We start from the raw sequence: 144179 nt of genomic DNA on the forward strand, positions 1-144179 counted from the left end.
AAGTGCTAATGACTCCATTCCTTTTTGGGGTAATGGGGGCTGTTAATTGGAGTACTCTAAAACAAACCTGACCTCTGTAGGATATTCAGAAGCCAAGTTATAAGCCCACAAAGGTGTAACTGGACTACTTCTTTAAAGTGACACCAGGCCCGGTGACCTTTGGGACATGGTTTGACCCCCTATAGGAATGTGCGATCATCATGAAACTTTCAGATCACTTACAACTCAACAGATTCTACCTTCTTGTAACGTTTCAGCCTGACTGGACCTTGTTTTCACACAAATGGACCCAGAATGATGTGAAATTGTGCTTCGTGCAACATAATTCTGGGTGCCATTTAAAAGCCATAAGTGCTAATGACTCCATTCCTTTTTGTGGTTGTAGGGGCTGTTGATTGGAGTACACTAAAACAAACCTGATCTCTCTAGGACATTCAGAAGCCAAGTTATAAGCCCACAAATGTGTAACTGGACTACTTCTTTAAATTGACACCAGATCCGGTGACCTCTGGGACATGGTTTGACCCCCTTAGGAAAGTGCTATCATCATGAAACGTTCAGATCACTTACAACTCAATAGATTCTACCTTCCTGTAACGTTTCAGCCTGATTGGACCTTGTTTTCACACAAATGAACCCAGAATGATGTGAAATTGTGCTTTGTGCAACATAATTCTGGGTGCCATTTAAAAACCATAAGTGCTAATGACTCCATTCCTTTTTGTGGTTGTAGGGGCTGTTTATTGAAGTACACTAAAACAAGCCTGACCTCTCTAGGACATTCAGAAGCCAAGTTATAAGCCCACAAAGGTGTAACTGGACTACTTCTTTAAAGTGGCACCAGGCCCGGTGACCTTTGGGACATGGTTTGACCCCCTTAGGAATGTCCTATCATCATGAAACATTCAGATCACTTACAACTCAATAGATTCTACCGTCCTGTAACGTTTCAGCCTGACTGGACCTTGTTTTCACACAAATGGACCCAGAATGATGTGAAATTGTGCTTTGTGCAACATAATTCTGGGTGCCATTTAAAAACCATAAGTGCTAATGACTCCATTCCTTTTTGGGGTAATGGGGGCTGTTAATTGGAGTACTCTAAAACAAACCTGACCTCTTTAGGATATTCAGAAGCCAGGTTATAAGCCCACAAATGTGTAACTGGACTACTTCTTTAAATTGACAACAGATCCGGTGACCTCTGGGACATGGTTTGACCCCCTTAGGAAAGTGCTATCATCATGAAACGTTCAGATCACTTACAACTCAATAGATTCTACCGTCCTGTAACGTTTCAGCCTGACTGGACCTTGTTTTCACACAAATGGACCCAGAATGATGTGAAATTGTGCTTCGTGCAACATAATTCTGGGTGCCATTTAAAAACCATAAGTGCTAATGACTCCATTCCTTTTTGTGGTTGTAGGGGCTGTTGATTGGAGTACACTAAAACAAACCTGATCTCTCTAGGACATTCAGAAGCCAAGTTATAAGCCCACAAATGTGTAACTGGACTACTTCTTTAAATTGACAACAGATCCGGTGACCTCTGGGACATGGTTTGACCCCCTTAGGAAAGTGCTATCATCATGAAACATTCAGATCACTTACAACTCAAAGATTCTACCTTCATGTAACGTTTCAGCCTGATTGGACCTTGTTTTCACACAAATGGACCCAGAATGATGTGAAATTGTGCTTCGTGCAACATAAATCTGGGTGCCATTTAAAAACCATAAGTGCTAATGACTCCATTCCTTTTTGTGGCTGTAGGGGCTGTTGATTGGAGTACACTAAAACAAGCCTGACCTCTCTAGGACATTCAGAAGCCAAGTTATAAGCCCACAAATGTGTAACTGGACTACTTCTTTAAAGTGACACCAGGCCCGGTGACCTTTGGGACATGGTTTGACCCCCTATAGGAATGTGCGATCATCATGAAACGTTCAGATCACTTACAACTGAATAGATTCTACTTTCTTGTAACGTTTCAGCCTGAATGGACCTTGTTTTCACACAAATGGACCCAGAATGATGTGAAATTGTGCTTCGTGCAACATAATTCTGGGTGCCATTTACAAACCATAAGTGCTAATGACTCCATTCCTTTTTGTGGTTGTAGGGGCTGTTGATTGGAGTACTCTGAAACAAACCTGATCACTCTAGGACATTCAGATGCCAAGTTATAAGCCCACAAATGTGTAACTGGACTACTTCTTTAAATTGACACCGATCCGGTGACCTAAGGGACATGGTTTGACAACCCTTAGGAAAGTGCTATCATCATGAAAAGTTCAGATCACTTACAACTCAATAGATTCTACCTTCCTGTAACGTTTCAGCCTGATTGGACCTTGTTTTCACACAAATGAACCCAGAATGATGTGAAATTGTGCTTCGTGCAACATAATTCTGGGTGCCATTTACAAACCATAAGTGCTAATGACTCCATTCCTTTTTGTGGTTGTAGGGGCTGTTGATTGGAGTACACTAAAACAAACCTGATCTCTCTAGGACATTCAGAAGCCAAGTTATAAGCCCACAAAGGTGTAACTGGACTACTTCTTTAAAGTGACACCAGGCCCGGTGACCTTTGGGACATGGTTTGACCCCCTATAGGAATGTGCGATCATCATGAAATGTTCAGATCACTTACAACTCAATAGATTCTACCTTCTTGTAACGTTTCAGCCTGATTGGACCTTGTTTTCACACAAATGGACCCAGAATGATGTGAAATTGTGCTTCGTGCAACATAATTCTGGGTGCCATTTACAAACCATAAGTGCTGACTCCATTCCTTTTTGTGGTTGTAGGGGCTCTTGATTGGAGTACACTAAAACAAACCTGATCTCTCTAGGACATTCAGAAGCCAAGTTATAAGCCCACAAATGTGTAACTGGACTACTTCTTTAAAGTGACACCAGATCTGGTGACCTTTGGGACATGGTTTGACCCCCTTATGAATGTGCGATCATCATGAAACGTTCAGATCACTTACAACTCAATAGATTCTACCTTCTTGTAACGTTTCAGCCTGATTGGACCTTGTTTTCACACAAATGGACCCAGAATGATGTGAAATTGTGCTTCGTGCAACATAATTCTTGGTGCCATTTACAAACCATAAGTGCTAATGACTCCATTCCTTTTTGTGGTTGTAGGGGCTGTTGATTGGAATACACTAAAACAAACCTGATCTCTCTAGGACATTCAGAAGCCAAGTTATAAGCCCACAAAGGTGTAACTGGACTACTTCTTTAAAGTGACACCAGGCCCGGTGACCTTTGGGACATGGTTTGACCGCCTATAGGAATGTGCGATCATCATGAAATGTTCAGATCACTTACAACTCAATAGATTCTACCTTCTTGTAACGTTTCAGCCTGAATGGACCTTGTTTTCAAACAAATGGACCCAGAATGATGTGAAATTGTGCTTCGTGCAACATAATTCTGGGTGCCATTTACAAACCATAAGTGCTAATGACTCCATTCCTTTTTGTGGTTGTATGGGCTGTTGATTGGAGTACACTAAAACAAACCTGATCTCTCTAGAACATTCAGAAGCCAAGTTATAAGCCCACAAATGTGTAACTGGACTACTTCTTTAAAGTGACACCAGATCCGGTGACCTTTGGGACATGGTTTGACCCACTTAGGAATGTGCGATCATCATGAAACTTTCAGATCACTTACAACTCAATAGATTCTACCTTCTTGTAACGTTTCAGCCTGATTGGACCTTGTTTTCACACAAATGGACCCAGAATGATGTGAAATTGTGCTTCGTTTAACATAATTCTGGGTGCCATTTACAAACCATAAGTGCTAATGACTCCATTCCTTTTTGTAATTGTAGGGGCTGTTGATTGGAGTACACTAAAACAAACCTGATCTCTCTAGGACATTCAGAAGCCAGGTTATAAAGCCACAAATGTGTAACTGGACTACTTCTTTAAAGTGACACCAGGCCCGGTGACCTTTGGGACATGGTTTGACCCCCTATAGGAATGTGCGATCATCATGAAACGTTCATATACCTTACAACTCAATTGATTCTACCTTCTTGTAATGTTTCAGCCTGATTGGACCTTGTTTTCACACAAATGGACCCAGAATGATGTGAAATTGTGCTTCGTGCAACATAATTCTGGGTGCCATTTACAAACCATAAGTGCTAATGACTGAATTATTTTTTGTGGTTGTAGGGGCTGTTGATTGGAGTGCACTAAAACAAACCTGATCTCTCTAGGACATTCAGAAGCCAAGTTATAAGCCCACAAAGGTGTAACTGGACTACTTCTTTAAAGTGACACCAGATCCGGTGACTTTTGGGACATGGTTTGACCCACTTAGGAATGTGCGATCATCATGAAACGTTCAGATCACTTACAACTCAATAGATTCTACCTTCTTGTAACGTTTCAGCCTGATTGGACATTGTTTTCACACAAATGGACCCAGAATGATGTGAAATTGTGCTTCGTGCAACATAATTCTGGGTGCCATTTAAAAACCATAAGTGCTAATGACTCCATTCCTTTTTGAGGTAATAGGGGCTGTTAATTGGAGTACTCTAAAACAAACCTGACCTCTTTAGGATATTCAGAAGCCAAGTTATAAGCCCACAAATGTGTAACTGGACTACTTCTTTAAAGTGACACCAGGGCCGGTGACCTTTGGGACATGGTTTGACCCCCTATAGGAATGTGCGATCATCATGAAACTTTCAGATCACTTACAACTCAACAGATTCTACCTTCCTGTAACGTTTCAGCCTGATTGGACCTTGTTTTCACACAAATGGACCCAGAATGATGTGAAATTGTGCTTCGTTTAACATTATTCTTGGTGCCATTTACAAACCATAAGTGCTAATGACTCCATTCCTTTTTGTGGTTGTAGGGGCTGTTGATTGGAATACACTAAAACAAACCTGATCTCTCTAGGACATTCAGAAGCCAAGTTATAAGCCCACAAAGGTGTAACTGGACTACTTCTTTAAAGTGACACCAGGCCCGGTGACCTTTGGGACATGGTTTGACCGCCTATAGGAATGTGCGATCATCATGAAATGTTCAGATCACTTACAACTCAATAGATTCTACCTTCTTGTAACGTTTCAGCCTGAATGGACCTTGTTTTCAAACAAATGGACCCAGAATGATGTGAAATTGTGCTTCGTGCAACATAATTCTGGGTGCCATTTACAAACCATAAGTGCTAATGACTCCATTCCTTTTTGTGGTTGTATGGGCTGTTGATTGGAGTACACTAAAACAAACCTGATCTCTCTCGGACATTCAGAAGCCAAGTTATAAGCCCACAAATGTGTAACTGGACTACTTCTTTAAAGTGACACCAGATCCGGTGACCTTTGGGACATGGTTTGACCCACTTAGGAATGTGCGATCATCATGAAACTTTCAGATCACTTACAACTCAATAGATTCTACCTTCCTGTAACGTTTCAGCCTGATTGGACCTTGTTTTCACACAAATGAACCCAGAATGATTTGAAATTGTGCTTTGTGCAACATAATTCTGGGTGCCATTTAAAAACATAAGTGCTAATGACTGAATTATTTTTTGTGGTTGTAGGGGCTGTTGATTGGAGTGCACTAAAACAAACCTGATCTCTCTAGGACATTCAGAAGCCAAGTTATAAGCCCACAAATGTGTAACTGGACTACTTCTTTAAAGTGACACCAGATCCGGTGACTTTTGGGACATGGTTTGACCCACTTAGGAATGTGCGATCATCATGAAACGTTCAGATCACTTACAACTCAATAGATTCTACCTTCTTGTAACGTTTCAGCCTGATTGGACATTGTTTTCACACAAATGGACCCAGAATGATGTGAAATTGTGCTTCGTGCAACATAATTCTGGGTGCCACTTAAAAACCATAAGTGCTAATGACTCCATTCCTTTTTGAGGTAATAGGGGCTGTTAATTGGAGTACTCTAAAACAAACCTGACCTCTTTAGGATATTCAGAAGCCAAGTTATAAGCCCACAAAGGTGTAACTGGACTACTTCTTTAAAGTGACACCAGGGCCGGTGACCTTTGGGACATGGTTTGACCCCCTATAGGAATGTGCGATCATCATGAAACTTTCAGATCACTTACAACTCAACAGATTCTACCTTCTTGTAACGTTTCAGCCTGACTGGACCTTGTTTTCACACAAATGGACCCAGAATGATGTGAAATTGTGCTTCGTGCAACATAATTCTGGGTGCCATTTAAAAACCATAAGTGCTAATGACTCCATTCCTTTTTGAGGTAATAGGGGCTGTTAATTGGAGTACTCTAAAACAAACCTGACCTCTTTAGGATATTCAGAAGCCAAGTTATAAGCCCACACAGGTGTAACTGGACTACTTCTTTAAAGTGACACCAGGGCCGGTGACCTTTGGGAAATGGTTTGACCCCCTATAGGAATGTGCGATCATCATGAAACTTTCAGATCACTTACAACTCAACAGATTCTACCTTCTTGTAACGTTTCAGCCTGACTGGACCTTGTTTTCACACAAATGGACCCAGAATGATGTGAAATTGTGCTTCGTGCAACATAATTCTGGGTGCCATTTAAAAACCATAAGTGCTAATGACTCCATTCCTTTTTGTGGTTGTAGGGGCTGTTGATTGGAGTACACTAAAACAAACCTGATCTCTCTAGGAAATTCAGAAGCCAAGTTATAAGCCCACAAATGTGTAACTGGACTACTTTTTTAAATTGACACCGATCCGGTGACCTTTGGGACATGGTTTTACCTCCTTAGGAAAGTGCTATCATCATGAAACGTTCAGATCACTTACAACTCAATAGATTCTACCTTCCTGTAACGTTTCAGCCTGATTGGACCTTGTTTTCACACAAATGAACCCAGAATGATGTGAAATTTTGCTTCGTGCCACATAATTCTGGGTGCCATTTACAACCCATAAGTGCTAATGACTCCATTCCTTTTTGTGGCTGTAGGGGCTGTTTATTGGAGTACACTAATACAAGCCTGACCTCTCAAGGACATTCAGAAGCCAAGTTATAAGCCCACAAAGGTGTAACTGGACTACTTCTTTAAAGTGACACCAGGCCCGGTGACCTTTGGGACATGGTTTGACCCCCTATAGGAATGTGCGATCATCATGAAACGTTCAGATCACTTACAACTCAATAGATTCTACCTTCTTGTAACGTTTCAGCCTGAATGGACCTTGTTTTCACACAAATGGACCCAGAATGATGTGAAATTGTGCTTCGTGCATCATAATTCTGGGTGCCATTTACAAACCATAAGTCCTAATGACTCCATTCCTCTTTGTGGTTGTAGGGGCTGTTGATTGTAGTACTCTGAAACAAACCTGATCACTCTAGGACATTCAGAAGCCAAGTTATAAGCCCACAAATGTGTAACTGGACTACTTCTTTACATTGACACCAGGCCCGGTGACCTTTGGGACATGGTTTGACCCCCTTAGGAATGTGCGATCATCATGAAACGTTCAGATCACTTACAACTCAATAGATTCTACCTTCTTGTAACGTTTCAGCCTGATTGGACCTTGTTTTCACACAAATGAACCCAGAATGATGTGAAATTGTGCTTTGTGCAACATAATTCTGGGTGCCATTTAAAAACCATAAGTGCTAATGACTCCATTCCTTTTTGGGGTAATGGGGGCTGTTAATTGGAGTACTCTAAAACAAACCTGACCTCTGTAGGATATTCAGAAGCCAAGTTATAAGCCCACAAATGTGTTACTGGACTACTTCTTTAAAGTGGCACCAGGCCCGGTGACCTTTGGGACATGGTTTGACCCCCTTAGGAATGTCCTATCATCATGAAACGTTCAGATCACTTACAACTCAATAGATTCTACCGTCCTGTAACATTTCAGCCTGACTGGACGTTGTTTTCACACAAATGGACCCAGAATGATGTGAAATTGTGCTTTGTGCAACATAATTCTGGGTGCCATTTAAAAACCATAAGTGCTAATGACTCCATTCCTTTTTGGGGTAATGGGGGCTGTTAATTGGAGTACTCTAAAACAAACCTGACCTCTTTAGGATATTCAGAAGCCAGGTTATAAGCCCACAAATGTGTAACTGGACTACTTCTTTAAATTGACAACAGATCCGGTGACCTCTGGGACATGGTTTGACCCCCTTAGGAAAGTGCTATCATCATGAAACGTTCAGATCACTTACAACTCAATAGATTCTACCGTCCTGTAACGTTTCAGCCTGACTGGACCTTGTTTTCACACAAATGGACCCAGAATGATGTGAAATTGTGCTTCGTGCAACATAATTCTGGGTGCCATTTAAAAACCATAAGTGCTAATGACTCCATTCCTTTTTGTGGTTGTAGAGGCTGTTGATTGGAGTACTCTAAAACAAACCTGACCTCTTTAGGATATTCAGAAGCCAAGTTATAAGCCCACAAAGGTGTAACTGGACTACTTCTTTAAAGTGACACCAGGGCCGGTGACCTTTGGGACATGGTTTGACCCCCTATAGGAATGTGCGATCATCATGAAACTTTCAGATCACTTACAACTCAACAGATTCTACCTTCTTGTAACGTTTCAGCCTGACTGGACCTTGTTTTCACACAAATGGACCCAGAATGATGTGAAATTGTGCTTCGTGCAACATAATTCTGGGTGCCATTTAAAAACCATAAGTGCTAATGACTCCATTCCTTTTTGAGGTAATAGGGGCTGTTAATTGGAGTACTCTAAAACAAACCTGACCTCTTTAGGATATTCAGAAGCCAAGTTATAAGCCCACACAGGTGTAACTGGACTACTTCTTTAAAGTGACACCAGGGCCGGTGACCTTTGGGACATGGTTTGACCCCCTATAGGAATGTGCGATCATCATGAAACTTTCAGATCACTTACAACTCAACAGATTCTACCTTCCTGTAACGTTTCAGCCTGATTGGACCTTGTTTTCACACAAATGAACCCAGAATGATGTGAAATTTTGCTTCGTGCCACATAATTCTGGGTGCCATTTACAACCCATAAGTGCTAATGACTCCATTCCTTTTTGTGGCTGTAGGGGCTGTTTATTGGAGTACACTAATACAAGCCTGACCTCTCAAGGACATTCAGAAGCCAAGTTATAAGCCCACAAAGGTGTAACTGGACTACTTCTTTAAAGTGACACCAGGCCCGGTGACCTTTGGGACATGGTTTGACCCCCTATAGGAATGTGCGATCATCATGAAACGTTCAGATCACTTACAACTCAATAGATTCTACCTTCTTGTAACGTTTCAGCCTGAATGGACCTTGTTTTCACACAAATGGACCCAGAATGATGTGAAATTGTGCTTCGTGCATCATAATTCTGGGTGCCATTTACAAACCATAAGTCCTAATGACTCCATTCCTCTTTGTGGTTGTAGGGGCTGTTGATTGTAGTACTCTGAAACAAACCTGATCACTCTAGGACATTCAGAAGCCAAGTTATAAGCCCACAAATGTGTAACTGGACTACTTCTTTACATTGACACCAGGCCCGGTGACCTTTGGGACATGGTTTGACCCCCTTAGGAATGTGCGATCATCATGAAACGTTCAGATCACTTACAACTCAATAGATTCTACCTTCTTGTAACGTTTCAGCCTGATTGGACCTTGTTTTCACACAAATGAACCCAGAATGATGTGAAATTGTGCTTTGTGCAACATAATTCTGGGTGCCATTTAAAAACCATAAGTGCTAATGACTCCATTCCTTTTTGGGGTAATGGGGGCTGTTAATTGGAGTACTCTAAAACAAACCTGACCTCTGTAGGATATTCAGAAGCCAAGTTATAAGCCCACAAATGTGTAACTGGACTACTTCTTTAAAGTGGCACCAGGCCCGGTGACCTTTGGGACATGGTTTGACCCCCTTAGGAATGTCCTATCATCATGAAACGTTCAGATCACTTACAACTCAATAGATTCTACCGTCCTGTAACATTTCAGCCTGACTGGACCTTGTTTTCACACAAATGGACCCAGAATGATGTGAAATTGTGCTTTGTGCAACATAATTCTGGGTGCCATTTAAAAACCATAAGTGCTAATGACTCCATTCCTTTTTGGGGTAATGGGGGCTGTTAATTGGAGTACTCTAAAACAAACCTGACCTCTTTAGGATATTCAGAAGCCAGGTTATAAGCCCACAAATGTGTAACTGGACTACTTCTTTAAATTGACAACAGATCCGGTGACCTCTGGGACATGGTTTGACCCCCTTAGGAAAGTGCTATCATCATGAAACGTTCAGATCACTTACAACTCAATAGATTCTACCGTCCTGTAACGTTTCAGCCTGACTGGACCTTGTTTTCACACAAATGGACCCAGAATGATGTGAAATTGTGCTTCGTGCAACATAATTCTGGGTGCCATTTAAAAACCATAAGTGCTAATGACTCCATTCCTTTTTGTGGTTGTAGGGGCTGTTGATTGGAGTACACTAAAAAAACCTGATCTCTCTAGGATATTCAGAAGCCAAGTTATAAGCCCACAAATGTGTAACTGGACTACTTCTTTAAATTGACACCAGATCCGGTGACCTCTGGGACATGGGTTGACCCCCTTAGGAAAGTGCTATCATCATGAAACGTTCAGATCACTTACAACTCAATAGATTCTACCTTCCTGTAACGTTTCAGCCTGATTGGACCTTGTTTTCACACAAATGAACCCAGAATGATGTGAAATTGTGCTTTGTGCAACATAATTCTGGGTGCCATTTAAAAACCATAAGTGCTAATGACTCCATTCCTTTTTGTGGTTGTAGGGGCTGTTTATTGAAGTACACTAAAACAAGCCTGACCTCTCTAGGACATTCAGAAGCCAAGTTATAAGCCCACAAATGTGTAACTGGACTACTTCTTTAAATTGACAACAGATCCGGTGACCTCTGGGACATGGTTTGACCCCCTTAGGAAAGTGCTATCATCATGAAACATTCAGATCACTTACAACTCAAAGATTCTACCTTCATGTAACGTTTCAGCCTGATTGGACCTTGTTTTCACACAAATGGACCCAGAATGATGTGAAATTGTGCTTCGTGCAACATAATTCTGGGTGCCATTTAAAAACCATAAGTGCTAATGACTCCATTCCTTTTTGTGGCTGTAGGGGCTGTTGATTGGAGTACACTAAAACAAGCCTGACCTCTCTAGGACATTCAGAAGCCAAGTTATAAGCCCACAAATGTGTAACTGGACTACTTCTTTAAAGTGACACCAGGCCCGGTGAACTTTGGGACATGGTTTGACCCCCTATAGGAATGTGCGATCATCATGAAACGTTCAGATCACTTACAACTGAATAGATTCTACTTTCTTGTAACGTTTCAGCCTGAATGGACCTTGTTTTCACACAAATGGACCCAGAATGATGTGAAATTGGGCTTCGTGCAACATAATTCTGGGTGCCATTTACAAACCATAAGTGCTAATGACTCCATTCCTTTTTGTGGTTGTAGGGGCTGTTGATTGGAGTACAATAAAACAAACCTGATCTCTCTAGGACATTCAGAAGCCAAGTTATAAGCCCACAAATGTGTAACTGGACTACTTCTTTAAAGTGACACCAGATCTGGTGACCTTTGGGACATGGTTTGACCCACTTAGGAATGTGCGATCATCATGAAACGTTCAGATCACTTACAACTCAATAGATTCTACCTTCTTGTAACGTTTCAGCCTGATTGGACCTTGTTTTCACACAAATGGACCCAGAATGATGTGAAATTGTGCTTCGTGCAACATAATTCTGGGTGCCATTTACAAACCATAAGTGCTAATGACTCCATTCCTTTTTGTGGTTGTAGGGGCTGTTGATTGGAATACACTAAATCAAACCTGATCTCTCTAGGACATTCAGAAGCCAAGTTATAAGCCCACAAAGGTGTAACTGGACTACTTCTTTAAAGTGACACCAGGCCCGGTGACCTTTGGGACATGGTTTGACCCCCTATAGGAATGTGCGATCATCATGAAACGTTCAGATCACTTACAACTCAATAGATTCTACCGTCCTGTAACGTTTCAGCCTGACTGGACCTTGTTTTCACACAAATGGACCCAGAATGATGTGAAATTGTGCTTTGTGCAACATAATTCTGGGTGCCATTTAAAAACCATAAGTGCTAATGACTCCATTCCTTTTTGGGGTAATGGGGGCTGTTAATTGGAGTACTCTAAAACAAACCTGACCTCTTTAGGATATTCAGAAGCCAGGTTATAAGCCCACAAATGTGTAACTGGACTACTTCTTTAAATTGACAACAGATCCGGTGACCTCTGGGACATGGTTTGACCCCCTTAGGAAAGTGCTATCATCATGAAACATTCAGATCACTTACAACTCAATAGATTCTACCGTCCTGTAACGTTTCAGCCTGACTGGACCTTGTTTTCACACAAATGGACCCAGAATGATATGAAATTGTGCTTCGTGCAACATAATTCTGGGTGCCATTTAAAAACCATAAGTGCTAATGACTCCATTCCTTTTTGTGGTTGTAGGGGCTGTTGATTGGAGTACACTAAAAAAAACCTGATCTCTCTAGGACATTCAGAAGCCAAGTTATAAGCCCACAAATGTGTAACTGGACTACTTCTTTAAATTGACAACAGATCCGGTGACCTCTGGGACATGGTTTGGCCCCCTTAGGAAAGTGCTATCATCATGAAACATTCAGATCACTTACAACTCAAAGATTCTACCTTCATGTAACGTTTCAGCCTGATTGGACCTTGTTTTCACACAAATGGACCCAGAATGATGTGAAATTGTGCTTCGTGCAACATAATTCTGGGTGCCATTTAAAAACCATAAGTGCTAATGACTCCATTCCTTTTTGTGGCTGTAGGGGCTGTTGATTGGAGTACACTAAAACAAGCCTGACCTCTCTAGGACATTCAGAAGCCAAGTTATAAGCCCACAAATGTGTAACTGGACTACTTCTTTAAAGTGACACCAGGCCCGGTGAACTTTGGGACATGGTTTGACCCCCTATAGGAATGTGCGATCATCATGAAACGTTCAGATCACTTACAACTGAATAGATTCTACTTTCTTGTAACGTTTCAGCCTGAATGGACCTTGTTTTCACACAAATGGACCCAGAATGATGTGAAATTGTGCTTCGTGCAACATAATTCTGGGTGCCATTTACAAACCATAAGTGCTAATGACTCCATTCCTTTTTGTGGTTGTAGGGGCTGTTGATTGGAGTACTCTGAAACAAACCTGATCACTCTAGGACATTCAGATGCCAAGTTATAAGCCCACAAATGTGTAACTGGACTACTTCTTTAAATTGACACCAGGCCCGGTGACCTTTGGGACATGGTTTGACCCCCTATAGGAATGTGCGATCATCATGAAACGTTCAGATCACTTACAACTCAATAGATTCTACCTTCTTGTAACGTTTCAGCCTGATTGGACCTTGTTTTCACACAAATGGACCCAGAATGATGTGAAATTGTGCTTCGTGCAACATAATTCTGGGTGCCGTTTACAAACCATAAGTGCTAATGACTCCGTTCCTTTTTGTGGTTGTAGGTGCTGTTGATTGGAGTACACTAAAACAAACCTGATCTCTCTAGGACATTCAGAAGCCAAGTTATAAGCCCACAAATGTGTAACTGGACTACTTCTTTAAAGTGACACCAGATCTGGTGACCTTTGGGACATGGTTTGACCCACTTAGGAATGTGCGATCATCATGAAACGTTCAGATCACTTACAACTCAATAGATTCTACCTTCTTGTAACGTTTCAGCCTGATTGGACCTTGTTTTCACACAAATGGACCCAGAATGATGTGAAATTGTGCTTCGTGCAACATAATTCTGGGTGCCATTTACAAACCATAAGTGCTAATGACTCCATTCCTTTTTGTGGTTGTAGGGGCTGTTGATTGGAATACACTAAAACAAACCTGATCTCTCTAGGACATTCAGAAGCCAAGTTATAAGCCCACAAAGGTGTAACTGGACTACTACTTTAAAGTGACACCAGGCCCGGTGACCTTTGGGACATGGTTTGACCCCCTATAGGAATGTGCGATCATCATGAAATGTTCAGATCACTTACAACTCAATAGATTCTACCTTCTTGTAACGTTTCAGCCTGAATGGACCTTGTTTTCAAACAAATGGACCCAGAATGATGTGAAATTGTGCTTCGTGCAACATAATTCTGGGTGCGATTTACAAACCATAAGTGCTAATGACTCCATTCCTTTTTGTGGTTGTATGGGCTGTTGATTGGAGTACACTAAAACACACCTGATCTCTCTAGGACATTCAGAGGCCAAGTTATAAGCCCACAAAGGTGTAACTGGACTACTTCTTTAAAGTGACACCAGATCCGGTGACCTTTGGGACATGGTTTGACCCACTTAGGAATGTGCGATCATCATGAAACTTTCAGATCACTTACAACTCAATAGATTCTACCTTCTTGTAACGTTTCAGCCTGATTGGACCTTGTTTTCACACAAATGGACCCAGAATGATGTGAAATTGTGCTTCGTTTAACATAATTCTGGGTGCCATTTACAAACCATAAGTGCTAATGACTCCATTCCTTTTTGTAGTTGTAGGGGCTGTTGATTGGAGTACACTAAAACAAACCTGATCTCTCTAGGACATTCAGAAGCCAGGTTATAAAGCCACAAATGTGTAACTGGACTACTTCTTTAAAGTGACACCAGGCCCGGTGACCTTTGGGACATGGTTTGACCCCCTATAGGAATGTGCGATCATCATGAAACGTTCATATCACTTACAACTCAATAGATTCTACCTTCTTGTAACGTTTCAGCCTGATTGGACCTTGTTTTCACACAAATGGACCCAGAATGATGTGAAATTGTGCTTCGTGCAACATAATTCTGGGTGCCATTTACAAACCATAAGTGCTAATGACTGAATTCTTTTTTGTGGTTGTAGGGGCTGTTGATTGGAGTGCACTAAAACAAACCTGATCTCTCTAGGACATTCAGAAGCCAAGTTATAAGCCCACAAATGTGTAACTGGACTACTTCTTTAAAGTGACACCAGATCCGGTGACTTTTGGGACATGGTTTGACCCACTTAGGAATGTGCGATCATCATGAAACGTTCAGATCACTTACAACTCAATAGATTCTACCTTCTTGTAACGTTTCAGCCTGATTGGACATTGTTTTCACACAAATGGACCCAGAATGATGTGAAATTGTGCTTCGTGCAACATAATTCTGGGTGCCATTTAAAAACCATAAGTGCTAATGACTCCATTCCTTTTTGAGGTAATAGGGGCTGTTAATTGGAGTACTCTAAAACAAACCTGACCTCTTTAGGATATTCAGAAGCCAAGTTATAAGCCCACAAAGGTGTAACTGGACTACTTCTTTAAAGTGACACCAGGGCCGGTGACCTTTGGGACATGGTTTGACCCCCTATAGGAATGTGCGATCATCATGAAACTTTCAGATCACTTACAACTCAACAGATTCTACCTTCTTGTAACGTTTCAGCCTGACTGGACCTTGTTTTCACACAAATGGACCCAGAATGATGTGAAATTGTGCTTCGTGCAACATAATTCTGGGTGCCATTTAAAAACCATAAGTGCTAATGACTCCATTCCTTTTTGTGGTTGTAGGGGCTGTTAATTGGAGTACACTAAAACAAACCTGATCTCTCTAGGAAATTCAGAAGCCAAGTTATAAGCCCACAAATGTGTAACTGGACTACTTTTTTAAATTGACACCGATCCGGTGACCTTTGGGACATGGTTTTACCTCCTTAGGAAAGTGCTATCATCATGAAACGTTCAGATCACTTACAACTCAATAGATTCTACCTTCCTGTAACGTTTCAGCCTGATTGGACCTTGTTTTCACACAAATGAACCCAGAATGATGTGAAATTTTGCTTCGTGCCACATAATTCTGGGTGCCATTTACAACCCATAAGTGCTAATGACTCCATTCCTTTTTGGGGTAATGGGGGCTGTTAATTGGAGTACTCTAAATTAAACCTGACCTCTCTAGGATATTCAGAAGCCAAGTTATAAGCCCACAAAGGTGTAACTGGACTACCTCTTTAAATTGACACCAGGCCCGGTGACCTTTGGGACATGGTTTGACCCCCTTAGGAATGTGCGATCATCATGAAACGTTCAGATCCCTTACAACTCAATATATTCTACCTTCTTGTAACGTTTCAGCCTGATTGGACCTTGTTTTCACACAAATGGACCCAGAATGATGTGAAATTGTGCTTCGTGCAACATAATTCTGGGCGCCATTTACAAACCATAAGTGCTAATGACTCCATTCCTTTTTGTGGCTGTAGGGGCTGTTTATTGGAGTACACTAAAACAAGCCTGACCTCTCAAGGACATTCAGAAGCCAAGTTATAAGCCCACAAAGGTGTAACTGGACTACTTATTTAAAGTGACACCAGGCCCGGTGACCTTTGGGACATGGTTTGACCCCCTATAGGAATGTGCGATCATCATGAAACGTTCAGATCACTTACAACTCAATAGATTCTACCTTCTTGTAACGTTTCAGCCTGAATGGACCTTGTTTTCACACAAATGGACCCAGAATGATGTGAAATTGTGCTTCGTGCATCATAATTCTGGGTGCCATTTACAAACCATAAGTCCTAATGACTCCATTCCTTTTTGTGGTTGTAGGGGCTGTTGATTGTAGTACTCTGAAACAAACCTGATCACTCTAGGACATTCAGAAGCCAAGTTATAAGCCCACAAATGTGTAACTGGACTACTTTACATTGACACCAGGCCCGTTGACCTTTGGGACATGATTTGACCCCCTATAGGAATGTGCGATCATCATGAAACGTTCATATCACTTACAACTCAATAGATTCTACCTTCTTGTAACGTTTCAGCCTGATTGGACCTTGATTTTAACATATATGGACCCAGAATGATGTGAAATTGTGCTTCGTGCAACATAATTCTGGGTGCCATTTACAAACCATAAGTTCAAATGACTCCATTCTTTTTTGTGGTTGTAGGGGTAGTTGATTGGAGTACACTAAAACAAACCTGATCTCTCTAGGACATTCAGAAGCCAAGTTATAAGCCCACAAATGTGTAACTGGACTACTTCTTTAAAGTGACACCAGATCCGGTGACCTTTGGGACATGGTTTGACCCACTTAGGAATGTGCGATCATCATGAAACGTTCAGATCACTTACAACTCAATAGATTCTACCTTCTTGTAACGTTTCAGCCTGATTGGACCTTGTTTTCACCCAAATGGACCCAGAATGATGTGAAATTGTGCTTCTTGCAACATCATTCTGGGTGCCATTTAAAAACCATAAGTGCTAATGACTCCATTCCTTTTTGAGGTAATAGGGGCTGTTAATTTGAGTACTCTAAAACAAACCTGACCTCTCTAGGATATTCAGAAGCCAAGTTATAAGCCCACAAATGTGTAACTGGACTACTTCTTTAAAGTGACACCAGATCCGGTGACCTTTAGGACATGGATTGACACCCTTAGGAAAGTGCTATCATCACGAAACGTTCAGATCACTTACAACTCAATAGATTCTACCTTCCTGTAACGTTTCAGCCTGATTGGACCTTGTTTTCACACAAATGAACCCAGAATGATGTGAAATTGTGCTTTGTGCAACATAATTCTGGGTGCCATTTAAAAACCATAAGTGCTAATGACTCCATTCCTTTTTGGGGTAATGAGGGCTGTTAATTATAGTAATCTAAAATTAACCTGACCTCTTTAGGATATTCAGAAGCCAGGTTATAAGCCCACAAATGTGTAACTGGACTACTTCTTTAAATTGACAACAGATCCGGTGACCTCTGGGACATGGTTTGACCCCCTTAGGAAAGTGCTATCATCATGAAACATTCAGATCACTTACAACTCAATAGATTCTACCGTCCTGTAACGTTTCAGCCTGACTGGACCTTGTTTTCACACAAATGGACCCAGAATGATGTGAAATTGTGCTTCGTGCAACATAATTCTGGGTGCCATTTAAAAACCATAAGTGCTAATGACTCCATTCCTTTTTGTGGTTGTAGGGGCTGTTGATTGGAGTACACTAAAACAAACCTGATCTCTCTAGGACATTCAGAAGCCAAGTTATAAGCCCACAAATGTGTAACTGGACTACTTCTTTAAATTGACAACCGATCCGGTGACCTCTGGGACATGGTTTGACCCCCTTAGGAAAGTGCTATCATCATGAAACATTCAGATCACTTACAACTCAAAGATTCTACCTTCCTGTAACGTTTCAGCCTGATTGGACCTTGTTTTCACACAAATGGACCCAGAATGATGTGAAATTGTGCTTCGTGCAACATAATTCTGGGTGCCATTTAAAAACCATAAGTGCTAATGACTCCATTCCTTTTTGTGGCTGTAGGGGCTGTTGATTGGAGTACACTAAAACAAGCCTGACCTCTCTAGGACATTCAGAAGCCAAGTTATAAGCCCACAACTGTGTAACTGGACTACTTCTTTAAAGTGACACCAGGCCCGGTGACCTTTGGGACATGGTTTGACCCCCTATAGGAATGTGCGATCATCATGAAACGTTCAGATCACTTACAACTCAATAGATTCTACTTTCTTGTAACGTTTCAGCCTGAATGGACCTTGTTTTCACACAAATGGACCCAGAATGATGTGAAATTGTGCTTCGTGCAACATAATTCTGGGTGCCATTTACAAACCATAAGTGCTAATGACTCCATTCCTTTTTGTGGTTGTAGGGGCTGTTGATTGGAGTACTCTGAAACAAACCTGATCACTCTAGGACATTCAGAAGCCAAGTTATAAGCCCACAAATGTTTAACTGGACTACTTCTTTAAATTGACACCGATCCGGTGACCTTTGGGACATGGTTTGACCCCCTTAGGAAAGTGCTATCATCATGAAAAGTTCAGATCACTTACAACTCAATAGATTCTACGTTCCTGTAACGTTTCAGCCTGATTGGACCTTGTTTTCACACAAATGAACCCAGAATGATGTGAAATTGTGCTTCGTGCAACATAATTCTGGGTGCCATTTACAAACCATAAGTGCTAATGACTCCATTCCTTTTTGTGGTTGTAGGGGCTGTTGATTGGAGTACACTAAAACAAACCTGATCTCTCTAGGACATTCAGAAGCCAAGTTATAAGCCCACAAAGGTGTAACTGGACTACTTCTTTAAAGTGACACCAGGCCCGGTGACCTTTGGGACATGGTTTGACCCCCTATAGGAATGTGCGATCATCATGAAACGTTCAGATCACTTACAACTCAATAGATTCTACCTTCTTGTAACGTTTCAGCCTGATTGGACCTTGTTTTCACACAAATGGACCCAGAATGATGTGAAATTGTGCTTCGTGCAACATAATTCTGGGTGCCATTTACAAACCATAAGTGCTAATGACTCCATTCCTTTTTGTGGTTGTAGGGGCTGTTGATTGGAGTACACTAAAACAAACCTGATCTCTCTAGGACATTCAGAAGCCAAGTTATAAGCCCACAAATGTGTAACTGGACTACTTCTTTAAAGTGACACCTGATCTGGTGACCTTTGGGACATGGTTTGACCCACTTAGGAATGTGCGATCATCATGAAACATTCAGATCACTTACAACTCAATAGATTCTACCTTCTTGTAACGTTTCAGCCTGATTGGACCTTGTTTTCACACAAATGGACCCAGAATGATGTGAAATTGTGCTTCGTGCAACATAATTCTGGGTGCCATTTACAAACCATAAGTGCTAATGACTCCATTCCTTTTTGTGGATGTAGGGGCTGTTGATTGGAATACACTAAAACAAACCTGATCTCTCTAGGACATTCAGAAGCCAAGTTATAAGCCCACAAAGGTGTAACTGGACTACTTCTTTAAAGTGACACCAGGCCCGGTGACCTTTGGGACATGGTTTGACCCCCTATAGGAATGTGCGATCATCATGAAATGTTCAGATCACTTACAACTCAATAGATTCTACCTTCTTGTAACGTTTCAGCCTGAATGGACCTTGTTTTCAAACAAATGGACCCAGAATGATGTGAAATTGTGCTTCGTGCAACATAATTCTGGGTGCCATTTACAAACCATAAGTGCTAATGACTGAATTCTTTTTTGTGGTTGTAGGGGCTGTTGATTGGAGTGCACTAAAACAAACCCGATCTCTCTAGGACATTCAGAAGCCAAGTTATAAGGCCACAAATGTGTAACTGGACTACTTCTTTAAAGTGACACCAGATCCGGTGACTTTTGGGACATGGTTTGACCCACTTAGGAATGTGCGATCATCATGAAACGTTCAGATCACTTACAACTCAATAGATTCTACCTTCTTGTAACGTTTCAGCCTGATTGGACATTGTTTTCACACAAATGGACCCAGAATGATGTGAAATTGTGCTTCGTGCAACATAATTCTGGGTGCCATTTAAAAACCATAAGTGCTAATGACTCCATTCCTTTTTGAGTTAATAGGGGCTGTTAATTGGAGTACTCTAAAACAAACCTGACCTCTTTAGGATATTCAGAAGCCAAGTTATAAGCCCACAAAGGTGTAACTGGACTACTTCTTTAAAGTGACACCAGGGCCGGTGACCTTTGGGACATGGTTTGACCCCCTATAGGAATGTGCGATCATCATGAAACTTTCAGATCACTTACAACTCAACAGATTCTACCTTCTTGTAACGTTTCAGCCTGACTGGACCTTGTTTTCACACAAATGGACCCAGAATGATGTGAAATTGTGCTTCGTGCAACATAATTCTGGGTGCCATTTAAAAACCATAAGTGCTAATGACTCCATTCCTTTTTGTGGTTGTAGGGGCTGTTGATTGGAGTACACTAAAACAAACCTGATCTCTCTAGGAAATTCAGAAGCCAAGTTATAAGCCCACAAATGTGTAACTGGACTACTTCTTTAAATTGACACCAGATCCGGTGATCTCTGGGACATGGTTTGACCCCCTTAGGAAAGTGCTATCATCATGAAACGTTCAGATCACTTACAACTCAATAGATTCTACCTTCCTGTAACGTTTCAGTCTGATTGGACCTTGTTTTCACACAAATGAACCCAGAATGATGTGAAATTGTGCTTTGTGCAACATAATTCTGGGTGCCATTTAAAAACCATGTGCAACATAATTCTGGGTGCCATTTAAAAACCATAAGTGCTAATGACTCCATTCCTTTTTGTGGTTGTAGGGGCTGTTTATTGAAGAAGTACACTAAAACAAGCCTGACTTCTCTAGGACATTCAGAAGCCAAGTTATAAGCCCACAAAGGTGTAACTGGACTACTTCTTTAAAGTGGCACCAGGCCCGGTGACCTTTGGACATGGTTTGACCCCCTTAGGAATGTGCTATCATCATGAAACGTTCAGATCACTTACAACTCAATAGATTCTACCTTCTTGTAACGTTTCAGCCTGATTGGACCTTGTTTTCACCCAAATGGACGCAGAATGATGTGAAATTGTGCTTCGTGCAATATAATTCTGGGTGCCATTTAAAAACCATAAGTGCTAAAGACTCCATTCCTTTTTGAGGTAATAGGGGCTGTTAATTGGAGTACTCTAAAACAAACCTGACCTCTCTAGGATATTCAGAAGCCAAGTTATAAGCCCACAAATGTGTAACTGGACTACTTCTTTAAAGTGACACCAGATCCGGTGACCTTTAGGACATGGATTGACACCCTTAGGAAACTGCTATCATCATGAAACGTTCAGATCACTTACAACTCAATAGATTCTACCTTCCTGTAACGTTTCAGCCTGATTGGACCTTGTTTTCACACAAATGAACCCAGAATGATGTGAAATTGTGCATTGTGCAACATAATTCTGGGTGCCATTTAAAAACCATAAGTGCTAATGACTCCATTCCTTTTTGGGGTAATGGGGGCTGTTAATTGGAGTACTCTAAAACAAACCTGACCTCTTTAGGATATTCAGAAGCCAAGTTATAAGCCCACAAAGGTGTAACTGGACTACTTCTTTAAAGTGACACCAGGCCCGGTGACCTTTGGGACATGGTTTGACCACCTGTAGGAATGTGCGATCATCATAAAACGTTCAGATCACTTACAACTCAATAGATTATACCTTCTTGTAAAGTTTCAGCCTGATTGGACCTTGTTTTCACACAAATGGACCCAGAATGATGTGAAATTGTGCTTCGTGCCACATAATTCTGGGTGCCATTTACAAACCATAAGTGCTAATGACTCCATTCCTTTTTGTGGTTGTAGGGGCTGTTGATTGGAGTACACTAAAACAACCCTGATCTCTCTAGGACATTCAGAAGCCAAGTTATATGCCCACAAATGTGTAACTGGACTACTTCTTTAAATTGACACCGATCCAGTGACCTTTGGGACATGGTTTGACCCCCTATAGGAAAGTGCTATCATCATGAAACGTTCAGATCACTTACAACTCAATAGATTCTACCTTCCTGTAACGTTTCAGCCTGATTGGACCTTGTTTTCACACAAATGAACCCAGAATGATGTGAAATTGTGCTTCGTGCAACATAATTCTGGGTGCCATTTAAAAACCATAAGTTCTAATGACTCCATTCCTTTTTGGGGTAATGGGGGCTGTTAATTGGAGTACTCTAAATTAAACCTGACCTCTCTAGGATATTTACAAGCCAAGTTATAAGCCCACAAAGGTGTAACTGGACTACTTCTTTAAAGTGACACCAGGCCCGGTGACCTTTGGGACATGGTTTGACCCCCTTAGGAATGTGCGATCATCATGAAACGTTCAGATCACTTACAACTCAATAGATTCTACCTTCTTGTAACGTTTCAGCCTTATTGGACCTTGTTTTCACACAAATGGACCCAGAATGATGTGAAATTGTGCTTCATGCAACATAATTCTGGGTGCCATTTACAAACCATAATGACTCCATTCCTTTTTCTGGTTGTAGGGGCTGTTGATTGGAGTACACTAAAACAATCCTGATCTCTCTAGGACATTCAGAAGCCAAGTTATAAGCCCACAAATGTGTAACTGGACTACTTCTTTAAAGTGACACCAGGCCCGGTGACCTTTGGGACATGGTTTGACCCCCTATAGGAATGTGCGATCATCATGAAACGTTCAGATCACTTACAACTCAATAGATTCTACTTTCTTGTAACGTTTCAGCCTGAATGGACCTTGTTTTCACACAAATGGACCCAGAATGATGTGAAATTGTGCTTCGTGCAACATAATTCTGGGTGCCATTTACAAACCATAAGTGCTAATGACTCCATTCCTTTTTGTGGTTGTAGGGGCTGTTGATTGGAGTACAATAAAACAAACCTGACCTCTCTAGGACATTCAGAAGCCAAGTTATAAGCCCACAAAGGTGTAACTGGACTACTTTTTTAAAGTGACACCAGGCCCGGTGACCTTTGGGACATGGTTTGACCCCCTATAGGAATGTGCGATCATCATGAAACGTTCAGATCACTTACAACTCAATAGATTCTACCTTCTTGTAACGTTTCAGCCTGATTGGACCTTGTTTTCACACAAATGGACCCAGAATGATGTGAAATTGTGCTTCGTGCAACATAATTCTGGGTGCCATTTACAAACCATAAGTGCTAATGACTCCATTCCTTTTTGTGGTTGTAGGGGCTGTTGATTGGAGTACACTAAAACAAACCTGATCTCTCCAGGACATTCAGAAGCCAAGTTATAAGCCCACAAATGTGTAACTGGACTACTTCTTTAAATTGACACCAGATCCGGTGACCTTTGGGACATGGTTTGACCCCCTTAGGAAAGTGCTATCATAATGAAACGTTCAGATCACTTACAACTCAATAGATTCTACCTTCCTGTAATGTTTCAGCCTGATTGGACCTTGTTTTCACACAAATGAACCCAGAAATATTTGAAATTGTGCTTCGTGCAACATATTTCTGGGTGCCATTTACAAACCATAATGACTCCATTCCTTTTTGTGGTTGTAGGGGCTGTTGATTGGAGTACACTAAAACAAACCTGATCTCTCTAGGAAATTCAGAAGCCAAGTTATAAGCCCACAAATGTGTAACTGGACTACTTCTTTAAATTGACACCAGATCCGGTGACCTCTGGGACATGGTTTGACCCCCTTAGGAAAGTGCTATCATCATGAAACGTTCAGATCACTTACAACTCAATAGATTCTACCTTCCTGTAACGTTTCAGTCTGATTGGACCTTGTTTTCACACAAATGAACCCAGAATGATGTGAAATTGTGCTTCGTGCAACATAATTCTGGGTGCCATTTAAAAACCATAAGTGCTAATGACTCCATTCCTTTTTGTGGTTGTAGGGGCTGTTTATTGAAGTACACTAAAACAAGCCTGACCTCTCTAGGACATTCAGAAGCCAAGTTATAAGCCCACAAATGTGTAACTGGACTACTTCTTTAAAGTGACACCAGATCCGGTGACTTTTGGGACATGGTTTGACCCACTTAGGAATGTGCGATCATCATGAAACGTTCAGATCACTTACAACTCAATAGATTCTACCTTCTCGTAACGTTTCAGCCTGATTGGACCTTGTTTTCACACAAATGGACCCAGAATGATGTGAAATTGTGCTTCGTGCAACATAATTCTGGGTGCCATTTAAAAACCATAAGTGCTAATGACTCCATTCCTTTTTGAGGTAATATGGGCTGTTAATTGGAGTACTCTAAAACAAACCTGACCTCTCTAGGATATTCAGAAGCCAAGTTATAAGCCCACAAATGTGTAACTGGACTACTTCTTTAAAGTGACACCAGATCCGGTGACCTTTAGGACATGGTTTGACCCCCTTAGGAAAGTGCTATCATCATGAAACGTTCAGATCACTTACAACTCAATAGATTCTACCTTCTTGTAACGTTTCAGCCTGATTGGACCTTGTTTTCACACAAATGAACCCAGAATGATGTGAAATTGTGCTTTGTGCAACATAATTCTGGGTGCCATTTAAAAACCATAAGTGCTAATGACTCCATTCCTTTTTGGGGTAATGGGGGCTGTTAATTGGAGTACTCTAAAACAAACCTGACCTCTGTAGGATATTCAGAAGCCAAGTTATAAGCCCACAAAGGTGTAACTGGACTACTTCTTTAAAGTGACACAACTCAACAGATTCTACCTTCTTGTAACGTTTCAGCCTGACTGGACCTTGTTTTCACACAAATGGACCCAGAATGATGTGAAATTGTGCTTCGTGCAACATAATTCTGGGTGCCATTTAAAAGCCATAAGTGCTAATGACTCCATTCCTTTTTGTGGTTGTAGGGGCTGTTGATTGGAGTACACTAAAACAAACCTGATCTCTCTAGGACATTCAGAAGCCAAGTTATAAGCCCACAAATGTGTAACTGGACTACTTCTTTAAATTGACCCCAGATCCGGTGACCTCTGGGACATGGTTTGACCCCCTTAGGAAAGTGCTAGCATCATGAAACGTTCAGATCACTTACAACTCAATAGATTCTACCTTCCTGTAACGTTTCAGCCTGATTGGACCTTGTTTTTACACAAATGGACCCAGAATGATGTGAAATTGTGCTTCGTGCAACATAATTCTGGGTGCCATTTAAAAACCATAAGTGCTAATGACTCCATTCCTTTTTGTGGCTGTAGGGGCTGTTGATTGGAGTACACTAAAACAAGCCTGACCTCTCTAGGACATTCAGAAGCCAAGTTATAAGCCCACAAATGTGTAACTGGACTACTTCTTTAAAGTGACACCAGGCCCGGTGACCTTTGGGACATGGTTTGACCCCCTATAGGAATGTGCGATCATCATGAAACGTTCAGATCACTTACAACTCAATAGATTCTACTTTCTTGTAACGTTTCAGCCTGAATGGACCTCTTTTTCACACAAATGGACCCAGAATGATGTGAAATTGTGCTTCGTGCAACATAATTCTGGGTGCCATTTACAAACCATAAGTGCTAATGACTCCATTCCTTTTTGTGGTTGTAGGGGCTGTTGATTGGAGTACTCTGAAACAAACCTGATCACTCTAGGACATTCAGAAGCCAAGTTATAAGCCCACAAATGTGTAACTGGACTACTTCTTTAAATTGACACCGATCCGGTGACCTTTGGGACATGGTTTGACCCCCTTAGGAAAGTGCTATCATCATGAAACGTTCAGATCACTTACAACTCAATAGATTCTACCTTCCTGTAACGTTTCAGCCTGATTGGACCTTGTTTTCACACAAATGAACCCAGAATGATGTGAAATTGTGCTTCGTGCAACATAATTCTGGGTGCCATTTACAAACCATAAGTGCTAATGACTCCATTCCTTTTTGTGGTTGTAGGGGCTGTTGATTGGAGTACACTAAAACAAACCTGATCTCTCTAGGACATTCAGAAGCCAAGTTAAAACCCCACAAAGGTGTAACTGGACTACTTCTTTAAAGTGACACCAGGCCCGGTGACCTTTGGGACATGGTTTAACCCCCTATAGGAATGTGCGATCATCATGAAACGTTCAGATCACTTACAACTAAATAGATTCTACCTTCTTGTAACGTTTCAGCCTGATTGGACCTTGTTTTCACACAAATGGACCCAGAATGATGTGAAATTGTGCTTCGTGCAACATAATTCTGGGTGCCATTTACAAACCATAAGTGCTAATGACTCCATTCCTTTTTGTGGTTGTAGGGGCTGTTGATTGGAGTACACTAAAACAAACCTGATCTCTCTAGGACATTCAGAAGCCAAGTTATAAGCCCAGAAATGTGTAACTGGAGTACTTCTTTAAATTGACACCAGATCCGGTGACCTTTGGGACATGGTTTGACCCCCTTAGGAAAGTGCTATCATAATGAAACGTTCAGATCACTTACAACTCAATAGATTCTACCTTCCTGTAATGTTTCAGCCTGATTGGACCTTGTTTTCACACAAATGAACCCAGAAATATTTGAAATTGTGCTTCGTGCAACATAATTCTGGGTGCCATTTACAAACCATAATGACTCCATTCCTTTTTGTGGTTGTAGGGGCTGTTGATTGGAGTACTCTAAAAAAACCTGACCTCTTTAGGATATTCAGAAGCCAGGTTATAAGCCCACAAACGTGTAACTGGACTACTTCTTTAAATTGACAACAGATCCGGTGACCTCTGGGACATGGTTTGACCCCCTTAGGAAAGTGCTATCATCATGAAACGTTCAGATCACTTACAACTCAATAGATTCTACCTTCTTGTAACGTTTCAGCCTGAATGGACCTTGTTTTCACACAAATGGACCCAGAATGATATGAAATTGTGCTTCGTGCAACATAATTCTGGGTGCCATTTAAAAACCATAAGTGCTAATGACTCCATTCCTTTTTGTGGTTGTAGGGGCTGTTGATTGGAGTACACTAAAACAAACCTGATCTCTCTAGGAAATTCAGAAGCCAAGTTATAAGCCCACAAATGTGTAACTGGACTACTTCTTTAAATTGACACCAGATCCGGTGACCTCTGGGACATGGTTTGACCCCCTTAGGAAAGTGCTATCATCATGAAACGTTCAGATCACTTACAACTCAATAGAATCTACCTTCCTGTAACGTTTCAGTCTGATTGGACCTTGTTTTCACACAAATGAACCCAGAATGATGTGAAATTGTGCTTCGTGCAACATAATTCTGGGTGCCATTTAAAAACCATAAGTGCTAATGACTCCATTCCTTTTTGTGGTTGTAGGGGCTGTTTATTGAAGTACACTAAAACAAGCCTGACCTCTCTAGGACATTCAGAAACCAAGTTATAAGCCCACAAATGTGTAACTGGACTACTTCTTTAAAGTGACACCAGATCCGGTGACTTTTGGGACATGGTTTGACCCACTTAGGAATGTGCGATCATCATGAAACGTTCAGATCACTTACAACTCAATAGATTCTACCTTCTTGTAACGTTTCAGCCTGATTGGACCTTGTTTTCACACAAATGGACCCAGAATGATGTGAAATTGTGCTTCGTGCAACATAATTCTGGGTGCCATTTAAAAACCATAAGTGCTAATGACTCAATTCCTTTTTGAGGTAATATGGGCTGTTAATTGGAGTACTCTAAAACAAACCTGACCTCTCTAGGATATTCAGAAGCCAAGTTATAAGCCCACAAATGTGTAACTGGACTACTTCTTTAAAGTGACACCAGATCCGGTGACCTTTAGGACATGGTTTGACCCCCTTAGGAAAGTGCTATCATCATGAAACGTTCAGATCACTTACAACTCAATAGATTCTACCTTCCTGTAACGTTTCAGCCTGATTGGACCTTGTTTTCACACAAATGAACCCAGAATGATGTGAAATTGTGCGTTGTGCAACATAATTCTGGGTGCCATTTAAAAACCATAAGTGCTAATGACTCCATTCCTTTTTGGGGTAATGGGGGCTGTTAATTGGAGTACTCTAAAACAAACCTGACCTCTGTAGGATATTCAGAAGCCAAGTTATAAGCCCACAAAGGTGTAACTGGACTACTTCTTTAAAGTGACACCAGGCCCGGTGACCTTTGGGACATGGTTTGACCCCCTTAGGAAATGCTATCATCATGAAACGTTCAGATCACTTACAACTCAATAGATTCTACCTTCCTGTAACGTTTCAGCCTGATTGGACCTTGTTTTCACACAAATGAACCCAGAATGATGTGAAATTGTGCTTTGTGCAACATAATTCTGGGTGCCATTTAAAAACCATAAGTGCTAATGACTCCATTCCTTTTTGTGGTTGTAGGGGCTGTTTATTGAAGTACACTAAAACAAGCCTGACCTCTCTAGGACATTCAGAAGCCAAGTTATAAGCCCACAAAGGTGTAACTGGACTACTTCTTTAAAGTGGCACCAGGCCCGGTGACCTTTGGGACATGGTTTGACCCCCTTTGGAATGTGCTATCATCATGAAACGTTCAGATCACTTACAACTCAATAGATTCTACCTTCCTGTAACGTTTCAGCCTGATTGGACCTTGTTTTCACACAAATGAACCCAGAATGATGTGAAATTGTGCTTTGTGCAACATAATTCTGGGTGCCATTTAAAAACCATAAGTGCTAATGACTCCATTCCTTTTTGTGGTTGTAGGGGCTGTTGATTGGAGTACACTAAAACAAACCTGATCTCTCTAGGACATTCAGAAGCCAAGTTATAAGCCCACAAATGTGTAACTGGACTACTTTTTTAAATTGACACCGATCCGGTGACCTTTGGGACATGGTTTTACCTCCTTAGGAAAGTGCTATCATCATGAAACGTTCAGATCACTTACAACTCAATAGATTCTACCTTCCTGTAACGTTTCAGCCTGATTGGACCTTGTTTTCACACAAATGAACCCGGAATAATGTGAAATTTTGCTTCGTGCCACATAATTCTGGGTGCCATTTACAAGCCATAAGTGCTAATGACTCCATTCCTTTTTGGGGTAATGGGGGCTGTTAATTGGAGTACTCTAAATTAAACCTGACCTCTCTAGTATATTCAGAAGCAGAGTTATAAGCCCACAAAGGTGTAACTGGACTACTTCTTTAAAGTGACACCAGGCCCGGTGACCTTTGGGACATGGTTTGACCCCCTTAGGAATGTGCGATCATCATGAAAAGTTCAGATCACTTACAACTCAATAGATTCAACCTTCTTGTAACGTTTCAGCCTGATTGGACCTTGTTTTCACACAAATGGACCCAGAATGATGTGAAATTGTGCTTCGTGCAACATAATTCTGGGCGCCATTTACAAACCATAAGTGCTAATGACTCCATTCCTTTTTGTGGCTGTAGGGGCTGTTTATTGGAGTACACTAAAACAAGCCTGACCTCTCTAGGACATTCAGAAGCCAAGTTATAAGCCCACAAAGGTGTAACTGGACTACTTATTTAAAGTGACACCAGGCCCGGTGACCTTTGGGACATGGTTTGACCCCCTATAGGAATGTGCGATCATCATGAAACATTCAGATCACTTACAACTCAATAGATTCTACCTTCTTGTAACGTTTCAACCTGAATGGACCTTGTTTTCACACAAATGGACCCAGAATGATGTGAAATTGTGCTTCGTGCATCATAATTCTGGGTGCCATTTACAAACCATAAGTGCTAATGACTCCATTCCTTTTTGTGGTTGTAGGGGCTGTTGATTGTAGTACTCTGAAACAAACCTGATCACTCTGGGACATTCAGAAGCCAAGTTATAAGCCCACAAATGTGTAACTGGACAACTTATTTACATTGACACCAGGCCCGTTGACCTTTGGGACATGGTTTGACCCCCTATAGGAATGTGCGATCATCATGAAACGTTCATATCACTTACAACTCAATAGATTCTACCTTCTTGTAACGTTTCAGCCTGATTGGACCTTGTTTTCACACAAATGGACCCAGAATGATGTGAAATTGTGCTTCGTGCAACATAATTCTGGGTGCCATTTACAAACCATAAGTTCTAATGACTCCATTCTTTTTTGTGGTTGTAGGGGCTGTTGATTGGAGTACACTAAAACAAACCTGATCTCTCTAGGACATTCAGAAGCCAAGTTATAAGCCCACAAATGTGTAACTGGACTACTTCTTTAAAGTGACACCAGATCCGGTGACCTTTGGTACATGGTTTGACCCACTTAGGAATGTGCGATCATCATGAAACGTTCAGATCACTTACAACTCAATAGATTCTACCTTCTTGTAACGTTTCAGCCTGATTGGACCTTGTTTTCACCCAAATGGACCCAGAATGATGTGAAATTGTGCTTCGTGCAACATAATTCTGGGTGCCATTTAAAAACCATAAGTGCTAATGACTCCATTCCTTTTTGAGGTAATAGGGGCTGTTAATTGGAGTACTCTAAAACAAACCTGACCTGTCTAGGATATTCAGAAGCCAAGTTATAAGCCCACAAATGTGTAACTGGACTACTTCTTTAAAGTGACACCAGATCCGGTGACCTCTAGGACATGGATTGACACCCTTAGGAAACTGCTATCATCATGAAACGTTCAGATCACTTACAACTCAATAGATTCTACCTTCCTGTAACGTTTCAGCCTGATTGGACCTTGTTTTCACACAAATGAACCCAGAATGATGTGAAATTGTGCTTTGTGCAACATAATTCTGGGTGCCATTTACAAACCATAAGTGCTAATGACTCCATTCCTTTTTGTGGTTGTAGGGGCTGTTGATTGGAGTACACTAAAACAAACCTGATCTCTCTAGGACATTCAGAAGCCAAGTTATAAGCCCACAAATGTGTAACTGGACTACTTTTTTAAATTGACACCGATCCGGTGACCTTTGGGACATGGTTTTACCTCCTTAGGAAAGTGCTATCATCATGAAACGTTCAGATCACTTACAACTCAATAGATTCTACCTTCCTGTAACGTTTCAGCCTGATTGGACCTTGTTTTCACACAAATGAACCCGGAATAATGTGAAATTTTGCTTCGTGCCACATAATTCTGGGTGCCATTTACAAGCCATAAGTGCTAATGACTCCATTCCTTTTTGGGGTAATGGGGGCTGTTAATTGGAGTACTCTAAATTAAACCTGACCTCTCTAGGATATTCAGAAGCAGAGTTATAAGCCCACAAAGGTGTAACTGGACTACTTCTTTAAAGTGACACCAGGCCCGGTGACCTTTGGGACATGGTTTGACCCCCTTAGGAATGTGCGATCATCATGAAACGTTCAGATCACTTACAACTCAATAGATTCAACCTTCTTGTAACGTTTCAGCCTGATTGGACCTTGTTTTCACACAAATGGACCCAGAATGATGTGAAATTGTGCTTCGTGCAACATAATTCTGGGCGCCATTTACAAACCATAAGTGCTAATGACTCCATTCCTTTTTGTGGCTGTAGGGGCTGTTTATTGGAGTACACTAAAACAAGCCTGACCTCTCTAGGACATTCAGAAGCCAAGTTATAAGCCCACAAAGGTGTAACTGGACTACTTATTTAAAGTGACACCAGGCCCGGTGACCTTTGGGACATGGTTTGACCCCCTATAGGAATGTGCAGTCATCATGAAACATTCAGATCACTTACAACTCAATAGATTCTACCTTCTTGTCACGTTTCAACCTGAATGGACCTTGTTTTCACACAAATGGACCCAGAATGATGTGAAATTGTGCTTCGTGCATCATAAATCTGGGTGCCATTTACAAACAATAAGTGCTAATGACTCCATTCCTTTTTGTGGTTGTAGGGGCTGTTGATTGTAGTACTCTGAAACAAACCTGATCACTCTGGGACATTCAGAAGCCAAGTTATAAGCCCACAAATGTGTAACTGGACAACTTATTTACATTGACACCAGGCCCGTTGACCTTTGGGACATGGTTTGACCCCCTATAAGAATGTGCGATCATCATGAAACGTTCATATCACTTACAACTCAATAGATTCTACCTTCCTGTAATGTTTCAGCCTGATTGGACCTTGTTTTCACACAAATTAACCCAGAAATATTTGAAAATGTGCTTCGTGCAACATAATTCTGGGTGCCATTTACAAACCATAATGACTCCATTCCTTTTTGTGGTTGTAGGGGCTGTTGATTGGAGTACTCTAAAAAAACCTGACCTCTTTAGGATATTCAGAAGCCAGGTTATAAGCCCACAAATGTGTAACTGGACTACTTCTTTAAATTGACAACAGATCCGGTGACCTCTGGGACATGGTTTGACCCCCTTAGGAAAGTGCTATCATCATGAAACGTTCAGATCACTTACAACTCAATAGATTCTACCTTCTTGTAATGTTTCAGCCTGAATGGACCTTGTTTTCACACAAATGGACCCAGAATGATGTGAAATTGTGCTTCGTGCAACATAATTCTGGGTGCCATTTAAAAACCATAAGTGCTAATGACTCCATTACTTTTTGTGGTTGTAGGGGCTGTTGATTGGAGTACACTAAAACAAACCTGATCTCTCTAGGAAATTCAGAAGCCAAGTTATAAGCCCACAAATGTGTAACTGGACTACTTCTTTAAATTGACACCAGATCCGGTGACCTCTGGGACATGGTTTGACCCCCTTAGGAAAGTGCTATCATCATGAAACGTTCAGATCACTTACAACTCAATAGATTCTACCTTCCTGTAACGTTTCAGTCTGATTGGACCTTGTTTTCACACAAATGAACCCAGAACGATGTGAAATTGTGCTTCGTGCAACATAATTCTGGGTGCCATTTAAAAACCATAAGTGCTAATGACTCCATTCCTTTTTGTGGTTGTAGGGGCTGTTTATTGAAGTACACTAAAACAAGCCTGACCTCTCTAGGACATTCAGAAACCAAGTTATAAGCCCACAAATGTGTAACTGGACTACTTCTTTAAAGTGACACCAGATCCGGTGACTTTTGGGACATGGTTTGACCCACTTAGGAATGTGCGATCATCATGAAACGTTCAGATCACTTACAACTCAATAGATTCTACCTTCTTGTAACGTTTCAGCCTGATTGGACCTTGTTTTCACACAAATGGACCCAGAATGATGTGAAATTGTGCTTCGTGCAACATAATTCTGGGTGCCATTTAAAAACCATAAGTGTTAATGACTCAATTCCTTTTTGAGGTAATATGGGCTGTTAATTGGAGTACTCTAAAACAAACCTGACCTCTCTAGGATATTCAGAAGCCAAGTTATAAGCCCACAAAGGTGTAACTGGACTACTTCTTTAAAGTGGCACCAGGCCCGGTGACCTTTGGGACATGGTTTGACCCCCTTTGGAATGTGCTATCATCATGAAACGTTCAGATCACTTACAACTCAATAGATTCTACCTTCCTGTAACGTTTCAGCCTGATTGGACCTTGTTTTCACACAAATGAACCCAGAATGATGTGAAATTGTGCTTTGTGCAACATAATTCTGGGTGCCATTTAAAAACCATAAGTGCTAATGACTCCATTCCTTTTTGGGGTAATGGGGGCTGTTAATTGGAGTACTCTAAAACAAACCTGACCTCTGTAGGATATTCAGAAGCCAAGTTATAAGCCCACAAAGGTGTAACTGGACTACTTCTTTAAAGTGACACCAGGCCCGGTGACCTTTGGGACATGATTTGACCCCCTTAGGAAAGTGCTATCATCATGAAACGTTCAGATCACTTACAACTCAATAGATTCTACCTTCCTGTAACGTTTCAGCCTGATTGGACCTTGTTTTCACACAAATGAACCCAGAATGATGTGAAATTGTGCTTTGTGCAACATAATTCTGGGTGCCATTTAAAAACCATAAGTGCTAATGACTCCATTCCTTTTTGTGGTTGTAGGGGCTGTTTATTGAAGTACACTAAAACAAGCCTGACCTCTCTAGGACATTCAGAAGCCAAGTTATAAGCCCACAAAGGTGTAACTGGACTACTTCTTTAAAGTGGCACCAGGCCCGGTGACCTTTGGGACATGGTTTGACCCCCTTTGGAATGTGCTATCATCATGAAACGTTCAGATCACTTACAACTCAATAGATTCTACCTTCCTGTAACGTTTCAGCCTGATTGGACCTTGTTTTCACACAAATGAACCCAGAATGATGTGAAATTGTGCTTCGTGCAACATAATTCTGGGTGCCATTTAAAAACCATAAGTGCTAATGACTCCATTCCTGTTTGTGGTTGTAGGGGCTGTTGATTGGAGTACACTAAAACAAACCTGATCTCTCTAGGACATTCAGAAGCCAAGTTATAAGCCCACAAATGTGTAACTGGACTACTTTTTTAAATTGACACCGATCCGGTGACCTTTGGGACATGGTTTTACCTCCTTAGGAAAGTGCTATCATCATGAAACGTTCAGATCACTTACAACTCAATAGATTCTACCTTCCTGTAACATTTCAGCCTGATTGGACCTTGTTTTCACACAAATGAACCCGGAATAATGTGAAATTTTGCTTCGTGCCACATAATTCTGGGTGCCATTTACAAGCCATAAGTGCTAATGACTCCATTCCTTTTTGGGGTAATGGGGGCTGTTAATTGGAGTACTCTAAATTAAACCTGACCTCTCTAGGATATTCAGAAGCAGAGTTATAAGCCCACAAAGGTGTAACTGGACTACTTCTTTAAAGTGACACCAGGCCCGGTGACCTTTGGGACATGGTTTGACCCCCTTAGGAATGTGCGATCATCATGAAACGTTCAGATCACTTACAACTCAATAGATTCAACCTTCTTGTAACGTTTCAGCCTGATTGGACCTTGTTTTCACACAAATGGACCCAGAATGATGTGAAATTGTGCTTCGTGCAACATAATTCTGGGCGCCATTTACAAACCATAAGTGCTAATGACTCCATTCCTTTTTGTGGCTGTAGGGGCTGTTTATTGGAGTACACTAAAACAAGCCTGACCTCTCTAGGACATTCAGAAGCCAAGTTATAAGCCCACAAAGGTGTAACTGGACTACTTATTTAAAGTGACACCAGGCCCGGTGACCTTTGGGACATGGTTTGACCCCCTATAGGAATGTGCGATCATCATGAAACATTCAGATCACTTACAACTCAATAGATTCTACCTTCTTGTAACGTTTCAACCTGAATGGACCTTGTTTTCACACAAATGGACCCAGAATGATGTGAAATTGTGCTTCGTGCATCATAAATCTGGGTGCCATTTACAAACCATAAGTGCTAATGACTCCATTCCTTTTTGTGGTTGTAGGGGCTGTTGATTTTAGTACTCTGAAACAAACCTGATCACTCTGGGACATTCAGAAGCCAAGTTATAAGCCCACAAATGTGTAACTGGACAACTTATTTACATTGACACCAGGCCCGTTGACCTTTGGGACATGGTTTGACCCCCTATAGGAATGTGCGATCATCATGAAACGTTCATATCACTTACAACTCAATAGATTCTACCTTCTTGTAACGTTTCAGCCTGATTGGACCTTGTTTTCACACAAATGGACCCAGAATGATGTGAAATTGTGCTTCGTGCAACATAATTCTGGGTGCCATTTACAAACCATAAGTTCTAATGACTCCATTCTTTTTTGTGGTTGTAGGGGCTGTTGATTGGAGTACACTAAAACAAACCTGATCTCTCTAGGACATTCAGAAGCCAAGTTATAAGCCCACAAATGTGTAACTGGACTACTTCTTTAAAGTGACACCAGATCCGGTGACCTTTGGTACATGGTTTGACCCACTTAGGAATGTGCGATCATCATGAAACGTTCAGATCACTTACAACTCAATAGATTCTACCTTCTTGTAACGGTTCAGCCTGATTGGACCTTGTTTTCACCCAAATGGACCCAGAATGATGTGAAATTGTGCTTCGTGCAACATAATTCTGGGTGCCATTTAAAAACCATAAGTGCTAATGACTCCATTCCTTTTTGAGGTAATAGGGGCTGTTAATTGGAGTACTCTAAAACAAACCTGACCTCTCTAGGATATTCAGAAGCCAAGTTATAAGCCCACAAATGTGTAACTGGACTACTTCTTTAAAGTGACACCAGATCCAGTGACCTCTAGGACATGGATTGACACCCTTAGGAAACTGCTATCATCATGAAACGTTCAGATCACTTACAACTCAATAGATTCTACCTTCCTGTAACGTTTCAGCCTGATTGGACCTTGTTTTCACACAAATGAACCCAGAATGATGTGAAATTGTGCTTTGTGCAACATAATTCTGGGTGCCATTTACAAACCATAAGTGCTAATGACTCCATTCCTTTTTGTGGTTGTAGGGGCTGTTGATTGGAGTACACTAAAACAAACCTGATCTCTCTAGGACATTCAGAAGCCAAGTTATAAGCCCACAAATGTGTAACTGGACTACTTTTTTAAATTGACACCGATCCGGTGACCTTTGGGACATGGTTTTACCTCCTTAGGAAAGTGCTATCATCATGAAACGTTCAGATCACTTACAACTCAATAGATTCTACCTTCCTGTAACGTTTCAGCCTGATTGGACCTTGTTTTCACACAAATGAACCCGGAATAATGTTTGGGACATGGTTTGACCCCCTTAGGAAAGGGCTATCATCATGAAACGTTCAGATCACTTACAACTCAATAGATTCCACCTTCCTGTAACGTTTCAGCCTGATTGGACCTTGTTTTCACACAAATGGACCCAGAATGATGTGAAATTGTGCTTCGTGCAACATAATTCTGGGTGCCATTTAAAAACCATAAGTGCTAATGACTCCATTCCTTTTTGAGGTAATAGGGGCTGTTAATTTGAGTACTCTAAAACAAACCTGACCTCTCTAGGATATTCAGAAGCCAAGTTATAAGCCCACAAATGTGTAACTGGACTACTTCTTTAAATTGACACCAGATCAGGTGACCTTTGGGACATGGTTTGACACCCTTAGGAAAGTGCTATCATCATGAAACGTTCAGATCACTTACAACTCAATAGATTCTACCTTCCTGTAACGTTTCAGCCTGATTGGACCTTGTTTTCACACAAATGAACCCAGAATGATGTGAAATTGTGCTTCGTGCAACATAATTCTGGGTGCCATGTAAAAACCATAAGTGCTAATGACTCCATTCCTTTTTGTGGTTGTAGGGGCTGTTGATTGGAGTATACTAAAACAAACCTGATCTCTCTAGGACATTCAGAAGCCAAGTTATAAGCCCACAAATGTGTAACTGGACTACTTCTTTAAATTGACACCAGATCCGGTGACCTTTGGGACATGGTTTTACCCCCTATAGGAATGTTTGATCATAATGAAATGTTCAGATCACTTACAACTCAATAGATTCTACCTTCTTGTAACGTTTCAGCCTGATTGGACCTTGTTTTCACACAAATGGACCCAGAATGATGTGAAATTGTGCTTCGAGCAACATAATTCTGGGTGCCATTTACAAACCATAAGTGCTAATGACTCCATTCCTTTTTGTGGTTGTAGGGGCTGTTGATTGGAGTATACTAAAACAAACCTGATCTCTCTAGGACATTCAGAAACCAAGTTATAAGCCCACAAATGTGTAACTGGACTACTTCTTTAAATTGACACCAGATCCGGTGACCTTTGGGACATGGTTTGACCCGCTTAGCAAAGTTCTATCATCATGAAACGTTCAGATCACTTACAACTCAATAGATTCTACCTTCCTGTAACGTTTCAGCCTGATTGTACCTTATTTTCACACAAATGAACCCAGAATGATGTGAAATTGTGCTTCGTGCAACATCATTCTGAGTGCCATTTAGAAACCATAAGTGCTAATGACTCCATTCCTTTTTGTGGTTGTAGGGGCTGTTGATTGGAGTATACTAAAACAAACCTGATCTCTCTAGGACATTCAGAAGCCAAGTTATAAGCCCACAAATGTGTAAACGGACTACTTCTTTAAATTGACACCAGATCCGGTGACCTTTGGGACATTGTTTGACCCCCTTAGGAAAGGGCTATCATCATGAAACGTTCAGATCACTTACAACTCAATAGATTCTACCTTCCTGTAACGTTTCAGCCTGATTGGACCTTGTTTTCACACAAATGAACCCAGAATGATGTGAAATTGTGCTTCGTGCAACAAAATTCTGGGTGCCATTTAAAAACCATAAGATCTAATGACTCCATTCCTTTTTGGGGTAATGGGGGCTGTTAATTGGAGTACTCTAAATTAAACCTGACCTCTCTAGGATATTCAGAAGCCAAGTTATAAGCCCACAAAGGTGTAACTGGACTACTTCTTTAAAGTGACACCAGGCCCGGTGACCTTTGGGACATGGTTTGACCCCCTTAGTAATGTGCGATCATCATGAAACGTTCAGATCACTTACAACTCAATAGATTCTACCTTCTTGTAACGTTTCAGCCTGATTGGACCTTGTTTTCACACAAATGGACCCAGAATGATGTGAAATTGTGCTTCATGCAACATAATTCTGGGTGCCATTTACAAACCATAATGATTCCATTCCTTTTTGTGGTTGTAGGGGCCGTTGATTGGAGTACACTAAAACAAACCTGATCTCTCTAGGACATTCAGAAGCCAAGTTATAAGCCCACAAAGGTGTAACTGGACTACTTCTTTAAAGTGACACCAGGCCCGGTGACCTTTGGGACATGGTTTGACCCCCTATATGAATGTGCGATCATCATGAAACGTTCATATCACTTAAAACTCAATTGATTCTACCTTCTTGTAACGTTTCAGCCTGATTGGACCTTGTTTTCACACAAATGGACCCAGAATGATGTGAAATTGTGCTTTGTGCAACATAATTGTGGGTGCCATTTAAAAACCATAAGTGCTAATGACTCCATTCCTTTTTGGGGTAATGGGGGCTGTTAATTGGAGTACTCTAAAACAAACCTGACCTCTCTAGGACATTCAGAAGCCAAGTTATAAGCCCACAAAGGTGTAACTGGACTACTTCTTTAAAGTGACACCAGGCCCGGTGACCTTTGGAACATGGTTTGACCCCCTATAGGAATGTGCGATCATCATGAAACTTTCAGATCACTTACAACTCAACAGATTCTACCTTCTTGTAACGTTTCAGCCTGACTGGACCTTGTTTTCACACAAATGGACCCAGAATGATGTGAAATTGTGCTTCGTGCAACATAATTCTGGGTGCCATTTAAAAGCCATAAGTGCTAATGACTCCATTCCTTTTTGTGGTTGTAGGGGCTGTTGATTGGAGTACACTAAAACAAACCTGATCTCTCTAGGACATTCAGAAGCCAAGTTATATGCCCACAAATGTGTAACTGGACTACTTCTTTAAATTGACACCAGATCCGGTGACCTCTGGGACATGGTTTGACCCCCTTAGGAAAGTGCTATCATCATGAAACGTTCAGATCACTTACAACTCAATAGATTCTACCTTCCTGTATAGTTTCAGTCTGATTGGACCTTGTTTTCACACAAATGAACCCAGAATGATGTGAAATTGTGCTTCGTGCCACATAATTCTGGGTGCCATTTACAACCCATAAGTGCTAATGACTCCATTCCTTTTAGTGGTAATAGGGGCTGTTAATTGGAGTACTCTAAAACAAACCTGACCTCTCTAGGATATTCAGAAGCCAAGTTATAAGCCCACAAATTTGTAACTGGACTACTTCTTTAAAGTGACACCAGGCCCGGTGACCTTTGGGACATGGTTTGACCCCCTATAGGAATGTGCGATCATCATGAAACGTTCAGATCACTTACAACTCAATAGATTCTACCTTCTTGTAACGTTTCAGCCTGATTGGAGCTTGTTTTCACACAAATGGACCCAGAATGATGTGAAATTGTGCTTCGTGCAACATGATTATGGGTGCCATTTACAAACCATAAGTGCTAATGACTCCATTCCTTTTTGGGGTAATGGGGGCTGTTAATTGGAGTACTCTAAATTAAACCTGACCTCTCTAGGATATTCAGAAGCCAAGTTATAAGCCCACAAAGGTGTAACTGGACTACTTCTTTAAAGTGACACCAGGCCTGGTGACCTTTGGGACATGGTTTGACCCCCTTAGGAATGTGCGATCATCGTGAAACGTTCAGATCACTTACAACTCAATAGATTCTACCTTCTTGTAACGTTTCAGCCTGATTGGACCTTGTTTTCACACAAATGGACCCAGAATGATGTGAAATTGTGCTTCGTGCAACATAATTCTGGGCGCCATTTACAAACCATAAGTGCTAATGACTCCATTCCTTTTTGTGGCTGTAGGGGCTGTTTATTGGAGTACACTAAAACAAGCCTGACCTCTCTCGGACATTCAGAAGCCAAGTTATAAGCCCACAAATGTGTAACTGGACTACTTATTTAAAGTGACACCAGGCCCGGTGACCTTTGGGACATGGTTTGACCCCCTATAGGAATGTGTGATCATCATGAAACGTTCAGATCACTTACAACTCAATAGATTCTACCTTCTTGTAACGTTTCAGCCTGAATGGACCTTGTTTTCACACAAATGGACCCAGAATGATGTGAAATTGTGCTTCGTGCATCATAATTCTGGGTGCCATTTACAAACCATAAGTGCTAATGACTCCATTCCTTTTTGTGGTTGTAGGGGCTGTTGATTGTAGTACTCTGAAACAAACCTGATCACTCTGGGACATTCAGAAGCCAAGTTATAAGCCCACAAATGTGTAACTGGACTACTTCTTTACATTGACACCAGGCCCGTTGACCTTTGGGACATGGTTTGACCCCCTATAGGAATGTGCGATCATCATGAAACGTTCATATCACTTACAACTCAATAGATTCTACCTTCTTGTAACGTTTCAGCCTGATTGGACCTTGTTTTCACACAAATTGACCCAGAATGATGTGAAATTGTGCTTTGTGCAACATAATTCTGGGTGCCATTTAAAAACCATAAGTGCTAATGACTCCATTCCTTTTTGGGGTAATGGGGGCTGTTAATTGGAGTACTCTAAAACAAACCTGACCTCTTTAGGATATTCAGAAGCCAAGTTATAAGCCCACAAAGGTGTAACTGGACTACATCTTTAAAGTGACACCAGGCCCGGTGACCTTTGGGACATGGTTTGACCCCCTGTAGGAATGTGCGATCATCATGAAACGTTCAGATCACTTACAACTCAATAGATTCTACCTTCTTGTAACGTTTCAGCCTGATTGGACCTTGTTTTCACACAAATGGACCCAGAATGATGTGAAATTGTGCTTCGTGCCACATAATTCTGGGTGCCATTTAAAAACCATAAGTGCTAATGACTCCATTCCTTTTTGTGGTTGTAGGGGCTGGTGATTGGAGTACACTAAAACAAACCTGATCTCTCTAGGACATTCAGAAGCCAAGTTATAAGCCCACAAATGTGTAACTGGACTACTTCTTTAAATTGACACCGATCCAGTGACGTTTGGGACATGGTTTGACCCCCTATAGGAAAGTGCTATCATCATGAAACGTTCAGATCACTTACAACTCAATAGATTCTACCTTCCTGTAACGTTTCAGCCTGATTGGACCTTGTTTTCACACAAATGAACCCAGAATGATGTGAAATTGTGCTTCGTGCAACAAAATTCTGGGTGCCATTTAAAAATCATAAGATCTAATGACTCCATTCCTTTTTGGGGTAATGGGGGCTGTTAATTGGAGTACTCTAAATTAAACCTGACCTCTCTAGGATATTCAGAAGCCAAGTTATAAGCCCACAAAGGTGTAACTGGACTACTTCTTTAAAGTGACACCAGGCCCGGTGACCTTTGGGACATGGTTTGACCCCCTTAGTAATGTGCGATCATCATGAAACGTTCAGATCACTTACAACTCAATAGATTCTACCTTCTTGTAACGTTTCAGCCTGATTGGACCTTGTTTTCACACAAATGGACCCAGAATGATGTGAAATTGTGCTTCATGCAACATAATTCTGGGTGCCATTTACAAACCATAATGATTCCATTCCTTTTTGTGGTTGTAGAGGCCGTTGATTGGAGTACACTAAAACAAACCTGATCTCTCTAGGACATTCAGAAGCCAAGTAATAAGCCCACAAAGGTGTAACTGGACTACTTCTTTAAAGTGACACCAGGCCCGGTGACCTTTGGGACATGGTTTGACCCCCTATATGAATGTGCGATCATCATGAAACGTTCATATCACTTAAAACTCAATTGATTCTACCTTCTTGTAACGTTTCAGCCTGATTGGACCTTGTTTTCACACAAATGGACCCAGAATGATGTGAAATTGTGCTTTGTGCAACATAATTCTGGGTTCCATTTAAAAACCATAAGTGCTAATGACTCCATTCCTTTTTGGGGTAATGGGGGCTGTTAATTGGAGTACTCTAAAACAAACCTGACCTCTCTAGGATATTCAGAAGCCAAGTTATAAGCCCTCAAAGGTGTAACTGGACTACTTCTTTAAAGTGACACCAGGCCCGGTGACCTTTGGGACATGGTTTGACCCCCTATAGGAATGTGCGATCATCATGAAACGTTCAGATCATTTACAACTCAACAGATTCTACCTTCTTGTAACGTTTCAGCCTGACTGGACCTTGTTTTCACACAAATGGACCCAGAATGATGTGAAATTGTGCTTCGTGCAACATAATTCTGGGTGCCATTTAAAAGCCATAAGTGCTAATGACTCCATTCCTTTTTGTGGTTGTAGGGGCTGTTGATTGGAGTACACTAAAACAAACCTGATCTCTCTAGGACATTCAGAAGCCAAGTTATATGCCCACAAATGTGTAACTGGACTACTTCTTTAAATTGACACCAGATCCGGTGACCTCTGGGACATGGTTTGACCCCCTTAGGAAAGTGCTATCATCATGAAACGTTCAGATCACTTACAACTCAATAGATTCTACCTTCCTGTAACGTTTCAGCCTGATTGGACCTTGTTTTCACACAAATGAACCCAGAATGATGTGAAATTGTGCTTCTTGCAACATAATTCTGGGTGCCATTTAAAAACCATAAGTGCTAATGACTCCATTCCTTTTTGTGGTTTTAGGGGCTGTTGATTGGAGTACACTAAAACAAACCTGATCTCTCTAGGACATTCAGAAGCCAAGTTATAAGCCCACAAATGTGTAACTGGACTACTTTTTTAAATTGACACCGATCCGGTGACCTTTGGGACATGGTTTTACCTCCTTAGGAAAGTGCTATCATCATGAAACGTTCAGATCACTTACAACTCAATAGATTCTACCTTCCTGTAACGTTTCAGTCTGATTGGACCTTGTTTTCACACAAATGAACCCAGAATGATGTGAAATTTTGCTTCGTGCCACATAATTCTGGGTGCCATTTACAACCCATAAGTGCTAATGACTCCATTCCTTTTAGTGGTAATAGGGGCTGTTAATTGGAGTACTCTAAAACAAACCTGACCTCTCTAGGATATTCAGAAGCCAAGTTATAAGCCCACAAAGGTGTAACTGGACTACTTCTTTACATTGACACCAGGCCCGTTGACCTTTGGGACATGGTTTGACCCCCTATAGGAATGTGCGATCATCATGAAACGTTCATATCACTTACAACTCAATAGATTCTACCTTCTTGTAACGTTTCAGCCTGATTGGACCTTGTTTTCACACAAATGGACCCAGAATGATGTGAAATTGTGCTTCGTGCAACATAATTCTGGGTGCCATTTACAAACCATAAGTTCTAATGACTCCATTCTTTTTTGTGGTTGTAGGGGCTGTTGATTGGAGTACACTAAAACAAACCTGATCTCTCTAGGACATTCAGAAGCCAAGTTATAAGCCCACAAATGTGTAACTGGACTACTTCTTTAAAGTGACACCAGATCCGGTGACCTTTGGGACATGGTTTGACACCCTTAGGAAACTGCTATCATCATGAAACGTTCAGATCACTTACAACTCAATAGATTCTACCTTCCTGTAACGTTTCAGCCTGATTGGACCTTGTTTTCACACAAATGAACCCAGAATGATGTGAAATTGTGCTTTGTGCAACATAATTCTTGGTGCCATTTAAAAACCATAAGTGCTAATGACTCCATTCCTTTTTGGGGTAATGGGGGCTGTTAATTGGAGTACTCTAAAACAAACCTGACCTCTTTAGGATATTCAGAAGCCAAGTTATAAGCCCACAAAGGTGTAACTGGACTACTTCTTTAAAGTGACACCAGGCCCGGTGACCTTTGGGACATGGTTTGACCCCCTGTAGGAATGTGCGATCATCATGAAACGTTCAGATCACTTACAACTCAATAGATTCTACCTTCTTGTAACGTTTCAGCCTGATTGGACCTTGTTTTCACACAAATGGACCCAGAATGATGTGAAATTGTGCTTCGTGCCACATAATTCTGGGTGCCATTTACAAACCATAAGTGCTAATGACTCCATTCCTTTTTGTGGTTGTAGGGGCTGTTGATTGGAGTACACTAAAAAAACCTGATCTCTCTAGGACATTCAGAAGCCAAGTTATAAGCCCACAAATGTGTAACTGGATTACTTCTTTAAATTGACACCGATCCAGTGACCTTTGGGACATGGTTTGACCCCCTATAGGAAAGTGCTATCATCATGAAACGTTCAGATCACTTACAACTCAATAGATTCTACCTTCCTGTAACGTTTCAGCCTGATTGGACCTTGTTTTCACACAAATGAACCCAGAATGATGTGAAATTGTGCTTCGTGCAACAAAATTCTGGGTGCCATTTAAAAACCATAAGATCTAATGACTCCATTCCTTTTTGGGGTAATGGGGGCTGTTAATTGGAGTACTCTAAATTAAACCTGACCTCTCTAGGATATTCAGAAGCCAAGTTATAAGCCCACAAAGGTGTAACTGGACTACTTCTTTAAAGTGACACCAGGCCCGGTGACCTTTGGGACATGGTTTGACCCCCTTAGTAATGTGCGATCATCATGAAACGTTCAGATCACTTACAACTCAATAGATTCTACCTTCTTGTAACGTTTCAGCCTGATTGGACCTTGTTTTCACACAAATGGACCAAGAATGATGTGAAATTGTGCTTCATGCAACATAATTCTGGGTGCCATTTACAAACCATAATGATTCCATTCCTTTTTGTGGTTGTAGGGGCCGTTGATTGGAGTACACTAAAACAAACCTGATCTCTCTAGGACATTCAGAAGCCAAGTTATAAGCCCACAAAGGTGTAACTGGACTACTTCTTTAAAGTGACACCAGGCCCGGTGACCTTTGGGACATGGTTTGACCCCCTATATGAATGTGCGATCATCATGAAACGTTCATATCACTTAAAACTCAATTGATTCTACCTTCTTGTAACGTTTCAGCCTGATTGGACCTTGTTTTCACACAAATGGACCCAGAATGATGTGAAATTGTGCTTTGTGCAACATAATTCTGGGTGCCATTTAAAAACCATAAGTGCTAATGACTCCATTCCTTTTTGGGGTAATGGGGGCTGTTAATTGGAGTACTCTAAAACAAACCTGACCTCTCTAGGATATTCAGAAGCCAAGTTATAAGCCCACAAAGGTGTAACTGGACTACTTCTTTAAAGTGACACCAGGCCCAGTGACCTTTGGGACATGGTTTGACCCGCAATAGGAAAGTGTGATCATCATGAAACTTTCAGATCACTTACAACTCAACAGATTCTACCTTCTTGTAACGTTTCAGCCTGACTGGACCTTGTTTTCACACAAATGAACCCAGAATGATGTGAAATTGTGCTTCGTGCAACATAATTCTGGGTGCCATTTAAAAACCATAAGTGCTAATGACTCCATTCCTTTTTGGGGTAATGGGGGCTGTTAATTGGAGTACTCTAAAACAAACCTGATCTCTCTAGGACATTCAGAAGCCAAGTTATAAGCCCACAAATGTGTAACTGGACTACTTCTTTAAATTGACACCAGATCCGGTGACCTCTGGGACATGGTTTGACCCCCTTAGGAAAGTGCTATCATCATGAAACGTTCAGATCACTTACAACTCAATAGATTCTACCTTCCTGTAACGTTTCAGCCTGATTGGACCTTGTTTTCACACAAATGAACCAAGAATGATGTGAAATTGTGCTTCGTGCAACATAATTCTGGGTGCCATTTAAAAACCATAAGTGCTAATGACTCCATTCCTTTTTGTGGTTTTAGGGGCTGTTGATTGGAGTACACTAAAACAAACCTGATCTCTCTAGGACATTCAGAAGCCAAGTTATAAGCCCACAAATGTGTAACTGGACTACTTTTTTAAATTGACACCGATCCGGTGACCTTTGGGACATGGTTTTACCTCCTTAGGAAAGTGCTATCATCATGAAACGTTCAGATCACTTACAACTCAATAGATTCTACCTTCCTGTAACGTTTCAGTCTGATTGGACCTTGTTTTCACACAAATGAACCCAGAATGATGTGAAATTTTGCTTCGTGCCACATAATTCTGGGTGCCATTCACAACCCATAAGTGCTAATGACTCCATTCCTTTTTGGGGTAATGGGGGCTGTTAATTGGAGTACTCTAAATTAAACCTGACCTCTCTAGGATATTCAGAAGCCAAGTTATAAGCCCACAAAGGTGTAACTGGACTACTTCTTTAAAGTGACACCAGGCCCGGTGACCTTTGGGACATGGTTTGACCCCCTTAGGAATGTGCGATCATCATGAAACGTTCAGATCACTTACAACTCAATAGATTCTACCTTCTTGTAACGTTTCAGCCTGATTGGACCTTGTTTTCACACAAATGGACCCAGAATGATGTGAAATTGTGCTTCGTGCAACATAATTCTGGGCGCCATTTACAAACCATAAGTGCTAATGACTCCATTCCTTTTTGTGGCTGTAGGGGCTGTTTATTGGAGTACACTAAAACAAGCCTGACCTCTCTAGGACATTCAGAAGCCAAGTTATAAGCCCACAAAGGTGTAACTGGACTACTTATTTAAAGTGACACGAGGCCCGGTGACCTTTGGGACATGGTTTGACCCCCTATAGGAATGTGCGATCATCATGAAACGTTCAGATCACTTACAACTCAATAGATTCTACCTTCTTGTAATGTTTCAGCCTGATTGGACCTTGTTTTCACACAAATGAACCCAGAATGATGTGAAATTGTGCTTCGTGCAACATAATTCTGGGTGCCATTTACAAACCATAAGTGCTAATGACTCCATTCCTTTTTGTGGTTGTAGGGGCTGTTGATTGGAGTACACTAAAACAAACCTGATCTCTCTAGGACATTCAGAAGCCAAGTTATAAGCCAACAAATGTGTAACTGGACTACTTCTTTAAAGTGACACCAGATCCGGTGACTTTTGGGACATGGTTTGACCCACTTAGGAATGTGCGATCATCATGAAACGTTCAGATCACTTACAACTCAATAGATTCTACCTTCTTGTAACGTTTCAGCCTGATTGGACCTTGTTTTCACCCAAATGGACCCAGAATGATGTGAAATTGTGCTTCGTGCAACATAATTCTGGGTGCCATTTAAAAACCATAAGTGCTAATGACTCCATTCCTTTTTGAGGTAATAGGGGCTGTTAATTTGAGTACACTAAAACAAACCTGACCTCTCTAGGATATTAAGAAGCCAAGTTATAAGCCCACAAATGTGTAACTGGACTACTTCTTTAAAGTGACACCAGATCCGGTGACCTTTAGGACATGGATTGACACCCTTAGGAAAGTGCTATCATCATGAAACGTTCAGATCACTTACAACTCAATAGATTCTACCTTCCTGTAACGTTTCAGCCTGATTGGACCTTGTTTTCACACAAATGAACCCAGAATGATGTGAAATTGTGCTTTGTGCAACATAATTCTGGGTGCCATTTAAAAACCATAAGTGCTAATGACTCCATTCCTTTTTGGGGTAATGGGGGCTGTTAATTGGAGTACTCTAAAACAAACCTGACCTCTTTTGGATATTCAGAAGCCAAGTTATAAGCCCACAAAGGTGTAACTGGACTACTTCTTTAAAGTGACACCAGGCCCGGTGACCTTTCGGACATGGTTTGACCCGCTGTAGGAATGTGCGATCATCATGAAACGTTCAGATCACTTACAACTCAATAGATTCTACCTTCTTGTAACGTTTCAGCCTGATTGGACCTTGTTTTCACACAAATGGACCCAGAATGATGTGAAATTGTGCTTCGTGCAACATAATTCTGGGTGCCATTTACAAACCATAAGTGCTAATGACTCCATTCCTTTTTGTGGTTGTAGGGGCTGTTGATTGGAGTACACTAAAACAAACCTGATCTCTCTAGGACATTCAGAAGCCAAGTTATAAGCCAACAAATGTGTAACTGGACTACTTCTTTAAATTGACACCGATCCAGTGACCTTTGGGACATGGTTTGACCCCCTATAGGAAAGTGCTATCATCATGAAACGTTCAGATCACTTAAAACTCAATAGATTCTACCTTCCTGTAACGTTTCAGCCTGATTGGACCTTGTTTTCACACAAATGAACCCAGAATGATGTGAAATTGTGCTTCGTGCAACATAATTCTGGGTGCCATTTAAAAACCATAAGTTCTAATGACTCCATTCCTTTTTGGGGTAATGGGGGCTGTTAATTGGAGTACTCTAAATTAAACCTGACCTCTCTAGGATATTCAGAAGCCAAGTTATAAGCCCACAAAGGTGTAACTGGACTACTTCTTTAAAGTGACACGAGGCCCGGTGACCTTTGGGACATGGTTTGACCCCCTATAGGAATGTGCGATCATCATGAAACGTTCAGATCACTTACAACTCAATAGATTCTACCTTCCTGTAACGTTTCAGTCTGATTGGACCTTGTTTTCACACAAATGAACCCAGAATGATGTGAAATTTTGCTTCGTGCCACATAATTCTGGGTGCCATTTACAACCCATAAGTGCTAATGACTCCATTCCTTTTTGGGGTAATGGGGGCTGTTAATTGGAGTACTCTAAATTAAACCTGACCTCTCTAGGATATTCAGAAGCCAAGTTATAAGCCCACAAAGGTGTAACTGGACTACTTCTTTAAAGTGACACCAGGCCCGGTGACCTTTGGGACATAGTTTGACCCCCTTAGGAATGTGCGATCGTCATGAAACGTTCAGATCACTTACAACTCAATAGATTCTACCTTCTTGTAACGTTTCAGCCTGATTGGACCTTGTTTTCACACAAATGGACCCAGAATGATGTGAAATTGTGCTTCGTGCAACATAATTCTGGGCGCCATTTACAAACCATAAGTGCTAATGACTCCATTCCTTTTTGTGGCTGTAGGGGCTGTTTATTGGAGTACACTAAAACAAGCCTGACCTCTCTAGGACATTCAGAAGCCAAGTTATAAGCCCACAAATGTGTAACTGGACTACTTATTTAAAGTGACACGAGGCCCGGTGACCTTTGGGACATGGTTTGACCCCCTATAGGAATGTGCGATCATCATGAAACGTTCAGATCACTTACAACTCAATAGATTCTACCTTCTTGTAATGTTTCAGCCTGATTGGACCTTGTTTTCACACAAATGAACCCAGAATGATGTGAAATTGTGCTTTGTGCAACATAATTCTGGGTGCCATTTACAAACCATAAGTGCTAATGACTCCATTCCTTTTTGTGGCTGTAGGGGCTGTTTATTGGAGTACACTAAAACAAGCCTGACCTCTCTAGGACATTCAGAAGCCAAGTTATAAGCCCACAAAGGTGTAACTGGACTACTTATTTAAAGTGACACGAGGCCCGGTGACCTTTGGGACATGGTTTGACCCCCTATAGGAATGTGCGATCATCATGAAACGTTCAGATCACTTACAACTCAATAGATTCTACCTTCTTGTAATGTTTCAGCCTGATTGGACCTTGTTTTCACACAAATGAACCCAGAATGATGTGAAATTGTGCTTCGTGCAACATAATTCTGGGTGCCATTTAAAAACCATAAGTGCTAATGACTCCATTCCTTTTTGTGGTTGTAGGGGCTGTTGATTGTAGTACTCTGAAACAAACCTGATCACTCTAGGACATTCAGAAGCCAAGTTATAAGCCCACAAATGTGTAACTGGACTACTTCTTTACATTGACACCAGGCCCGTTGACCTTTGGGACATGATTTGACCCCCTATAGGAATGTGCGATCATCATGAAACGTTCATATCACTTACAACTCAATAGATTCTACCTTCTTGTAACGTTTCAGCCTGATTGGACCTTGTTTTCACACAAATCGACCCAGAATGATGTGAAATTGTGCTTCGTGCAACATAATTCTGGGTGCCATTTACAAACCATAAGTTCTAATGACTCCATTCTTTTTTGTGGTTGTAGGGGCTGTTGATTGGAGTACACTAAAACAAACCTGATCTCTCTAGGACATTCAGAAGCCAAGTTATAAGCCCACAAATGTGTAACTGGACTACTTCTTTAAAGTGACACCAGATCCGGTGACTTTTGGGACATGGTTTGACCCACTTAGGAATGTGCGATCATCATGAAACGTTCAGATCACTTACAACTCAATAGATTCTACCTTCTTGTAACGTTTCAGCCTGATTGGACCTTGTTTTCACCCAAATGGACCCAGAATGATGTGAAATTGTGCTTCGTGCAACATAATTCTGGGTGCCATTTAAAAACCATAAGTGCTAATGACTCCATTCCTTTTTGTGGTTGTAGGGGCTGTTGATTGTAGTACTCTGAAACAAACCTGATCACTCTAGGACATTCAGAAGCCAAGTTATAAGCCCACAAATGTGTAACTGGACTACTTCTTTACATTGACACCAGGCCCGTTGACCTTTGGGACATGATTTGACCCCCTATAGGAATGTGCGATCATCATGAAACGTTCATATCACTTACAACTCAATAGATTCTACCTTCTTGTAACGTTTCAGCCTGATTGGACCTTGTTTTCACACAAATCGACCCAGAATGATGTGAAATTGTGCTTTGTGCAACATAATTCTGGGTGCCATTTACAAACCATAAGTGCTAATGACTCCATTCCTTTTTGTGGCTGTAGGGGCTGTTTATTGGAGTACACTAAAACAAGCCTGACCTCTCTAGGACATTCAGAAGCCAAGTTATAAGCCCACAAAGGTGTAACTGGACTACTTATTTAAAGTGACACGAGGCCCGGTGACCTTTGGGACATGGTTTGACCCCCTATAGGAATGTGCGATCATCATGAAACGTTCAGATCACTTACAACTCAATAGATTCTACCTTCTTGTAATGTTTCAGCCTGATTGGACCTTGTTTTCACACAAATGAACCCAGAATGATGTGAAATTGTGCTTCGTGCAACATAATTCTGGGTGCCATTTAAAAACCATAAGTGCTAATGACTCCATTCCTTTTTGTGGTTGTAGGGGCTGTTGATTGTAGTACTCTGAACTAAACCTGATCACTCTAGGACATTCAGAAGCCAAGTTATAAGCCCACAAATGTGTAACTGGACTACTTCTTTACATTGACACCAGGCCCGTTGACCTTTGGGACATGATTTGACCCCCTATAGGAATGTGCGATCATCATGAAACGTTCATATCACTTACAACTCAATAGATTCTACCTTCTTGTAACGTTTCAGCCTGATTGGACCTTGTTTTCACACAAATCGACCCAGAATGATGTGAAATTGTGTTTCGTGCAACATAATTCTGGGTGCCATTTACAAACCATAAGTTCTAATGACTCCATTCTTTTTTGTGGTTGTAGGGGCTGTTGATTGGAGTACACTAAAACAAACCTGATCTCTCTAGGACATTCAGAAGCCAAGTTATAAGCCCACAAATGTGTAACTGGACTACTTCTTTAAAGTGACACCAGATCCGGTGACTTTTGGGACATGGTTTGACCCACTTAGGAATGTGCGATCATCATGAAACGTTCAGATCACTTACAACTCAATAGATTCTACCTTCTTGTAACGTTTCAGCCTGATTGGACCTTGTTTTCACCCAAATGGACCCAGAATGATGTGAAATTGTGCTTCGTGCAACATAATTCTGGGTGCCATTTAAAAACCATAAGTGCTAATGACTCCATTCCTTTTTGAGGTAATAGGGGCTGTTAATTTGAGTACTCTAAAACAAACCTGACCTCTCTAGGATATTAAGAAGCCAAGTTATAAGCCCACAAATGTGTAACTGGACTACTTCTTTAAAGTGACACCAGATCCGGTGACCTTTAGGACATGGATTGACACCCTTAGGAAAGTGCTATCATCATGAAACGTTCAGATCACTTACAACTCAATAGATTCTACCTTCCTGTAACGTTTCAGCCTGATTGGACCTTGTTTTCACACAAATGAACCCAGAATGATGTGAAATTGTGCTTTGTGCAACATAATTCTGGGTGCCATTTAAAAACCATAAGTGCTAATGACTCCATTCCTTTTTGGGGTAATGGGGGCTGTTAATTGGAGTACTCTAAAACAAACCTGACCTCTTTAGGATATTCAGAAGCCAAGTTATAAGCCCACAAAGGTGTAACTGGACTACTTCTTTAAAGTGACACAAGATCCGGTGACCTTTAGGACATGGTTTGACCCACTTAGGAAAGTGCTATCATCATGAAACGTTCAAATCACTTACAACTCAATAGATTCTACCTTCCTGTAACGTTTCAGCCTGATTGGACCTTGTTTTCACACAAATGAACCCAGAATGATTTGAAATTGTGCTTTGTGCAACATAATTCTGGGTGCCATTTAAAACCCATAAGTGCTAATGACTCCATTCCTTTTTGGGGAATGGGGGCTGTTAATTGGAGTACTCTAAAACAAACCTGACCTCTTTAGGATATTAAGAAGCCAAGTTACAAGCCCACAAAGGTGTAACTGGACTACTTCTTTAAAGTGACACCAGGCCCGGTGACCTTTGGGACATGGTTTGACCCCCTATAGGAATGTGAGATCATCATGAAACATTCAGATCACTTACAACTCAATAGATTCTACCTTCTTGTAACGTTTCAGCCTGATTGGACCTTGTTTTCACACAAATGGACCCAGAATGATGTGAAATTGTGCTTCGTGCAACATAATTCTGGGTGCCATTTACAAACCATAAGTGCTAATGACTCCATTCCTTTTTGTGGTTGTAGGGGCTGTTGATTGGAGTACACTAAAACAAACCTGACCTCTCTAGGACATTCAGAAGCCAAGTTATAAGCCCACAAATGTGTAACTGGACTACTTCTTTAAAGTGACACCAGATCTGGTGACCTTTGGGACATGGTTTGACCCCCTTAGGAATGGGCGATCATCATGAAACGTTCAGATCACTTACAACTCAATAGATTCTACCTTCCTGTAACGTTTCAGCCTGATTGGACCTTGTTTTCACACAAATGAACCCAGAATGATGTGAAATTGTGCTTCGTGCAACATAATTCTGGGTGCCATTTACAAACCATAAGTGCTAATGACTCCATTCATTTTTGTGGTTGTAGGGGCTGTTGATTGGAGTACACTAAAACAAACCTGATCTCTCTAGGACATTCAGAAGCCAAGTTAAAAGCCCACAAATGTGTAACTGGACTACTTCTTTAAAGTGACACCAGGCCCGGTGACCTTTGGGACATGGTTTGACCCACTTAGGAATGTGCAATCATCATGAAACGTTCAGATAACTTACAACTCAATAGATTCTACCTTCTTGTTACGTTTCAGCCTGATTGGACCTTGTTTTCACACAAATGGACCCAGAATGATGTGAAATTGTGCTTCGTGCAACATAATTCTGGGTGCCATTTACAAACCATAAGTGCTAATGACTCCATTCCTTTTTGTGGTTGTAGGGGCTGTTGATTGGAGTACACTAAAATAAACCTGATCTCTCTAGGACATTCAGAAGCCAAGTTATAAGCCCACAAAGGTGTAACTGGACTACTTCTTTAAAGTGACACCAGGCCCGGTGACCTTTGGGACATGGTTTGACCCCCTATAGCAATGTGCGATCATCATGAAACGTTCAGATCACTTACAACTCAATAGATTCTACCTTCTTGTAACGTTTCAGCCTGATTGGACCTTGTTTTCACACAAATCGACCCAGAATGATGTGAAATTGTGCTTCATGCAACATAATTCTGGGTGCCATTTACAAACCATAAGTGCTAATGACTCCATTCCTTTTTGTGGCTGTAGGGGCTGTTTATTGGAGTACACTAAAACAAGCCTGACCTCTCTAGGACATTCAGAAGCCAAGTTATAAGCCCACAAAGGTGTAACTGGACTACTTCTTTAAAGTGACACCAGGCCCGGTGACCTTTGGGAAATGGTTTGACCCAATTAGGAATGTGCAATCATCATGAAACGTTCAGATCACTTACAACTCAATAGATTCTACCTTCTTGTTACGTTTCAGCCTGATTGGACCTTGTTTTCACACAAATGGACCCAGAATGATGTGAAATTGTGCTTTGTGCAACATAATTCTGGGTGCCATTTACAAACCATAAGTGCTAATGACTCCATTCCTTTTTGTGGTTGTAGGGGCTGTTGATTGGAGTACACTAAAACAAACCTGATCTCTCTAGGACATTCAGAAGCCAAGTTATAAGCCCACAAAGGTGTAACTGGACTACTTCTTTAAAGTGACACCAGGCCCGGTGACCTTTGGGACATGGTTTGACCCCCTATAGCAATGTGCGATCATCATGAAACGTTCAGATCACTTACAACTCAATAGATTCTACCTTCTTGTAACGTTTCAGCCTGATTGGACCTTGTTTTCACACAAATCGACCCAGAATTATGTGAAATTGTGCTTCGTGCAACATAATTCTGGGTGCCATTTAAAAACCATAAGTGCTAATGACTCCATTCCTTTTTGAGGTAATAGGGGCTGTTATTTGGAGTACTCTAAAACAAACCTGACCTCTCTAGGATATTCAGAAGCCAAGTTATAAGCCCACAAATGTGTAACTGGACTACTTCTTTAAAGTGACACAAGATCCGGTGACCTTTAGGACATGGTTTGACCCACTTAGGAAAGTGCTATCATCATGAAACGTTCAGATCACTTACAACTCAATAGATTCTACCTTCCTGTAACGTTTCAGCCTGATTGGACCTTGTTTTCACACAAATGAACCCAGAATGATGTGAAATTGTGCTTTGTGCAACATAATTCTGGGTGCCATTTAAAACCCATAAGTGCTAATGACTCCATTCCTTTTTGGGGAATGGGGGCTGTTAATTGGAGTACTCTAAAACAAACCTGACCTCTTTAGGATATTCAGAAGCCAAGTTACAAGCCCACAAAGGTGTAACTGGACTACTTCTTTAAAGTGACACCAGGCCCGGTGACCTTTGGGACATGGTTTGACCCCCTATAGGAATGTGAGATCATCATGAAACATTCAGATCACTTACAACTCAATATATTCTACCTTCTTGTAACGTTTCAGCCTGATTGGACCTTGTTTTCACACAAATGGACCCAGAATGATGTGAAATTGTGCTTCATGCAACATAATTCTGGGTGCCATTTACAAACCATAAGTGCTAATGACTCCATTCCTTTTTGGGGTTGTAGGGGCTGTTGATTGGAGTACACTAAAACAAACCTGACCTCTCTAGGATATTCAGAAGCCAAGTTATAAGCCCACAAATGTGTAACTGGACTACTTCTTTAAAGTGACACCAGATCTGGTGACCTTTGGGACATGGTTTGACCCCCTTAGGAATGTGCAATCATCATGAAACGTTCAGATCACTTACAACTCAATAGATTCTACCTTCCTGTAACGTTTCAGCCTGATTGGACCTTGTTTTCACACAAATGAACCCAGAATGATGTGAAATTGTGCTTCGTGCAACATAATTCTGGGTGCCATTTACAAACCATAAGTGCTAATGACTCCATTCCTTTTTGTGGTTGTAGGGGCTGTTGATTGGAGTACACTAAAACAAACCTGATCTCTCTAGGACATTCAGAAGCCAAGTTAAAAGCCCACAAATGTGTAACTGGACTACTTCTTTAAAATGACACCGATCCGGTGACCTTTGGAACATGGTTTTACCCCCTTAGGAAAGTGCTATCATCATGAAACGTTCAGATCACTTACAACTAAATAGATTCTACCTTCCTGTAACGTTTCAGCCTGATTGGACCTTGTTTTCACACAAATGAACCCAGAATGATGTGAAATTGTGCTTCGTGCAACATAATTCTGGGTGTCATTTAAAAACCATAAGTGCTAATGACTCCATTCCTTTTTGGGGTAGTGGGGGCTGTTAATTGGAGTACACTAAAACAAACCTGACCTCTCTAGGATATTCAGAAGCCAAGTTATAAGCCCACAAAGGTGTAACTGGACTACTTCTTTAAAGTGACACCAGGCCCGGTGACCTTTGGGACATGGTTTGACCCCCTATAGGAATGTGAGATCATCATGAAACATTCAGATCACTTACAACTCAATAGATTCTACCTTCTTGTAACGTTTCAGCCTGATTGGACCTTGTTTTCACACAAATGGACCCAGAATGATGTGAAATTGTGCTTCGTGCAACATAATTCTGGGTGCCATTTACAAACCATAAGTGCTAATGACTCCATTCCTTTTTGTGGTTGTAGGGGCTGTTGATTGGAGTACACTAAAAAAACCTGACCTCTCTAGGATATTCAGAAGCCAAGTTATAAGCCCACAAATGTGTAACTGGACTACTTCTTTAAAGTGACACCAGATCTGGTGACCTTTGGGACATGGTTTGACCCCCTTAGGAATGTGCGATCATCATGAAACGTTCAGATCACTTACAACTCAATAGATTCTACCTTCCTGTAACGTTTCAGCCTGATTGGACCTTGTTTTCACACAAATGAACCCAGAATGATGTGAAATTGTGCTTCGTGCAACATAATTCTGGGTGCCATTTACAAACCATAAGTGCTAATGACTCCATTCCTTTTTGTGGTTGTAGGGGCTGTTGATTGGAGTACACTAAAACAAACCTGATCTCTCTAGGACATTCAGAAGCCAAGTTAAAAGCCCACAAATGTGTAACTGGACTACTTCTTTAAATTGACACCGATCCGGTGACCTTTGGAACATGGTTTTACCCCCTTAGGAAAGTGCTATCATCATGAAACGTTCAGATCACTTACAACTAAATAGATTCTACCTTCCTGTAACGTTTCAGCCTGATTGGACCTTGTTTTCACACAAATGAACCCAGAATGATGTGAAATTGTGCTTCGTGCAACATAATTCTGGGTGTCATTTAAAAACCATAAGTGCTAATGACTCCATTCCTTTTTGGGGTAGTGGGGGCTGTTAATTCGAGTACACTAAAACAAACCTGATCTCTCTAGGACATTCAGAAGCCAAGTTATAAGCCCACAAAGGTGTAACTGGACTACTTCTTTAAAGTGACACCAGGCCCGGTGACCTTTGGGACATGGTTTGACCCCCTATAGCAATGTGCAATCATCATGAAACGTTCAGATCACTTACAACTCAATAGATTCTACCTTCTTGTAACGTTTCAGCCTGATTGGACCTTGTTTTCACACAAATCGACCCAGAATGATGTGAAATTGTGCTTCATGCAACATAATTCTGGGTGCCATTTACAAACCATAAGTGCTAATGACTCCATTCCTTTTTGTGGCTGTAGGGGCTGTTTATTGGAGTACACTAAAACAAGCCTGACCTCTCTAGGACATTCAGAAGCCAAGTTATAAGCCCACAAAGGTGTAACTGGACTACTTCTTTAAAGTGACACCAGGCCCGGTGACCTTTGGGACATGGTTTGACCCAATTAGGAATGTGCAATCATCATGAAACGTTCAGATCACTTACAACTCAATAGATTCTACCTTCTTGTTACGTTTCAGCCTGATTGGACCTTGTTTTCACACAAATGGACCCAGAATGATGTGAAATTGTGCTTCGTGCAACATAATTCTGGGTGCCATTTACAAACCATAAGTGCTAATGACTCCATTCCTTTTTGTGGTTGTAGGGGCTGTTGATTGGAGTACACTAAAACAAACCTGATCTCTCTAGGACATTCAGAAGCCAAGTTATAAGCCCACAAAGGTGTAACTGGACTACTTCTTTAAAGTGACACCAGGCCCGGTGACCTTTGGGACATGGTTTGACCCCCTATAGCAATGTGCGATCATCATGAAACGTTCAGATCACTTACAACTCAATAGATTCTACCTTCTTGTAACGTTTCAGCCTGATTGGACCTTGTTTTCACACAAATCGACCCAGAATGATGTGAAATTGTGCTTCGTGCAACATAATTCTGGGTGCCATTTAAAAACCATAAGTGCTAATGACTCCATTCCTTTTTGAGGTAATAGGGGCTGTTATTTGGAGTACTCTAAAACAAACCTGACCTCTCTAGGATATTCAGAAGCCAAGTTATAAGCCCACAAATGTGTAACTGGACTACTTCTTTAAAGTGACACAAGATCCGGTGACCTTTAGGACATGGTTTGACCCACTTAGGAAAGTGCTATCATCATGAAACGTTCAGATCACTTACAACTCAATAGATTCTACCTTCCTGTAACGTTTCAGCCTGATTGGACCTTGTTTTCACACAAATGAACCCAGAATGATGTGAAATTGTGCTTTGTGCAACATATTTCTGGGTGCCATTTAAAACCCATAAGTGCTAATGACTCCATTCCTTTTTGGGGAATGGGGGCTGTTAATTGGAGTACTCTAAAACAAACCTGACCTCTTTAGGATATTCAGAAGCCAAGTTACAAGCCCACAAAGGTGTAACTGGACTACTTCTTTAAAGTGACACCAGGCCCGGTGACCTTTGGGACATGGTTTGACCCCCTATAGGAATGTGAGATCATCATGAAACATTCAGATCACTTACAACTCAATAGATTCTACCTTCTTGTAACGTTTCAGCCTGATTGGACCTTGTTTTCACACAAATGGACCCAGAATGATGTGAAATTGTGCTTCGTGCAACATAATTCTGGGTGCCATTTACAAACCATAAGTGCTAATGACTCCATTCCTTTTTGTGGTTGTAGGGGCTGTTGATTGGAGTACACTAAAACAAACCTGACCTCTCTAGGATATTCAGAAGCCAAGTTATAAGCCCACAAATGTGTAACTGGACTACTTCTTTAAAGTGACACCAGATCTGGTGACCTTTGGGACATGGTTTGACCCCCTTAGGAATGTGCGATCATCATGAAACGTTCAGATCACTTACAACTCAATAGATTCTACCTTCCTGTAACGTTTCAGCCTGATTGGACCTTGTTTTCACACAAATGAACCCAGAATGATGTGAAATTGTGCTTCGTGCAACATAATTCTGGGTGCCATTTACAAACCATAAGTGCTAATGACTCCATTCCTTTTTGTGGTTGTAGGGGCTGTTGATTGGAGTACACTAAAACAAGCCTGACCTCTCTAGGACATTCAGAAGCCAAGTTATAAGCCCACAAAGGTGTAACTGGACTACTTCTTTAAAGTGACACCAGGCCCGGTGACCTTTGGGACATGGTTTGACCCAATTAGGAATGTGCAATCATCATGAAACGTTCAGATCACTTACAACTCAATAGATTCTACCTTCTTGTTACGTTTCAGCCTGATTGGACCTTGTTTTCACACAAATGGACCCAGAATGATGTGAAATTGTGCTTCGTGCAACATAATTCTGGGTGCCATTTACAAACCATAAGTGCTAATGACTCCATTCCTTTTTGTGGTTGTAGGGGCTGTTGATTGGAGTACACTAAAACAAACCTGATCTCTCTAGGACATTCAGAAGCCAAGTTATAAGCCCACAAAGGTGTAACTGGACTACTTCTTTAAAGTGACACCAGGCCCGGTGACCTTTGGGACATGGTTTGACCCCCTATAGCAATGTGCGATCATCATGAAACGTTCAGATCACTTACAACTCAATAGATTCTACCTTCTTGTAACGTTTCAGCCTGATTGGACCTTGTTTTCACACAAATCGACCCAGAATGATGTGAAATTGTGCTTCGTGCAACATAATTCTGGGTGCCATTTAAAAACCATAAGTGCTAATGACTCCATTCCTTTTTGAGGTAATAGGGGCTGTTATTTGGAGTACTCTAAAACAAACCTGACCTCTCTAGGATATTCAGAAGCCAAGTTATAAGCCCACAAATGTGTAACTGGACTACTTCTTTAAAGTGACACCAGGCCCGGTGACCTTTGGGACATGGTTTGACCCAATTAGGAATGTGCAATCATCATGAAACGTTCAGATCACTTACAACTCAATAGATTCTACCTTCTTGTTACGTTTCAGCCTGATTGGACCTTGTTTTCACACAAATGGACCCAGAATGATGTGAAATTGTGCTTCGTGCAACATAATTCTGGGTGCCATTTACAAACCATAAGTGCTAATGACTCCATTCCTTTTTGTGGTTGTAGGGGCTGTTGATTGGAGTACACTAAAACAAACCTGATCTCTCTAGGACATTCAGAAGCCAAGTTATAAGCCCACAAAGGTGTAACTGGACTACTTCTTTAAAGTGACACCAGGCCCGGTGACCTTTGGGACATGGTTTGACCCCCTATAGCAATGTGCGATCATCATGAAACGTTCAGATCACTTACAACTCAATAGATTCTACCTTCTTGTAACGTTTCAGCCTGATTGGACCTTGTTTTCACACAAATCGACCCAGAATGATGTGAAATTGTGCTTCGTGCAACATAATTCTGGGTGCCATTTAAAAACCATAAGTGCTAATGACTCCATTCCTTTTTGAGGTAATAGGGGCTGTTATTTGGAGTACTCTAAAACAAACCTGACCTCTCTAGGATATTCAGAAGCCAAGTTATAAGCCCACAAATGTGTAACTGGACTACTTCTTTAAAGTGACACAAGATCCGGTGACCTTTAGGACATGGTTTGACCCACTTAGGAAAGTGCTATCATCATGAAACGTTCAGATCACTTACAACTCAATAGATTCTACCTTCCTGTAACGTTTCAGCCTGATTGGACCTTGTTTTCACACAAATGAACCCAGAATGATGTGAAATTGTTCTTTGTGCAACATATTTCTGGGTGCCATTTAAAACCCATAAGTGCTAATGACTCCATTCCTTTTTGGGGAATGGGGGCTGTTAATTGGAGTACTCTAAAACAAACCTGACCTCTTTAGGATATTCAGAAGCCAAGTTACAAGCCCACAAAGGTGTAACTGGACTACTTCTTTAAAGTGACACCAGGCCCGGTGACCTTTGGGACATGGTTTGACCCCCTATAGGAATGTGAGATCATCATGAAACATTCAGATCACTTACAACTCAATAGATTCTACCTTCTTGTAACGTTTCAGCCTGATTGGACCTTGTTTTCACACAAATGGACCCAGAATGATGTGAAATTGTGCTTCGTGCAACATAATTCTGGGTGCCATTTACAAACCATAAGTGCTAATGACTCCATTCCTTTTTGTGGTTGTAGGGGCTGTTGATTGGAGTACACTAAAACAAACCTGACCTCTCTAGGACATTCAGAAGCCAAGTTATAAGCCCACAAATGTGTAACTGGACTACTTCTTTAAAGTGACACCAGATCTGGTGACCTTTGGGACATGGTTTGACCCCCTTAGGAATGTGCGATCATCATGAAACGTTCAGATCACTTACAACTCAATAGATTCTACCTTCCTGTAACGTTTCAGCCTGATTGGACCTTGTTTTCACACAAATGAACCCAGAATGATGTGAAATTGTGCTTCGTGCAACATAATTCTGGGTGCCATTTACAAACCATAAGTGCTAATGACTCCATTCCTTTTTGTGGTTGTAGGGGCTGTTGATTGGAGTACACTAAAACAAACCTGATCTCTCTAGGACATTCAGAAGCCAAGTTAAAAGCCCACAAATGTGTAACTGGACTACTTCTTTAAATTGACACCGATCCGGTGACCTTTGGAACATGGTTTTACCCCCTTAGGAAAGTGCTATCATCATGAAACGTTCAGATCACTTACAACTAAATAGATTCTACCTTCCTGTAACGTTTCAGCCTGATTGGACCTTGTTTTCACACAAATGAACCCAGAATGATGTGAAATTGTGCTTCGTGCAACATAATTCTGGGTGTCATTTAAAAACCATAAGTGCTAATGACTCCATTCCTTTTTGGGGTAGTGGGGGCTGTTAATTGGAGTACTCTAAATTAAACCTGACCTCTCTAGGATATTCAGAAACCAAGTTATAAGCCCACAAAGGTGTAACTGGACTACTTCTTTAAAGTGACACCAGGCCCGGTGACCTTTGGGACATGGTTTGACCCCCTTAGGAATGTCCGATCATCATGAAACGTTCAGATCACTTACAACTCAATGGATTCTACCTTCTTGTAACGTTTCAGCCTGATTGGACCTTGTTTTCACACAAATGAACCCAGAATGATGTGAAATTGTGCTTCATGCAACATAATTCTGGGTGCCATTTACAAACCATAAGTGCTAATGACTCCATTCCTTTTTGTGGCTGTAGGGGCTGTTGATTGGAGTACACTAAAACAAGCCTGACCTCTCTAGGACATTCAGAAGCCAAGTTATAAGCCCACAAAGGTGTAACTGGACTACTTCTTTAAAGTGACACCAGGCCCGGTGACCTTTGGGACATGGTTTGACCCCCTATAGGAATGTGCGATCATCATGAAACGTTCAGATCACTTACAACTCAATAGATTCTACCTTCTTGTAACGTTTCAGCCTGAATGGACCTTGTTTTCACACAAATGGACCCAGACTGATGTGAAATTGTGCTTCGTGCAACATAATTCTGGGTGCCATTTACAAACCATAAGTGCTAATGACTCCATTCCTTTTTGTGGTTGTAGGGGCTGTTGATTGGAGTACTCTGAAACAAACCTGATCACTCTAGGACATTCAGAAGCCAAGTTATAAGCCCACAAATGTGTAACTGGACTACTTCTTTAAATTGACACCAGATCCGGTGACCTTTGGGACATGGTTTGACCCCCTTAGGAAAGTGCTATCATCATGAAACGTTCAGATCACTTACAACTCAATAGATTCTACCTTCCTGTATCATTTCAGCCTGATTGGACCTTGTTTTCACACAAATGAACCCAGAATGATGTGAAATTGTGCTTTGTGCAACATAATTCTGGGTGCCATTTACAAACCATAAGTGCTAATGACTCCATTCCTTTTTGTGGCTGTAGGGGCTGTTGATTGGAGTACACTAAAACAAGCCTGGCCTCTCTAGGACATTCAGAAGCCAAGTTATAAGCCCACAAAGGTGTAACTGGACTATTTCTTTAAAGTGGCACCAGGCCCGGTGACCTTTGGGACATGGTTTGACCCCCTATAGGAATGTGCGATCATCATGAAACGTTCAGATCACTTACAACTCAATTGATTCTACCTTCTTGTAACGTTTCAGCCTGATTGGACCTTGTTTTCACACAAATGGACCCAGAATGATGTGAATTGTGCTTTGTGCAACATAATTCTGGGTGCCATTTACAAACCATAAGTGCTAATGACTCCATTCCTTTTTGTGGTTGTAGGGGCTGTTGATTGGAGTACACTAAAACAAGCCTGATCTCTCTAGGACATTCAGAAGCCAAGTTATAAGCCCACAAATGTGTAACTGGACTACTTCTTTAAATTGACACCAGATCCGGTGACCTTTGGGACATGGTTTGACCCCCTTAGGAAAGTGCTATCATCATGAAACGTTCAGATCACTTACATTTCAATAGATTCTACCTTCTTGTAACGTTTCAGCCTGATTGGACCTTGTTTTCACACAAATGGACCCAGAATGATGTGAAATTGTGCTTCGTGCAACATAATTCTGGGTGCCATTTACAAACCATAAGTGCTAATGACTCCATTCATTTTTGTGGTTGTAGGGGCTGTTGATTGGAGTACACTAAAACAAACCTGACCTCTCTAGGACATTCAGAAGCCAAGTTATAAGCCCACAAAGGTGTAACTGGACTACTTCTTTAAATTGACACCGATCCGGTGACCTTTGGGACATGGTTTTACCCCCTTAGGAAAGTGCTATCATCATGAAACGTTCAGATCACTTACAACTCAATAGATTCTACCTTCCTGTAACGTTTCAGCCTGATTGGACCTTGTTTTCACACAAATGAACTCAGAATGATGTGACATTGTGCTTTGTGCAACATAATTCTGGGTGCCATTTAAAAACCATAAGTGCTAATGACTCCATTCCTTTTTGGGGTAATGGGGGCTGTTAATTGGAGTACTCTAAATTAAACCTGACCTCTCTAGGATATTCAGAAGCCAAGTTTTAAGCCCACAAAGGTGTAACTGGACTACTTCTTTAAAGTGACACCAGGCCCGGTGACCTTTGGGACATGGTTTGACCCCCTATAGGAATCTGCGATCATCATGAAACGTTCAGATCACTTACAACTCAATAGATTCTACCTTCTTGTAACGTTTCAGCCTGAATGGACCTTGTTTTCACACAAATGGACCCAGAATGATGTGAAATTGTGCTTCGTGCAACATAATTCTGGGTGCCATTTACAAACCATAAGTGCTAATGACTCCATTCCTTTTTGGAGTAATGGGGGCTGTTAATTGGAGTACTCTAAATTAAATCTGACCTCTCTAGGATATTAAGAAGCCAAGTTTTAAGCCCACAAAGGTGTAACTGGACTACTTCTTTAAAGTGACACCAGGCCCGGTGACCTTTGGGACATGGTTTGACCCCCTTAGGAATGTGCGATCATCATGAAACGTTCAGATCACTTACAACTCAATAGATTCTACCTTCTTGTAACGTTTCAGCCTGATTGGACCTTGTTTTCACACAAATGGACCCAGAATGATGTGAAATTGTGCTTCGTGCAACATAATTCTGGCTGCCATTTACAAACCATAAGTGCTAATGACTCCATTCCTTTTTGTGGTTGTAGGGGCTGTTGTTTGGAGTACACTAAAACAAACCTGATCTCTCTAGGACCTTCAGAAGCCAAGTTATAAGCCCACAAATGTGTAACTGGACTACTTCTTTAAATTGACACCAGATCCGGTGACCTTTGGGACATGGTTTGACCCCCTTAGGAAAGTGCTATCATCATGAAACGTTCAGATCACTTACATTTCAATAGATTCTACCTTCTTGTAACGTTTCAGCCTGAATGGACCTTGTTTTCACACAAATCGACCCAGAATGATGTGAAATTGTGCTTCATGCAACATAATTCTGGGTGCCATTTACAAACCATAAGTGCTAATGACTCCATTCCTTTTTGTGGCTGTAGGGGCTGTTTATTGGAGTACTCTGAAACAAACCTGATCACTCTAGGACATTCAGAAGCCAAGTTATAAGCCCACAAATGTGTAACTGGACTACTTCTTTAAATTGACACCAGATCCGGTGACCTTTGGGACATGGTTTGACCCCCTTAGGAAAGTGCTATCATCATGAAACGTTCAGATCACTTACAACTCAATAGATTCTACCTTCCTGTAACGTTTCAGCCTGATTTGACCTTGTTTTCACACAAATGAACCCAGAATGATGTGAAATTGTGCTTCGTGCAACATAATTCTGGGTGCCATTTACAAACCATAAGTGTTAATGACTCCATTCCTTTTTGTGGTTGTAGGGGCTGTTGATTGGAGTACACTAAAACAAACCTGATCTCTCTAGGACATTCAGAAGCCAAGTTATAAGCCCACAAAGGTGTAACTGGACTACTTCTTTAAAGTGACACCAGGCCCGGTGACCTTTGGGACATGGTTTGACCCCCTATAGGAATGTGCGATCATCATGAAACGTTCAGATCACTAACAACTCAATAGATTCTACCTTCTTGTAACGTTTCAGCCTGATTGGACCTTGTTTTCACACAAATGGACCCAGAATGATGTGAAATTGTGCTTCGTGCAACATAATTCTGGGTGCCATTTACAAACCATAAGTGCTAATGACTCCATTCCTTTTTGTGGTTGTAGGGGCTGTTGATTGGAGTACACTAAAACAAACCTGATCTCTCTAGGACATTCAGAAGCCAAGTTATAAGCCCACAAAGGTGTAACTGGACTACTTCTTTAAAGTGACACCAGGCCCGGTGACCTTTGGGACATGGTTTGACCCCCTATAGCAATGTGCGATCATCATGAAACGTTCAGATCACTTACAACTCAATAGATTCTACCTTCTTGTAACGTTTCAGCCTGATTGGACCTTGTTTTCACACAAATCGACCCAGAATGATGTGAAATTGTGCTTCATGCAACATAATTCTGGGTGCCATTTACAAACCATAAGTGCTAATGACTCCATTCCTTTTTGTGGCTGTAGGGGCTGTTTATTGGAGTACACTAAAACAAGCCTGACCTCTCTAGGACATTCAGAAGCCAAGTTATAAGCCCACAAAGGTGTAACTGGACTACTTCTTTAAAGTGACACCAGGCCCGGTGACCTTTGGGACATGGTTTGACCCAATTAGGAATGTGCAATCATCATGAAACGTTCAGATAACTTACAACTCAATAGATTCTACCTTCTTGTTACGTTTCAGCCTGATTGGACCTTGTTTTCACACAAATGGACCCAGAATGATGTGAAATTGTGCTTCGTGCAACATAATTCTGGGTGCCATTTACAAACCATAAGTGCTAATGACTCCATTCCTTTTTGTGGCTGTAGGGGCTGTTGATTGGAGTACACTAAAACAAACCTGATCTCTCTAGGACATTCAGAAGCCAAGTTATAAGCCCACAAAGGTGTAACTGGACTACTTCTTTAAAGTGACACCAGGCCCGGTGACCTTTGGGACATGGTTTGACCCCCTATAGCAATGTGCGATCATCATGAAACGTTCAGATCACTTACAACTCAATAGATTCTACCTTCTTGTAACGTTTCAGCCTGATTGGACCTTGTTTTCACACAAATCGACCCAGAATGATGTGAAATTGTGCTACGTGCAACATAATTCTGGGTGCCATTTAAAAACCATAAGTGCTAATGACTCCATTCTTTTTGAGGTAATAGGGGCTGTTATTTGGAGTACTCTAAAACAAACCTGACCTCTCTAGGATATTCAGAAGCCAAGTTATAAGCCCACAAATGTGTAACTGGACTACTTCTTTAAAGTGACACAAGATCCGGTGACCTTTAGGACATGGTTTGACCCACTTAGGAAAGTGCTATCATCATGAAACGTTCAGATCACTTACAACTCAATAGATTCTACCTTCCTGTAACGTTTCAGCCTGATTGGACCTTGTTTTCACACAAATGAACCCAGAATGATGTGAAATTGTGCTTTGTGCAACATAATTCTGGGTGCCATTTAAAACCCATAAGTGCTAATGACTCCATTCCTTTTTGGGGAATGGGGGCTGTTAATTGGAGTACTCTAAAACAAACCTGACCTCTTTAGGATATTCAGAAGCCAAGTTACAAGCCCACAAAGGTGTAACTGGACTACTTCTTTAAAGTGACACCAGGCCCGGTGACCTTTGGGACATGGTTTGACCCCCTATAGGAATGTGAGATCATCATGAAACATTCAGATCACTTACAACTCAATAGATTCTACCTTCTTGTAACGTTTCAGCCTGATTGGACCTTGTTTTCACACAAATGGACCCAGAATGATGTGAAATTGTGCTTCGTGCAACATAATTCTGGGTGCCATTTACAAACCATAAGTGCTAATGACTCCATTCCTTTTTGTGGTTGTAGGGGCTGTTGATTGGAGTACACTAAAACAAACCTGACCTCTCTAGGACATTCAGAAGCCAAGTTATAAGCCCACAAATGTGTAACTGGACTACTTCTTTAAAGTGACACCAGATCTGGTGACCTTTGGGACATGGTTTGACCCCCTTAGGAATGTGCGATCATCATGAAACGTTCAGATCACTTACAACTCAATAGATTCTACCTTCCTGTAACGTTTCAGCCTGATTGGACCTTGTTTTCACACAAATGAACCCAGAATGATGTGAAATTGTGCTTCGTGCAACATAATTCTGGGTGCCATTTACAAACCATAAGTGCTAATGACTCCATTCCTTTTTGTGGTTGAAGGGGCTGTTGATTGGAGTACACTAAAACAAACCTGATCTCTCTAGGACATTCAGAAGCCAAGTTAAAAGCCCACAAATGTGTAACTGGACTACTTCTTTAAATTGACACCGATCCGGTGACCTTTGGAACATGGTTTTACCCCCTTAGGAAAGTGCTATCATCATGAAACGTTCAGATCACTTACAACTAAATAGATTCTACCTTCCTGTAACGTTTCAGACTGATTGGACCTTGTTTTCACACAAATGAACCCAGAATAATGTGAAATTGTGCTTCGTGCAACATAATTCTGGGTGTCATTTAAAAACCATAAGTGCTAATGACTCCATTCCTTTTTGGGGTAGTGGGGGCTGTTAATTGGAGTACTCTAAATTAAACCTGACCTCTCTAGGATATTCAGAAACCAAGTTATAAGCCCACAAAGGTGTAACTGGACTACTTCTTTAAAGTGACACCAGGCCCGGTGACCTTTGGGACATGGTTTGACCCCCTTAGGAATGTGCGATCATCATGAAACGTTCAGATCACTTACAACTCAATAGATTCTACCTTCTTGTAACGTTTCAGCCTGATTGGACCTTGTTTTCACACAAATGAACCCAGAATGATGTGAAATTGTGCTTCATGCAACATAATTCTGGGTGCCATTTACAAACCATAAGTGCTAATGACTCCATTCCTTTTTGTGGCTGTAGGGGCTGTTGATTGGAGTACACTAAAACAAGCCTGACCTCTCTAGGACATTCAGAAGCCAAGTTATAAGCCCACAAAGGTGTAACTGGACTACTTCTTTAAAGTGACACCAGGCCCGGTGACCTTTGGGACATGGTTTAACCCCCTATAGGAATGTGCGATCATCATGAAACGTTCAGATCACTTACAACTCAATAGATTCTACCTTCTTGTAACGTTTCAGCCTGAATGGACCTTGTTTTCACACAAATGGACCCAGAATGATGTGAAATTGTGCTTCGTGCAACATAATTCTGGGTGCCATTTACAAACCATAAGTGCTAATGACTCCATTCCTTTTTGTGGTTGTAGGGGCTGTTGATTGGAGTACTCTGAAACAAACCTGATCACTCTAGGACATTCAGAAGCCAAGTTATAAGCCCACAAATGTGTAACTGGACTACTTCTTTAAATTGACACCAGATCCGGTGACCTTTGGGACATGGTTTGACCCCCTTAGGAAAGTGCTATCATCATGAAACGTTCAGATCACTTACAACTCAATAGATTCTACCTTCCTGTAACATTTCAGCCTGATTGGACCTTGTTTTCACACAAATGAACCCAGAATGATGTGAAATTGTGCTTTGTGCAACATAATTCTGGGTGCCATTTACAAACCATAAGTGCTAATGACTCCATTCCTTTTTGTGGCTGTAGGGGCTGTTGATTGGAGTACACTAAAACAAGCCTGACCTCTCTAGGACATTCAGAAGCCAAGTTATAAGCCCACAAAGGTGTAACTGGACTATTTCTTTAAAGTGGCACCAGGCCCGGTGACCTTTGGGACATGGTTTGACCCCCTATAGGAATGTGCGATCATCATGAAACGTTCAGATCACTTACAACTCAATTGATTCTACCTTCTTGTAACGTTTCAGCCTGATTGGACCTTGTTTTCACACAAATGGACCCAGAATGATGTGAAATTGTGCTTTGTGCAACATAATTCTGGGTGCCATTTACAAACCATAAGTGCTAATGACTCCATTCCTTTTTGTGGTTGTAGGGGCTGTTGATTGGAGTACACTAAAACAAGCCTGATCTCTCTAGGACATTCAGAAGCCAAGTTATAAGCCCACAAATGTGTAACTGGACTACTTCTTTAAATTGACACCAGATCCGGTGACCTTTGGGACATGGTTTGACCCCCTTAGGAAAGTGCTATCATCATGAAACGTTCAGATCACTTACATTTCAATAGATTCTACCTTCTTGTAACGTTTCAGCCTGATTGGACCTTGTTTTCACACAAATGGACCCAGAATGATGTGAAATTGTGCTTCGTGCAACATAATTCTGGGTGCCATTTACAAACCATAAGTGCTAATGACTCCATTCCTTTTTGTGGTTGTAGGGGCTGTTGATTGGAGTACACTAAAACAAACCTGACCTCTCTAGGACATTCAGAAGCCAAGTTATAAGCCCACAAAGGTGTAACTGGACTACTTCTTTAAATTGACACCGATCCGGTGACCTTTGGGACATGGTTTTACCCCCTTAGGAAAGTGCTATCATCATGAAACGTTCAGATCACTTACAACTCAATAGATTCTACCTTCCTGTAACGTTTCAGCCTGATTGGACCTTGTTTTCACACAAATGAACTCAGAATGATGTGAAATTGTGCTTTGTGCAACATAATTCTGGGTGCCATTTAAAAACCATAAGTGCTAATGACTCCATTCCTTTTTGGGGTAATGGGGGCTGTTAATTGGAGTACTCTAAATTAAACCTGACCTCTCTAGGATATTCAGAAGCCAAGTTTTAAGCCCACAAAGGTGTAACTGGACTACTTCTTTAAAGTGACACCAGGCCCGGTGACCTTTGGGACATGGTTTGACCCCCTATAGGAATCTGCGATCATCATGAAACGTTCAGATCACTTACAACTCAATAGATTCTACCTTCTTGTAACGTTTCAGCCTGAATGGACCTTGTTTTCACACAAATCGACCCAGAATGATGTGAAATTGTGCTTCGTGCAACATAATTCTGGGTGCCATTTACAAACCATAAGTGCTAATGACTCCATTCCTTTTTGGAGTAATGGGGGCTGTTAATTGGAGTACTCTAAATTAAATCTGACCTCTCTAGGATATTCAGAAGCCAAGTTTTAAGCCCACAAAGGTGTAACTGGACTACTTCTTTAAAGTGACACCAGGCCCGGTGACCTTTGGAACATGGTTTGACCCCCTTAGGAATGTGCGATCATCATGAAACGTTCAGATCACTTACAACTCAATAGATTCTACCTTCTTGTAACGTTTCAGCCTGATTGGACCTTGTTTTCACACAAATGGACCCAGAATGATGTGAAATTGTGCTTCATGCAACATAATTCTGGCTGCCATTTACAAACCATAAGTGCTAATGAATCCATTCCTTTTTGTGGTTGTAGGGGCTGTTGTTTGGAGTACACTAAAACAAACCTGATCTCTCTAGGACCTTCAGAAGCCAAGTTATAAGCCCACAAAGGTGTATCTGGACTACTTCTTTAAAGTGACACCAGATCCGGTGACCTTTGGAACATGGTTTGACCCACTTAGGAATGTGCTATCATCATGAAACGTTCAGATCACTTACAACTCAATAGATTCTACCTTCTTGTAACGTTTCAGCCTGAATGGACCTTGTTTTCACACAAATGGACCCAGAATGATGTGAAATTGTGCTTCGTGCAACATAATTCTGGGTGCCATTTACAAACCATAAGTGCTAATGACTCCATTCCTTTTTGTGGTTGTAGGGGCTGTTGATTGGAGTACTCTGAAACAAACCTGATCACTCTAGGACATTCAGAAGCCAAGTTATAAGCCCACAAATGTGTAACTGGACTACTTCTTTAAATTGACACCAGATCCGGTGACCTTTGGGACATGGTTTGACCCCCTTAGGAAAGTGCTATCATCATGAAACGTTCAGATCACTTACAACTCAATAGATTCTACCTTCCTGTAACGTTTCAGCCTGATTGGACCTTGTTTTCACACAAATGAACCCAGAATGATGTGAAATTGTGCTTCGTGCAACATAATTCTGGGTGCCATTTACAAACCATAAGTGTTAATGACTCCATTCCTTTTTGTGGTTGTAGGGGCTGTTGATTGGAGTACACTAAAACAAACCTGATCTCTCTAGGACATTCAGAAGCCAAGTTATAAGCCCACAAAGGTGTAACTGGACTACTTCTTTAAAGTGACACTAGGCCCGGTGACCTTTGGGACATGGTTTGACCCCCTATAGGAATGTGCGATCATCATGAAACGTTCAGATCACTAACAACTCAATAGATTCTACCTTCTTGTAACGTTTCAGCCTGATTGGACCTTGTTTTCACACAAATGGACCCAGAATGATGTGAAATTGTGCTTCGTGCAACATAATTCTGGGTGCCATTTACAAACCATAAGTGCTAATGACTCCATTCCTTTTTGTGGCTGTAGGGGCTGTTGATTGGAGTACACTAAAACAAGCCTGACCTCTCTAGGACATTCAGAAGCCAAGTTATAAGCCCACAAAGGTGTAACTGGACTACTTCTTTAAAGTGACACCAGGCCCGGTGACCTTTGGGACATGGTTTGACCCACTTAGGAATGTGCAATCATCATGAAACGTTCAGATAACTTACAACTCAATAGATTCTACCTTCTTGTTATGTTTCAGCCTGATTGGACCTTGTTTTCACACAAATGGACCCAGAATGATGTGAAATTGTGCTTCGTGCAACATAATTCTGGGTGCCATTTACAAACCATAAGTGCTAATGACTCCATTCCTTTTTGTGGTTGTAGGGGCTGTTGATTGGAGTACACTAAAACAAACCTGATCTCTCTAGGACATTCAGAAGCCAAGTTATAAGCCCACAAAGGTGTAACTGGACTACTTCTTTAAAGTGACACCAGGCCCGGTGACCTTTGGGACATGGTTTGACCCCCTATAGCAATGTGCGATCATCATGAAACGTTCAGATCACTTACAACTCAATAGATTCTACCTTCTTGTAACGTTTCAGCCTGATTGGACCTTGTTTTCACTCAAATCGACCCAGAATGATGTGAAATTGTGCTTCATGCAACATAATTCTGGGTGCCATTTACAAACCATAAGTGCTAATGACTCCATTCCTTTTTGTGGCTGTAGGGGCTGTTTATTGGAGTACACTAAAACAAGCCTGACCTCTCTAGGACATTCAGAAGCCAAGTTATAAGCCCACAAAGGTGTAACTGGACTACTTTAAAGTGACACCAGGCCCGGTGACCTTTGGGACATGGTTTGACCCAATTAGGAATGTGCAATCATCATGAAACGTTCAGATCACTTACAACTCAATAGATTCTACCTTCTTGTTACGTTTCAGCCTGATTGGACCTTGTTTTCACACAAATGGACCCAGAATGATGTGAAATTGTGCTTCGTGCAACATAATTCTGGGTGCCATTTACAAACCATAAGTGCTAATGACTCCATTCCTTTTTGTGGTTGTAGGGGCTGTTGATTGGAGTACACTAAAACAAACCTGATCTCTCTAGGACATTCAGAAGCCAAGTTATAAGCCCACAAAGGTGTAACTGGACTACTTCTTTAAAGTGACACCAGGCCCGGTGACCTTTGGGACATGGTTTGACCCCCTATAGCAATGTGCGATCATCATGAAACGTTCAGATCACTTACAACTCAATAGATTCTACCTTCTTGTAACGTTTCAGCCTGATTGGACCTTGTTTTCACACAAATCGACCCAGAATGATGTGAAATTGTGCTTCGTGCAACATAATTCTGGGTGCCATTTAAAAACCATAAGTGCTAATGACTCCATTCCTTTTTGAGGTAATAGGGGCTGTTATTTGGAGTACACTAAAACAAACCTGATCTCTCTAGGACATTCAGAAGCCAAGTTATAAGCCCACAAATGTGTAACTGGACTACTTCTTTAAATTGACACCGATCCGGTGACCTTTGGAACATGGTTTTACCCCCTTAGGAAAGTGCTATCATCATGAAACGTTCAGATCACTTACAACTCAATATATTCTACCTTCCTGTAACATTTCAGCCTGATTGGACCTTGTTTTCACACAAATGAACCCAGAATGATGTGAAATTGTGCTTTGTGCAACATAATTCTGGGTGCCATTTACAAACCATAAGTGCTAATGACTCCATTCCTTTTTGTGGCTGTAGGGGCTGTTGATTGGAGTACACTAAAACAAGCCTGACCTCTCTAGGACATTCAGAAGCCAAGTTATAAGCCCACAAAGGTGTAACTGGACTACTTCTTTAAAGTGGCACCAGGCCCGGTGACCTTTGGGACATGGTTTGACCCCCTATAGCAATGTGCGATCATCATGAAACGTTCAGATCACTTACAACTCAATAGATTCTACCTTCTTGTAACGTTTCAGCCTGATTGGACCTTGTTTTCACACAAATCGACCCAGAATGATGTGAAATTGTGCTTCGTGCAACATAATTCTGGGTGCCATTTAAAAACCATAAGTGCTAATGACTCCATTCCTTTTTGAGGTAATAGGGGCTGTTATTTGGAGTACACTAAAACAAACCTGATCTCTCTAGGACATTCAGAAGCCAAGTTATAAGCCCACAAATGTGTAACTGGACTACTTCTTTAAATTGACACCGATCCGGTGACCTTTGGAACATGGTTTTACCCCCTTAGGAAAGTGCTATCATCATGAAACGTTCAGATCACTTACAACTCAATAGATTCTACCTTCCTGTAACATTTCAGCCTGATTGGACCTTGTTTTCACACAAATGAACCCAGAATGATGTGAAATTGTGCTTTGTGCAACATAATTCTGGGTGCCGTTTACAAACCATAAGTGCTAATGACTCCATTCCTTTTTGTGGCTGTAGGGGCTGTTGATTGGAGTACACTAAAACAAGCCTGACCTCTCTAGGACATTCAGAAGCCAAGTTATAAGCCCACAAAGGTGTAACTGGACTACTTCTTTAAAGTGACACCAGGCCCGGTGACCTTTGGGACATGGTTTGACCCCCTATAGCAATGTGCGATCATCATGAAACGTTCAGATCACTTACAACTCAATAGATTCTACCTTCTTGTAACGTTTCAGCCTGATTGGACCTTGTTTTCACACAAATCGACCCAGAATGATGTGAAATTGTGCTTCGTGCAACATAATTCTGGGTGCCATTTAAAAACCATAAGTGCTAATGACTCCATTCCTTTTTGAGGTAATAGGGGCTGTTATTTGGAGTACACTAAAACAAACCTGATCTCTCTAGGACATTCAGAAGCCAAGTTATAAGCCCACAAATGTGTAACTGGACTACTTCTTTAAATTGACACCGATCCGGTGACCTTTGGAACATGGTTTTACCCCCTTAGGAAAGTGCTATCATCATGAAACGTTCAGATCACTTACAACTCAATAGATTCTACCTTCCTGTAACATTTCAGCCTGATTGGACCTTGTTTTCACACAAATGAACCCAGAATGATGTGAAATTGTGCTTTGTGCAACATAATTCTGGGTGCCATTTACAAACCATAAGTGCTAATGACTCCATTCCTTTTTGTGGCTGTAGGGGCTGTTGATTGGAGTACACTAAAACAAGCCTGACCTCTCTAGGACATTCAGAAGCCAAGTTATAAGCCCACAAAGGTGTAACTGGACTACTTCTTTAAAGTGGCACCAGGCCCGGTGACCTTTGGGACATGGTTTGACCCCCTATAGCAATGTGCGATCATCATGAAACGTTCAGATCACTTACAACTCAATAGATTCTACCTTCTTGTAACGTTTCAGCCTGATTGGACCTTGTTTTCACACAAATCGACCCAGAATGATGTGAAATTGTGCTTCGTGCAACATAATTCTGGGTGCCATTTAAAAACCATAAGTGCTAATGACTCCATTCCTTTTTGAGGTAATAGGGGCTGTTATTTGGAGTACACTAAAACAAACCTGATCTCTCTAGGACATTCAGAAGCCAAGTTATAAGCCCACAAATGTGTAACTGGACTACTTCTTTAAATTGACACCGATCCGGTGACCTTTGGAACATGGTTTTACCCCCTTAGGAAAGTGCTATCATCATGAAACGTTCAGATCACTTACAACTCAATAGATTCTACCTTCCTGTAACATTTCAGCCTGATTGGACCTTGTTTTCACACAAATGAACCCAGAATGATGTGAAATTGTGCTTTGTGCAACATAATTCTGGGTGCCATTTACAAACCATAAGTGCTAATGACTCCATTCCTTTTTGTGGCTGTAGGGGCTGTTGATTGGAGTACACTAAAACAAGCCTGACCTCTCTAGGACATTCAGAAGCCAAGTTATAAGCCCACAAAGGTGTAACTGGACTACTTCTTTAAAGTGGCACCAGGCCCGGTGACCTTTGGGACATGGTTTGACCCCCTATAGCAATGTGCGATCATCATGAAACGTTCAGATCACTTACAACTCAATAGATTCTACCTTCTTGTAACGTTTCAGCCTGATTGGACCTTGTTTTCACACAAATCGACCCAGAATGATGTGAAATTGTGCTTCGTGCAACATAATTCTGGGTGCCATTTAAAAACCATAAGTGCTAATGACTCCATTCCTTTTTGAGGTAATAGGGGCTGTTATTTGGAGTACACTAAAACAAACCTGATCTCTCTAGGACATTCAGAAGCCAAGTTATAAGCCCACAAATGTGTAACTGGACTACTTCTTTAAATTGACACCGATCCGGTGACCTTTGGAACATGGTTTTACCCCCTTAGGAAAGTGCTATCATCATGAAACGTTCAGATCACTTACAACTCAATAGATTCTACCTTCCTGTAACATTTCAGCCTGATTGGACCTTGTTTTCACACAAATGAACCCAGAATGATGTGAAATTGTGCTTTGTGCAACATAATTCTGGGTGCCATTTACAAACCATAAGTGCTAATGACTCCATTCCTTTTTGTGGCTGTAGGGGCTGTTGATTGGAGTACACTAAAACAAGCCTGACCTCTCTAGGACATTCAGAAGCCAAGTTATAAGCCCACAAAGGTGTAACTGGACTATTTCTTTAAAGTGGCACCAGGCCCGGTGACCTTTGGGACATGGTTTGACCCCCTATAGGAATGTGCGATCATCATGAAACGTTCAGATCACTTACAACTCAATTGATTCTACCTTCTTGTAACGTTTCAGCCTGATTGGACCTTGTTTTCACACAAATGGACCCAGAATGATGTGAAATTGTGCTTTGTGCAACATAATTCTGGGTGCCATTTACAAACCATAAGTGCTAATGACTCCATTCCTTTTTGTGGTTGTAGGGGCTGTTGATTGGAGTACACTAAAACAAGCCTGATCTCTCTAGGACATTCAGAAGCCAAGTTATAAGCCCACAAATGTGTAACTGGACTACTTCTTTAAATTGACACCAGATCCGGTGACCTTTGGGACATGGTTTGACCCCCTTAGGAAAGTGCTATCATCATGAAACGTTCAGATCACTTACATTTCAATAGATTCTACCTTCTTGTAACGTTTCAGCCTGATTGGACCTTGTTTTCACACAAATGAACTCAGAATGATGTGAAATTGTGCTTTGTGCAACATAATTCTGGGTGCCATTTAAAAACCATAAGTGCTAATGACTCCATTCCTTTTTGGGGTAATGGGGGCTGTTAATTGGAGTACTCTAAATTAAACCTGACCTCTCTAGGATATTCAGAAGCCAAGTTTTAAGCCCACAAAGGTGTAACTGGACTACTTCTTTAAAGTGACACCAGGCCCGGTGACCTTTGGGACATGGTTTGACCCCCTATAGGAATCTGCGATCATCATGAAACGTTCAGATCACTTACAACTCAATAGATTCTACCTTCTTGTAACGTTTCAGCCTGAATGGACCTTGTTTTCACACAAATGGACCCAGAATGATGTGAAATTGTGCTTCGTGCAACATAATTCTGGGTGCCATTTACAAACAATAAGTGCTAATGACTCCATTCCTTTTTGGAGTAATGGGGGCTGTTAATTGGAGTACTGTAAATTAAATCTGACCTCTCTAGGATATTCAGAAGCCAAGTTTTAAGCCCACAAAGGTGTAACTGGACTAATTCTTTAAAGTGACACCAGGCCCGGTGACCTTTGGGACATGGTTTGACCCCCTTAGGAATGTGCGATCATCATGAAACGTTCAGATCACTTACAACTCAATAGATTCTACCTTCTTGTAACGTTTCAGCCTGATTGGACCTTGTTTTCACACAAATGGACCCAGAATGATGTGAAATTGTGCTTCGTGCAACATAATTCTGGCTGCCATTTACAAACCATAAGTGCTAATGACTCCATTCCTTTTTGTGGTTGTAGGGGCTGTTGTTTGGAGTACACTAAAACAAACCTGATCTCTCTAGGACCTTCAGAAGCCAAGTTATAAGCCCACAAAGGTGTAACTGGACTACTTCTTTAAAGTGACACCAGATCCGGTGACCTTTGGAACATGGTTTGACCCACTTAGGAATGTGCTATCATCATGAAACGTTCAGATCACTTACAACTCAATAGATTCTACCTTCTTGTAACGTTTCAGCCTGAATGGACCTTGTTTTCACACAAATGGACCCAGAATGATGTGAAATTGTGCTTCGTGCAACATAATTCTGGGTGCCATTTACAAACCATAAGTGCTAATGACTCCATTCCTTTTTGTGGTTGTAGGGGCTGTTGATTGGAGTACTCTGAAACAAACCTGATCACTCTAGGACATTCAGAAGCCAAGTTATAAGCCCACAAATGTGTAACTGGACTACTTCTTTAAATTGACACCAGATCCGGTGACCTTTGGGACATGGTTTGACCCCCTTAGGAAAGTGCTATCATCATGAAACGATCAGATCACTTACAACTCAATAGATTCTACCTTCCTGTAACGTTTCAGCCTGATTGGACCTTGTTTTCTTACAAATGAACCCAGAATGATGTGAAATTGTGCTTCGTGCAACATAATTCTGGGTGCCATTTACAAACCATAAGTGTTAATGACTCCATTCCTTTTTGTGGTTGTAGGGGCTGTTGATTGGAGTACACTAAAACAAACCTGATCTCTCTAGGACATTCAGAAGCCAAGTTATAAGCCCACAAAGGTGTAACTGGACTACTTCTTTAAAGTGACACCAGGCCCGGTGACCTTTGGGACATGGTTTGACCCCCTATAGGAATGTGCGATCATCATGAAACGTTCAGATCACTAACAACTCAATAGATTCTACCTTCTTGTAACGTTTCAGCCTGATTGGACCTTGTTTTCACACAAATGGACCCAGAATGATGTGAAATTGTGCTTCGTGCAACATAATTCTGGGTGCCATTTACAAACCATAAGTGCTAATGACTCCATTCCTTTTTGTGGTTGTAGGGGCTGTTGATTGGAGTACACTAAACAAATCTGACCTCTCTAGGACATTGAGAAGCCAAGTTATAAGCCCACAAATATGTAACTGGACTACTTCTATAAATTGACACCAGATCCGGTGACCTTTGGGACATGGTTTGACCCCCTTAGGAAAGTGCTATCATCATGAAATGTTCAGATCACTTACAACTCAATTGATTCTACCTTCTTGTAACGTTTCAGCCTGATTGGACCTTGTTTTCACACAAATGGACCCAGAATGATGTGAAATTGTGCTTTGTGCAACATAATTCTGGGTGCCATTTACAAACCATAAGTGCTAATGACTCCATTCCTTTTTGTGGTTGTAGGGGCTGTTGATTGGAGTACACTAAAACAAGCCTGATTTCTCTAGGACATTCAGAAGCCAAGTTATAAGCCCACAAATGTGTAACTGGACTACTTCTTTAAATTGACACCAGATCCGGTGACCTTTGGGACATGGTTTGACCCCCTTAGGAAAGTGCTATCATCATGAAACGTTCAGATCACTTACATTTCAATAGATTCTACCTTCTTGTAACGTTTCAGCCTGATTGGACCTTGTTTTCACACAAATGGACCCAGAATGATGTGAAATTGTGCTTCGTGCAACATAATTCTGGGTGCCATTTACAAACCATAAGTGCTAATGACTCCATTCCTTTTTGTGGTTGTAGGGGCTGTTGATTGGAGTACACTAAAACAAACCTGACCTCTCTAGGACATTCAGAAGCCAAGTTATAAGCCCACAAAGGTGTAACTGGACTACTTCTTTAAATTGACACCGATCCGGTGACCTTTGGGACATGGTTTTACCCCCTTAGGAAAGTGCTATCATCATGAAACGTTCAGATCACTTACAACTCAATAGATTCTACCTTCCTGTAACGTTTCAGCCTGATTGGACCTTGTTTTCACACAAATGAACTCAGAATGATGTGAAATTGTGCTTTGTGCAACATAATTCTGGGTGCCATTTAAAAACCATAAGTGCTAATGACTCCATTCCTTTTTGGGGTAATGGGGGCTGTTAATTGGAGTACTCTAAATTAAACCTGACCTCTCTAGGATATTCAGAAGCCAAGTTTTAAGCCCACAAAGGTGTAACTGGACTACTTCTTTAAAGTGACACCAGGCCCGGTGACCTTTGGGACATGGTTTGACCCCCTATAGGAATCTGCGATCATCATGAAACGTTCAGATCACTTACAACTCAATAGATTCTACCTTCTTGTAACGTTTCAGCCTGAATGGACCTTGTTTTCACACAAATGGACCCAGAATGATGTGAAATTGTGCTTCGTGCAACATAATTCTGGGTGCCATTTACAAACCATAAGTGCTAATGACTCCATTCCTTTTTGGAGTAATGGGGGCTGTTAATTGGAGTACTCTAAATTAAACCTGACCTCTCTAGGATATTCAGAAGCCAAGTTTTAAGCCCACAAAGGTGTAACTGGACTACTTCTTTAAAGTGACACCAGGCCCGGTGACCTTCGGGACATGGTTTGACCCCCTTAGGAATGTGCGATCATCATGAAACGTTCAGATCACTTACAACTCAATAGATTCTACCTTCTTGTAACGTTTCAGCCTGATTGGACCTTGTTTTCACACAAATGGACCCAGAATGATGTGAAATTGTGCTTCGTGCAACATAATTCTGGCTGCCATTTACAAACCATAAGTGCTAATGACTCCATTCCTTTTTGTGGTTGTAGGGGCTGTTAATTGGAGTACTCTAAATTAAACCTGATCTCTCTAGGACATTCAGAAGCCAAGTTATAAGCCCACAAAGGTGTTACTGGACTACTTCTTTAAAGTGACACCAGGCCCGGTCACCTTTGGGACATGGTTTGACCCCCTATAGGAATGTGCGATCATCATGAAACGTTCATATCACTTACAACTCAATAGATTCTACCTTCTTGTAACGTTTCAGCCTGATTGGACCTTGTTTTCACACAAATCGACCCAGAATGATGTGAAATTGTGCTTCGTGCAACATAATTCTGGGTGCCATTTACAAACCATAAGTGATAATGACTCCATTCCTTTTTGTGGTTGTAGGGGCTGTTGATTGGAGTACACTAAAACAAACCTGATCTCTCTAGGACATTCAGAAGCCAAGTTATAAGCCCACAAATGTGTAACTGGACTACTTCTTTAAAGTGACACCAGATCCGGTGACCTTTGGGACATGGTTTGACTCACTTAGGAATGTGCAATCATCATGAAACGTTCAGATCACTTACAACTCAATAGATTTTACCTTCTTGTAACGTTACAGCCTGATTGGACCTTGTTTTCACACAAATGGACCCAGAATGATGTGAAATTGTGCTTCGTGCAACATAATTCTGGGTGCCATTTAAAAACCATAAGTGCTAATGACTCCATTCCTTTTTGAGGTAATAGGGGCTGTTAATTTGAGTACACTAAAACAAACCTGACCTCTCTAGGATATTCAGAAGCCAAGTTATAAGCCCACAAAGGTGTAACTGGACTACTTCTTTAAAGTGACACCAGATCCGGTGACCTTTAGGACATGGTTTGACCCCCTTAGGAAAGTGCTATCATCATAAAACGTTCAGATCACTTACAACTCAATAGATTCTACCTTCCTGTAACGTTTCAGCCTGATTGGACCTTGTTTTCACACAAATGGACCCAGAATGATGTGAAATTGTGCTTCGTGCAACATAATTCTGGGTGCCATTTACAAACCATAAGTGCTAATGACTCCATTCCTTTTTGTGGTTGTAGGGGCTGATGATTGGAGTACACTAAAACAAACCTGACCTCTCTAGGACATTCAGAAGCCAAGTTATAAGCCCACAAATGTGTAACTGGACTACTTCTTTAAAGTGACACCAGATCTAGTGACCTTTGGGACATGGTTTGACCCCCTTAGGAATGTGCGATCATCATGAAACGTTCAGATCACTTACAACTCAATAGATTCTACCTTCTTGTAACGTTTCAGCCTGATTGGACCTTTTTTTCACACAAATGGACCCAGAATTATGTGAAATTGTGCTTCGTGCAACATAAATCTGGGTGCCATTTAAAAACCATAAGTGCTAATGACTCCATTCCTTTTTGAGGTAATAGGGGCTGATAATGGAAGTACTCTAAAACAAACTTTACCTCTCTGGGATATTCAGAAGCCAAGTTATAAGCCCACAAAGGTGTAACTGGACTACTTCTTTAAACTGACACGAGGCCCGGTGACCTTTGGGACATGGTTTGACCCCCTATAGGAATGTGCGATCATCATGAAACGTTCAGATCACTTACAACTCAATAGATTCTACCTTCTTGTAACATTTCAGCCTGATTGGACCTTGTTTTCACACAAATGGACCCAGAATGATGTGAAATTGTGCTTCGTGCAACATAATTCTGGGTGCCATTTACAAACCATAAGTGCTAATGACTCCATTCCTTTTTGTGGTTGTAGGGGCTGTTGATTGGAGTACACTAAAACAAACCTGACCTCTCTAGGACATTCAGAAGCCAAGTTATAAGCCCACAAAGGTGTAACTGGACTACTTCTTTAAATTGACACCGATCCGGTGACCTTTGGGACATGGTTTTACCCCCTTAGGAAAGTGCTATCATCATGAAACGTTCAGATCACTTACAACTCGATAGATTCTACCTTCCTGTAACGTTTCAGGCTGATTGGACCTTGTTTTCACACAAATGAACCCAGAATGATGTGAAATTGTGCTTTGTGCAACATAATTCTGGGTGCCATTTAAAAACCATAAGTGCTAATGACTCCATTCCTTTTTGGGGTAATGGGGGCTGTTAATTGGAGTACTCTAAATTAAACCTGACCTCTCTAGGATATTCAGAAGCCAAGTTTTAAGCCCACAAAGGTGTAACTGGACTACTTCTTTAAAGTGACACCAGGCCCGGTGACCTTTGGGACATGGTTTGACCCCCTATAGGAATCTGCGATCATCATGAAACGTTCAGATCACTTACAACTGAATAGATTCTACCTTCTTGTAACGTTTCAGCCTGAATGGACCTTGTTTTCACACAAATGGACCCAGAATGATGTGAAATTGTGCTTCGTGCAACATAATTCTGGGTACCATTTACAAACCATAAGTGCTAATTACTCCATTCCTTTTTGGAGTAATGGGGGCTGTTAATTGGAGTACTCTAAATTAAACCTGACCTCTCTAGGATATTCAGAAGCCAAGTTTTAAGCCCACAAAGGTGTAACTGGACTACTTCTTTAAAGTGACACCAGGCCCGGTGACCTTTGGGACATGGTTTGACCCCCTTAGGAATGTGCGATCAACATGAAACGTTCAGATCACTTACAACTCAATAGATTCTACCTTCTTGTAACGTTTCAGCCTGATTGGACCTTGTTTTCACACAAATGGACCCAGAATGATGTGAAATTGTGCTTTGTGCAACATAATTCTGGCTGCCATTTACAAACCATAAGTGCTAATGACTCCATTCCTTTTTGTGGTTGTAGGGGCTGTTGATTGGAGTACACTAAAACAAACCTGATCTCTCTAGGACATTCAGAAGCCAAGTTATAAGCCCACAAAGGTGTAACTGGACTACTTCTTTAAAGTGACACCAGATCCGGTGACCTTTGGGACATGGTTTGACCCACTTAGGAATATGCGATCATCATGAAACGTTCAGATCACTTACAACTCAATAGATTCTACCTTCTTGTAACGTTTCAGCCTGATTGGACCTTGTTTTCACACAAATGGACCCAGAATGATGTGAAATTGTGCTTCGTGCAACATAATTCTGGGTGCCATTTACAAACCATAAGTGCTAATGACTCCATTCCTTTTTGTGGTTGTAGGGGCTTTTGATTGGAGTACACTAAAACAAACCTGATCTCTCTAGGACATTTAGAAGCCAAGTTATAAGCCCACAAAGGTGTTACTGGACTACTTCTTTAAAGTGACACCAGGCCCGGTGACCTTTGGGACATGGTTTGACCCCCTATAGGAATGTGCGATCATCATGAAACGTTCATATCACTTACAACTCAATAGATTCTACCTTCTTGTAACGTTTCAGCCTGATTGGACCTTGTTTTCACACAAATCGACCCAGAATGATGTGAAATTGTGCTTCGTGCAACATAATTCTGGGTGCCATTTACAAACCATAAGTGCTAATGACTCCATTCCTTTTTGTGGTTGTAAGGGCTGTTGATTGGAGTACACTAAAACAAACCTGATCTCTCTAGGACATTCGGAAGCCAAGTTATAAGCCCACAAATGTGTAACTGGACTACTTCTTTAAAGTGACACCAGATCCGGTGACCTTTGGGACATGGTTTGACCCACTTAGGAATGTGCAATCATCATGAAACATTCAGATCACTTACAACTCAATAGATTCTACCTTCTTATAACGTTACAGCCTGATTGGACCTTGTTTTCACACAAATGGACCCAGAATGATGTGAAATTGTGCTTCGTGCAACATAATTCTGGGTGCCATTTAAAAACCATAAGTGCTAATGACTCCATTCCTTTTTGAGGTAATAGGGGCTGTTAATTGGAGTACTCTAAAACAAACCTGACCTCTCTAGGATATTCAGAAGCCAAGTCATAAGCCCACAAATGTGTAACTGGACTACTTCTTTAAAGTGACACCAGATCCGGTGACCTTTAGGACATGGTTTGACCCCCTTAGGAAAGTGCTATCATCATGAACAGTTCAGATCACTTACAACTCAATAGATTCTACCTTCCTGTAATGTTTCAGCCTGATTGGACCTTGTTTTCACACAAATGAACCCAGAATGATGTGAAATTGTGCTTCGTGCAACATAATTCTGGGTGCCATTTAAAAATCATAAGTGCTAATTACTCCATTCCTTTTTGTGGTTGTAGGGGCTGTTGATTGGAGTACACTAAAACAAACCTGATCTCTCTAGGACATTCAGAAGCCAAGTTATAAGCCCACAAATGTGTAACTGGACTACTTCTTTAAATTGACACCAGATCCGGTGACCTTTGGGACATGGTTTGACCCCCTTAGGAAAGTGCTATCATCATGAAACGTTCAGATCACTTACAACTCAATAGATTCTACCTTCCTGTAACGTTTCAGCCTGATTGGACCTTGTTTTCACACAAATTAACCCAGAATGATGTGAAATTGTGCTTCGTGCAACATAATTCTGGGTGCCATTTACAAACCATAAGTGCTAATGACTCCATTCCTTTTTGTGGTTATAGGGGCTGTTGATTGGAGTACACTAAAACAAACCTGATCTCTCTAGGACATTCAGAAGCCAAGTTATAAGCCCACAAATGTGTAACTGGACTACTTCTCTAAATTGACACCAGATCCGGTGACCTTTGGGACATGGTTTGACCCCCTATAGGAATGTGCGATCATCATGAAACGTTCAGATCACTTACAACTCAATAGATTCTACCTTCTTGTAACGTTTCAGCCTGATTGGACCTTGTTTTCACACAAATGGACCCAGAATGATGTGAAATTGTGCTTCGTGCAACATAATTCTGGGTGCCATTTAAAAACCATAAGTGCTAATGACTCTATTCCTTTTTGTGGTTGTAGGGGCTGTTGATTGGAGTACTCTAAAACAAACCTGATCACTCTAGGACATTCAGAAGCCAAGTTATAAGCCCACAAATGTGTAACTGGACTACTTCTTTAAATTGACACCAGATCCGGTGACCTTTGGGACATGGTTTGACCCCCTTAGGAAAGTGCTATCATCATGAAACGTTCAGATCACTTACAACTCAATAGATTCTACCTTCCTGTAACGTTTCAGCCTGATTGGACCTTGTTTTCACACAAATTAACCCAGAATGATGTGAAATTGTGCTTCGTGCAACATAATTCTGGGTGCCATTTACAAACCATAAGTGCTAATGACTCCATTCCTTTTTGTGGTTATAGGGGCTGTTGATTGGAGTACACTAAAACAAACCTGATCTCTCTAGGACATTCAGAAGCCAAGTTATAAGCCCACAAATGTGTAACTGGACTACTTCTCTAAATTGACACCAGATCCGGTGACCTTTGGGACATGGTTTGACCCCCTATAGGAATGTGCGATCATCATGAAACGTTCAGATCACTTACAACTCAATACATTCTACCTTCTTGTAACGTTTCAGCCTGATTGGACCTTGTTTTCACACAAATGGACCCAGAATGATGTGAAATTGTGCTTCGTGCAACATAATTCTGGGTGCCATTTAAAAACCATAAGTGCTAATGACTCTATTCCTTTTTGTGGTTGTAGGGGCTGTTGATTGGAGTACTCTAAAACAAACTTGACCTCTCTAGGATATTCAGAAGCCAAGTTATAAGCCCACAAAGGTGTAACTGGACTACTTCTTTAAACTGACACGAGGCCCGGTGACCTTTGGGACATGGTTTGACCCCCTATAGGAATGTGCGATCATCATGAAACGTTCAGATCACTTACAACTCAATAGATTCTACCTTCTTGTAACCTTTCAGCCTGATTGGACCTTGTTTTCACACAAATGGACCCAGAATGATGTGAAATTGTGCTTCGTGCAACATAATTCTGGGTGCCATTTACAAACCATAAGTGCTAATGACTCCATTCCTTTTTGTGGTTGTAGGGGCTGTTGATTGGAGTACACTAAAACAAACCTGACCTCTCTAGGACATTCAGAAGCCAAGTTATAAGCCCACAAAGGTGTAACTGGACTACTTCTTTAAATTGACACCGATCCGGTGACCTTTGGGACATGGTTTGACCCCCTTAGGAAAGTGCTATCATCATGAAACGTTCAGATCACTTACAACTCGATAGATTCTACCTTCCTGTAACGTTTCAGGCTGATTGGACCTTGTTTTCACACAAATGAACCCAGAATGATGTGAAATTGTGCTTTGTGCAACATAATTCTGGGTGCCATTTAAAAACCATAAGTGCTAATGACTCCATTCCTTTTTGGGGTAATGGGGGCTGTTAATTGGAGTACTCTAAATTAAACCTGACCTCTCTAGGATATTCAGAAGCCAAGTTTTAAGCCCACAAAGGTCTAACTGGACTACTTCTTTAAAGTGACACCAGGCCCGGTGACCTTTGGGACATGGTTTGACCCCCTATAGGAATCTGCGATCATCATGAAACGTTCAGATCACTTACAAATCAATAGATTCTACCTTCTTGTAACGTTTCAGCCTGAATGGACCTTGTTTTCACACAAATGAACCCAGAATGATGTGAAATTGTGCTTCGTGCAACATAATTCTGGGTACCATTTACAAACCATAAGTGCTAATTACTCCATTCCTTTTTGGAGTAATGGGGGCTGTTAATTGGAGTACTCTAAATTAAACCTGACCTCTCTAGGATATTCAGAAGCCAAGTTTTAAGCCCACAAAGGTGTAACTGGACTACTTCTTTAAAGTGACACCAGGCCCGGTGACCTTTGGGACATGGTTTGACCCCCTTAGGAATGTGCGATCAACATGAAACGTTCAGATCACTTACAACTCAATAGATTCTACCTTCTTGTAACGTTTCAGCCTGATTGGACCTTGTTTTCACACAAATGGACCCAGAATGATGTGAAATTGTGCTTTGTGCAACATAATTCTGGCTGCCATTTACAAACCATAAGTGCTAATGACTCCATTCTTTTTTGTGGTTGTAGGGGCTGTTGATTGGAGTACACTAAAACAAACCTGATCTCTCTAGGACATTCAGAAGCCAAGTTATAAGCCCACAAAGGTGTAACTGGACTACTTCTTTAAAGTGACACCAGATCCGGTGACCTTTGGGACATGGTTTGACCCACTTAGGAATATGCGATCATCATGAAACGTTCAGATCACTTACAACTCAATAGATTCTACCTTCTTGTAACGTTTCAGCCTGATTGGGCCTTGTTTTCACACAAATGGACCCAGAATGATGTGAAATTGTGCTTCGTGCAACATAATTCTGGGTGCCATTTACAAACCATAAGTGCTAATGACTCCATTCCTTTTTGTCGTTGTAGGGGCTTTTGATTGGAGTACACTAAGACAAACCTGATCTCTCTAGGACATTTAGAAGCCAAGTTATAAGCCCACAAAGGTGTTAATGGACTACTTCTTTAAAGTGACACCAGGCCCGGTGACCTTTGGGACATGGTTTGACCCCCTATAGGAATGTGCGATCATCATGAAACGTTCATATCACTTACAACTCAATAGATTCTACCTTCTTGTAACGTTTCAGCCTGATTGGACCTTGTTTTCACACAAATCGACCCAGAATGATGTGAAATTGTGCTTCGTGCAACATAATTCTGGGTGCCATTTACAAACCATAAGTGCTAATGACTCCATTCCTTTTTGTGGTTGTAAGGGCTGTTGATTGGAGTACACTAAATCAAACCTGATCTCTCTAGGACATTCGGAAGCCAAGTTATAAGCCCACAAATGTGTAACTGGACTACTTCTTTAAAGTGACACCAGATCCGGTGACCTTTGGGACATGGTTTGACCCACTTAGGAATGTGCAATCATCATGAAACATTCAGATCACGTACAACTCAATAGATTCTACCTTCTTATAAAGTTACAGCCTGATTGGACCTTGTTTTCACACAAATGAACCCAGAATGATGTGAAATTGTGCTTCGTGCAACATAATTCTGGGTGCCATTTAAAAACCATAAGTGCTAATGACTCCATTTCTTTTTGTGGTTTTAGGGGCTGTTGATTGGAGTACACCAAAACAAACCTGATCTCTCTAGGACATTCAGAAGCCAAGTTATAATCCCACAAATGTGTAACTGGACTACTTCTTTAAATTGACACCAGATCCGGTGACCTTTTGGAGATGGTTTGACCCCCTTAGGAAAGTGCTATCATCATGAAACGTTCAGATGACTTACAACTCAACAGATTCTACCTTCCTGTAACGTTTCAGCCTGATTGGACCTTGTTTTCACACAAATGAACCCAGAATGATGTGAAATATTTGTTCGTGCAACATAATTCTGGGTGCCATTTACAAACCATAAGTGCTAATGACTCCATTCCTTTTTGTGGTTGTAGGGGCTGTTGATTGGAGTACACTAAAACAAACCTGATCTCTCTAGGACATTCAGAAGCCAAGTTATAAGCCCACAAATGTGTAACTGGACTACTTCTTTAAATTGACACCAGATCCGGTGACCTTTGGGACATGGTTTGACCCCCTATAGGAATGTGCGATCATCATGAAACGTTCAGATCACTTACAACTCAATAGATTCTACCTTCTTGTAACGTTTCAGCCTGATTGGACCTTGTTTTCACACAAATGGACCCAGAATGATGTGAAATTGTGCTTCGTGCAACATAATTCTGGGTGCCATTTCAAAAACCATAAGTGCTAATGACTCTATTCCTTTTTTTGGTTGTAGGGGATGTTGATTGGAGTACACTAAAACAAACCTGATCTCTCTAGGATATTCAGAAGCCAAGTTATAAGCCCACAAATGTGTAACTGGACTACTTCTTTAAAGTGACACCAGGCCCGGTGACCTTTGGGACATGGTTTGACCCCCTATAGGAATGTGCGATCATCATGAAACGTTCAGATCACTTACAACTCAATAGATTCTACCTTCCTGTAATGTTTAAGCCTGATTGGACCTTGTTTTCACACAAATGAACCCAGAATGATGTGAAATTGTGCTTCGTGCAACATAATTCTGGGTGCCATTTACAAACCATGAGTGATAATGACTCCATTCCATTTTGTGGTTGTAGGGGCTGTTGATTGGAGTACACTAAAACAAACCTGACCTCTCTAGGACATTCAGAAGCCAAGTTATAAGCCCACAAATGTGTAACTGGACTACTTCTTTGAAGTGACACCAGGCCCGGTGACCTTTGGGACATGGTTTGACCCCCTATAGGAATGTGCGATCATCATGAAACGTTCAGATCACTTACAACTCAATAGATTCTACCTTCCTGTAACGTTTCAGCCTGATTGGACCTTGTTTTCACACAAATGGACCCAGAATGATGTGAAATTGTGCTTAGTGCCACATAATTCTGGGTGCCATTTAAAAACCATAAGTGCTAATGACTCCATTACTTTTTGTGGTTGTAGGGGCTGTTGATTGGAGTACACTAAAACAAACCTGATCTCTCTAGGACATTCAGAAGCCAAGTTTTAAGCCCACAAATGTGTAACTGGACTACTTCTTTAAATTGACACCGATCCGGTGACCTTTGGGACATGGTTTGACCCCCTATAGGAATGTGCGATCATCATGAAACGTTCAGGTCACTTACAACTCAATAGATTCTACCTTCCTGTAACGTTTCAGCCTGATTGGACCTTGTTTTCACACAAATGAACCCAGAATGATGTAAAATTGTGCTTCATGCAACATAATTCTGGGTGCCATTTAAAAACCATAAGTGCTAATGACTCCATTCCTTTTTGTGGTTGTAGGGGCTGTTGATTGGAGTACTCTGAAACAAACCTGATCTCTCTAGGACATTCAGAAGCCAAGTTATAAGCCCACAAATGTGTAACTTGACTACTTCTTTAAATTGACACCAGATCCGGTGACCTTTGGGACATGGTTTGACCCCTTTAGGAAAGTGCTATCATCATGAAACGTTCAGATCACTTACAACTCAATAGATTCTACTTTCCTGTAATGTTTCAGCCTGATTGGACCTTGTTTTCACACAAATGAACCCAGAATGATGTGAAATTGTGCTTCATGCAACATAATTCTGGGTGCCATTTAAAAACCATAAGTGCTAATGACTCCATTTCTTTTTGTGGTTTTAGGGGCTGTTGATTGGAGTACACTAAAACAAACCTGATCTCTCTAGGACATTCAGAAGCCAAGTTATAAGCCCACAAATGTGTAACTGGACTACTTTTTTAAATTGACACCAGATCCGGTGACCTTTGGGACATGGTTTGACCCCCTTAGGAAAGTGCTATCATCATGAAACGTTCAGATGACTTACAACTCAATAGATTCTACCTTCCTGTAACGTTTCAGCCTGATTGGACCTTGTTTTCACACAAATGAACCCAGAATGATGTGAAATTGTTGTTCATGCAACATAATTCTCGGTGCCATTTAAAAACCATAAGTGCTAATGACTCCATTCCTTTTTGTGGTTGTAGGGGCTGTTGATTGGAGTACACTAAAACAAACCTGATCTCTCTAGGACATTCATAAGCCAAGTTATAAGCCCACAAATGTGTAACTGGACTACTTCTTTAAATTGACACCAGATCCGGTGACCTTTGGGACATGGTTTGACCCCCTATAGGAATGTGCGATCATCATGAAACGTTCAGATCACTTACAACTCAATAGATTCTACCTTCTTGTAACGTTTCAGCCTGATTGGACCTTGTTTTCACACAAATGGACCCAGAATGATGTGAAATTGTGCTTCGTGCAACATAATTCTGGGTGCCATTTCAAAAACCATAAGTGCTAATGACTCTATTCCTTTTTTTGGTTGTAGGGGCTGTTGATTGGAGTACACTAAAACAAACCTGATCTCTCTAGGATATTCAGAAGCCAAGTTATAAGCCCACAAATGTGTAACTGGACTACTTCTTTAAAGTGACACCAGGCCCGGTGACCTTTGGGACATGGTTTGACCCCCTATAGGAATGTGCGATCATCATGAAACGTTCAGATCACTTACAACTCAATAGATTCTACCTTCCTGTAATGTTTCAGCCTGATTGGACCTTGTTTTCACACAAATGAACCCAGAATGATGTGAAATTGTGCTTCGTGCAACATAATTCTGGGTGCCATTTACAAACCATGAGTGCTAATGACTCCATTCCATTTTGTGGTTGTAGGGGCTGTTGACTGGAGTACACTAAAACAAACCTGACCTCTCTAGGACATTCAGAAGCCAAGTTATAAGCCCACAAATGTGTAACTGGACTACTTCTTTAAAGTGACACCAGGCCCGGTCACCTTTGGGACATGGTTTGACCCCCTATAGGAATGTGCGATCATCATGAAACGTTCAGATCACTTACAACTCAATAGATTCTACCTTCCTGTAACGTTTCAGCCTGATTGGACCTTGTTTTCACACAAATGAACCCAGAATGATGTGAAATTGTGCTTCGTGCAACATAATTCTGGGTGCCATTTAAAAACCATAAGTGCTAATGACTCCATTTCTTTTTGTGGTTTTAGGGGCTGTTGATTGGAGTACACTAAAACAAACCTGATCTCTCTAGGACATTCAGAAGCCAAGTTATAAGCCCACAAATGTGTAACTGGACTACTTCTTTAAATTGACACCAGATCCGGTGACCTTTGGGACATGGTTTGACCCCCTTAGGAAAGTGCTATCATCGTGAAACGTTCAGATGACTTACAACTCAATAGATTCTACCTTCCTGTAACGTTTCAGCCTGATTGGACCTTGTTTTCACACAAATGAACCCTGAATGATGTGAAATTGTTGTTCGTGCAACATAATTCTGGGTGCCATTTACAAACCATAAGTGCTAATGACTCCATTCCTTTTTGTGGTTGTAGGGGCTGTTGATTGGAGTACACTAAAACAAACCTGATCTCTCTAGGACATTCAGAAGCCAAGTTATAAGCCCACAAATGTGTAACTGGACTACTTCTTTAAATTGACACCAGATTCGGTGACCTTTGGGACATGGTTTGACCCCCTATAGGAATGTGCGATCATCATGAAACGTTCAGATCACTTACAACTCAATAGATTCTACCTTCTTGTAACGTTTCAGCCTGATTGGACCTTGTTTTCACACAAATGGACCCAGAATGATGTGAAATTGTGCTTCGTGCAACATAATTCTGGGTGCCATTTCAAAAACCATAAGTGCTAATGACTCTATTCCTTTTTTTGGTTGTAGGGGCTGTTGATTGGAGTACACTAAAACAAACCTGATCTCTCTAGGATATTCAGAAGCCATGTTATAAGCCCACAAATGTGTAACTGGACTACTTCTTTAAAGTGACACCAGGCCCGGTGACCTTTGGGACATGGTTTGACCCCCTATAGGAATGTGCGATCATCATGAAACGTTCAGATCACTTACAACTCAATAGATTCTACCTTCCTGTAATGTTTCAGCCTGATTGGACCTTGTTTTCACACAAATGAACCCAGAATGATGTGAAATTGTGCTTCGTGCAACATAATTCTGGGTGCCATTTACAAACCATGAGCGATAATGACTCCATTCCATTTTGTGGTTGTAGGGGCTGTTGATTGGAGTACACTAAAACAAACCTGACCTCTCTAGGACATTCAGAAGCCAAGTTATAAGCCCACAAATGTGTAACTGGACTACTTCTTTAAAGTGACACCAGGCCCGGTGACCTTTGGGACATGGTTTGACCCCCTATAGGAATGTGCGATCATCATGAAACGTTCAGATCACTTACAACTCAATAGATTCTACCTTCCTGTAACGTTTCAGCCTGATTGGACCTTGTTTTCACACAAATGGACCCAGAATGATGTGAAATTGTGCTTAGTGCCACATAATTCTGGGTGCCATTTACAAACCATAAGTGCTAATGACTCCATTACTTTTTGTGGTTGTAGGGGCTGTTGATTGGAGTACACTAAATTAAACCTGATCTCTCTAGGACATTCAGAAGCCAAGTTATAAGCCCACAAATGTGTAACTGGACTACTTCTTTAAATTGACACCGATCCGGTGACCTTTGGGACATGGTTTGACCCCCTTAGGAAAGTGCTATCATCATGAAACGTTCAGATCACTTACAACTCAATAGATTCTACCTTCCTGTAACGTTTAAGCCTGATTGGACCTTGATTTCACACAAATGAACCCGGAATGATGTGAAATTGTGCTTCGTGCAACATAATTCTGGGTGCCATTTACAAACCATAAGTGCTAATGACGCCATTCCTTTTCGTGGTTGTAGGGGCTGTTGATTGGAGTACTCTGAAACAAACCTGATCTCTCTAGGACATTCAGAAGCCAAGCTATAAGCCCACAAATGTGTAACTGGACTACTTCTTTAAATTGACACCAGATCCGGTGACCTTTGGGACATGGTTTGACCCCCTATAGGAATGTGCGATCATCATGAAACATTCAGGTCACTTACAACTCAATAGATTCTACCTTCCTGTAACGTTTCAGCCTGATTGGACCTTGTTTTCACACAAATGAACCCAGAATGATGTAAAATTGTGCTTCATGCAACATAATTCTGGGTGCCATTTAAAAACCATAAGTGCTAATGACTCCATTCCTTTTTGTGGTTGTAGGGGCTGTTGATTGGAGTACTCTGAAACAAACCTGATCTCTCTAGGACATTCAGAAGCCAAGTTATAAGCCCACAAATGTGTAACTTGACTACTTCTTTAAATTGACACCAGATCCGGTGACCTTTGGGACATGGTTTGACCCCTTTAGGAAAGTGCTATCATCATGAAACGTTCAGATCACTTACAACTCAATAGATTCTACTTTCCTGTAATGTTTCAGCCTGATTGGACCTTGTTTTCACACAAATGAACCCAGAATGATGTGAAATTGTGCTTCATGCAACATAATTCTGGGTGCCATTTAAAAACCATAAGTGCTAATGACTCCATTTCTTTTTGTGGTTTTAGGGGCTGTTGATTGGAGTACACTAAAACAAACCTGATCTCTCTAGGACATTCAGAAGCCAAGTTATAAGCCCACAAATGTGTAACTGGACTACTTCTTTAAATTGACACCAGATCCGGTGACCTTTGGGACATGGTTTGACCCCCTTAGGAAAGTGCTATCATCATGAAACGTTCAGATGACTTACAACTCAATAGATTCTACCTTCCTGTAACGTTTCAGCCTGATTGGACCTTGTTTTCACACAAATGAACCCAGAATGATGTGAAATTGTTGTTCATGCAACATAATTCTGGGTGCCATTTAAAAACCATAAGTGCTAATGACTCCATTCCTTTTTGTGGTTGTAGGGGCTGTTGATTGGAGTACACTAAAACAAACCTGATCTCTCTAGGACATTCATAAGCCAAGTTATAAGCCCACAAATGTGTAACTGGACTACTTCTTTAAATTGACACCAGATCCGGTGACCTTTGGGACATGGTTTGACCCCCTATAGGAATGTGCGATCATCATGAAACGTTCAGATCACTTACAACTCAATAGATTCTACCTTCTTGTAACGTTTCAGCCTGATTGGACCTTGTTTTCACACAAATGGACCCAGAATGATGTGAAATTGTGCTTCGTGCAACATAATTCTGGGTGCCATTTCAAAAACCATAAGTGCTAATGACTCTATTCCTTTTTTTGGTTGTAGGGGCTGTTGATTGGAGTACACTAAAACAAACCTGATCTCTCTAGGATATTCAGAAGCCAAGTTATAAGCCCACAAATGTGTAACTGGACTACTTCTTTAAAGTGACACCAGGCCCGGTGACCTTTGGGACATGGTTTGACCCCCTATAGGAATGTGCGATCATCATGAAACGTTCAGATCACTTACAACTCAATAGATTCTACCTTCCTGTAATGTTTCAGCCTGATTGGACCTTGTTTTCACACAAATGAACCCAGAATGATGTGAAATTGTGCTTCGTGCAACATAATTCTGGGTGCCATTTACAAACCATGAGTGCTAATGACTCCATTCCATTTTGTGGTTGTAGGGGCTGTTGACTGGAGTACACTAAAACAAACCTGACCTCTCTAGGACATTCAGAAGCCAAGTTATAAGCCCACAAATGTGTAACTGGACTACTTCTTTAAAGTGACACCAGGCCCGGTCACCTTTGGGACATGGTTTGACCCCCTATAGGAATGTGCGATCATCATGAAACGTTCAGATCACTTACAACTCAATAGATTCTACCTTCCTGTAACGTTTCAGCCTGATTGGACCTTGTTTTCACACAAATGAACCCAGAATGATGTGAAATTGTGCTTCGTGCAACATAATTCTGGGTGCCATTTAAAAACCATAAGTGCTAATGACTCCATTTCTTTTTGTGGTTTTAGGGGCTGTTGATTGGAGTACACTAAAACAAACCTGATCTCTCTAGGACATTCAGAAGCCAAGTTATAAGCCCACAAATGTGTAACTGGACTACTTCTTTAAATTGACACCAGATCCGGTGACCTTTGGGACATGGTTTGACCCCCTTAGGAAAGTGCTATCATCGTGAAACGTTCAGATGACTTACAACTCAATAGATTCTACCTTCCTGTAACGTTTCAGCCTGATTGGACCTTGTTTTCACACAAATGAACCCTGAATGATGTGAAATTGTTGTTCGTGCAACATAATTCTGGGTGCCATTTACAAACCATAAGTGCTAATGACTCCATTCCTTTTTGTGGTTGTAGGGGCTGTTGATTGGAGTACACTAAAACAAACCTGATCTCTCTAGGACATTCAGAAGCCAAGTTATAAGCCCACAAATGTGTAACTGGACTACTTCTTTAAATTGACACCAGATTCGGTGACCTTTGGGACATGGTTTGACCCCCTATAGGAATGTGCGATCATCATGAAACGTTCAGATCACTTACAACTCAATAGATTCTACCTTCTTGTAACGTTTCAGCCTGATTGGACCTTGTTTTCACACAAATGGACCCAGAATGATGTGAAATTGTGCTTCGTGCAACATAATTCTGGGTGCCATTTCAAAAACCATAAGTGCTAATGACTCTATTCCTTTTTTTGGTTGTAGGGGCTGTTGATTGGAGTACACTAAAACAAACCTGATCTCTCTAGGATATTCAGAAGCCATGTTATAAGCCCACAAATGTGTAACTGGACTACTTCTTTAAAGTGACACCAGGCCCGGTGACCTTTGGGACATGGTTTGACCCCCTATAGGAATGTGCGATCATCATGAAACGTTCAGATCACTTACAACTCAATAGATTCTACCTTCCTGTAATGTTTCAGCCTGATTGGACCTTGTTTTCACACAAATGAACCCAGAATGATGTGAAATTGTGCTTCGTGCAACATAATTCTGGGTGCCATTTACAAACCATGAGCGATAATGACTCCATTCCATTTTGTGGTTGTAGGGGCTGTTGATTGGAGTACACTAAAACAAACCTGACCTCTCTAGGACATTCAGAAGCCAAGTTATAATTCCACAAATGTGTAACTGGACTACTTCTTTAAAGTGACACCAGGCCCGGTGACCTTTGGGACATGGTTTGACCCCCTATAGGAATGTGCGATCATCATGAAACGTTCAGATCCCTTACAACTCAATAGATTCTACCTTCCTGTAACGTTTCAGCCTGATTGGACCTTGTTTTCACACAAATGGACCCAGAATGATGTGAAATTGTGCTTAGTGCCACATAATTCTGGGTGCCATTTACAAACCATAAGTGCTAATGACTCCATTACTTTTTGTGGTTGTAGGGGCTGTTGATTGGAGTACACTAAATTAAACCTGATCTCTCTAGGACATTCAGAAGCCAAGTTATAAGCCCACAAATGTGTAACTGGACTACTTCTTTAAATTGACACCGATCCGGTGACCTTTGGGACATGGTTTGACCCCCTTAGGAAAGTGCTATCATCATGAAACGTTCAGATCACTTACAACTCAATAGATTCTACCTTCCTGTAACGTTTCAGCCTGATTGGACCTTGATTTCACACAAATGAACCCGGAATGATGTGAAATTGTGCTTCGTGCAACATAATTCTGGGTGCCATTTACAAACCATAAGTGCTAATGACGCCATTCCTTTTCGTGGTTGTAGGGGCTGTTGATTGGAGTACTCTGAAACAAACCTGATCTCTCTAGGACATTCAGAAGCCAAGCTATAAGCCCACAAATGTGTAACTGGACTACTTCTTTAAATTGACACCAGATCCGGTGACCTTTGGGACATGGTTTGACCCCCTTAGGAAAGTGCTATCATAATGAAACGTTCAGATCACTTACAACTCAATAGATTCTACCTTCCTGTAATGTTTCAGCCTGATTGGACCTTGTTTTCACACAAATGAACCCAGAATGATGTGAAATTGTGCTTCGTGCAACATAATTCTGGGTGCCATTTAAAAACCATAAGTGCTAATGACTCCATTTTTTTTTTGTGGTTGTAGGGGCTGTTGCTTGGAGTACACTAAAACAAACCTGATCTCGCTAGGACATTCAGAAGCCAAGTTATAAGCCCACAAATGTGTAACTGGACTACTTCTTTAAATTGACACCAGATCCGGTGACCTTTGGGACATGGTTTGACCCCCTTAGGAAAGTGCTATCATCATGAAACGTTCAGATCACTTACAACTCAATAGATTCTACTTTCCTGTAACGTTTCAGCCTGATTGGACCTTGTTTTCACACAAATGAACCCAGAATGATGTGAAATTGTGCTTCGTGCAACATAATTCTGGGTGCCATTTACAAACCATAAGTGCTAATGACTCCATTCCTTTTTGTGGTTGTAGGGGCTGTTGATTGGAGTATACTAAAACAAACCTGATCTCTCTTGGACATTTAGAAGCCAAGTTATAAGCCCACAAATGTGTAACTGGACTACTTCTTTAAATTGACACCAGATCCGGTGACCTTTGGGACATGGTTTGACCCCCTTAGGAAAGTGCTATCATAATGAAACGTTCAGATCACTTACAACTCAATAGATTCTACCTTCCTGTAATGTTTCAGCCTGATTGGACCTTGTTTTCACACAAATGAACCCAGAATTATGTGAAATTGTGCTTCGTGCAACATAATTCTGGGTGCCATTTAAAAACCATAAGTGCTAATGACTCCATTCCTTTTTGTGGTTGTAGGGGCTGTTGATTGGAGTACACTAAAACAAACCTGATCTCTCTAGGACATTCAGAAGCCAAGTTATAAGCCCACTAATGTGTAACTGGACTACTTCTTTAAATTGACACCAGATCCGGTTACCTTTGGGACATGATTTGACCCCCTATAGGAATGTGCGATCATCATGAAACGTTCAGATCACTTACAACTCAATATATTCTACCTTCCTGTAACGTTTCAGCCTGATTGGACCTTGTTTTCACACAAATGAACCCAGAACTATGTGAAATTGTGCTTCGTGCAACATAATTCTGGGTTCCATTTACAAACCATAAGTGCTAATGACTCCATTCCTTTTTGTGGTTGTGGGGGCTGTTGATTGGAGTACACTAAAACAAACCTGATCTCTCTAGGACATTCAGAAGCCAAGTTATAAGCCCACAAATGTGTAACTGGACTACTTCTTTAAATTGACACCAGATCCGGTGACCTTTGGGACATGGTTTGACCCCCATAGGAATGTGCGATCATCATGAAACGTTCAGATCACTTACAACTCAATAGATTCTACCTTCTTGTAACGTTTCAGCCTGATTGGACCTTGTTTTCACACAAATGGACCCAGAATGATGTGAAATTGTGCTTCGTGCAACATAATTCTGGGTGCCATTTCAAAAACCATAAGTGCTAATGACTCTATTCCTTTTTTTGGTTGTAGGGGCTGTTGATTGGAGTACAATAAAACAAACCTGATCTCTTTAGGATATTCAGAAGCCAAGTTATAAGCCCACAAATGTGTAACTGGACTACTTCTTTAAAGTGACACCAGGCCCGGTGACCTTTGGGACATGGTTTGACCCCCTGTAGGAATGTGCGATCATCATGAAACGTTCAGATCACTTCCAACTCAATAGATTCTACCTTCCTGTAATGTTTCAGCCTGATTGGACCTTGTTGTCACACAAATGAACCCAGAATGATGTGAAATTGTGCTTCGTGCAACATAATTCTGGGTGCCATTTACAAACCATCAGTGCTAATGACTCCATTCCATTTTGTGGTTGTAGGGGCTGTTGATTGGAGTACACTAAAACAAACCTGACCTCTCTAGGACATTCAGAAGCCTAGTTATAAGCCCACAAATGTGTAACTGGACTACTTCTTTAAAGTGACACCAGGCACGGTGACTTTTGGGACATGGTTTGACCCCCTATAGGAATGTGCGATCATCATGAAACGTTCAGATCACTTACAACTCAATAGATTCTACCTTCCTCTAACGTTTCAGCCTGATTGGACCTTGTTTTCACACAAATGGACCCAGAATGATGTGAAATTGTGCTTTGTGCCACATAATTCTGGGTGCCATTTACTAACCATAAGTGCTAATGACTCCATTCCTTTTTGTGGTTGTAGGGGCTGTTGATTGGAGTACACTAAAACAAACCTGATCTCTCTAGGACATTCAGAAGCCAAGTTATAAGCCCACAAATGTGTAACTGGACTACTTCTTTAAATTGACACCGATCCGGTGACCTTTGGGACATGGTTTGACCCCCTTAGGAAAGTGCTATCATCATGAAACGTTCAGATCACTTACAACTCAATAGATTCTACCTTCCTGTAACGTTTCAGCCTGATTGGACCTTGTTTTCACACAAATGAACCCAGAATGATGTGAAATTGTGCTTCGTGCAACATAATTCTGGGTGCCATTTACAAACCATAAGTGCTAATGACTCCATTCCTTTTTGTGGTTGTAGGGGCTGTTGATTGGAGTATACTAAAACAAACCTGATCTCTCTAGGACATTTAGAAGCCAAGTTATAAGCCCACAAATGTGTAACTGGACTACTTCTTTAAATTGACACCAGATCCGGTGACCTTTGGGACATGGTTTGACCCCCTTAGGAAAGTGCTATCATAATGAAACGTTCAGATCACTTACAACTCAATATATTCTACCTTCCTGTAACGTTTCAGCCTGATTGGACCTTGTTTTCACACAAATGAACCCAGAATGATGTGAAATTGTGCTTCGTGCAACATAATTCTGGGTTCCATTTACAAACCATAAGTGCTAATGACTCCATTCCTTTTTGTGGTTGTGGGGGATGTTGATTGGAGTACACTAAAACAAACCTGATCTCTCTAGGACATTCAGAAGCCAAGTTATAAGCCCACAAATGTGTAACTGGACTACTTCTTTAAAGTGACACCAGGCCCGGTGACCTTTGGGACATGGTTTGACCCCCTATAGGAATGTGCGATCATCATGAAACGTTCAGATCACTTACAACTCAATAGATTCTACCTTCCTGTAATGTTTCAGCCTGATTGGACCTTGTTTTCACACAAATGAACCCAGAATGATGTGAAATTGTGCTTCGTGCAACATAATTCTGGGTGCCATTTACAAACCATGAGTGCTAATGACTCCATTCCATTTTGTGGTTGTAGGGGCTGTTGATTGGAGTACACTAAAACAAACCTGACCTCTCTAGGACATTCAGAAGCCAAGTTATAAGCCCACAAATGTGTAACTGGACTACTTCTTTAAAGTGACACCAGGCCCGGTCACCTTTGGGACATGGTTTGACCCCCTATAGGAATGTGCGATCATCATGAAACGTTCAGATCACTTACAACTCAATAGATTCTACCTTCCTGTAACGTTTCAGCCTGATTGGACCTTGTTTTCACACAAATGAACCCAGAATGATGTGAAATTGTGCTTCGTGCAACATAATTCTGGGTGCCATTTAATAACCATAAGTGCTAATGACTCCATTTCTTTTTGTGGTTTTAGGGGCTGTTGATTGGAGTACAATAAAACAAACCTGATCTCTCTAGGACATTCAGAAGCCAAGTTATAAGCCCACAAATGTGTAACTGGACTACTTCTTTAAATTGACACCAGATCCGGTGACCTTTGGGACATGGTTTGACCCCCTTAGGAAAGTGCTATCATCGTGAAACGTTCAGATGACTTACAACTCAATAGATTCTACCTTCCTGTAACGTTTCAGCCTGATTGGACCTTGTTTTCACACAAATGAACCCAGAATGATGTGAAATTGTTGTTCGTGCAACATAATTCTGGGTGCCATTTACAAACCATAAGTGCTAATGACTCCATTCCTTTTTGTGGTTGTAGGGGCTGTTGATTGGAGTACACTAAAACAAACCTGATCTCTCTAGGACATTCAGAAGCCAAGTTATAAGCCCACAAATGTGTAACTGGACTACTTCTTTAAATTGACACCAGATCCGGTGACCTTTGGGACATGGTTTGACCCCCTATAGGAATGTGCGATCATCATGAAACGTTCAGATCACTTACAACTCAACAGATTCTACCTTCTTGTAACGTTTCAGCCTGATTGGACCTTGTTTTCACACAAATGGACCCAGAATGATGTGAAATTGTGCTTCGTGCAACATAATTCTGGGTGCCATTTCAAAAACCATAAGTGCTAATGACTCTATTCCTTTTTTTGGTTTTAGGGGCTGTTGATAGGAGTACACTAAAACAAACCTGATCTCTCTAGGATATTCAGAAGCCATGTTATAAGCCCACAAATGTGTAACTGGACTACTTCTTTAAAGTGACACCAGGCCCGGTGACCTTTGGGACATGGTTTGACCCCCTATAGGAATGTGCGATCATCATGAAACGTTCAGATCACTTACAACTCAATAGATTCTACCTTCCTGTAATGTTTCAGCCTGATTGGACCTTGTTTTCATACAAATGAACCCAGAATGATGTGAAATTGTGCTTCGTGCAACATAATTCTGGGTGCCATTTACAAACCATGAGTGATAATGACTCCATTCCATTTTGTGGTTGTAGGGGCTGTTGATTGGAGTACACTAAAACAAACCTGACCTCTCTAGGACATTCAGAAGCCAAGTTATAAGCCCACAAATGTGTAACTGGACTACTTCTTTAAAGTGACACCAGGCCCGGTGACCTTTGGGACATGGTTTGACCCCCTATAGGAATGTGCGATCATCATGAAACGTTCAGATCACTTACAACTCAATAGATTCTACCTTCCTGTAACGTTTCAGCCTGATTGGACCTTGTTTTCACACAAATGGACCCAGAATGATGTGAAATTGTGCTTAGTGCCACATAATTCTGGGTGCCATTTACAAACCATAAGTGCTAATGACTCCATTACTTTTTGTGGTTGTAGGGGCTGTTGATTGGAGTACACTAAATTAAACCTGATCTCTCTAGGACATTCAGAAGCCAAGTTATAAGCCCACAAATGTGTAACTGGACTACTTCTTTAAATTGACACCGATCCGGTGACCTTTGGGACATGGTTTGACCCCCTTAGGAAAGTGCTATCATCATGAAACGTTCAGATCACTTACAACTCAATAGATTCTACCTTCCTGTAACGTTTCAGCCTGATTGGACCTTGATTTCACACAAATGAACCCGGAATGATGTGAAATTGTGCTTCGTGCAACATAATTCTGGGTGCCATTTACAAACCATAAGTGCTAATGACGCCATTCCTTTTCGTGGTTGTAGGGGCTGTTGATTGGAGTACTCTGAAACAAACCTGATCTCTCTAGGACATTCAGAAGCCAAGTTATAAGCCCACAAATGTGTAACTGGACTACTTCTTTAAATTGACACCAGATCCGGTGACCTTTGGGACATGGTTTGACCCCCTTAGGAAAGTGCTATCATAATGAAACGTTCAGATCACTTACAACTCAATAGATTCTACCTTCCTGTAATGTTTCAGCCTGATTGGACCTTGTTTTCACACAAATGAACCCAGAATGATGTGAAATTGTGCTTCGTGCAACATAATTCTGGGTGCCATTTAAAAACCATAAGTGCTAATGACTCCATTTTTTTTTGTGGTTGTAGGGGCTGTTGATTGGAGTACACTAGAACAAACCTGATCTCGCTAGGACATTCAGAAGCCAAGTTATAAGCCCACAAATGTGTAACTGGAATACTTCTTTAAATTGACACCAGATCCGGTGACCTTTGGGACATGGTTTGACCCCCTTAGGAAAGTGCTATCATCATGAAACGTTCAGATCACTTACAACTCAATAGATTCTACTTTCCTGTAACGTTTCAGCCTGATTGGACCTTGTTTTCACACAAATGAACCCAGAATGATGTGAAATTGTGCTTCGTGCAACATAATTCTGGGTGCCATTTACAAACCATAAGTGCTAATGACTCCATTCCTTTTTGTGGTTGTAGGGGCTGTTGATTGGAGTATACTAAAACAAACCTGATCTCTCTTGGACATTTAGAAGCCAAGTTATAAGCCCACAAATGTGTAACTGGACTACTTCTTTAAATTGACACCAGATCCGGTGACCTTTGGGACATGGTTTGACCCCCTTAGGAAATTGCTATCATAATGAAACGTTCAGATCACTTACAACTCAATAGATTCTACCTTCCTGTAATGTTTCAGCCTGATTGGACCTTGTTTTCACACAAATGAACCCAGAATTATGTGAAATTGTGCTTCGTGCAACATAATTCTGGGTGCCATTTAAAAACCATAAGTGCTAATGACTCCATTCATTTTTGTGGTTGTAGGGGCTGTTGATTGGAGTACACTAAAACAAACCTGATCTCTCTAGGACATTCAGAAGCCAAGTTATAAGCCCACTAATGTGTAACTGGACTACTTCTTTAAATTGACACCAGATCCGGTTACCTTTGGGACATGGTTTGACCCCCTATAGGAATGTGCGATCATCATGAAACGTTCAGATCACTTACAACTCAATATATTCTACCTTCCTGTAACGTTTCAGCCTGATTGGACCTTGTTTTCACACAAATGAACCCAGAATGATGTGAAATTGTGCTTCGTGCAACATAATTCTGGGTTCCATTTACAAACCATAAGTGCTAATGACTCCATTCCTTTTTGTGGTTGTGGGGGCTGTTGATTGGAGTACACTAAAACAAACCTGATCTCTCTAGGACATTCAGAAGCCAAGTTATAAGCCCACAAATGTGTAACTGGACTACTTCTTTAAATTGACACCAGATCCGGTGACCTTTGGGACATGGTTTGACCCCCATAGGAATGTGCGATCATCATGAAACGTTCAGATCACTTACAACTCAATAGATTCTACCTTCTTGTAACGTTTCAGCCTGATTGGACCTTGTTTTCACACAAATGGACCCAGAATGATGTGAAATTGTGCTTCGTGCAACATAATTCTGGGTGCCATTTCAAAAACCATAAGTGCTAATGACTCTATTCCTTTTTTTGGTTGTAGGGGCTGTTTATTGAAGTACACTAAAACAAGCCTGATCTCTCTAGGATATTCAGAAGCCAAGTTATAAGCCCACAAATGTGTAACTGGACTACTTCTTTAAAGTGACACCAGGCCCGGTGACCTTTGGGACATGGTTTGACCCCCTGTAGGAATGTGCGATCATCATGAAACGTTCAGATCACTTACAACTCAATAGATTCTACCTTCCTGTAATGTTTCAGCCTGATTGGACCTTGTTTTCACACAAATGAACCCAGAATGATGTGAAATTGTGCTTCGTGCAACATAATTCTGGGTGCCATTTACAAACCATGAGTGCTAATGACTCCATTCCATATTGTGGTTGTAGGGGCTGTTGATTGGAGTACACTAAAACAAACCTGAACTCTCTAGGACATTCAGAAGCCAAGTTATAAGCCCACAAATGTGTAACTGGACTACTTCTTTAAAGTGACACCAGGCCCGGTTACTTTTGGGACATGGTTTGACCCCCTATAGGAATGTGCGATCATCATGAAACGTTCAGATCACTTACAACTCAATAGATTCTACCTTCCTCTAACGTTTCAGCCTGATTGGACCTTGTTTTCACACAAATGGACCCAGAATGATGTGAAATTGTGCTTTGTGCCACATAATTCTGGGTGCCATTTACTAACCATAAGTGCTAATGACTCCATTCCTTTTTGTGGTTGTAGGGGCTGTTGATTGGAGTACACTAAAACAAACCTGATCTCTCTAGGACATTCAGAAGCCAAGTTATAAGCCCACAAATGTGTAACTGGACTACTTCTTTAAATTGACACCGATCCGGTGACCTTTGGGACATGGTTTGACCCCCTTAGGAAAGTGCTATCATCATGAAACGTTCAGATCACTTACAACTCAATAGATTCTACCTTCCTGTAACGTTTCAGCCTGATTGGACCTTGTTTTCACACAAATGAACCCAGAATGATGTGAAATTGTGCTTCGTGCCACATAATTCTGGGTGCCATTTACAAACCATAAGTGCTAATGACTCCATTCCTTTTTGTGGTTGTAGGGGCTGTTGATTGGAGTATACTAAAACAAACCTGATCTCTCTAGGACATTTAGAAACCAAGTTATAAGCCCACAAATGTGTAACTGGACTACTTCTTTAAATTGACACCAGATCCGGTGACCTTTGGGACATGGTTTGACCCCCTTAGGAAAGTGCTATCATAATGAAACGTTCAGATCACTTACAACTCAATATATTCTACCTTCCTGTAACGTTTCAGCCTGATTGGACCTTGTTTTCACACAAATGAACCCAGAATGATGTGAAATTGTGCTTCGTGCAACATAATTCTGGGTTCCATTTACAAACCATAAGTGCTAATGACTCCATTCCTTTTTGTGGTTGTGGGGGATGTTGATTGGAGTACACTAAAACAAACCTGATCTCTCTAGGACATTCAGAAGCCAAGTTATAAGCCCACAAATGTGTAACTGGACTACTTCTTTAAATTGACACCAGATCCGGTGACCTTTGGGACATGGTTTGACCCCCTATAGGAATGTGCGATCATCATGAAACGTTCAGATCACTTACAACTCAATAGATTCTACCGTCTTGTAACGTTTCAGCCTGATTGGACCTTGTTTACACACAAATGGACCCAGAATGATGTGAAATTGTGCTTCGTGCAACATAATTCTGGGTGCCATTTACAAACCATGAGTGCTAATGACTCCATTCCATTTTGTGGTTGTAGGGGCTGTTGATTGGAGTACACTAAAACAAACCTGACCTCTCTAGGACATTCAGAAGCCAAGTTATAAGCCCACAAATGTGTAACTGGACTACTTCTTTAAAGTGACACCAGGCCCGGTGACTTATGGGACATGGTTTGACCCCCTATAGGAATGTGCGATCATCATGAAACGTTCAGATCACTTACAACTCAATAGATTCTACCTTCCTCTAACGTTTCAGCCTGATTGGACCTTGTTTTCACACAAATGGACCCAGAATGATGTGAAATTGTGCTTTGTGCCACATAATTCTGGGTGCCATTTACTAACCATAAGTGCTAATGACTCCATTCCTTTTTGTGGTTGTAGGGGCTGTTGATTGGAGTACACTAAAACAAACCTGATCTCTCTAGGACATTCAGAATTCAAGTTATAAGCCCACAAATGTGTAACTGGACTACTTCTTTAAATTGACACCGATCCGGTGACCTTTGGGACATGGTTTGACCCCCTTAGGAAAGTGCTATCATCATGAAACGTTCAGATCACTTACAACTCAATAGATTCGACCTTCCTGTAACGTTTCAGCCTGATTGGACCGTGATTTCACACAAATGAACCCAGAATGATGTGAAATTGTGCTTCGTGCAACATAATTCTGGGTGCCATTTACAAACCATAAGTGCTAATGACTCCATTCCTTTTTGTGGTTGTAGGGGCTGTTGATTGGAGTACTCTGAAACAAACCTGATCTCTCTAGGACATTCAGAAGCCAAGTTATAAGCCCACAAATGTGTAACTGGACTACTTCTTTAAATTGACACCAGATCCGGTGACCTTTGGGACATGGTTTGACCCCCTTAGGAAAGTGCTATCATAATGAAACGTTCAGATCACTTACAACTCAATAGATTCTACCTTCCTGTAACGTTTCAGCCTGATTGGACCTTGTTTTCACACAAATGAACCCAGAATGTTGTGAAATTGTGCTTTGTGCAACATAATTTTGGGTGCCATTTAAAAACCATAAGTGCTAATGACTCCATTCCTTTTTGTGGTTGTAGGGGCTGTTGATTGGAGTACACTAAAACAAACCTGATCTCTCTAGGACATTCAGAAGCCAAGTTATAAGCCCACAAATGTGTAACTGGACTACTTCTTTAAATTGACACCAGATCCGGTGACGTTTGGGACATGGTTTGACCCCCTTAGGAAAGTGCTATCATCATGAAACGTTCAGATCACTTACAACTCAATAGATTCTACCTTCCTGTAACGTTTCAGCCTGATTGGACCTTGTTTTCACACAAATGAACCCAGAATGATGTGAAATTGTGCTTCGTGCAACATAATTCTGGATGCCATTTACAAACCATAAGTGCTAATGACTCCATTCCTTTTTGTGGTTGTAGGGGCTGTTGATTGGAGTATACTAAAACAAACCTGATCTCTCTAGGACATTTAGAAGCCAAGTTATAAGCCCACAAATGTGTAACTGGACTACTTTAAATTGACACCAGATCCGGTGACCTTTGGGACATGGTTTGACCCCCTTAGGAAAGTGCTATCATAATGAAACGTTCAGATCACTTACAACTCAATAGATTCTAACTTCCTGTAATGTTTCAGCCTGATTGGACCTTGTTTTCACACAAATGAACCCAGAATGATGTGAAATTGTGCTTCGTGCAACATAATTCTGGGTGCCATTTAAAAACCATAAGTGCTAATGACTCCATTCCTTTTTGTCGTTGTAGGGGCTGTTGATTGGAGTACACTAAAACAAACCTGATCTCTCTAGGACATTCAGAAGCCAAGTTATAAGCCCACAAATGTGTAACTGGACTACTTCTTTAAATTGACACCAGATCCGGTGACCTGTGGGACATGGTTTGACCCCCTTAGGAAAGTGCTATCATCATGAAACGTTCAGATCACTTACAACTCAATAGATTCTACCTTCCTGTAACGTTTCAGCCTGATTGGACCTTGTTTTCACACAAATGAACCCAGAATGATTTGAAATTGTGCTTCGTGCAACATAATTCTGTGTGCTATTTACAAACCATAAGGGCTAATGACTCCATTCCTTTTTGTGGTTGTAGGGGCTGTTGATTGGAGTATACTAAAACAAACCTGATCTCTCTAGGACATTTAGAAGCCAAGTTATAAGCCCACAAATGTGTAACTGGACTACTTCTTTAAATTGACACCAGATCCGGTGACCTTTGGGACATGGTTTGACCCCCTTAGGAAAGTGCTATCATAATGAAACGTTCAGATCACTTACAACTCAATATATTCTACCTTCCTGTAACGTTTCAGCCTGATTGGACCTTGTTTTCACACAAATGAACCCAGAATGATGTGAAATTGTGCTTCGTGCAACATAATTCTGGGTTCCATTTACAAACCATAAGTGCTAATGACTCCATTCCTTTTTGTGGTTGTGGCGGCTGTTGATTGGAGTACACTAAAACAAACCTGATCTCTCTAGGACATTCAGAAGCCAAGTTATAAGCCCACAAATGTGTAACTGGACTACTTCTTTAAATTGACACCAGATCCGGTGACCTTTGGGACATGGTTTGACCCCCTATAGGAATGTGCGATCATCATGAAACGTTCAGATCACTTACAACTCAATAGATTCTACCTTCTTGTAACGTTTCAGCCTGATTGGACCTTGTTTACACACAAATGGACCCAGAATGATGTGAAATTGTGCTTCGTGCAACATAATTCTGGGTGCCATTTCAAAAACCATAAGTGCTAATGACTCCATTCCTTTTTTTGGTTGTAGGGGCTGTTGATTGGAGTACACTAAAACAAACCTGATCTCTCTAGGATATTCAGAAGCCAAGTTAGAAGCCCACAAATGTGTAACTGGACTACTTCTTTAAAGTGACACCAGGCCCGTTGACCTTTGGGACATGGTTTGACCCCCTGTAGGAATGTGCGATCATCATGAAACGTTCAGATCACTTACAACTCAATAGATTCTACCTTCCTGTAATGTTTCAGCCTGATTGGACCTTGTTTTCACACAAATGAACCCAGAATGATGTGAATTGTGCTTCGTGCAACATAATTCTGGGTGCCATTTACAAACCATGAGTGCTAATGACTCCATTCCATTTTGTGGTTGTAGGGGCTGTTGATTGGAGTACACTAAAACAAACCTGACCTCTCTAGGACATTCAGAAGCCAAGTTATAAGCCCACAAATGTGTAACTGGACTACTTCTTTAAAGTGACACCAGGCCCGGTGACTTATGGGACATGGTTTGACCCCCTATAGGAATGTGCGATCATCATGAAACGTTCAGATCACTTACAACTCAATAGATTCTACCTTCCTCTAACGTTTCAGCCTGATTGGACCTTGTTTTCACACAAATGGACCCAGAATGATGTGAAATTGTGCTTTGTGCCACATAATTCTGGGTGCCATTTACTAACCATAAGTGCTAATGACTCCATTCCTTTTTGTGGTTGTAGGGGCTGTTTATTGGAGTACTCTGAAACAAACCTGATCTCTCTAGGACATTCAGAAGCCAAGTTATAAGCCCACAAATGTGTAACTGGACTACTTCTTTAAATTGACACCAGATCCGGTGACCTTTGGGACATGGTTTGACCCCCTTAGGAAAGTGCTATCATAATGAAACGTTCAGATCACTTACAACTCAATAGATTCTACCTTCCTGTAACGTTTCAGCCTGATTGGACCTTGTTTTCACACAAATGGACCCAGAATGATGTGAAATTGTGCTTTGTGCAACATAATTCTGGGTGCCATTTAAAAACCATAAGTGCTAATGACTCCATTCCTTTTTGTGGTTGTAGGGGCTGTTGATTGGAGTATACTAAAACAAACCTGATCTCTCTAGGACATTCAGAAGCCAAGTTATAAGCCCACAAATGTGTAACTGGACTACTTCTTTAGGTGCTTTAAGTGATCTGAACGTTTCATGATGATAGCTCTTTCCTAAGAGGGTCAAACCATGTCCCAAAGGTCACCGGATCTGGTGTCAATTTAAAGAAGTAGTAAAGTTACACATTTGTGGGCTTATAACTTGGCTTCTGAATGTCCTAGAGAGATCAGGTTTGTTTTAGTGTACTCCAATCAACAGCCCCTACAATGACAAAAAGGAATGGAGTCATTAGCACTTATGGTTTTTAAATGGCACCCAGAATTATGTTGCACGGAGCACAATTTCACATCATTCTGGGTTCATTTGTGTGAAAACAAGGTCCAATCAGGCTGAAACATTACAGGAAGTTAGAATCTATTGAGTTGTAAGTGATCTGAACGTTTCATTATGATAGCACTTTCCTAAGGGGGTCAAACCATGTCCCAAAGGTCACCGGATCTGGTGTCAATTTAAAGTAGTCCAGTTACACATTTGTGGGCTTATAACTTGGCTTCTGAATGTCCTAGAGAGATCAGGTTTGTTTTAGTGTACTCCAATCAACAGCCCCTACAACCACAAAAAGGAATGGAGTCATTAGCACTTATAGTTTTTAAATGGCACCCAGAATTATGTTGCACAAAGCACAATTTCACATCATTCTGGGTTCATTTGTGTGAAAACAAGGTCCAATCAGGCTGAAACGTTACAGGAAGGTAGAATCTATTGAGTTGTAAGTGATCTGAACGTTTCATTATGATAGCACTTTCCTAAGGGGGTCAAACCATGTCCCAAAGGTCACCGGATCTGGTGTCAATTTAAAGAAGTAGTCCAGTTACACATTTGTGGGCTTATAACTTGGCTTCTGAATGTCCTAGAGAGATCAGGTTTGTTTCAGAGTACTCCAATCAACAGCCCCTACAACCACAAAAAGGAATGGAGTCATTAGCACTTATGGTTTGTAAATGGCACCCAGAATTATGTTGCACGAAGCACAATTTCACATCATTCTGGGTTCATTTGTGTGAAATCAAGGTCCAATCAGGCTGAAACGTTACAGGAAGGTAGAATCTATTGAGTTGTAAGTGATCTGAACGTTTCATGATGATAGCATTTTCCTAAGGGGGTCAAACCATGTCCCAAAGGTCACCGGATCGGTGTCAATTTAAAGAAGTAGTCCAGTTACACATTTGTGGGCTTATAACTTGGCTTCTGAATGTCCTAGAGAGATCAGGTTTGTTTTAGTGTACTCCAACCAACAGCCCCTACAACCACAAAAAGGAATGGAGTCATTAGCACTTATGGTTAGTAAATGGCACCCAGAATTATGTGGCACAAAGCACAATTTCACATCATTCTGGGTCCATTTGTGTGAAAACAAGGTCCAATCAGGCTGAAACGTTAGAGGAAGGTAGAATCTATTGAGTTGTAAGTGATCTGAACGTTTCATGATGATCGCACATTCCTATAGGGGGTCAAACCATGTCCCAAAAGTCACCGGGCCTGGTGTCACTTTAAAGAAGTAGTCCAGTTACACATTTGTGGGCTTATAACTTGGCTTCTGAATGTCCTAGAGAGGTCAGGTTTGTTTTAGTGTACTCCAATCAACAGCCCCTACAACCACAAAATGGAATGGAGTCATTAGCACTCATGGTTTGTAAATGGCACCCAGAATTATGTTGCACGAAGCACAATTTCACATCATTCTGGGTTCATTTGTGTGAAAACAAGGTCCAATCAGGCTGAAACATTACAGGAAGGTAGAATCTATTGAGTTGTAAGTGATCTGAACGTTTCATGATGATCGCACATTCCTACAGGGGGTCAAACCATGTCCCAAAGGTCAACGGGCCTGGTGTCACTTTAAAGAAGTAGTCCAGTTACACATTTGTGGGCTTATAACTTGGCTTCTGAATATCCTAGAGAGATCAGGTTTGTTTTAGTGTACTCCAATCAACAGCCCCTACAACCAAAAAAAGGAATAGAGTCATTAGCACTTATGGTTTTTGAAATGGCACCCAGAATTATGTTGCACGAAACACAATTTCACATCATTCTGGGTCCATTTGTGTGTAAACAAGGTCCAATCAGGCTGAAACGTTACAAGAAGGTAGAATATATTGAGTTGTAAGTGATCTGAACGTTTCATTATGATAGCACTTTCCTAAGGGGGTCAAACCATGTCCCAAAGGTCACCGGATCTGGTGTCAATTTAAAGAAGTAGTCCAGTTACACATTTGTGGGCTTATAACTTGGCTTCTAAATGTCCTAGAGAGATCAGGTTTGTTTTAGTATACTCCAATCAACAGCCCCTACAACCACAAAAAGGAATGGAGTCATTAGCCCTTATGGTTTGTAAATAGCACACAGAATTATGTTGCACGAAGCACAATTTCAAATCATTCTGGGTTCATTTGTGTGAAAACAAGGTCCAATCAGGCTGAAACGTTACAGGAAGGTAGAATCTATTGAGTTGTAAGTGATCTGAACGTTTCATGATGATAGCACTTTCCTAAGGGGGTCAAACCATGTCCCACAGGTCACCGGATCTGGTGTCAATTTAAAGAAGTAGTCCAGTTACACATTTGTGGGCTTATAACTTGGCTTCTGAATGTCCTAGAGAGATCAGGTTTGTTTTAGTGTACTCCAATCAACAGCCCCTACAACCACAAAAAGGAATGGAGTCATTAGCCCTTATGGTTTGTAAATAGCACACAGAATTATGTTGCACGAAGCACAATTTCAAATCATTCTGGGTTCATTTGTGTGAAAACAAGGTCCAATCAGGCTGAAACGTTACAGGAAGGTAGAATCTATTGAGTTGTAAGTGATCTGAACGTTTCATGATGATAGCACTTTCCTAAGGGGGTCAAACCATGTCCCACAGGTCACCGGATCTGGTGTCAATTTAAAGAAGTAGTCCAGTTACACATTTGTGGGCTTATAACTTGGCTTCTGAATGTCCTAGAGAGATCAGGTTTGTTTTAGTGTACTCCAATCAACAGCCCCTACAACGACAAAAAGGAATGGAGTCATTAGCACTTATGGTTTTTTAATGGCACCCAGAATTATGTTGCACGAAGCACAATTTCACATCATTCTGGGTTCATTTGTGTGAAAACAAGGTCCAATCAGGCTGAAACATTACAGGAAGTTAGAATCTATTGAGTTGTAAGTGATCTGAACGTTTCATTATGATAGCACTTTCCTAAGGGGGTCAAACCATGTCCCAAAGGTCACCGGATCTGGTGTCAATTTAAAGTAGTCCAGTTACACATTTGTGGGCTTATAACTTGGCTTCTAAATGTCCTAGAGAGATCAGGTTTGTTTTAGTATACTCCAATCAACAGCCCCTACAACCACAAAAAGGAATGGAGTCATTAGCACTTATGGTTTGTAAATGGCACCCAGAATTATGTTGCACGAAGCACAATTTCACATTATTCTGGGTTCATTTGTGTGAAAACAAGGTCCAATCAGGCTGAAACGTTACAGGAAGGTAGAATATATTGAGTTGTAAGTGATCTGAACGTTTCATGATGATCGCACATTCCTATAGGGGGTCAAATCATGTCCCAAAGGTCACCGGATCTGGTGTCAATTTAAAGTAGTCCAGTTACACATTTGTGGGCTTATAACTTGGCTTCTGAATGTCCTAGAGAGATCAGGTTTGTTTTAGTGTACTCCAATCAACAGCCCCTACAACCACAAAAAGGAATGGAGTCATTAGCACTTATAGTTTTTAAATGGCACCCAGAATTATGTTGCACAAAGCACAATTTCACATCATTCTGGGTTCATTTGTGTGAAATCAAGGTCCAATCAGGCTGAAACGTTACAGGAAGGTAGAATCTATTGAGTTGTAAGTGATCTGAACGTTTCATGATGATAGCACTTTCCTAAGGGGGTCAAACCATGTCCCAAAGGTCACCGGATCGGTGTCAATTTAAAGAAGTAGTCCAGTTACACATTTGTGGGCTTATAACTTGGCTTCTGAATGTCCTAGAGAGATCAGGTTTGTTTTAGTGTACTCCAACCAACAGCCCCTACAACCACAAAAAGGAATGGAGTCATTAGCACTTATGGTTAGTAAATGGCACCCAGAATTATGTGGCACAAAGCACAATTTCACATCATTCTGGGTCCATTTGTGTGAAAACAAGGTCCAATCAGGCTGAAACGTTAGAGGAAGGTAGAATCTATTGAGTTGTAAGTGATCTGAACGTTTCATGATGATCGCACATTCCTATAGGGGGTCAAACCATGTCCCAAAAGTCACCGGGCCTGGTGTCACTTTAAAGAAGTAGTCCAGTTACACATTTGTGGGCTTATAACTTGGCTTCTGAATGTCCTAGAGAGGTCAGGTTTGTTTTAGTGTACTCCAATCAACAGCCCCTACAACCACAAAATGGAATGGAGTCATTAGCACTCATGGTTTGTAAATGGCACCCAGAATTATGTTGCACGAAGCACAATTTCACATCATTCTGGGTTCATTTGTGTGAAAACAAGGTCCAATCAGGCTGAAACATTACAGGAAGGTAGAATCTATTGAGTTGTAAGTGATCTGAACGTTTCGTGATGATCGCACATTCCTACAGGGGGTCAAACCATGTCCCAAAGGTCAACGGGCCTGGTGTCACTTTAAAGAAGTAGTCCAGTTACACATTTGTGGGCTTATAACTTGGCTTCTGAATATCCTAGAGAGATCAGGTTTGTTTTAGTGTACTCCAATCAACAGCCCCTACAACCAAAAAAAGGAATAGAGTCATTAGCACTTATGGTTTTTGAAATGGCACCCAGAATTATGTTGCACGAAACACAATTTCACATCATTCTGGGTCCATTTGTGTGTAAACAAGGTCCAATCAGGCTGAAACGTTACAAGAAGGTAGAATCTATTGAGTTGTAAGTGATCTGAACGTTTCATGATGATCGCACATTCCTATAGGGGGTCAAACCATGTCCCAAAGGTCACCGGATCTGATGTCAATTTAAAGAAGTAGTCCAGTTACACATTTGTGGGCTTATAACTTGGCTTCTGAATGTCCTAGAGAGATCAGGTTTGTTTTAGTGTACTCCAATCAACAGCCCCCACAACCACAAAAAGGAATGGAGTCATTAGCACTTATGGTTTGTAAATGGAACCCAGAATTATGTTGCACGAAGCACAATTTCACATCATTCTGGGTTCATTTGTGTGAAAACAAGGTCCAATCAGGCTGAAACATTACAGGAAGGTAGAATATATTGAGTTGTAAGTGATCTGAACGTTTCATTATGATAGCACTTTCCTAAGGGGGTCAAACCATGTCCCAAAGGTCACCGGATCTGGTGTCAATTTAAAGAAGTAGTCCAGTTACACATTTGTGGGCTTATAACTTGGCTTCTAAATGTCCTAGAGAGATCAGGTTTGTTTTAGTATACTCCAATCAACAGCCCCTACAACCACAAAAAGGAATGGAGTCATTAGCCCTTATGGTTTGTAAATAGCACACAGAATTATGTTGCACGAAGCACAATTTCAAATCATTCTGGGTTCATTTGTGTGAAAACAAGGTCCAATCAGGCTGAAACGTTACAGGAAGGTAGAATCTATTGAGTTGTAAGTGATCTGAACGTTTCATTATGATAGCACTTTCCTAAGGGGGTCAAACCATGTCCCAAAGGTCACCGGATCTGGTGTCAATTTAAAGTAGTCCAGTTACACATTTGTGGGCTTATAACTTGGCTTCTAAATGTCCTAGAGAGATCAGGTTTGTTTTAGTATACTCCAATCAACAGCCCCTACAACCACAAAAAGGAATGGAGTCATTAGCACTTATGGTTTGTAAATGGCACCCAGAATTATGTTGCACGAAGCACAATTTCACATCATTCTGGGTTCATTTGTGTGAAAACAAGGTCCAATCAGGCTGAAACGTTACAGGAAGGTAGAATATATTGAGTTGTAAGTGATCTGAACGTTTCATGATGATAGCACTTTCCTAAGGGGGTCAAACCATGTCCCAAACGTCACCGGATCTGGTGTCAATTTAAAGAAGTAGTCCAGTTACACATTTGTGGGCTTATAACTTGGCTTCTAAATGTCCTAGAGAGATCAGGTTTGTTTTAGTATACTCCAATCAACAGCCCCTACAACCACAAAAAGGAATGGAGTCATTAGCCCTTATGGTTTGTAAATAGCACACAGAATTATGTTGCACGAAGCACAATTTCAAATCATTCTGGGTTCATTTGTGTGAAAACAAGGTCCAATCAGGCTGAAACGTTACAGGAAGGTAGAATCTATTGAGTTGTAAGTGATCTGAACGTTTCATGATGACAGCACTTTCCTAAGGGGGTCAAACCATGTCCCACAGGTCACCGGATCTGGTGTCAATTTAAAGAAGTAGTCCAGTTACACATTTGTGGGCTTATAACTTGGCTTCTGAATGTCCTAGAGAGATCAGGTTTGTTTTAGTGTACTCCAATCAACAGCCCCTACAACGACAAAAAGGAATGGAGTCATTAGCACTTATGGTTTTTAAATGGCACCCAGAATTATGTTGCACGAAGCACAATTTCACATCATTCTGGGTTCATTTGTGTGAAAACAAGGTCCAATCAGGCTGAAACATTACAGGAAGTTAGAATCTATTGAGTTGTAAGTGATCTGAACGTTTCATTATGATAGCACTTTCCTAAGGGGGTCAAACCATGTCCCAAAGGTCACCGGATCTGGTGTCAATTTAAAGTAGTCCAGTTACACATTTGTGGGCTTATAACTTGGCTTCTAAATGTCCTAGAGAGATCAGGTTTGTTTTAGTATACTCCAATCAACAGCCCCTACAACCACAAAAAGGAATGGAGTCATTAGCACTTATGGTTTGTAAATGGCACCCAGAATTATGTTGCACGAAGCACAATTTCACATCATTCTGGGTTCATTTGTGTGAAAACAAGGTCCAATCAGGCTGAAACGTTACAGGAAGGTAGAATCTATTGAGTTGTAAGTGATCTGAACGTTTCATGATGATAGCACTTTCCTAAGGGGGTCAAACCATGTCCCAAACGTCACCGGATCTGGTGTCAATTTAAAGAAGTAGTCCAGTTACACATTTGTGGGCTTATAACTTGGCTTCTGAATGTCCTAGAGAGATCAGGTTTGTTTTAGTGTACTCCAATCAACAGCCCCTACAACCACAAAAAGGAATGGAGTCATTAGCACTTATGGTTTTTAAATGGCACCCAGAATTATGTTGCACAAAGCACAATTTCACATCATTCTGGGTCCATTTGTGTGAAAACAAGGTCCAATCAGGCTGAAACGTTACAGGAAGGTAGAATCTATTGAGTTGTAAGTGATCTGAACGTTTCATTATGATAGCACTTTCCTAAGGGGGTCAAACCATGTCCCAAAGGTCACCGGATCTGGTGTCAATTTAAAGAAGTAGTCCAGTTACACATTTGTGGGCTTATAACTTGGCTTCTGAATGTCCTAGAGAGATCAGGTTTGTTTCAGAGTACTCCAATAAACAGCCCCTACAACCACAAAAAGGAATGGAGTCATTAGCACTTATGGTTTGTAAATGGCACCCAGAATTATGTTGCACGAAGCACAATTTCACATCATTCTGGGTTCATTTGTGTGAAATCACGGTCCAATCAGGCTGAAACGTTACAGGAAGGTCGAATCTATTGAGTTGTAAGTGATCTGAACGTTTCATGATGATAGCACTTTCCTAAGGGGGTCAAACCATGTCCCAAAGGTCACCGGATCGGTGTCAATTTAAAGAAGTAGTCCAGTTACACATTTGTGGGCTTATAACTTGAATTCTGAATGTCCTAGAGAGATCAGGTTTGTTTTAGTGTACTCCAATCAACAGCCCCTACAACCACAAAAAGGAATGGAGTCATTAGCACTTATGGTTAGTAAATGGCACCCAGAATTATGTGGCACAAAGCACAATTTCACATCATTCTGGGTCCATTTGTGTGAAAACAAGGTCCAATCAGGCTGAAACGTTAGAGGAAGGTAGAATCTATTGAGTTGTAAGTGATCTGAACGTTTCATGATGATCGCACATTCCTATAGGGGGTCAAACCATGTCCCATAAGTCACCGGGCCTGGTGTCACTTTAAAGAAGTAGTCCAGTTACACATTTGTGGGCTTATAACTTGGCTTCTGAATGTCCTAGAGAGGTCAGGTTTGTTTTAGTGTACTCCAATCAACAGCCCCTACAACCACAAAATGGAATGGAGTCATTAGCACTCATGGTTTGTAAATGGCACCCAGAATTATGTTGCACGAAGCACAATTCACATCATTCTGGGTTCATTTGTGTGAAAACAAGGTCCAATCAGGCTGAAACATTACAGGAAGGTAGAATCTATTGAGTTGTAAGTGATCTGAACGTTTCATGATGATCGCACATTCCTACAGGGGGTCAAACCATGTCCCAAAGGTCAACGGGCCTGGTGTCACTTTAAAGAAGTAGTCCAGTTACACATTTGTGGGCTTATAACTTGGCTTCTGAATATCCTAGAGAGATCAGGTTTGTTTTAGTGTACTCCAATCAACAGCCCCTACAACCAAAAAAAGGAATAGAGTCATTAGCACTTATGGTTTTTGAAATGGCACCCAGAATTATGTTGCACGAAGCACAATTTCACATCATTCTGGGTCCATTTGTGTGTAAACAAGGTCCAATCAGGCTGAAACGTTACAAGAAGGTAGAATCTATTGAGTTGTAAGTGATCTGAACGTTTCATGATGATCGCACATTCCTATAGGGGGTCAAACCATGTCCCAAAGGTCACCGGATCTGGTGTCAATTTAAAGAAGTAGTCCAGTTACACATTTGTGGGCTTATAACTTGGCTTCTGAATGTCCTAGAGAGATCAGGTTTGTTTTAGTGTACTCCAATCAACAGCCGCCACAACCACAAAAAGGAATGGAGTCATTAGCACTTATGGTTTGTAAATGGAACCCAGAATTATGTTGCACGAAGCACAATTTCACATCATTCTGGGTTCATTTGTGTGAAAACAAGGTCCAATCAGGCTGAAACGTTACAGGAAGGTAGAATATATTGAGTTGTAAGTGATCTGAACGTTTCATTATGATAGCACTTTCCTAAGGGGGTCAAACCATGTCCCAAAGGTCACCGGATCTGGTGTCAATTTAAAGAAGTAGTCCAGTTACACATTTGTGGGCTTATAACTTGGCTTCTAAATGTCCTAGAGAGATCAGGTTTGTTTTAGTATACTCCAATCAACAGCCCCTACAACCACAAAAAGGAATGGAGTCATTAGCCCTTATGGTTTGTAAATAGCACACAGAATTATGTTGCACGAAGCACAATTTCAAATCATTCTGGGTTCATTTGTGTGAAAACAAGGTCCAATCAGGCTGAAACGTTACAGGAAGGTAGAATCTATTGAGTTGTAAGTGATCTGAACGTTTCATGATGATAGCACTTTCCTAAGGGGGTCAAACCATGTCCCACAGGTCACCGGATCTGGTGTCAATTTAAAGAAGTAGTCCAGTTACACATTTGTGGGCTTATAACTTGGCTTCTGAATGTCCTAGAGAGATCAGGTTTGTTTTAGTGTACTCCAATCAACAGCCCCTACAACGACAAAAAGGAATGGAGTCATTAGCACTTATGGTTTTTAAATGGCACCCAGAATTATGTTGCACGAAGCACAATTTCACATCATTCTGGGTTCATTTGTGTGAAAACAAGGTCCAATCAGGCTGAAACATTACAGGAAGTTAGAATCTATTGAGTTGTAAGTGATCTGAACGTTTCATTATGATAGCCTTTCCTAAGGGGGTCAAACCATGTCCCAAAGGTCACCGGATCTGGTGTCAATTTAAAGTAGTCCAGTTACACATTTGTGGGCTTATAACTTGGCTTCTAAATGTCCTAGAGAGATCAGGTTTGTTTTAGTATACTCCAATCAACAGCCCCTACAACCACAAAAAGGAATGGAGTCATTAGCACTTATGGTTTGTAAATGGCACCCAGAATTATGTTGCACGAAGCACAATTTCACATCATTCTGGGTTCATTTGTGTGAAAACAAGGTCCAATCAGGCTGAAACGTTACAGGAAGGTAGAATCTATTGAGTTGTAAGTGATCTGAACGTTTCATGATGATAGCACTTTCCTAAGGGGGTCAAACCATGTCCCAAACGTCACCGGATCTGGTGTCAATTTAAAGAAGTAGTCCAGTTACACATTTGTGGGCTTATAACTTGGCTTCTGAATGTCCTAGAGAGATCAGGTTTGTTTTAGTGTACTCCAATCAACAGCCCCTACAACCACAAAAAGGAATGGAGTCATTAGCACTTATGGTTTTTAAATGGCACCCAAAATTATGTTGCACAAAGCACAATTTCACAACATTCTGGGTCCATTTGTGTGAAAACAAGGTCCAATCAGGCTGAAACGTTACAGGAAGGTAGAATCTATTGAGTTGTAAGTGATCTGAACGTTTCATTATGATAGCACTTTCCTAAGGGGGTCAAACCATGTCCCAAAGGTCACCGGATCTGGTGTCAATTTAAAGAAGTAGTCCAGTTACACATTTGTGGGCTTATAACTTGGCTTCTGAATGTCCTAGAGAGATCAGGTTTGTTTCAGAGTACTCCAATCAACAGCCCCTACAACCACAAAAAGGAATGGAGTCATTAGCACTTATGGTTTGTAAATGGCACCCAGAATTATGTTGCACGAAGCACAATTTCACATCATTCTGGGTTCATTTGTGTGAAATCACGGTCCAATCAGGCTGAAACGTTACAGGAAGGTCGAATCTATTGAGTTGTAAGTGATCTGAACGTTTCATGATGATAGCACTTTCCTAAGGGGGTCAAACCATGTCCCAAAGGTCACCGGATCGGTGTCAATTTAAAGAAGTAGTCCAGTTACACATTTGTGGGCTTATAACTTGAATTCTGAATGTCCTAGAGAGATCAGGTTTGTTTTAGTGTACTCCAATCAACAGCCCCTACAACCACAAAAAGGAATGGAGTCATTAGCACTTATGGTTAGTAAATGGCACCCAGAATTATGTGGCACAAAGCACAATTTCACATCATTCTGGGTCCATTTGTGTGAAAACAAGGTCCAATCAGGCTGAAACGTTAGAGGAAGGTAGAATCTATTGAGTTGTAAGTGATCTGAACGTTTCATGATGATCGCACATTCCTATAGGGGGTCAAACCATGTCCCATAAGTCACCGGGCCTGGTGTCACTTTAAAGAAGTAGTCCAGTTACACATTTGTGGGCTTATAACTTGGCTTCTGAATGTCCTAGAGAGGTCAGGTTTGTTTTAGTGTACTCCAATCAACAGCCCCTACAACCACAAAATGGAATGGAGTCATTAGCACTCATGGTTTGTAAATGGCACCCAGAATTATGTTGCACGAAGCACAATTCACATCATTCTGGGTTCATTTGTGTGAAAACAAGGTCCAATCAGGCTGAAACATTACAGGAAGGTTGAATCTATTGAGTTGTAAGTGATCTGAACGTTTCATGATGATCGCACATTCCTACAGGGGGTCAAACCATGTCCCAAAGGTCAACGGGCCTGGTGTCACTTTAAAGAAGTAGTCCAGTTACACATTTGTGGGCTTATAACTTGGCTTCTGAATATCCTAGAGAGATCAGGTTTGTTTTAGTGTACTCCAATCAACAGCCCCTACAACCAAAAAAAGGAATAGAGTCATTAGCACTTATGGTTTTTGAAATGGCACCCAGAATTATGTTGCAGGAAGCACAATTTCACATCATTCTGGGTCCATTTGTGTGTAAACAAGGTCCAATCAGGCTGAAACGTTACAAGACGGTAGAATCTATTGAGTTGTAAGTGATCTGAACGTTTCATGATGATCGCACATTCCTATAGGGGGTCAAACCATGTCCCAAAGGTCACCGGATCTGGTGTCAATTTAAAGAAGTAGTCCAGTTACACATTTGTGGGCTTATAACTTGGCTTCTGAATGTCCTAGAGAGATCAGGTTTGTTTTAGTGTACTCCAATCAACATCCCCCACAACCACAAAAAGGAATGGAGTCATTAGCACTTATGGTTTGTAAATGGAACCCAGAATTATGTTGCACGAAGCACAATTTCACATCATTCTGGGTTCATTTGTGTGAAAACAAGGTCCAATCAGGCTGAAACGTTACAGGAAGGTAGAATATATTGAGTTGTAAGTGATCTGAACGTTTCATTATGATAGCACTTTCCTAAGGGGGTCAAACCATGTCCCAAAGGTCACCGGATCTGGTGTCAATTTAAAGAAGTAGTCCAGTTACACATTTGTGGGCTTATAACTTGGCTTCTAAATGTCCTAGAGAGATCAGGTTTGTTTTAGTATACTCCAATCAACAGCCCCTACAACCACAAAAAGGAATGGAGTCATTAGCACTTATGGTTTGTAAATGGCACCCAGAATTATGTTGCACGAAGCACAATTTCACATCATTCTGGGTTCATTTGTGTGAAAACAAGGTCCAATCAGGCTGAAACGTTACAGGAAGGTAGAATCTATTGAGTTGTAAGTGATCTGAACGTTTCATGATGATAGCACTTTCCTAAGGGGGTCAAACCATGTCCCAAAGGTCACCAGATCGGTGTCAATTTAAAGAAGTAGTCCAGTTACACATTTGTGGGCTTATAACTTGGCTTCTGAATGTCCTAGAGAGATCAGGTTTGTTTTAGTGTACTCCAATCAACAGCCCCTACAACCACAAAAAGGAATGGAGTCATTAGCACTTATGGTTAGTAAATGGCACCCAGAATTATGTGGCACAAAGCACAATTTCACATCATTCTGGGTCCATTTGTGTGAAAACAAGGTCCAATCAGGCTGAAACGTTAGAGGAAGGTAGAATCTATTGAGTTGTAAGTGATCTGAACGTTTCATGATGATCGCACATTCCTATAGGGGGTCAAACCATGTCCCAAAAGTAACCGGGCCTGGTGTCACTTTAAAGAAGTAGTCCAGTTACACATTTGTGGGCTTATAACTTGGCTTCTGAATGTCCTAGAGAGTTCAGGTTTGTTTTAGTGTACTCCAATCAACAGCCCCTACAACCACAAAATGGAATGGAGTCATTAGCACTCATGGTTTGTAAATGGCACCCAGAATTATGTTGCACGAAGCACAATTTCACATCATTCTGGGTTCATTTGTGTGAAAACAAGGTCCAATCAGGCTGAAACATTACAGGAAGGTAGAATCTATTGAGTTGTAAGTGATCTGAACGTTTCATGATGATCGCACATTCCTACAGGGGGTCAAACCATGTCCCAAAGGTCACCGGGCCTGGTGTCACTTTAAAGAAGTAGTCCAGTTACACATTTGTGGGCTTATAACTTGGCTTCTGAATATCCTAGAGAGATCAGGCTTGTTTTAGTGTACTTCAATAAACAGCCCCTACAACCAAAAAAAGGAATAGAGTCATTAGCACTTATGGTTTTTGAAATGGCACCCAGAATTATGTTGCACGAAGCACAATTTCACATCATTCTGGGTCCATTTGTGTGAAAACAAGGTCCAATCAGGCTGAAACGTTACAAGAAGGTAGAATCTATTGAGTTGTAAGTGATCTGAACGTTTCATGATGATCGCACATTCCTATGGGGGTCAAACCATGTCCCAAAGGTCACCGGATCTGGTGTCAATTTAAAGAAGTAGTCCAGTTACACATTTGTGGGCTTATAACTTGGCTTCTGAATGTCCTAGAGAGATCAGGTTTGTTTTAGTGTACTCCAATCAACAGCCCCCACAACCACAAAAAGGAATGGAGTCATTAGCACTTATGGTTTGTAAATGGAACCCAGAATTATGTTGCACGAAGCACAATTTCACATCATTCTGGGTTCATTTGTGTGAAAACAAGGTCCAATCAGGCTGAAACGTTACAGGAAGGTAGAATATATTGAGTTGTAAGTGATCTGAACGTTTCATGATGATCGCACATTCCTATAGGGGGTCAAACCATGTCCCAAAGGTAACCGGATCTGGTGTCAATTTAAAGAAGTAGTCCAGTTACACATTAGTGGGCTTATAACTTGGCTTCTGAATGTCCTAGAGAGATCAGGTTTGTTTTAGTGTACTCCAATCAACAGCCCCTACAACCACAAACAGGAATGGAGTCATTAGCACTTATGGTTTTTAAATGGCACCCAGAATTATGTTGCACGAAGCACAATTTCACATAATTCTGGGTTCATTTGTGTGAAAACAAGGTCCAATCAGGCTGAAACATTACAGGAAGGTAGAATCTATTGAGTTGTAAGTGATCTGAACGTTTCATTATGATAGCAATTTCCTAAGGGGGTCAAACCATGTCCCAAAGGTCACCGGATCTGGTGTCAATTTAAAGAAGTAGTCCAGTTACACATTTGTGGGCTTATAACTTGGCTTTTAAATGTCCAAGAGAGATCAGGTTTGTTTTAGTATACTCCAATCAACAGCCCCTACAACCACAAAAAGGAATGGAGTCATTAGCACTTATGGTTTGTAAATGGCACCCAGAATTATGTTGCACGAAGCACAATTTCACATCATTCTGGGTTCATTTGTGTGAAAACAAGGTCCAATCAGGCTGAAACGTTACAGGAAAGTAGAATCTATTGAGTTGTAAGTGATCTGAACGTTTCATGATGATAGCACTTTCCTAAGGGGGTCAAACCATGTCCCAAAGGTCACCGGATCTGGTGTCAATTTAAAGAAGTATTCCAGTTACACATTTGTGGGCTTATAACTTGGCTTCTGAATGTCCTAGCGAGATCAGGTTTGTTTTAGTGTACTCCAATCAACAGCCCCTACAACCACAAAAAAAAATGGAGTCATTAGCACTTATGGTTTTTAAATGGCACCCAGAATTATGTTGCACGAAGCACAATTTCACATCATTCTGGGTTCATTTGTGTGAAAACAAGGTCCAATCAGGCTGAAACATTACAGGAAGGTAGAATCTATTGAGTTGTAAGTGATCTGAACGTTTCATTATGATAGCACTTTCCTAAGGGGGTCAAACCATGTCCCAAAGGTCACCGGATCTGGTGTCAATTTAAAGAAGTAGTCCAGTTACACATTTGTGGGCTTATAACTTGGCTTCTGAATGTCCTAGAGAGATCAGGTTTGTTTCAGAGTACTCCAATCAACAGCCCCTACAACCACGAAAAGGAATGGCGTCATTAGCACTTATGGTTTGTAAATGGCACCCAGAATTATGTTGCACGAAGCACAATTTCACATCATTCCGGGTTCATTTGTGTGAAATCAAGGTCCAATCAGGCTGAAACGTTACAGGAAGGTAGAATCTATTGAGTTGTAAGTGATCTGAACGTTTCATGATGATAGCACTTTCCTAAGGGGGTCAAACCATGTCCCAAAGGTCACCGGATCGGTGTCAATTTAAAGAAGTAGTCCAGTTACACATTTGTGGGCTTATAACTTGGCTTCTGAATGTCCTAGAGAGATCAGGTTTAATTTAGTGTACTCCAATCAACAGCCCCTACAACCACAAAAAGTAATGGAGTCATTAGCACTTATGGTTTGTAAATGGCACCCAGAATTATGTGGCACTAAGCACAATTTCACATCATTCTGGGTCCATTTGTGTGAAAACAAGGTCCAATCAGGCTGAAACGTTACAGGAAGGTAGAATCTATTGAGTTGTAAGTGATCTGAACGTTTCATGATGATCGCACATTCCTATAGGGGGTCAAACCATGTCCCAAAGGTCACCGGGCCTGGTGTCACTTTAAAGAAGTAGTCCAGTTACACATTTGTGGGCTTATAACTTGGCTTCTGAATGTCCTAGAGAGGTCAGGTTTGTTTTAGTGTACTCCAATCAACAGCCCCTACAACCACAAAATGGAATGGAGTCATTATCACTCATGGTTTGTAAATGGCACCCAGAATTATGTTGCACGAAGCACAATTTCACATCATTCTGGGTTCATTTGTATGAAAACAAGGTCCAATCAGGCTGAAACATTACAGGAAGGTAGAATCTATTGAGTTGTAAGTGATCTGAACGTTTCATGATGATCGCACATTCCTATAGGGGGTCAAACCATGTCCCAAAGGTCACCGGGCCTGGTGTCACTTTAAAGAAGTAGTCCAGTTACACATTTGTGGGCTTATAACATGGCTTCTGAATATCCTAGAGAGATCAGGTTTGTTTTAGTGTACTCCAATCAACAGCCCCTAAAACCAAAAAAAGGAATACAGTCATTAGCACTTATGGTTTTTGAAATGGCACCCAGAATTATGTTGCACGAAGCACAATTTCACATCATTCTGGGTCCATTTGTGTGAAAACAAGGTCCAATCAGGCTGAAACGTTACAAGAAGGTAGAATCTATTGAGTTGTAAGTGATCTGAACGTTTCATGATGATCGCACATTCCTATAGGGGGTCAAACCATGTCCCAAAGGTCACCGGATCTGGTGTCAATTTAAAGAAGTAGTCCAGTTACACATTTGTGGGCTTATAACTTGGCTTCTGAATGTCCTAGAGAGATCAGGTTTGTTTTAGTGTACTCCAATCAACAGCCCCTACAACCACAAAAAGGAATGGAGTCATTAGCACTTATGGATTGTAAATGGCACCCAGAATTATGTTGCACGAACAACAATTTCACATCATTCTGGGTTCATTTGTGTGAAAACAAGGTCCAATCAGGCTGAAACGTTACAGGAAGGTAGAATCTATTGAGTTGTAAGTCATCTGAACGTTTCACGATGATAGCACTTTCCTAAGGGGGTCAAACCATGTCCCAAAGGTCACCGGATCTGGTGTCAATTTAAAGAAGTAGTCCAGTTACACATTTGTGGGCTTATAACTTGGCTTCTGAATGTCCTAGAGAGATCAGGTTTTTTTTAGTGTACTCCAATCAACAGCCCCTAAAACCACAAAAAGAAATGGAGTCATTAGCACTTATGGTTATTAAATGGCACCCAGAATTATGTTGCACGAAGCACAATTTCACATCATTCTGGGTTCATTTGTGTGAAAACAAGGTCCAATCAGGCTGAAACGTTACAGGAAGGTAGAATCTATTGAGTTGTAAGTGATCTGAACGTTTCATGATGATCGCACATTCCTATAGGGGGTCAAACCATGTCCCAAAGGTGACCGGGCCTGGTGTCACTTTAAAGAAGTAGTCCAGTTACACATTTGTGGGCTTATAACTTGGCTTCTGAATGTCCTAGAGAGGTCAGGTTTGTTTTAGTGTACTCCAATCAACAGCCCCTACAACCACAAAATGGAATGGAGTCATTAGCACTCATGGTTTGTAAATGGCACCCAGAATTATGTTGCACGAAGCACAATTTCACATCATTCTGGGTTCATTTGTGTGAAAACAAGGTCCAATCAGGCTGAAACATTACAGGAAGGTAGAATCTATTGAGTTGTAAGTGATCTGAACGTTTCATGATGATCGCACATTCCTATAGGGGGTCAAACCATGTCCCAAAGGTGACCGGGCCTGGTGTCACTTTAAAGAAGAAGTCCAGTTACACATTTGTGGGCTTATAACTTGGCTTCTGAATGTCCTAGAGAGATCAGGTTTGTTTTAGTGTACTCCAATCAACATCCCCCACAACCACAAAAAGGAATGGAGTCATTAGCACTTATGGTTTGTAAATGGCACCCAGAATTATGTTGCACGAAGCACAATTTCACATCATTCTGGGTTCATTTGTGTGAAAACAAGGTCCAATCAGGCTGAAACATTACAGGAAGGTAGAATCTATTGAGTTGTAAGTGATCTGAACGTTTCATGATGATCGCACATTCCTATAGGGGGTCAAACCATGTCCCAAAGGTCACCGGGCCTGGTGTCACTTTAAAGAAGTAGTCCAGTTACACATTTGTGGGCTTATAACTTGGCTTCTGAATATCCTAGAGAGATCAGGTTTGTTTTAGTGTACTCCAATCAACAGCCCCTACAACCAAAAAAAGGAATAGAGTCATTAGCACTTATGGTTTTTGAAATGGCACCCAGAATTATGTTGCACGAAGCACAATTTCACATCATTCTGGGTCCATTTGTGTGAAAACAAGGTCCAATCAGGCTGAAACGTTACAAGAAGGTAGAATCTATTGAGTTGTAAGTGATCTGAACGTTTCATGATGATCGCACATTCCTATAGGGGGTCAAACCATGTCCCAAAGGTCACCGGATCTGGTGTCAATTTAAAGAAGTAGTCCAGTTACACATTTGTGGGCTTATAACTTGGCTTATGAATGTCCTAGAGAGATCAGGTTTGTTTTAGTGTACTCCAATCAACAGCCCCTACAACCACAAAAAGGAATGGAGTCATTAGCACTTATGGTTTTTAAATGGCACCCAGAATTATGTTGCATGAACAACAATTTCACATCATTCTGGGTTCATTTGTGTGAAAACAAGGTCCAATCAGGCTGAAACGTTAAAGGAAGGTAGAATCTATTGAGTTGTAAGTCATCTGAACGTTTCATGATGATAGCACTTTCCTAAGGGGGTCAAACCATGTCCCAAAGGTCACCGGATCTGGTGTCAATTTAAAGAAGTAGTCCAGTTACACATTTGTGGGCTTATAACTTGGCTTCTGAATGTCCTAGAGAGATCAGGTTTGTTTTAGTGTACTCCAATCAACAGCCCCTAAAACCACAAAAAGAAATGGAGTCATTAGCACTTATGGTTTTTAAATGGCACCCAGAATTATGTTGCATGAAGCACAATTTCACATCATTCTGGGTTCATTTGTGTGAAAACAAGGTCCAATCAGGCTGAAACATTACAGGAAAGTAGAATCTATTGAGTTGTAAGTGATCTGAACGTTTCATGATGATAGCACTTTCCTAAAGGGGTCAAACCATGTCCCAAAGGTCACCGGATCTGGTGTCAATTTAAAGAAGTAGTCAAGTTACACATTTGTGGGCTTATAACTTGGCTTCTGAATGTCCTAGAGAGATCAGGTTTGTTTCAGAGTACTCCAATCAACAGCCCCTACAACCACAAAAAGGAATGGAGTCATTAGCACTTATGGTTTTTAAATGGCACCCAGAATTATGTTGCATGAAGCACAATTTTACATCATTCTGGGTTCATTTGTGTGAAAACAAGGTTCAATCAGGCTGAAACGTTACAGGAAGGTAGAATCTATTGAGTTGTAAGTGACCTGAACGTTTCATGATGATCGCACATTCCTATAGGGGGTCAAACCATGTCCCAAAGGTCACCGGATCTGGTGTCAATTTAAAGAAGTAGTCCAGTTACACATTTGTGGGCTTATAGCTTGGCTTCTGAATGTCCTAGAGAGATCAGGTTTGTTTCAGAGTACTCCAATCAACAGCCCCTACAACCACGAAAAGGAATGGCGTCATTAGCACTTATGGTTTGTAAATGGCACCCAGAATTATGTTGCACGAAGCACAATTTCACATCATTCCGGGTTCATTTGTGTGAAATCAAGGTCCAATCAGGCTGAAACGTTACAGGAAGGTAGAATCTATTGAGTTGTAAGTGATCTGAACGTTTCATGATGATAGCACTTTCCTAAGGGGGTCAAACCATGTCCCAAAGGTCACCGGATCGGTGTCAATTTAAAGAAGTAGTCCAGTTACACATTTGTGGGCTTATAACTTGGCTTCTGAATGTCCTAGAGAGATCAGGTTTAATTTAGTGTACTCCAATCAACAGCCCCTACAACCACAAAAAGTAATGGAGTCATTAGCACTTATGGTTTGTAAATGGCACCCAGAATTATGTGGCACTAAGCACAATTTCACATCATTCTGGGTCCATTTGTGTGAAAACAAGGTCCAATCAGGCTGAAACGTTACAGGAAGGTAGAATCTATTGAGTTGTAAGTGATCTGAACGTTTCATGATGATCGCACATTCCTATAGGGGGTCAAACCATGTCCCAAAGGTCACCGGGCCTGGTGTCACTTTAAAGAAGTAGTCCAGTTACACATTTGTGGGCTTATAACTTGGCTTCTGAATGTCCTAGAGAGGTCAGGTTTGTTTTAGTGTACTCCAATCAACAGCCCCTACAACCACAAAATGGAATGGAGTCATTATCGCTCATGGTTTGTAAATGGCACCCAGAATTATGTTGCACGAAGCACAATTTCACATCATTCTGGGTTCATTTGTGTGAAAACAAGGTCCAATCAGGCTGAAACATTACAGGAAGGTAGAATCTATTGAGTTATAAGTGATCTGAACGTTTCATGATGATTGCACATTCCTATAGGGGGTCAAACCATGTCCCAAAGGTCACCGGGCCTGGTGTCACTTTAAAGAAGTAGTCCAGTTACACATTTGTGGGCTTATAACATGGCTTCTGAATATCCTAGAGAGATCAGGTTTGTTTTAGTGTACTCCAATCAACAGCCCCTACAACCAAAAAAAGGAAGAGAGTCATTAGCACTTATGGTTTTTGAAATGGCACCCAGAATTATGTTGCACGAAGCACAATTTCACATCATTCTGGGTCCATTTGTGTGAAAACAAGGTCCAATCAGGCTGAAACGTTACAAGAAGGTAGAATCTATTGAGTTGTAAGTGATCTGAACGTTTCATGATGATCGCACATTCCTATAGGGGGTCAAACCATGTCCCAAAGGTCACCGAATCTGGTGTCAATTTAAAGAAGTAGTCCAGTTACACATTTGTGGGCTTATAACTTGGCTTCTGAATGTCCTAGAGAGATCAGGTTTGTTTTAGTGTACTCCAATCAACAGCCCCTACAACCACAAAAAGGAATGGAGTCATTAGCACTTATGGTTTGTAAATGGCACCCAGAATTATGTTGCACGAACAACAATTTCACATCATTCAGGGTTCATTTGTGTGAAAACAAGGTCCAAACAGGCTGAAACGTTACAGGAAGGTAGAATCTATTGAGTTGTAAGTCATCTGAACGTTTCACGATGATAGCACTTTCCTAAGGGGGTCAAACCATGTCCCAAAGGTCACCGGATCTGGTGTCAATTTAAAGAAGTAGTCCAGTTACACATTTGTGGGCTTATAACTTGGCTTCTGAATGTCCTAGAGAGATCAGGTTTGTTTTAGTGTACTCCAATCAACAGCCCCTAAAACCACAAAAAGAAATGGAGTCATTAGCACTTATGGTTTTTAAATGGCACCCAGAATTATGTTGCACGAAGCACAATTTCACATCATTCTGGGTTCATTTGTGTGAAAACAAGGTCCAATCAGGCTGAAACGTTACAGGAAGGTAGAATCTATTGAGTTGTAAGTGATCTGAACGTTTCATGATGATCGCACATTCCTATAGGGGGTCAAACCATGTCCCAAAGGTGACCGGGCCTGGTGTCACTTTAAAGAAGTAGTCCAGTTACACATTTGTGGGCTTATAACTTGGCTTCTGAATGTCCTAGAGAGGTCAGGTTTGTTTTAGTGTACTCCAGTCAACAGCCCCTACAACCACAAAATGGAATGGAGTCATTAGCACTCATGGTTTGTAAATGGCACCCAGAATTATGTTGCACGAAGCACAATTTCACATCATTCTGGGTTCATTTGTGTGAAAACAAGGTCCAATCAGGCTGAAACATTACAGGAAGGTAGAATCTATTGAGTTGTAAGTGATCTGAACGTTTCATGATGATCGCACATTCCTATAGGGGGTCAAACCATGTCCCAAAGGTCACCGGGCCTGGTGTCACTTTAAAGAAGTAGTCCAGTTACACATTTGTGGGCTTATAACTTGGCTTCTGAATATCCTAGAGAGATCAGGTTTGTTTTAGTGTACTCCAATCAACAGCCCCTACAACCAAAAAAAGGAATAGAGTCATTAGCACTTATGGTTTTTGAAATGGCACCCAGAATTATGTTGCACGAAGCACAATTTCACATCATTCTGGGTCCATTTGTGTGAAAACAAGGTCCAATCAGGCTGAAACGTTACAAGAAGGTAGAATCTATTGAGTTGTAAGTGATCTGAACGTTTCATGATGATCGCACATTCCTATAGGGGGTCAAACCATGTCCCAAAGGTCACCGGATCTGGTGTCAATTTAAAGAAGTAGTCCAGTTACACATTTGTGGGCTTATAACTTGGCTTATGAATGTCCTAGAGAGATCAGGTTTGTTTTAGTGTACTCCAATCAACAGCCCCTACAACCACAAAAAGGAATGGAGTCATTAGCACTTATGGTTTTTAAATGGCACCCAGAATTATGTTGCATGAACAACAATTTCACATCATTCTGGGTTCATTTGTGTGAAAACAAGGTCCAATCAGGCTGAAACGTTACAGGAAGGTAGAATCTATTGAGTTGTAAGTCATCTGAACGTTTCATGATGATAGCACTTTCCTAAGGGGGTCAAACCATGTCCCAAAGGTCACCGGATCTGGTGTCAATTTAAAGAAGTAGTCAAGTTACACATTTGTGGGCTTATAACTTGGCTTCTGAATGTCCTAGAGAGATCAGGTTTGTTTCAGAGTACTCCAATCAACAGCCCCTACAACCACAAAAAGGAATGGAGTCATTAGCACTTATGGTTTTTAAATGGCACCCAGAATTATGTTGCATGAAGCACAATTTTACATCATTCTGGGTTCATTTGTGTGAAAACAAGGTCCAATCAGGCTGAAACGTTACAGGAAGGTAGAATCTATTGAGTTGTAAGTGACCTGAACGTTTCATGATGATCGCACATTCCTATAGGGGGTCAAACCATGTCCCAAAGGTCACCGGATCGGTGTCAATTTAAAGAAGTAGTCCAGTTACACATTTGTGGGCTTAAAACTTGGCTTCTGAATGTCCTAGAGAGATCAGGTTTGTTTTAGTGTACTCCAATCAACAGCCCCTACAACCACAAAAAGTAATGGAGTCATTAGCACTTATGGTTTTTAAATGGCACCCAGAATTATGTGGCACTAAGCACAATTTCACATCATTCTGGGTCCATTTGTGTGAAAACAAGGTCCAATCAGGCTGAAACGTTACAGGAAGGTAGAATCTATTGAGTTGTAAGTGATCTGAACGTTTCATGATGATCGCACATTCCTATAGGGGGTCAAACCATGTCCCAAAGGTCACCGGGCCTGGTGTCACTTTAAAGAAGTAGTCCAGTTACACATTTGTGGGCTTATAACTTGGCTTCTGAATGTCCTAGAGAGGTCAGGTTTGTTTTAGTGTACTCCAATCAACAGCCCCTACAACCACAAAATGGAATGGAGTCATTATCACTCATGGTTTGTAAATGGCACCCAGAATTATGTTGCACGAAGCACAATTTCACATCATTCTGGGTTCATTTGTGTGAAAACAAGGTCCAATCAGGCTTAAACATTACAGGAAGGTAGAATCTATTGAGTTGTAAGTGATCTGAACGTTTCATGATGATCGCACATTCCTATAGGGGGTCAAACCATGTCCCAAAGGTCACCGGGCCTGGTGTCACTTTAAAGAAGTAGTCCAGTTACACATTTGTGGGCTTATAACTTGGCTTCTGAATATCCTAGAGAGATCAGGTTTGTTTTAGTGTACTCCAATCAATAGCCCCTACAACCAAAAAAAGGAATAGAGTCATTAGCACTTATGGTTTTTGAAATGGCACCCAGAATTATGTTGCACGAAGCACAATTTCACATCATTCTGGGTCCATTTGTGTGAAAACAAGGTCCAATCAGGCTGAAACGTTACAAGAAGGTAGAATCTATTGAGTTGTAAGTGATCTGAACGTTTCATGATGATCGCACATTCCTATAGGGGGTCAAACCATGTCCCAAAGGTCACCGGATCTGGTGTCAATTTAAAGAAGTAGTCCAGTTACACATTTGTGGGCTTATAACTTGGCTTCTGAATGTCCTAGAGAGATCAGGTTTGTTTTAGTGTACTCCAATCAACAGCCCCTACAACCACAAAAAGGAATGGAGTCATTAGCACTTATGGTTTGTAAATGGCACCCAGAATTATGTTGCACGAACAAATATTTCACATCATTCTGGGTTCATTTGTGTGAAAACAAGGTCCAATCAGGCTGAAACGTTACAGGAAGGTAGAATCTATTGAGTTGTAAGTCAACGTTTCATGATGATAGCACTTTCCTAAGGGGGTCAAACCATGTCCCAAAGGTCACCGGATCTGGTGTCAATTTAAAGAAGTAGTCCAGTTACACATTTGTGGGATTATAACTTGGCTTCTGAATGTCCTAGAGAGATCAGGTTTGTTTTGGTGTACTCCAATCAACAGCCCCTAAAACCACAAAAAGAAATGGAGTCATTAGCACTTATGGTTTTTAAATGGCACCCAGAATTATGTTGCACGAAGCACAATTTCACATCATTCTGGGTTCATTTGTGTGAAAACAAGGTCCAATCAGGCTGAAACGTTACAGGAAGGTAGAATCTATTGAGTTGTAAGTGATCTGAACGTTTCATGATGATCGCACATTCCTATAGGGGGTCAAACCATGTCCCAAAGGTGACCGGGCCTGGTGTCACTTTAAAGAAGTAGTCCAGTTACACATTTGTGGGCTTATAACTTGGCTTCTGAATGTCCTAGAGAGGTCAGGTTTGTTTTAGTGTACTCCAATCAACAGCCCCTACAACCACAAAATGGAATGGAGTCATTAGCACTCATGGTTTGTAAATGGCACCCAGAATTATGTTGCACGAAGTACAATTTCACATCATTCTGGGTTCATTTGTGTGAAAACAAGGTCCAATCAGGCTGAAACATTACGGGAAGGTAGAATCTATTGAGTTGTAAGTGATCTGAACGTTTCATGATGATCGCACATTCCTATAGGGGGTCAAACCATGTCCCAAAGGTCACCGGGCCTGGTGTCACTTTAAAGAAGTAGTCCAGTTACACATTTGTGGGCTTATAACTTGGCTTCTGAATATCCTAGAGAGATCAGGTTTGTTTTAGTGTACTCCAATCAACAGCCCCTACAACCAAAAAAAGGAATAGAGTCATTAGCACTTATGTTTTTTGAAATGGCACCCAGAATTATGTTGCACGAAGCACAATTTCACATCATTCTGGGTCCATTTGTGTGAAAACAAGGTCCAATCAGGCTGAAACGTTACAGGAAGGTAGAATCTATTGAGTTGTAAGGGATCTGAACGTTTCATGATGATCGCACATTCCTATAGGGGGTCAAACCATGTCCCAAAGGTCACCGGATCTGGTGTCAATTTAAAGAAGTAGTCCAGTTACACATTTGTGGGCTTATAACTTGGCTTATTAATGTCCTAGAGAGATCAGGTTTGTTTTAGTGTACTCCAATCAACAGCCCCTACAACCACAAAAAGGAATGGAGTCATTAGCACTTATGGTTTGTAAATGGCACCCAGAATTATGTTGCACGAACAACAATTTCACATCATTCTGGGTTCATTTGTGTGAAAACAAGGTCCAATCAGGCTGAAACGTTACAGGAAGGTAGAATCTATTGAGTTGTAAGTGATCTGAACGTTTCATGATGATAGCACTTTCCTAAAGGGGTCAAACCATGTCCCAAAGGTCACCGGATCTGGTGTCAATTTAAAGAAGTAGTCAAGTTACACATTTGTGGGCTTATAACTTGGCTTCTGAATGTCCTAGAGAGATCAGGTTTGTTTCAGAGTACTCCAATCAACAGCCCCTACAACCACAAACAGGAATGGAGTCATTAGCACTTATGGTTTTTAAATGGCACCCAGAATTATGTTGCATGAAGCACAATTTCACATCATTCTGGGTTCATTTGTGTGAAAACAAGGTCCAATCAGGCTGAAACGTTACAGGAAGGTAGAATCTATTGAGTTGTAAGTGATCTGAACTGTTCATGATGATAGCACTTTCCTAAGGGGGTCAAACCATGTCCTAAAGGTCACCGGGCCTGGTCTCACTTTAAAGAAGTAGTCCAGTTACACATTTGTGGGCTTATAACTTGGCTTCTGAATATCCTAGAGAGGTCAGGTTTGTTTTAGAGTACTCCAATTAACAGCCCCTATTACCTCAAAAAGGAATGGAGTCATTAGCACTTATGGTTTTTAAATGGCACCCAGAATTATGTTGCACGAAGCAAAATTTCACATCATTCTGGGTCCATTTGTGTGAAAACAAGGTCCAATCAGGCTGTAACGTTATAAGAAGGTAGAATCTATTGAGTTGTAAGTGATCTGAATGTTTCATGATGATTGCACATTCCTAAGTGGGTCAAACCATGTCCCAAAGGTCACCGGATCTGGTGTCACTTTAAAGAAGTAGTCCAGTTACACATTTGTGGGCTTATAACTTGGCTTCCGAATGTCCTAGAGAGATCAGGTTTGATTTAGTGTACTCCAATCAACAGCCCTTACAACCACAAAAAGGAATGGAGTCATTAGCACTTATGGTTTGTAAATGGCACCCAGAATTATGTTGCACGAAGCACAATTTCACATCATTCTGGGTCGATTTGTGTGAAAACAAGGTCCAATCAGGCTGAAACGTTACAAGAAGGTAGAATCTATTGAGTTGTAAGTGATATGAACGTTTCATGATGATCGCACATTCCTATAGGGGGTCAAACCATGTCCCAAAGGTCACCGGGCCTGGTGTCACTTTAAAGAAGTAGTCCAGTAACACCTTTGTGGGCTTATAACTTGGCTTCTAAATGTCCTAGAGAGATCAGGTTTGTCTTAGTGTACTCCAATCAAAAGCCCCTACAACGACAAAAAGGAATGGAGTCATTAGCACTTATGGTTTGTAAATGGCACCCAGAATTATGTTGCACGAAGCACAATTTCACATCATTCTGGGTCCATTTGTGTGAAAACAAGGCCCAATCAGGCTGAAACGTTACAAGAAGGTAGAATCTATTGAGTTGTAAGTGATCTGAACGTTTCATGATGATCGCATATTCCTAAGTGGGTCAAACCATGTCCCAAAGGTCACCGGATCTGGTGTCACTTTAAAGAAGTAGTCCAGTTACACCTTTGTGGGCTTATAACTTGGCTTCTGAATGTCCTAGAGAGATCAGGTTTGTTTTAGTGTACTCCAATCAACAGCCCCTACAACCACAAAAAAGAATGGAGTCATTAGCACTTATGGTTTGTAAATGGCAGCCAGAATTATGTTGCACAAAGCACAATTTCACATCATTCTGGGTCCATTTGTGTGAAAACAAGGTCCAATCAGGCTGAAACGTTACAAGAAGGTAGAATCTATTGAGTTGTAAGTGATCTGAACGTTTCATGTTGATCGCACATTCCTAAGGGGGTCAAACCATGTCCCAAAGGTCACCGGGCCTGGTGTCACTTTAAAGAAGTAGTCCAGTTACACCTTTGTGGGCTTAAAACTTGGCTTCTGAATATCCTAGAGAGGTCAGGTTTAATTTAGAGTACTCCAATTAACAGCCCCCATTACTCCAAAAAGGAATGGAGTAATTAGCACTTATGGTTTGTAAATGGTACCCAGAATTATGTTGCACGAAGCACAATTTCACATCATTCTGGGTTCATTTGTGTGAAAACAAGGTCCATTCAGGCTGAAACGTTACAAGAAGGTAGAATCTATTGATTTGTAAGTGATCTGAACGTTTCATGATGATCGCAGATTCCTATAGGGGGTCAAACCATGTCCCAAAGGTCACCGGGCCTGGTGTCACTTTAAAGAAGTAGTCCAGTTAGACCTTTGTGGGCTTAAAACTTGGCTTCTGAATATCCTAGAGAGGTCAGGTTTAATTTAGAGTACTCCAATTAACAGCCCCCATTACCCCAAAAAGGAATGGAGTCATTAGCACTTATGGTTTTTAAATGGCACCCAGAATTATGTTGCACAAAGCACAATTTCACATCATTCTGGGTTCATTTGTGTGAAAACAAGGTCCAATCAGCCTGAAACGTTACAGGAAGGTAGAATCTATCGAGTTGTAAGTGATCTGAACGTTTCATGATGATAGCACTTTCCTAAGGGGGTAAAACCATGTCCCAAAGGTCACCGGATCGGTGTCAATTTAAAGAAGTAGTCCAGTTACACCTTTGTGGGCTTATAACTTGGCTTCTGAATGTCCTAGAGAGGTCAGGTTTGTTTTAGTGTACTCCAATCAACAGCCCCTACAACCACAAAAAGGAATGGAGTCATTAGCACTTATGGTTTGTAAATGGCACCCAGAATTATGTTGCACGAAGCACAATTTCACATCATTCTGGGTCCATTTGTGTGAAAACAAGGTCCAATCAGGCTGAAAGGTTACAAGAAGGTAGAATCTATTGAGTTGTAAGTGATCTGAACGTTTCATGATGATCGCACATTCCTATAGGGGGTCAAACCATGTCCCAAAGGTCACCGGGCCTCGTGTCAGTTTAAAGAAGTAGTCCAGTTACACCTTTGTGGGCTTATAACTTGGCTTCTGAATATCCTAGAGAGGTCAAGTTTGTTTTAGAGTACTCCAATCAACAGCCCCTACAACCACAAAAAGGAATAGAGTCATTAGCACTTATGGTTTTTAAATGGCACCCAGAATTATGTTGCACGAAGCACAATTTCACATCATTCTGGGTCCATTTGTGTGAAAACAAGGTCCAATCAGGCTGAAACGTTACAAGAAGGTAGAATCTATTGAGTTGTAAGTGATCTGAACGTTTCATGATGATCGCACATTCCTATAGGGGGTCAAACCATGTCCCAAAGGTCACCGGATCTGGTGTCAATTTAGAGAAGTAGTCCAGTTACACATTTGTGGGCTTATAACTTGGCTTCTGAATGTCCTAGAGAGATCAGGTTTGTTTTAGTGTACTCCAATCAACAGCCCCTATAACCACAAAAAGGAATGGAGTCATTAGCACTTATGGTTTGTAAATGGCACCCAGAATTATGTTGCACGAAGCACAATTTCACATCATTCTGGGTTAATTTGTGTGAAAACAAGGTCCAATCAGGCTGAAACGTTACAGGAAGGTAGAATCTATTGAGTTGTAAGTGATCTGAACGTTTCATGATGATAGCACTTTCCTAAGGGGGTCAAACCATGTCCCAAAGGTCACCGGATCTGGTGTCAATTTAAAGAAGTAGTCCAGTTACACATTTGTGGGCTTATAACTTGGCTTCTGAATGTCCTAGAGTGATCAGGTTTGTTTTAGAGTACTCCAATCAACAGCCCCTACAACCACAAAAAGGAATAGAGTCATTAGCACTTATGGTTTTTAAATGGCACCCAGAATTATGTTGCACGAAGCACAATTTCACATCATTCTGGGTCCATTTGTGTGAAAACAAGGTCCAATCAGGCTGAAACGTTACAAGAAGGTAGAATCTATTGAGTTGTAAGTGATCTGAACGTTTCATGATGATCGCACATTCCTATAGGGGGTCAAACCATGTCCCAAAGGTCACCGGATCTGGTGTCAATTTAGAGAAGTAGTCCAGTTACACATTTGTGGGCTTATAACTTGGCTTCTGAATGTCCTAGAGAGATCAGGTTTGTTTTAGTGTACTCCAATCAACAGCCCCTATAACCACAAAAAGGAATGGAGTCATTAGCACTTATGGTTTGTAAATGGCACCCAGAATTATGTTGCATGAACAACAATTTCACATCATTCTGGGTTCATTTGTGTGAAAACAAGGTCCAATCAGGCTGAAACGTTACAGGAAGGTAGAATCTATTGAGTTGTAAGTCATCTGAACGTTTCATGATGATAGCACTTTCCTAAGGGGGTCAAACCATGTCCCAAAGGTCACCGGATCTGGTGTCAATTTAAAGAAGTAGTCAAGTTACACATTTGTGGGCTTATAACTTGGCTTCTGAATGTCCTAGAGAGATCAGGTTTGTTTCAGAGTACTCCAATCAACAGCCCCTACAACCACAAAAAGGAATGGAGTCATTAGCACTTATGGTTTTTAAATGGCACCCAGAATTATGTTGCATGAAGCACAATTTTACATCATTCTGGGTTCATTTGTGTGAAAACAAGGTCCAATCAGGCTGAAACGTTACAGGAAGGTAGAATCTATTGAGTTGTAAGTGACCTGAACGTTTCATGATGATCGCACATTCCTATAGGGGGTCAAACCATGTCCCAAAGGTCACCGGATCGGTGTCAATTTAAAGAAGTAGTCCAGTTACACATTTGTGGGCTTAAAACTTGGCTTCTGAATGTCCTAGAGAGATCAGGTTTGTTTTAGTGTACTCCAATCAACAGCCCCTACAACCACAAAAAGTAATGGAGTCATTAGCACTTATGGTTTTTAAATGGCACCCAGAATTATGTGGCACTAAGCACAATTTCACATCATTCTGGGTCCATTTGTGTGAAAACAAGGTCCAATCAGGCTGAAACGTTACAGGAAGGTAGAATCTATTGAGTTGTAAGTGATCTGAACGTTTCATGATGATCGCACATTCCTATAGGGGGTCAAACCATGTCCCAAAGGTCACCGGGCCTGGTGTCACTTTAAAGAAGTAGTCCAGTTACACATTTGTGGGCTTATAACTTGGCTTCTGAATGTCCTAGAGAGGTCAGGTTTGTTTTAGTGTACTCCAATCAACAGCCCCTACAACCACAAAATGGAATGGAGTCATTATCACTCATGGTTTGTAAATGGCACCCAGAATTATGTTGCACGAAGCACAATTTCACATCATTCTGGGTTCATTTGTGTGAAAACAAGGTCCAATCAGGCTTAAACATTACAGGAAGGTAGAATCTATTGAGTTGTAAGTGATCTGAACGTTTCATGATGATCGCACATTCCTATAGGGGGTCAAACCATGTCCCAAAGGTCACCGGGCCTGGTGTCACTTTAAAGAAGTAGTCCAGTTACACATTTGTGGGCTTATAACTTGGCTTCTGAATATCCTAGAGAGATCAGGTTTGTTTTAGTGTACTCCAATCAACAGCCCCTACAACCAAAAAAAGGAATAGAGTCATTAGCACTTATGGTTTTTGAAATGGCACCCAGAATTATGTTGCACGAAGCACAATTTCACATCATTCTGGGTCCATTTGTGTGAAAACAAGGTCCAATCAGGCTGAAACGTTACAAGAAGGTAGAATCTATTGAGTTGTAAGTGATCTGAACGTTTCATGATGATCGCACATTCCTATAGGGGGTCAAACCATGTCCCAAAGGTCACCGGATCTGGTGTCAATTTAAAGAAGTAGTCCAGTTACACATTTGTGGGCTTATAACTTGGCTTCTGAATGTCCTAGAGAGATCAGGTTTGTTTTAGTGTACTCCAATCAACAGCCCCTACAACCACAAAAAGGAATGGAGTCATTAGCACTTATGGTTTGTAAATGGCACCCAGAATTATGTTGCACGAAGCACAATTTCACATCATTCTGGGTCCATTTGTGTGAAAACAAGGTCCAATCAGGCTGAAAGGTTACAAGAAGGTAGAATCTATTGAGTTGTAAGTGATCTGAACGTTTCATGATGATCGCACATTCCTATAGGGGGTCAAACCATGTCCCAAAGGTCACCGGGCCTCGTGTCAGTTTAAAGAAGTAGTCCAGTTACACCTTTGTGGGCTTATAACTTGGCTTCTGAATATCCTAGAGAGGTCAAGTTTGTTTTAGAGTACTCCAATCAACAGCCCCTACAACCACAAAAAGGAATAGAGTCATTAGCACTTATGGTTTTTAAATGGCACCCAGAATTATGTTGCACGAAGCACAATTTCACATCATTCTGGGTCCATTTGTGTGAAAACAAGGTCCAATCAGGCTGAAACGTTACAAGAAGGTAGAATCTATTGAGTTGTAAGTGATCTGAACGTTTCATGATGATCGCACATTCCTATAGGGGGTCAAACCATGTCCCAAAGGTCACCGGATCTGGTGTCAATTTAGAGAAGTAGTCCAGTTACACATTTGTGGGCTTATAACTTGGCTTCTGAATGTCCTAGAGAGATCAGGTTTGTTTTAGTGTACTCCAATCAACAGCCCCTATAACCACAAAAAGGAATGGAGTCATTAGCACTTATGGTTTGTAAATGGCACCCAGAATTATGTTGCACGAAGCACAATTTCACATCATTCTGGGTTAATTTGTGTGAAAACAAGGTCCAATCAGGCTGAAACGTTACAGGAAGGTAGAATCTATTGAGTTGTAAGTGATCTGAACGTTTCATGATGATAGCACTTTCCTAAGGGGGTCAAACCATGTCCCAAAGGTCACCGGATCTGGTGTCAATTTAAAGAAGTAGTCCAGTTACACATTTGTGGGCTTATAACTTGGCTTCTGAATGTCCTAGAGTGATCAGGTTTGTTTTAGAGTACTCCAATCAACAGCCCCTACAACCACAAAAAGGAATAGAGTCATTAGCACTTATGGTTTTTAAATGGCACCCAGAATTATGTTGCACGAAGCACAATTTCACATCATTCTGGGTCCATTTGTGTGAAAACAAGGTCCAATCAGGCTGAAACGTTACAAGAAGGTAGAATCTATTGAGTTGTAAGTGATCTGAACGTTTCATGATGATCGCACATTCCTATAGGGGGTCAAACCATGTCCCAAAGGTCACCGGATCTGGTGTCAATTTAGAGAAGTAGTCCAGTTACACATTTGTGGGCTTATAACTTGGCTTCTGAATGTCCTAGAGAGATCAGGTT

Source organism: Nothobranchius furzeri, chromosome 7, assembly GCF_043380555.1.
Source record: "Nothobranchius furzeri strain GRZ-AD chromosome 7, NfurGRZ-RIMD1, whole genome shotgun sequence".
Classification (NCBI taxonomy): Eukaryota; Metazoa; Chordata; class Actinopteri; order Cyprinodontiformes; family Nothobranchiidae; genus Nothobranchius; species Nothobranchius furzeri.